Raw genomic sequence first — 144179 nt, forward strand, 5'->3', positions numbered from 1 at the left:
ATTGTTGGAGCTGAGGCAGAGGTGGAGGCAGAGGCCNTGAATTAAAAAATAAAAAGATATATATATATATTAAAAAAGAAAAAAAAGAAATATGTTTAAGAAGATAACATTTGAATGGAGTCCTGATGATGAGTTGGAGTTAGACACCTGAAGGTTTGGGGGAAGGGAATCTTAGGTAGAAGGAAATAAGGTGTAAGGTGTTGAGTCTGTAATGAGCTGAATGGTTCTGGGAACAGCAGGCTGGACAGAGGGGCTGGTGCCAAGTGAGTAAAGGGCTAGAATTGTTGGAGCTGAGGCAGAGGTGGCGGCAGAGGCCAGGTCAGAGCGCCTAGCCCCATGGTGATGAGATTGGATTTTAAGATGATGGTAGGTCTTAGAGGGTTTACATTGCCTGATTCATGTTTTTGATAGAGCTCTCTGGTTGAAGGGATATTAGACTTATATACAAGAACTGAGAAGTAAAAGACTACAGGGTACAAGACCTTTTTTAGACATGGTGATTTTGAGGTATTACACATTCAAGTGGGGAGCCTAGTAGAAAATCGAATATGCAAATTGAGAGCTCAGGGGATAGGTTAGAGCTGGAGACATGTATATGTGGGAGGCCTTACTATATATATACAGTGTGTATTACCTAAACTGGGTTTAGGGTGAGTGGTGAGATCCAGTGTTACAAAGGAAGTATATACATCATTGCTCTACCTCAAAAGAGATTTAAAAAATGTTATCTTTTTTTATGATGCATACATAGAGTGTGATTTGAATACAAATTTTGTTCATTTGTTTATTTAAGGGCAAGCAGACCAAAACTTAGATATTCAAGTAAGTCTTATCTTTCAAAGGAACCGTTTGGGGTGTCTAGCCAATCGGCCCCGACAAAGCTGCCATCGTTTAGAACTTTCTGGGAGTGATTGGGACTCTCTTTTAGTATCACATAAGAAAGTCAGCCTAACTATTTAAACAAAATTACATCTCATTTCTGATTAAAAAAATAGAACTGGCTTGCAAATTCATTGGCTATTGAACTTGTAACAAATTAAAAAACAATAACACCAGACACTTCACCAGAGGGAGATTACTTGGCACCACTGTCAAGTGCTGTTAGGGGGTTAACAATGACTTTGTCACTGGCTTTGCCAATTCTCAGAACAGTGTCTGAATACGCGTTAAGCAATGAGGAGACAATTGGAATAAGCTTACAGCCTCCCATGTAATAACTGTGAGGCTGTTTATTTGGATTTATAGATTTAGTTTTATTTATTCATTTGTGAAAAAATATCTTGTTTTCCATGTGACACATGGTTTTCCAGGCAGTGAAAAGCGATAAGAATAAGACAATGCTAGTTTTCAGGACTTCATCTTTGGCCTAAAAGATTATCTTAGCCTTCAAAAATACCATTTTTGCGAATGACTCCATTCATCAATTTATTGAAACAAACAAAAACATTAAAATTAAGAAATAGAATTGAACTTTACTTTTGCCATCCCCATCTGTTTTCTTCCTTCTATGATATTTCCAGAAACCTAACTCTCAACCTCTGATTTTTACATCTAAAGTAATCTGTTTCTGTATTCTACAAAACCCCCCTCAGGTACAGAACACCCTTTTATTTTTCTTTCTCCCCCATTTTGCTACTTGGAGGTGTTGATGATTCTCTGGGACAGGATGCTAAAATATTTAACTAATTCATAGACTGGTGCAAAGGATTTGATGCTGACTTAATAGGGCCAGAATTTTTATCCTAACAACCCAACAAAAGTTAGATCGAAAAAATACATTTGTAGTGATGTTGATGAAAGCATTTGCGAGTAGTAAAATGATATATGTCTTGGCTGAGAGCCGTCTCTTTGTCACTAAAATCACAGCCTATACAGTTTACTTACACTGCCAGTGGTGATCTTTAGCAAGATAAACCTTTGAATTTCCCCCGATGTTACCATTTCTTTTTCTTTTTATGAGAGAGTCTGCAGCCCTCCGTGCCAAATGACATATTAGCAAGTGATCCTCATAATTTTGCTGTAGCCGAGGGCCACATTTGGCCAGGGCCTCTGTGTAGCTGGAAGGTGCCTACCCACCGAACCGGGGCCGTCCACCACCATCCCTCCTTCAGCCTCGTGCAACATGTTATTACAATCAGCTTCACTTGTTCCCAGTTCTTTCAGCATCTGGAGTGGCAGCTGGCGCATCTCCCACTTCATCAGGAAGTGTATTCAAGGGTATCCGGCTGGAAAGATCCCCCAGCAAGCATTTCTTCATATCGCAAATCGAAGCAGCAAGGTTTCAGGCAGAGGTATTCAGAGCTGGGATTAAGTGAGGTAGGGTAAAGTTGGGGAGCTCTTCCGTCATTAAAGTGCCTTCATCACGGGTGAAACCAGGAAAGAAAATCCGTTTTGTTTTTGTTTTTTTTTCCCTAGCAGACTGGCATTCCTTTGACCCCAGTTTTAATCAGAAGAGGGTGGAGCAGGATTGTGTGATTGGCACTGCTCTTGTTTGTTTTCTAAGTTCTCAAAGAGAATTGCTCTCATACCATGGGTTTCCCTCAAGATTTACAATTCTGATAAACACGCTTCACTTTCATGTGGAGGTTTTTATTATTATTTTCTTTTTAGCATTTCACCTCTGGACACCATAGCTATCTTTCCAGCACATAGTAGGAAAATTCCATTTTGCCTATTGTAGTTTTGTTCTCTTTTTTTCCTGAGAAAATAACCTCTGTTGCCCTGCCACCTGCCTTTAGCTCCAGTATTCTGCACTGAGGTGTAATTACATGTGAGAGAGGGTGGTGACGATGATCAGCATGTGTCAGAAATGTGTGGAAACTGTTCTGCTTACTTAGAAAGAGCTATGGCTTAAGAGGTTTAGATCGTGATAAAATAGCTGTGGCCCAGAGAACTTTTCTTCATCTTGTCCCTGGAGAAGAGTTTTGGGACAACATCTCTCCAGGTCATTCATTTTTGTTCTTTAATTTTTTAGTACGTTGTATGTCTGGTAATTAGCACAAGAGCCAGAAGCATTGCTAGCCTTCAGTGGTCTTTGGCAGATATTGAGATAAAGTGTGTCTCTTTCAGAAAGATTAATTGAAGTCTGATATGTTTCAGGAAGCTCACAATTATTGAGTGCTTACCTTATGCCAGGCAATATGCTAGAAATTTCTGAAAGTAATATATCATGTTGTAAAGTCTCCATTTTTCTGTTTGTTAGTTGGTCTATAAATTTCACGTAGTTTTATCTAAATCTTATTTCTATCAATTTGGTCTGAAATGTTAACTGTGCTTTTCTGTACTTGAAGGAAAGTATATTTAGTGGTCTAAAAGACCAACAGTGAGAGAAAATGATTGAGAATTAGACCCGTTCACTAAGTACACACACACATTCAAAGTACTCAAACACGCTTCAATTTCAGGGTTAGGGTAGTCACCACGGTCGGAGTTGTGGGACACCTCAGGGCAATCTGATACTGTGGCAGCCACTGGGACTGTTTGCCAGTATGTCCAGGCTTCCCTTTCGGCAATGCTCCCATGACATCCAACAGAGTCGCAATCAATACTGAGAGTGAGGCTGTACTTCCCCACACTCTTGAAGTTAGGCATGGCCGTGTAGCTTGCTTCGGCCAATAAAATAGAGCAGAATTAATGAATATCACCTTTAAGAAGAAGATTTTAAGGTCAGTGCACAAGTCATCATCTTTCCACCCCCCAGCCATTGTGTTCAGTAACATTCCAGAGTGAGGTTCTTGAGCCGCCAGCCGAAGTCTTATCCGAGGACAATGTGAAGCCTAACTCACTACTGACCCAACACAGCATAGGTGAGAAATAAATTGTTGTAAGACATCGAGACATGGGGATCTTTTGTTATTGTATTACCACCTAGATTGTTCTGACTAATGTAGGCACCACCCATCCAGAAAGGAAAAACCTAAAAAGTTCTTCCTAAATGCATCTGCTTTGCTCATCTGGGTCATTTAACCATAAGTTCGAATGGGCTTAAGTTCAAATCACCCTTGTGGTGATTGGAGAGCTCAGAGGCTAAGTCAGGATGCTTCTGTTCAATCACCAGCCCTGCTGCTTCCTGTCTGTAAAGACTTCAATGAATTAATTCATCGGAGACTCAGTTTCCTCATTGGGAAAATGAGGATGATAGTAGTACCTGCTTCACAGGGCTGTTGGGTGGTAAAATAAAATAATGTATAAAACCCACTCAGCATGGAGGATGCCACGTTGCGATGTTTTGGGTAGAGGAGTCAAAGGGGAATTTCATAGCCAACAGGCATAACGTTTCAGTCAAGCAAGATGGGTGAGCACTAGAAATCTGTGGTACAACAATAACATGTTGCATTCAACCATTTGTTAGGAGGGAAGACCTCACAGTGTATACTTTCTACAGTAGTAATTAAAAAATAAGTCTCAGCTATCACTCTATTATCCAGTGTACCATTTGAGACTGATTTTATGGAGCCTACCTTTTTATAGTCTAATTGTCTGGATAACATCTCTAAAGTCCTTTCCAAGCTCTAAGACTCTATGTTTCCATGAAATACCTTGCTTTCTGGTCCTTACCTTCCCTCAGAGCAGTTTTAGTTATGGTTCCAGTTTTGTGATACATGTGGGAACTGATACTACCAGTTTCTCTGGCTTGGCAAGAAATCCATCTACAAAAATCAGTTTACTGTGACTCCACTTTCTCTTGCTTGTCCTACTCCATCATGCCTTGAAAGTTGTTCCAGAATTCCATTTGACTTTGTAGTTGCTTGCTTCTTTCTCATTCTGAAATATATTTTTCTTCTTGGCTTTTGACACCGGGCTACATACATTTTCTTTTTAATAGACTCGTTCATTTATATAGTAAATAAGACCCAGGACTATGTCAGGGAAATTTCCTCAGGAGATTATGGAGTTGTTGTTTTTTTAATGGTATTTTAAGATTTCCTAAACACACTAAAGAGAAGAGGAAAAAAATTGTTCTTAGGTCCATATGCACGAAAACACTTTGTGTGCACATGTTTGCAGGAGTATTTTTGATTTGCTGTGCGTTACTTGCTGGTGTTCTAGGAAAGAATTTCTCTTCTCCTGAAAAAGCCATTGTCATTGGCAAAAAATGTTCCGTTAAAATGTGAAAGCTCAGTCTTAAGTGTGTTTTTCTTTAGTGTGGTTGGGGTTGATGACTTCCATTTTGAAGTGCAGATGTGGATTGTGAAGCTGTGAGCAGGAATGTGCAAGGAAAACGGCATTGTCCAGGCCGGGGGGTGGGGGCGGAAAGGCTGGGACCTGTGTCAGATGTGAGCAGGTAATGCCTTTTGTGGTTGATGATGAAGGGGGACAATTCCTGGAACAATAATACCCTGAGAGACCAGGGAGCTGGAAAGAGTAGAAGGCAGGAAAAGTGAGCCTGGGGGTGGCAGAGAGGGGAAAAACTGAGGCAGGAAAAGGGACAAGATCAGAGAGGATGCAGAAAAAGGGCAGGGCTGCAGATGAAGCCCAGGGGACCAAAGCCATTTGGGCATCCCATTTGTTTAGTCCAGAGGCAGGAAAAAGGACATCCTCCCCAAGGGCCTAGGTTACGGGCTGGAGGGAGAAGATAGATAACAGGAAAGAACCTGGCTTCTTTGGGGCCCCAAAGAGCGAGACCCATCCTTCCTTCCCTCCTCCCCTTATCCCTGCTCTAACCCTTCTCATGACACAATAGCTTAAGTTGAGGCTGGAAGGGAGAAATGGGACAAATCGTCTGAAAGGAGAGGGAACCTAATTCCCCAAGCCAGAAGACGGCCAACAATGGCCTCCCAGGAATACTGGCAGTGGGGCTTACAGTGAAAAGTCAAACAGTAAGGGCTTGTGTCATAGTTTAAAGCCATTCTTTTATCAAATAAATGGGTAAGCAGAGTGGGTAGCATTGAGCTGAATTTAGGAGCAGCATGGCCTCTTGACTTCAACTCTGGAAGCTGAGACCGAAATTCCCTCACAGGTGGTAAAGTGCCTTGTCTGGAGTTGGTGCCCAAAGGATACTGAGTGAGGGGAACAACTCCAAACACTGTCAGGTGTGAGTGGGGTGGAGAGAAGGGACAGGAGAGATACCCTGTGCTGGAAGCAAGTGCAAATGGGGTAGTTCCTCCCTCCCCGCCACTGCCCCCTCACTCCCTAGCCCCCCCCTGCCCCCCCCTCCCCCCGCCCCACAACCCTCAGTCAGATGAGTAACAGGGAGCTCTGGCAAATCCATCACAGGAGTGGGTGGCTTTGCAGTGATGGGCTGTGTAACTTGCTGTAGCATTTCCATTGTTCAGGTTTCCTGCTCACATCTGACACAGGTCCCAGCCTTTCCCCCAGCCATTTTCCTTGCACAATCCTGCTCACAGCTTCACAATTCCCATCTGCATTTCAAAGCCATAGTCATCAGTCCCAACCACACTAGCTGGAGACTGAGCTTTCACATTTTAACAAAACATTTTTCGACGATGATGACAGCCTTTTCAGGAGCAAAGGCATTCTTTCCTAGAAGAACACCAGCAAGTAATGCACAGCAAATCAGAAACACTCCTCCAGATATGTGCACACGAAATGTTTTGGTCAATATGGACCCGACAACAAATTTTTCCCCTCTCCACTCTTCATTGTCTCTAGAAGATCTTAGAACACCATCAAAAATCTCCTGAGGCAATTTCCCTGACACAGTCCTGGTCTTTTTTTGTTATTTACTACTAATTGTCACTGAAAATCCAAAGCAGTTATAGAAAGAGTTTGGATAAAAATCACTGCTCCGCAAGGCTCCAGAATCCTCTGTTAATTCAGTGTACTAAATTGCCATACCCCTCCCCACCTTTGGAATCATTATAAATTGCAGTTGGATCAAATCGAGTCTAGTTTTAAGGGACTTTGATTCCTTCAGTTAGGATAACTAGACCCCAGGAATCTCCTGACTCACCTTTTTCCTTCTGAGAGGGCTTCTCAAGTTTTCTGGGAAAATGATCTTGGCTGATATTAATTCAAACTTTGGTTCTCCACTCATTAATTATATGTCCTTAGGAAAGTGCCTTGCTTCTCTGAGCTTCAGTCTCCTTATTAATAAAATGGAGTACCCCTACGATTGCACAGGGGAGTTATATGACCTAATGACACAGTATATTTGAAAAGTGTCAAGTTTGGCCCAGGCTGGTGTGGCTCAGTGGATTGAGTGCTGGCCTGTGAACCAAAGGGTCTCTGGTTCGATTCCCAGTCAGGGCACATACTTGGGTCAAGGGCCAGGTCTCTGGTGATGGGCATGTGAGAGGCAACCACACTTTGCTGTTTCTCTCCTTCTCTTTCTCTTTCCCTTCTCCTCTTTCTAAAAATAAATAAATAAAATCCTAAAAAAAGAATTTAAAGAAATCTAAAAAAAAAAAAAGAAAAAGTAAAGTCAAGTCTGGATCTGAAATCCTCTATTAAATATTTTCCTTCTTCTCTCAGAATGCCAGGTACCCAGTATGTCTTCTTTGTCCCAGTAACCTTGGGGGATCTGGCCTGTTCTGTGTGAGGGTCTCATAGACTGCTCCAAAGAGACGAGCTTTCTCCTAAACAGGCCAACAGGCATGACCAATGGGCTGTCCACTGCTGCTGTTATTCACCAGTTGTAGACCTCTTCTTGGAACTGGGGCTGCCTGAAGGGTTAAGCCACTAACATGAGCTCAACAGAGGACTGGGTATGCGAATTGGTGAATATGGGCACCAGTACACATATGTTTTATGCAAATTATATTTTACGAAATCATCTTAGAGAAAACAGGTCTCAGCAAAGACTAGGGATGATACTAAGTAGAGGCATTTGCTGAGTGTGGCTTCTTAGGAACGTACAAACCCTGACATGAAACACACTGAGGTGCTTTCAGGACCCTCAACCACATCACCCAGGAACTGAGAGTGGTCACCTCATGGCGGCGTGGACATTGCAAAGTTGTTTTAGTCACAAACTATAAAATAATCACTAGGCATCACCCAAATGTGACTGTAACGATGACTCATTTTTCCAGTCATTGGGCCTGGGAGACACCCAGCACCTCCAGCCTGGCCGTGACCTCCCCAGGCCTGCAGCATTGGTGCTGAAGGCTGCTCTGATTCAGGGGGTGAGCTCAACAGTTTGCACTGTGGCAGACTGCTTGCAGAGCTCACGCCACCTGTGTTGCCAGAGAACTACACTTCCCAGGTTGCCTTGCCAAGAGCGTTTGGCCAATGGGATGTACTGATGGAAGAAGACTAAGAGGGCAGGAAGAATCATAATATTTCTCCTCCTTTTTGCTTCAAACGAACCTTCCAGCACTGGCTTCTCTTTTTTAAATAACAAAAGTCTTGTTTATGCAATTTCAGCTCCTGGTAGTCAGCCCCATGCTCTGTGCTCCCAGTTCCTATGGAGTGGCCCCTGCCACAGACCTCACTCTCTCCCAGTGGCTTTTGTTTTTGGCTCTGGTAATGCTGCATCCTGTGTCCCTTTCAACCCTGGAGGTGGTGGTGGCTTCCCGTTCCTGCTGCTACCTCAGTTGCCTCACCATCCTTCACCTGGCTTCTTAGTTAGCTCTTCCATCACCTGTGGAACCAATTCCCTGTTATCACATTGTTTCTGTTTGAAGTGCTTGGAGTGGTGTCTGTGTTGCTGATGGGGGTCTCACTGCTACAGCCCCTCAGTCAGTGCTATTTCACCTTCCTGTGGCAGCTCCTTCTCCCGTGTGAGGTTTGTTGTCTCCTAGGCCGTGTATCGGGAAACTAGGCAATGGTTCTTTCAGCTAGCTCTTGGGTTTCCCTGAACGTGACTCTAGTTTTACTTATGTTTTGGGGCTTTTAACCCAAAGGGAGGCAGGATATTTGTCATTTCTTAAAGATCTACTTTCCATAAACACCAATGAAACTTCCTGAGATCATCTTTTTCCTCCCCGCCTGGTGGTTAAACTAATTTCTTTCGGAGTTGAAACACTGCTCTACTATTTCTAACCTGTTTGGAGGTTGATCCTGTGACTAGGCAATGTGGGTGAGGATCCCACAGTTCCACAGAAAGTCCAGTTTTGATTCTGTAAGCCTTGCCTCCATTGTCAGTGTGGCAAAGACCAGGCACCCTCCCTGTGCCCCTCAGGCCTCTTTCAGCCCATCCCCTGGGAAGGGAAAGTGCCCCAGGAGACTGAGTTGGACAATCAGTCGCACCTACGTAATGAGGCCAAACTCTGAACACTGAAGCTGAGTTCCCCAGGTTGTCAATACTCTGTTCTTGTCACACATTGGCACTGGGAGGGCAATGTGTCCCGAGGACAGCAGAGACTTTGCAATTGGAACCCTCCTCAACTCTGTCCTAAGTGAGTATTCCTTTTGTTGGTTCTAATCCTTGCCTGTAATAAATCATGACCAAGTATATAATAGCTTTCAATGAGGTCTATGAACTTCTCTAGTGAGTGAACAAACCTGTAGTGGGTTTGGGAATCTCTCGAACTTGCTGTCGGATGTTTCACTGTTAGAAGCGAGGGCAGCCTAGAAGACTGTGCCCTGAGACTGCCATTTGGCTAACTCTGGTAATCACAGCCCCACACTCCCCTCCTTTCCCAGAGTATGAAACATGACCTGAATCACAACATTGCATTGTTGTAGTTGGGGAGAGACAGGGCTGACCTTTGCTTATGTTCTGATTTATTTTTCCACCCACTCTGTCAGTGTTGGCTTCATTTGTACAGCCTTTCTCAACTTCTGGTTCCTCTCTGCACAGCATCGCTCACCTCGCGCTCTGCTTTGCCCAGCTCCAGGCTGCGCCAGGGTAGGACTTAAGGGAAGACTCGCCCCTCAGCTGGTGCAGCTCACTATTAAGTTTCTCCAAAAGTCAGACCTGGCCTCCTGAGACTCAGGGAGGCCCCTTTGCCACCGTTCCCCCAACTTGACATTTTTCTCATGCCCCCTCAGAAACAGACTTAGTGCCACTGGAGAAGGACATTAGGTGCCCCGGGGATGCTGGCTTTCCTGTGCATTCACAACCTTTTCTACCCATTCTCAGCACTTCCTGAAGTTGCTTAGTCAGGTGTTTTATAAACCTGACTGGTTGGAAGAATCGCTTCGGGCTCTTGGTAAACTTTCAGATTCTCAACCCGTCTCATGGAGATTTTGATACAAGTTTGGGCTTTGGCTCCAGAGTCTGTGCTATTTTACTTTAAATAATAAATACCCCAGTTATTCTCATAATTACCAGCCAGAGTCTCAAGCCTGAACTTCTGCTTCATATCTACTTCTAATGTTCAATTACCACCCCGCGTGTCTTCCTTTTCTCTTGCTGGTGTTAGGAAACAAACTCGAATCTGTTTTGTGTGCCCTCGGAGTTGGAGGAGTCATGCCCTAGCCCTGGTGCTGAGTCCGGCAGTTCTCCCACCCTGCCTCGTTCCGGCCAACTCTCCTCTCTGGCTCTCCGATCTTTCCTGTGCCCTATCCCAGCGTCTGTAGTCTTTCCACACATGGATAGATGGATATCGAATATGATGACCGACTCCACAAACAACTTCATTTAATTCAATAAACATTTACTGACTTGAGTTATGTCCCAGGCACTGTGCTAGGTGCTGGCAAGATGAAAATAGGAAAATACTCATAGTTTAAAGGGTGTGACAGACACTTAAAGAAACAGCCATAATATGGTGTGATGAATGCTTTAGCAGAAGCATGTACAAAGTGCTATGGAAACTCAGATGGGGGAGTGATTAATTCCTGCTGGGAAGGGTCAGGAAAAGTCACAGAGAAGAGTTTACATTTGGAAGGTGACCGAAAGTTCTCTCAGAGGTTGGGGGGGGGGGCAGTGGGGAGGGAGGGAGGCAGGCATTCCAGGCACAGAGCTGAGCAGAATCAAAGCCAAGGAGAGTGAGAGTGCTCGCTGTGCTTAGGCAGCTGGGGCAGAGTGCCCTGGGGCACCAAGAGTGATGTTTTTTCCAAGTGTCCTCAGGGCATCTTCACCTAATTTTCCTGGGAGCCTACTAAATATGCACATTACAAGCCCCCTCCCCCATACGTAACTATTTAGAATCTCAGGGGTGGGGTCTCAGCAATTTTTATAATTAACAAGCCCCCCTAGATGATTTTTAAACCAGTGAAAAGCATGGTTGTCTACCTCAATACACTATGATCACCAGTGGGGATTTGCAAAATATTGATGCTTCAGTCTTACCTTCCGAGATTTCCATTTAATGAGTGTGGGGTATGCCCTGGGCATTTGGATTTTTAAAGCTCCCTTGATGATTGTAAGGTGGAGAACCAATTTGAGAATCAGTGAACTAAAGAAAGCATTTGATTTAACAAGGTCAAACAGGCACGTGGAGAACTAGAGTTGTAGGAAGTTTTTTGGGAAGTTGTCCATGCCAGACTGGGGAGTTAAGTTTTGATTTTATAGGTGATGGACAGAGAATGGGGAGGTGTCTCCTACAAGCCTTACTTCTATTTAGATCTCATTAGACATGATATTAGGAGACAAGACCCAGTGTGGTCTGTACACCCTTTGTGTTGTGGGAAGGGATGCTCTCCCGGGAGCTTGTCTGCATGAAGTGGCTCAGCTACATCTTCAAGACAACTGTTCTTTCCTAGTAACTGGGCATAGAGTACTTTTGCTTCTTTCTCAGAGATTCATTGGGCACCTATCCCATTCTCTCTGTTTAAAAAAATCTGCATCTGTACCCCAGGTGAATTTTGAGTCATGCCAAGGTTCAAGGAAGCAAGACTGAAGGGAGATTGGTGGTAGTGGTGGGAAGTGGGCAGGTCACATGTTCACAGTGTCTCCATTAGGCTCCGAGGTTAGAGATACCAACTTTGAAGAAACCCCTGGGATTCACGAATAGAAGAAAATATGATGTGTGAATTACAGTGCCTTTGGGACATGTAGAACATTTGGGGTGGACCATAGTACCACAGAAGAGGGAAGGGTAGCAGGTGAAGGTGGAAGTACAGGAAAACATCTGCTCACTAACCCAGAGCGAGATCCTGGGACATGAACGGGCCAACTTGATCGAGGTAGAATTGAGCAGTTCATGAGTACAGGTAAGAAGGCAGAGGACAAGAAGTCAGGAGTCCAGTGTGGGGCCACCTAAAGGCCCTCTGTAGCAGCTGGTCATGCAGACCTCACGGAAGTCTTTCCCCCTATAGTCTCCTAGATCTTCTTCTTTTCCCTCTTCTAGCTTCTGCCTCTCCTCTACTTTAAGCTTTTGCATTCTCCCTGCCTGTAATGCTCCCAGGAACGACCAGCAAAGATCACCAGACTCCAGTTTTTTAATGAGCCTGAGTCACAGCCTTTAACAAAGATAGCTTTAATTAGAGCTGAGAAAAATGTGGACAAGTCTTTGGTCCAACCCCTTTATAAGTGAAAAAAAAAAAAGAGATTTGGGGAGCAGAAATGAATGCCCAGAAAGGAGAAGATCACACAACTAGTCAGTTGTAGAATTAAGACAAACTCATGTCTTTGACTTTCTGAGCCTGTGTCTAAGCTATTGCCACTATGGCGGATTGTTATGTTTTGCAGACTTTGAGTGGTAAATTTTACATTCATCATGCCTGATTCCTATAACCACTTTGTAAGAAGGCTACAATAATTAGTTCCTCAGGCTTGCTAATTCAACTGGAGAAAAAAAGTACTTTGCTTAAAAATATAAGTTTCAAGCCCTGGCTGGTGTAGCTCAGTGGATTGAGCGCGGGCCTGCGAACCAGAGGATCGCGGTTCGATTCCCAGTCAGGGCACATGCCTGGGTTGCAGGCTGGTTCCCTGCAGGCCAACTCCCAGCAGGGGACGCACGGAAGGCAACCATACATTGATGTTTCTCTCCCTCTATCCTTCCCCTCTAAAGATAAATAAATAAAATCTTTAAAAAAAATATAAGTTTCACCAGGAAGGAAGTAGAAATTTACAAATAGGGACTTTCAGGTTCATGTAATTTCAGGCCATCCATGCGATCAGAATATTCATGTAGTAGGTTCTAGAATTATAGCTTGTCATCATCATGGTTTAGAGGCCCAGATCCACTATTCTGGGACAAGGAGAGACTTTGATGGCTCGGTGGCTGAGTGCACCAAAGGACACAATGTGGTTGCATTACTTCGATACTTTGACCTTCATCTCTCTTCCTTATAAAGTCTTCTGACTTTGTCTTCGGGTGTTTTTACACTAGGATTTAGGCAGTGAGATCATTGCTGTCTCACAGAACAATAAAATGGTGCCTTTGCTGTGGTTTTATGGAACCTGGGAACCCATTGTGATGTCTGACTCAGTGGCTGGCACATAGCAGGCACTCAAGGGCTATTTGCTGAACTGAATTGAGATGAAGTCTACCAAGCTGCTCTGAATTACTACCAAGACAACCTTGGGCAAGTCATTTCCATTCTTCAAGTTTACTCTTTCCTCCTACAAAATAACAGACAAGAACCAGACAACTTATGGTGTCCCTTCCCGCTCAAGAGATTACATATATTTTGGCATCTTTTTAAAAAAAAATCCAAGAAATTTGGACCCAGAAGTGAGTCTGAAGATCAAGTAGCTCAACCCACAGATTGTTCAAGGCAGAGCCAGATTATTCGAAGAAGTGGAGATTTGGCAACTTTGTGGTTTGTGTAGCAGTGAATGTCAGCCAAAAATAATAATTTAGATTAAAAATCATTCGAGGGCCAACCTCATTCTTTTTTGCTCAATATCCATTAAGTTAATGAGAAATAATTACCAAGTCTTTGCTTTGGTTTTATTCTTTATTTTCTACTGATGTATAACTTATATTGAGTGAAATGCACAAATCTTAAACATACAGCTTGAGGAGTTTTTACATATGTATCTGTCTATGCTACTACCTCCCAAGATATGCAACATTTCCATGCCTGGAGAAAGCTCCCTCGTGCTCTCTTTCAGCCACCATCCTCTCCCAAGGAATAGAGGTCTCATTTCTACCACCATAGATTGGTTTTGCCTAGTTTTGAACTTTATATGAGTGGAATCACACAGTATATAGACTATTATGTCTGACTTTTTCACTCAGCATTATGTCTGGGATTTATCCATGTGCTTACATATATCAGTAGGCTGTTCTTATTTTTAATTGCTGTATGTGAGTGGTTTGACTCTACCATATTACGTGACTCCCACAACTTAAGAATTCACCAGCGCAGAGTACTAGCTACAATCCAGGAGAGAAAGTCAGAAGATTTGAGTTTCATTTTTAATTTTATCACTAAATAACTATGTGGTACTTAGTTATCGGGCCAATTTTCCTCATTTGTGAATGAAGAAGTTGGGTAAGAGAATCACTCACAATTTTTCTAACTCTAAAGTTTTATGAATAATATATGCATCACAGACTCAATAAGCAATTGGAAGATAGTCACAATCATATACCTGACAAAGAATTTACATCCAGAATGTGTAAGAAACTCCTATAAACCAGTAAGCAAAAAAAAAAAAAATAGACAACCCAACTAAAAACAGGAAACACATTTTTTGTGTGTGTCACTGCTATTTTGATGGAGAAGAAATTCGTGGTAAACCTTGGGGTGCTCTGACCATGTAACAGATACATTTGGATGCTCAGATATATTCCGTCATCTACGTGCTGCAGAAGCTGATTTTAGGTAAGTATCTTTGTGTATTGTTTTCTGCATGGGAGGCACCATATTTAATTTTAACAAATGCATAAAATGCACCAAATAAAAAGACTTCATAAACTATAAAGCTCTCTGCAAATAAAAGGCATTATTATTATTCCAGATACAATATGAGTACAGCTGACATCAACCACCATTCATCCCAGTTGCAGGTGTAACAACCAACAAGGTTATTGTCCTCTGTTCTTTTGCCATGGCTGTGGGAGAATGTCTGAATTCAGTGCACAAATAACAGCTGTGATTATAATTGAGACTTTTGAGTGGATAAGCAAGGTGTACACTGAACGCATAGCAACAGATAGATTTTCACTTGGGCAGCCACATTATTATTTCCTCAGGCTTTGAAAAGGGAAAGTTTTAACAGACCTCTTGGAAGTGACCCTTATTTTTCCCCCCACCTGTTCACAGTTACTGTCACAGAATGCGTCATCTCTCTCCCACGCGCACAGTGGGAAAACAACTTTGTCATCCAGAGTGAAGAGTGTGTTTTGCTGTGTCAGGGATACAGGGCATATGGTCCATTGTTCATTCCCAAATTAGGCTCCCCCGCTAGGCCCTGGAGTTTCCTGCCTGGAGAGCCTGCCTGGGATCCTTATCATTTCAGCAGAAATAAGTCAACATGAGAGATCACTGCAAACCTGAATTTTGCCAGAATGCTTGTGGTCTCTCCCTAGTCCTTTTTAAAAGATTTTGCAATTCTGGTCTAGCCTTAGCAGAAACTGTCCCAACAATATAATCAACCCAGACTGGTCAAGCAAAGGGAATGTCTTTGTTCATTCACAGTTGCTGCCAGTATCTTCTTGGACCAGGGTATCCCTATGGCTCTGGTCTTTGATTAGGGTCACTGACTTCTGGGTATTCCCTTTTCAGTATTGCACACACTTGTGTTTCAGGGACACACACACACACATACACACACACACACACATACACGCCTAATCTAAATACTATAGCTGTAGAGTGACAAAAGGTTTCAGAGTCCAGAAAACCTGGATATGAATCCTGGGTTTATATCACCTTTTCCTGGATGATTAACCTCAGCTGCCTTATCTGTAAAATGCAGATAAAAATACCTTCCCTGCTCTTGATTCTTCTGAAGCCAAAAGAGGTAGTTCATGTTCACCTTCCCAGAGAGGCCTGGCCCACAGTAATTGGACCCACTCGTAAACAGTGGCTGAAATGACTGTCCCATACACTGTGCAGCTGGGGCAGTCACCCAGTGCAGGGAAGCAGCCTGCCTGAGTTTTGCAGTAAGTGAGTGGCAGACTAGGGCAAAAGTTAAGGCCGGAGCTCTTTTGCACTTTGGAGCAAAAAGGCGACCATGTCTAAATACTGCTTCTGCAGGTTTAGGGAGAAAGCAAAACAGAATGAAACAAAACACCTCAATGAGATGAATTATTAAATGTTGGTGATTTCTTAAACTGAGTGGCCTGTTGGTGACTGGCATGAAAGGAGGGTTTTTGTTTTTGCTTTTGAAATCTAAGTTCTCTTTACATTTCAGCGTTTCTTCCTTGTTTAGCCAGAGCTTATTTGCACTGCTTTGAAGAGTGTTAGGATTGTTAGATCAGAAAGGGAAATGGAAGAAATGAATGAAGTCAGTTCTTGTGGCTCACAACAGAAGCATGAATTCAGATGCAAAGCTTTTGATTTGTGAGAGCCAGGTTTTGTTGAGAAAGAAAAGAGCCCTTGAGAATTGAAAGGGAAGGTTCTTTGAAAAGCTGGCTATAGAATCTCTAAGTGCCGAAGAGAATAGGGAAAGAATCAGGGTGCTGAGCCTCCTCTCTGGGCTAGCAGGTGGTGGTCACCTGATTAGAAGAGAGAGACGAGGGGTGGGCGGAAGGTGGGGATGAGCAGCCCAGACCTGAGGGGGCCCGGTGGAGAGGAGCTGATGAGCAGAGAGGGACAGTGTGCCCTGAAGACTACGCGTTATCACGGAGAAGAGGGCTGTTTCAGCCTTTCCCATGGAGGACCTTCTGTACCAGCTGCCTGCACATCACTCACGGATTATGCCCAGAAGGAACGCCCCCCAATGTCCCAAAGTTTGCTACATTTCATACAAGCTATTTATTTGGATATTTAATTTTTTTAATGACCAAGGACACTAGTCAATGCTGTGAAACACAGACCGCAGTCCCCAGAGTAGATGGAGTTGTGGCGGGGGGTTGAGGGAAGCCCCCAGCATTTGTACTGCTTGTGCACCAACCCTCCCTGTTACTGACTGCCTTACGTCCTGGTTCTCTTCCTTCATTAGCTGGGAGACTTGAACAATGTTTATGAAAGTTGGCTTTTACTTCTGCCAGGGGGCATAATCCTAATACCTGCCACACAGGTTTGCAGGGATTAAATGAATTAATGTACATGAAGGATTGAGAACAACGCCTGCTCTACAGTGGATTTCAATCACTGTTGTAATTGCTCTGACTGTTCCTGCTCAGACATACCAAGGCAGACTTGTGTGTGTGTGTGTGTGGGGGGGGGGGCGGGGGGGGGNAAAGAATCAGGGTGCTGAGCCTCCTCTCTGGGCTAGCAGGTGGTGGTCACCTGATTAGAAGAGAGAGACGAGGGGTGGGCGGAAGGTGGGGATGAGCAGCCCAGACCTGAGGGGGCCCGGTGGAGAGGAGCTGATGAGCAGAGAGGGACAGTGTGCCCTGAAGACTACGCGTTATCACGGAGAAGAGGGCTGTTTCAGCCTTTCCCATGGAGGACCTTCTGTACCAGCTGCCTGCACATCACTCACGGATTATGCCCAGAAGGAACGCCCCCCAATGTCCCAAAGTTTGCTACATTTCATACAAGCTATTTATTTGGATATTTAATTTTTTAATGATCAAGGACACTAGTCAATGCTGTGAAACACAGACCGCAGTCCCCAGAGTAGATGGAGTTGTGGCGGGGGGTTGAGGGAAGCCCCCAGCATTTGTACTGCTTGTGCACCAACGCTCCCTGTTACTTAGATTTATTTTTAATGTCAGGGGCTAACAGAGCTTGGTGACTGAGAGCATGGCCTCTGGAGCAAGGCTGACTGCCTTACGTCCTGGTTCTCTTCCTTCATTAGCTGGGAAACTTGAACAATGTTTATGAAAGTTGGCTTTTACTTCTGCCAAGGGGCATAATCCTAATACCTGCCACACAGGTTTGCAGGGATTAAATGAATTAATGTACATGAAGGATTGAGAACAACGCCTGCTCTACAGTGGATTTCAATCATTGTTGTAATTGCTCTGACTGTTCCTGCTCAGATATACCAAGGCAGACTTGTGTGGGGTGGGGGCGGGGCGGCGAGTGGTGGGGAGTACAGAGATGAGACTCTGACAGGCTCTTTTTTTTGCAACAACCAAGAGAGAAGTTTACTTTTCACAATCTCACCTTCCTCGGGTAGTTCATTTGATTTTCTATTCATTCAGTGGTGTAGGTTTTCAAGAAATATTTATCGAGACCCTTCTATGTGGCTGCCAGGCTCTGTGCAAAGTGCTGAGGACAAAATGATGTGAGACAGACATACCCTGCCTTCATGCAGTTTGCGATCCCAGCTGGTCTCTTCTAATAACTCCTTTATGAGATCCGGGGGCCCGGGGCCAATCATAGTCCCGGCTATCTGGGGTCCTGCAGCAGGCCATAAAATGCATGGTATATGGCTTTAATAATGTCAGGGGAAATTTTCAGTTAATCCCCTGGACTGTGGGTACACTCAGGATTCAAAGGCCAGACCAAAACGGCACGAAGAGAAACAGAGAACTGGTAATTATCTGGTGAATTTGGGTCATGTGGAAAGCCAAACCAAATTACTTTAGCCAAGGAAAAAATGATTTTTTTCTCTTCAGATGAATTAGTAGTTTTAGTGAGATTTTGCTGGGGTCTCCCTTCCCCTTTTTGCTTTATTCGACTAGGTATTTCCTAGAAACCAACATATTTTGGGAAAATACAAGGACAAGAACTTTGAGGGAAATGGCCACTGTCCATTCATGGGATATTATTTGGGGAGCCCTGATCTAGTTTCCGTACCAGTAAATCTTAGGAGCTCTAATCATGAACTAAATCTGACAACTTCTCTTCATTTGTGAAATAAGCATTTTGAATTAGATGCTTTCTTAGGTCCCTCTTAGTTCTAAATTATATTGTATTACACAGTTGCATTTTAAGGTAAATGCAAATGAAGGGAACAGGCTTTAATTTTTATGTTTTGAGTCATTTGTTATCCTCTTAATAGATGATTTCAATGTATTCCCCATCCAGGAAATGGTGATGGAAATCGCCTACTTCAACATGTAATCTATAAAATCTTGTTAAATAGTGTAATGAGAATTTGTCACTTTGTCACCTAGCTGACCTTTTACAACCCCGAGATGCAGAGTGAAGTGACACCTTCCCTGGCTTTGGTAAGATGCCTGCATATTTCACTGTGTTCTCACCAAGAAAACCCTTCAGCCAAGCTTTCGGCTAATCCAACTCAATTTTTAAGCAAAGTGCATAACCAGAAATTGGCACAAACATTTGTATATCATCCTTTCCATATTCAAAAGCTGTCTGAGACTCATTTGATTAAGCATAAAAATAACTCTGCGAATGCCATTAGAAAGGCTGATGAACATTCCATGTCTGGTCCCTTGAATTTGTATTCTGGAGATGCATTATTAAGTCACCACTAAATAGTTTCTCTTGTAAGAACCTGATCATGCTCTCTAGAGTCTGATGGAATTTTCATATTGCGCTTAGAAGGTTTAATTTTTCTATTTCCACTCAACAGAAGAGAAACAGCTGGTAAATTAGGGAAGGCCGGTGCAGTTTATTCAGCTATATAGTCTCCACTGGCTTCTTTGGTTAAGAGAATATCTTTACTCTAAACAGGGCCCCCTTGCTGCCAAATCCCCTCATTAAAGTGAGTTGTGATTAGGAAAGAATAAACAATATTTTATTTCATATGCGGCTTCTTCCAAGCTTCCATATTGTCCTCTAAGTTTTACCCTTAAACATCTCCTTGGCCTGGCGTGTTCCTTCTCCCCAGCAGCTCTTCAACACAGGAGGTGCCAAGTTCTGGGCCAGTCTTGTATAAACTACCACTGAATGCAGCATATCTGCACCCCCTTCTTGGGCTCCACTATTATCTATTCATTTATTTATCCCACAGACATTAATTCTTACACACAAAATGCTCTTTTGCACTGTAGACTCCAGCAGTCTTCTCTGAAGGTGACGTACTGGTTCAGAAATGGAAGTCTTATTTTGCTTCCTCAGACGTGTTGCTCTCTTACTTGGGGCAGGTGTGTGCTTCTTCCCAATCTCCAGAAAGACTGAGATATACCCTGCATATGGTAGAGTGTGTTCCAAATGTGGACAGATGTTCCCTGATACAGTATTACTTGAGGAACTGGTTAAAAAATAAAGATTTTAGCCCTGGCTGGTGTAGCTCAGTGGATTGAGCACAGGTCTGTGAAGGAAAGGGTCGCTGGTCTGAATCCTGGTTGGGGCACATGCCTGGGTTGCAGGCCAGGTCCCCAGTAGGCAACCACACATTTATGTTTCTCTCCCACTCTTTCTCCTTCCCTTCCCCTCTCTGTAAAAAATAAATAAAATATTTTTTAAAATAAAGATTTTAGGGTCTCAATTTCCAGAAGTCCTGAACCAGTTTGGGTAGCTCTCTGAGAATCCTTATGTGCAGCTAGGTTAGTGGGCAGGGCCAGAGTGTGAGCAGTGATTGTGGAACAAGACGACACATTGAAAGAAGCAGAATGAGAGGGCTTGATGGCTGCAGGTGGGTATGGAATGGAGGGCAGAGGAGTCCAAGGGAAAACATTTATACATGTGTATTGTCTCCCAGTTCACAAAAAGAATACTGTTCATTTAAGTAATAGACAAGCTTCCAGGACAATTTTAATGAAACAACACCAAACAATATTTGCTACATAATTTTTTTATTTCAAAAACACAAATTCCAAGTAGAATATATACTTTTTGGTTGACTGTAAAGAGTTTACTGAAGGTTGAAAGAAAGTAAAACTTCATGTTGTTCTTAACAAAGATCTGGACCGTTCCTTTTCTCTAGCACATTTAACCTATAGCCACAGAGGCAAAAGGTTATATATACACACACACACACACACACACACACACATTCAAGTAGGCATTCATTGTGGCTTAATTTTTATGTTTTGTGATTATAAATGAGAGTAAGCATTTTAATATGAATTTTAGGCATTTTGTTTGTTCACTTTCATAAGTTCTCTTTTTGTATCTTTGCCTACTTTTCTACTGGGGGTTTGTATTTTCATATTGATTTATAAGGATTATGTATAGATTCTGCATGCTTTTTTTCTGTTGTGTATAGTAAAGCTAGTTAACCTTTCTAAACTCAGTTTTCTCAATAGGTAATCATGATTACCTATGTTAACCTAAAAATAAAAGTCCAAAGGGAGAGGCAGTGTGTATTTATTTGAGGTTAAAAAGAAAAAACAATAGCTATTCTGGAAGCACTTATTTGGGCAGAAACCCAAATAGTGTTCCAATCAAGAGNTACACACACACACACACACACACATTCAAGTAGGCATTCATTGTGGCTTAATTTTTATGTTTTGTGATTATAAATGAGAGTAAGCATTTTTATATGAATTTTAGGCATTTTGTTAGTTCACTTTCATAAGTTCTCTTTTTGTATCTTTGCCTACTTTTCTACTGGGGGTTTGTATTTTCATACTGATTTATAAAGATTATGTATAGATTCTGCATGCTTTTTTCTGTTGTGTATAGTAAAGCTAGTTAACCTTTCTAAACTCAGTTTTCTCAATAGGTAATCATGATTACCTATGTTAACCTAAAAATAAAAGTCCAAAGGGAGAGGCAGTGTGTATTTATTTGAGGTTAAAAAGAAAAAACAATAGCTATTCTGGAAGCACTTATTTGGGCAGAAACCCAAATAGTGTTCCAATCAAGAGACAAAGACTGTGGAGTACTTATGAGAAAAGGAAGGGAAAGAGTTATATCATTACAAGGAAAGCCTTTCTATAGGCTCATATAAGCTAAACTATTGACGCTAATTCTGAACTATGTTTTAAAATTTCAGTGTGATAGTCATCAGTCTGTTAGTCATAATATCTGCTGTTCTGTTATCCTCGCAAACTGTTCTTTGGCACACAGTGTTGCCTTAGGCCCAGTCCAAAGGTTATTTCGCCCTGCTTTAACATTCCAAAGGTTTGAGGCATAAGATATACAAGGCAGTTCCTTTGGGATGGTCATGCTGACCCCATTTTAACGTAGCTCCATTTATATTATTTTTATACCTAATAGAGTCATTTTTGAGGAGTAAATGAGGTAAAATACTTAAAGCTCTTCGTGCAAAGCCTGGCACATAGAAATCCCTGAACTTTGCTGCTGCTGCTGTTTATATTTTTATTATCCTGACTTGAAATCCTTGGCCCATCACACAATCCTATTACATTTTTCTTAGTCCTTGACTCACTACCTTTATTCATGCACTCTGTGAATTTTGATTGAGGACCTATTATGCTTCAGAGTCTGTGGTAGGTACCTCCTGAGGTCAATGACAAGCCAGTTTGTGTGCACATGTATACTATGGAGCCAGTAAGAAGCACTATGGGGAGGCTAAAGGTATGCTCTTTCAGGTTTTTAGGGTGGCCAGGGATGACCTCTCTTCCTTTTCAGCAGAAACCTGCACAGAGTGAGAGAAATCTCCATGGGAATAGCTGGGGGACGAGCCTTTCAGACAGAAAATAGGAAGGGCAGTGGTTAGAGGGTGGGAGTGTATACTTACCTTTGAGGAGCGGTGAAAAACCAGAAGGATTGGAGCAGAGTGAGTGGACTGAAGTGGAGAGGTTCTGAGAGTAGCCAGGGATAAGCTCACGCCTGGCCTGGATGGCCGTGGACTTGGGGTATTATTCCGGGTGTGATGAGAAGTCATAGAGGGAGGATTGTGAGCAGGGGGTGCCTTGGTCTGATTTTCAGTCCAATGGACAACTGGTTGCTACATTAAGAATAGACTATGGAAGACAAAGAGCAGTTTATTAGTGGGTGCCATAGAAAATTCCCAGAAATTGGGTGGCTTAAAACAACAAAAAGGTTATTCTCTCACCGTGCTGAAGGCCAGAAGTCCAAAATCGCGGTGCTGGCAGAGCCCTGCTGCCGCTGATGGCTCCGGGGAAGGATCTTTCCTTGCCTTCTTCTACTCTTGTGGCTCTTGGAGCTCTTTGGTTTGTGGTAACATATGTTTAGTCTCTGCCTCCACCTTCACATGACCTTCTCTCATGTGTCTCTGTGTCTCTGTGTTCCTGTGTCCAAATCTCCCTCTCTTCTCTATTTTAGACACCAGTCATTGGATTTAGGGCCCGCCCTCGATCCAAGATGATTTCATCATGGACCCTTAATTTATCACATCTGCAAAGGCTGTATTTCCAAATGAGGTCACTTTCACAGGCACTGTGGAGGTTTAGAAATTGAACATATCTTGTTGAGGGACACCATTCAACCCACTACAGAAGTAAGGAACCAAATGAGAATTTCAGGTGAGCTTATGATGAGGATGTATGTATGAAGACAGTGGAAATTTGGACTTGGGATATATTTGTAAGAGAAGGTTGATGGGATTTACTGATGAATTCAATTTGGAGTGTGACAGAAAGAAAGACATCAAGAATGACTTGGGTGTTTTATTTATCTGAGCCATTGAGTGAGCAGTGCTAACATTTAGTAATCTAAAGAGAACAGCAAGTCGTGAGGGGCAGGCTTATGAAGACTTTCCCCATTTACATTGATAATACAGCATAGAAATTAAGAGCAAGGCCTCTGGGTTCAGAAAGATCCAGGTTCACCCCTAGTGCTGTGGGTTGGGGCATGCTATGGAGTCTCCCTGGACCTTGGAAATCCCATCTGCACAACGCGTGTACTAGTAACATATCCCCCATTAATTTGTTGGAGTGAATAAATGTGATTATATGTGATTAATAGTCTGGCAAACAGGCAGTACTTCCTCTACGGATCTCATCTATTTATCATTTTGTAAAGATCCTACAAAATCCATTAATCTGTAAGGGTGTCCCTTGGATTGTACCATTCTCTGATTCTGGTATTGGTGTGATGGCTCAGGAAGACTGTACAGCAGGGGCATGCAGGTTAGGCTGGAATGCAGACATACAGGTAGACATCTCACCAAACTGTCCTTGAGAGATGTCAACCACAGTAGTGTGAGAACAGAGAGAGGGAGGAAATAGACAGAAGCCTACAGAGGAAACCGCAGGAGACCTGGTGAAAAACAAACTGTGAGAAGAGGGAAAGACGTCTGACTTCCTAATTTGGGAAAGTTGGAGCCGAGTCAACAGACGTAGCAAAGCCAAAATACAGAGTAGCCTTGGGAGGAGAATGGACACATTTAGTTGAAACCCACCAAGTCGAAGCACTGGCAGTACCAGCAGCTAGGCATCAGGTGGTTTCATGCCAGGTACCCAGCGAGTGTTGAATTGTGGGTAGATCTTCCAGGTCAGCACTGTCCAACAGAAGTATAACAAGAGCCACACACACAGTAAGCCATGTGTTATTTAAAATTGTTCTAGGTGTCACATTAAAAGAGTAAAAAGAAAGAGGTGAGATTAATATAGTATACTTAATGCCAAGATATTATCACTACAACATCTATTATGTCGTGTTTCTTTTCATGCTAAGTAATTGAAATCCAGTATGTATTTTTCACCTATAGCATAGCCAAATTAGGACCAGCCATATTTCAAGTGTCCAGTACTTGCTGTATTAGACAGTATAATCTTAGGTAGAAGTGACTGGTAGGCAGTGGATTATAACTAAATTTCAGAAGAGAGAGATCAGTCTGAGATTATCTGCATGGAGGAAGAAACTGGATGATAGTATGAAATTTGTAAGGGAGAGAATGCTAGAGAAGAAGGGAACCCAAGACTGAATGGGGTATTAATTCATTTTGTAAAGGTGTGACATCCCCATTATATTGCCTGGCCTCAGAAACGAGCTGAATGAATAGCAATGATTCAGTTTATGTTTTCTCATAGTGCCCTCTTATTTTCTTTACTATCTGCAAATACCTTGTTCATGTATTTGTCTATTATTTTTCTCCCTCTTACTACAATGTAAGTCTATTTTGTTCTTGACTATATGTCCCGCATAGTATCTCTCATATTAGGACTCAATAATAATATTTGGACAAAAACCAAATATTTGCCTTTAAAGAATTTATAATATGATTGCCAGGCAAGGGCTGCATAGAGAAAAGATAAACTAGTGATAAATTAGTAGAGAATGAGATTCCTAATGGATTGTGTTGCTAATGTGGGGCCCAGGAGTTAAAAAGAGAGAAAGAACCATGGTGTTTGTAATACCGTGAAAGGAGAATTGGGATATGCACTACATCTGATAAGCTATGCTAGCTTTTGGATATTTGAAAAGAAAGGGCTTATGCAAAGGTGGGGTTGCACATGAATAATTTAGTTGTAATATGAGTAGCTCCTGGGAAAATGTAAGGTTTCAGATTGGGAAAATAGCCTCTGAAGTTTGAGATGGTGTGCTAAGCAGGGTTTTAAAAATGATATATAGAACGGATTGGAGAGGGGGAACCTGGTAAGCCATTCCTGTGCCTGTTGGGAAGGTGATGAGGTTTGAACTGGAGTGACACTTGGAAGGTTAGGCAGGAGGTGAGAGATGCAAGGTGTTTGAATGAAGGCCTCAGATTTTGTTTTGGAACAAATATGCACTGGATGGTCAGATGTGTTGCTAAGGATAATGCCAAAGTTCTCAACTTGGTTGACAGTGTGGGTGCCGTAGACCAAAAGCTCCAAATGGTAAATAAATTTTTTTTTTTCAGGAGTGGAGGCTGAGAGAGGAAAATGGGTTGAAGTCAAGGAAGATATCCAAATGGAAATTTCCAGTAAGCCTCCGGATGCCTAGGGGATTCAGAGAATGTAGGCTCTTTCCAAATCTTCTGTTCTTTTTGCCTATATAGAAAGTGTTTACTTTTTGTGTTTCCCTGTGGCTCTGTTGATTACATTCTTATGTGTGGTTTGTAGCTCCTCTGGCTTCAAACCTGTATTTGTTTTGGGCATGTTTGGAGTAGAGTGCTAACGAGGCCAAGGCCATGGGTTTGATCCCCAGAAGGGCCAGTTAGTCTCATGGAGAGGACACTTAGGTTCCATGGTTCACAGACTCCACCCTTAGTCCATCTACTTACCTCTAAACAATGCAGTGTTGGTCCTAAGAGGGTCTAGTGAAAAAGTGTGAGTAGTTGTGTGCAGTCCATGTTAAAACTACTGAAAGAATGACTCCAAGTGGTTTTGTTTGGGTTGCTTCTCCAAGAAGCTTTGTCTATCTTCCGCCCTCAGCTTGTGGGGCAGACACTACATTTTCAGAGACAGCATCCTGACCAAATGCACATGGAACTGTCCTCTTCGTGGCCACCCACATCTGCTTTTTATATTCATTTACTTTTCAGTTGAAAAGTAATGTGATGGTCTAAAAGCATGTTGTTCTCGGTGCAGCTGTCAGCTTATAAATGTTGGAGTGTTATCAGTTTGACTTTGAGCACTGACTTACTACTATTGTACAAATCAACCCTGGAGAGCATGCATGTGTCCAAAAGACCCTCTTAGCAAGCCTTTCACTGAGAGATTGTACTTATCAGGATGCAATGGCTTGGTGCATATTCTTATTGGGAAAGGCAAGTCTGGACTCTGAATTCTTGCAGAGTGGTGGTCATACAAGGGTACAGCATAAACTGTGTTGTGTTGAAAACAGCAACAGCATCCACAGACCAGCCCTTGGACAAACCCACAGAAGGCATCTTCCACACAAGCACAAGGTTGGCAGGATTTTCTGGGATAGTGTCTGAAGTCTGTTTCTGTGGGTACCACGTTTTCAAAAGTCAATTGTAGAGCTTCTCAGATTGCTTCTCCAGTTGGCTGGTACACTCCGGGGTCCTGCTGGAGGAACCCCAGAGGGGATTTGGAATAATGCTGTGTACATATTGAAAGATTCAAAGTAAGTCATCCTGAGAAGGACTTGAAAACAGGTTCACTTTTTTTTTCTTTCAGGAACCTAGGTGCTTACCACATCAGGAATATTTGTAATATTTGACATTATGGAAAATTTTAAAGGCTGAAGATCATCAAATATTTAGTAGATTGCTAAGCATAACAGCAATGACTTAGAAGAACATATTCTAAGCCTTTTGAACAAAGGCTGAACATATTTGTTATGGAACAAATATGACTAAAAGGCAGAATAACTAAAGTTATCTGCTGATGAATTCAGTAAAACTGGTTGAAAATTACTGGTGTTTGGGTGTGCATAACGACAGACAAGTGATTTATTTGCATTGTTTCCTCAAATTAATTATATTGACAAGATTAATTATTTTGGTATAATAGGAGGACAGCCGGGACCCATCGTATCAAAATTATATTATACAGAAAATTTGTAGCTCTTCTGGCTAGGCTGGGGTGAAAAAATAGAAAGGATCATAGCGACATGGTAGAAAAAAGAAAGCTAGACTGGAAGTTTTATATTGCCTCAAGGATTTTTAGGTTCAAACACTACTTTTCACCTATTTTTGCTGAGTCTGGGTCAAATTAGGGGAAAATGTAGTCATTTGGTCATTTTCAGAAGAGTTGAGCTTGTGACTCAGGCTGTAGAATAGGGTGTGACAAAACCAATGGAGAGGATGCTACCTTTGGGTGTTCTAGAGCCTTAATTAATATTTGCTTTTCTAATAATGACAATTGAAGTAGTGACAATAAATATCAGGAACCACACTAAACGAGAGAGCTGGTCAACAGACCAGTGCTGGACTGTTTTCATCTAGTCATAGAGAAACCTAAAAGATGAAAAGATAGACTCAGCCAATGAGATTAGTTTTCACAGAGCTAAGTTATTAAATTTAAGGCACTGCCCTTTATTTTAAGATATAGCCATGCTATGGAATGAATCCCCTTATGATCACATCATGGTGATGACTGATTTTTTAAAAATGTTCTTTCTTGCCCTGGCTGGTGTAGCTCAGTGGATTGAGCGCGGGCCTGCGAACCAGAGGATCGAGGTTCGATTCCCAGTCAGGGCACATGCCTGGGTTGCAGGCTGGTTCCCTGCAGGCCAACTCCCAGCAGGGGACGCACAAAAGGCAATCATACATTGATGTTTCTCTCCCTCTCTCCTTCCCCTCTAAAGATAAATAAATAAATAAATAAATAAATAAATAAATGTTCTTTCTTTAGCCAAATGTCCATACTTATATCCATTTCTTGCAAAGGTCACTATTATTATTATCACAAATGTAGGTATTTTGAGGACCCTAGAAACCTAGGAACTATTGCATGACAATGCTTAATCTTCAAATACCCTATGAGGTATATGTTGTTGCCATTTTACAAAAGAGGAACCAGGGGCTCACAGACGTGGTTTTGATGTGTTCAAGCACACGGCTGGAAGTGCCAGAACCAGAGCACAGACCTATGTCTGCTTGATTTCAGTGCTCAGGCTTCTTACCACTGTGTTATTGTGGCTATTCCTTAGGGCCCAGGCAGGGAGCAGAAATCATCCTAGGTATTTTCAGTGGGGTATTTAACACAGGTGATGGAAGGGATGAGTAGACAAATAAGAAAGGGGAGTCAACTAGCGCTGAACAACATCAGGAAGTCACTATCATCCCTAGACATAGAGAGACATAGGCATAGAGAGACATAGGCATAGAGAGTGGATGTGGTGCTCCCATCAGAGAAAAACCATCCGGATGGGTGGGAGACAGGGTGCTGCTCACATGTGTGTGGGGGGAAGGGACCATGGAGGGAGGAACTGGGATTGCTGCCAAAGATGCTGCTTGGGGCAGCAAGAGAAAAGGGCAGAAATACCCTATCTTCTTCCTTCCTCTGGTGCTTGCCTTTGTTGGTGTCTCCTATTAGCCAAACCTGCCCAGGAAGCAGAGAACACAGGGGCTGGGGAATGTCATTCCTTGTGAAACAGAGCTGTGAAGGGATGCTGGGAAATAGAGGAAATCAATCGATGAGAGCAAACAGATAAACAACTAGCATATTCCAGCAGAAGCAAGGATGGTATTTTTTCATTGTGCCTTTTCCTATGGCTGCAGCGAGTGAGATGCCAGAAGAGAATTTGCAGTCATTTGACTGCGGTGAGGGGGCGGCGATCAAAATGGTTCCATTTCCAAATGACCTTTAAAGCAGAGAGAGACAGAAGAAATAAGGGGAGGAGTTGGTCTTCGGGCGGGTAACCCTATCTTTGAGAGCTGTCGGTTCTGCAAGGGTGGCTGAATTCAGAGCTCTGGGCCAAATCGGGGGCAGTGCAGTCCTGGGTATCAGCCCCGTTTAGTCTTGTCTCCCTTGGAACAGTCTCTCTTTCTTTCCCTCTCTTTCTCACACGTTTGAGGGATTCGGGGTTGGAGAAGAGAGTGCCATGGGTGTGAGGTGAAGTGAGGGGTCAGCCGCAGCACTTACATGGAGAAATAGCCACAGCCAGAGACCACAACACCCTCACCCCGCAATTTCCATTTAGAGAGAGATTCTCTTCACTGTTCTCTATGGAGGAGGTCGAGGACTAAGCACGAGCCACTGAGTTAAAGAAACAAAGTTGCATTAGGCAATCACAGGACGGTTGCTCAATGTTTTACTTTTCTAGTAGTAAACCATTAAAAAGAGAAACCTGCCTTTTCAGGCCACATTTCCTACTTCACTTGAAATCTAAGGTCGAATTCTACTTCTGAGGCACTGCCGCAATTGTCTCCAATCCAATTTACATCTGTTTTTGTTTTTAGTGATTGCTTTATTCTTTTCAAAACCATCTCATCCCATCCCAGGGTGAAGGAAAGAACATTTAGAAACCAGATGTTGTATTCACCATAACCATTATCCCTTATTGGATCCCGAGGAGGTTTAATCTCTTTTCATAAACAAGGTGAGAAAGACACCAGCTTTCAGCTCGACTTCACACTTTAAGATGCCTCCCGGGGTTCGTACTGGTGTGTGTAGACAGCCCCGCGGTTTAGCTCTGTGAGACCCAAAGCTCACCTTTGTATAATGAATACTTTATGATCAACTCTTTGGTGTCCCAAAGTGAAATTCATAGGTAATACCGGCATATATAGTTTCCACATCCCATTTTTGTTGAGATATTCAACGAAAATCAAAATGAGGCCTGAGCTGTAATATCAGGGAGAAGTAAAATGAAAGCTATTTACAATAAAATAACATGCCTTACAAGACAGAAGTCCTCAGGCACAACTGTACTTGAGAATGAGCTGAAGTGGACAGATGTTAATCCCTATGTGGCGAATCCTGGGTGTGACAGCTTTCAGCAGACTGACACCAGTGGAGAGTGGAGAGATTCAAACAGTTAACTAACCTTGCCACCCATGACATTTTTTCTGCAGCAGTGGACAGCACTTGGTAAAATTCCGAATGAAATAAAGTACCGCCTTCCCCTTGACTTAATGTGGCAATTGTATTCCTGGAAAATCCAGCTTCGGTTGAAATCATGAAATGAGTTTATAAATTAGTTAGAGTTGTATTTTAGGCTTAGGTGATTGTAAATAGGTTTGCCATCTACATGAAATGTCTGGAGCCCTAACCCCTCCTCAGTGAACGCCAATAATACCCTCCTCAGTTGTTGTGAATGTCAACTCCAAATGCCCCTGCACCTTTCCAAATGCCACGAAGGGCTAGCGCGGTACCCACTGGGAACCTGAGGAGTGATGACTAAGGCCCTGTCGAAGGGCAGGAATATAGGAATATGGTTCTCACGAAACTCACTCTGCAAGTCCACAGTTTGATCTGTGGAAGCTCTGATTCAACTGTATCCCTTGAGACCGCGTATTGGTGTGTAGTTGCCAGGACATTTAGAAAGACTCTTTATGGTCAGCTTCTAGCTTTACGTACTACTGTGGAAAGGTTTACTTCTGGGCTGTATAAGGACCCAAGACATACCCTTTCTCATTGAGGTGCCTGAGATTGGTTTACCATCCGATGTCACACATGGGACCTGAGGGGCAATGAGTGGCAGTGAAGACCTGGTTAGCGACATTGGTTATAGAGCAGAAATGCTTATTTATCTTAATAATATCATATTCAAAAATTTAGCTTATCACTCAAAGGTGCCATTAGCTATAAATCCGCCTGTAGTATGTAAAACCAAATTTGAACAAGAATGTATTCATCAAAATATGGAATTGTCCCTATGACTGGCTAGGAAAAACGCAGGTTTTGATGACCTCAAACTCAGATTCCAGCCTGCCTCGACTGTTCGTGACCTTCAGTAAGCTGTGTCTTTGAGCCTCCATCTCCTAATCTGTCAAACTGGGTTCATAATGGTGCCTGACACATAGAATTTCTATAAGGACTAATGGGATAATATAGGCAAACCACTTGGCATAGTGACTGATCCATAGTGAGTACTTGGCAACTATTAACCATCATTATTGGGGTGTGGTGGCGATTATCAGTCATGCGTATCTTACAGGGGAAAAATAATGTCCTGTTCAAAATAGGCTGCATTTTGACCTAGATGACCTTGAAGGAAGACGGAATTCCTCTTAGGGTCCAAATTGCTCTTCTGTTTAGGAAAAAACACCTTTCCACCATATTCAGTATTCAGAGGTGAGCAGGGCCCTGCCCCGTGTCCCACATCAAGCGAAGCTGTGGTGGGGAAAGATTTCTCTGTATAAGAAGGTAGCAGGCCCTTCTTACAAGTTCTTTTTAAGAGAGAGGATGAAGGGTTGGATGTAAATTCCTGGGAAGGTTTGCAGAAGAGAAGAAGGGATCTTACTAAGATGACAGGAGGCAAATGAGCAGCCAGAAACTCCGTGGAATTTAGTAACAGTAATGGCTTGGCACTGGCAGCCATTTTATGCCCTGTGCTTATCTGTCTTCCCACAAAACCTTCGGTGAAAGGCTGTACCCTGATTAGCTTAGTGTGGATGGATAAAAAGAGAAGGGAGAAAAGTATTGTCCAAGAGGGTATGAAGAAGCAATGCATTTGGAAGCTCATGGCCATGGGAGGCAAGGTGCTAAGCACAGAGAGGATAAGATGGCTCGAGAATGTTAGTCCTGGGGTGAGCCCCGGAAACTTTGAGGAAATGAAGTTGGAAGTGACGGTGAGCTGCATGAGAGAAAATAAGAAAGCAAATTCCAGTATTGCTGTGAATTACCTAAAGTCAAGCACAAAGCTTGTGAGCCTTTATTTTATAAACACCTCACAGATGGTTTAAGAAAAGGAAAATAAAATGAGATGCTTTTAACCAAAAAGGAAATTGCTAATCTTTCCATTTTTGTCTTCTACAAATGCTGCTGTGAGTTTGATCTTCACAGTATCTATCAGTCAAAAATTGGATTTGTTGAAACAAAAACTCAATGCTGAGAGATCACATTCTTATAAAATCCCTCAACATGAAAATGTATGAAATGCTACTTGTATATTACATGTGACATATAGATGATAGAAAATCTTTTCCCAAGTGTTTTGTGCCCTGGATTATAACTCATTATTGGAATGAGTTATGGGAAGGGGGTCAGTTACTTGAAACTGTTTTATTGTTAATAAAGATGTTTTACAATTCATGCATCTCATATAGTTTGTACAAGTTCTCTGGAGCATATTTGTTTTTACATATGACCTGGAAATTCTGTAAGATATCTCCATTCTGGTGTATGATTAGTTTTATTTTTCTGGGTAAGTTTTCATGTTTATTTGTTGCAATGACTTTAGTTAATAAAAATGCTATGTAACAGTAGAGTCCTTAGGAATGACACATTACACCAACATTGTCCAAAAGAACTAAGTAATCAAACATGATTAATTTTAATGTAATTACTAAAGAAAGATATATAATTTTATTATGATGCTCTAGCCATACATTTTCAAAATATGCTATTAAACAGTAAATGTAAGATAATGATTCAGTTAGTTACATTTTTAGAAGTCATTAGGATGGATATTCCTCTGCCATAAATGAATAATAACTTCAAATACAATCAGAGTTAATTTAATGAAAAATATGATTTTTAACTAAGACATAATGAATGACCAATCATTATTTTTTGGTTTCAAAGTAGCAGGGCAAATTAATTCAGTGTCTGTAAGTTTATTTATCACTCTTAGCCTATAAGTGTGATAAAAGCATATGAAGCAAAATGCGTGATGTAATCCCATTTGCCATGGTTTATTAACCCTCTTAGTAAAAAGAGATATGATATGGTATTTGGGTCCCTTATGTAAACTGAATATAAGCTGCATGTTTGAAAGGTTTTGCTATTTTGTATAGACATAGTAATGATACACAGACACAGATAAGAGATGTGAGTAGACAGCTTGAGGTTTCAGAGTCCCTCCTGCAGTGTGTATAGCAGCAGGTACAAGATAAATATCCAAACGAAATCAGATTAAGGGATTAACAGAAGTGGTTTTGCCTTGGGTGCGTGAATGGAGCCAGTGGGTGGCTTGGAAGGGATTTGTGAGTCCTGTTTTTGTTTTTCCTACTTTTACACCAGTGCATTTTGGGCAAAAGAAAATGGATAATGGATAACATTGGGGTACAATTAGTCTGAGAAATTACAAAGGGGCAGATTCTAAGGATTGCAAAAGGTCATTTTGGAGGTGATTCTGCAGGGGTTAATTAAGAGGAAGCCTATCTCCTCCATGTTAACTCGTATTTCAAATGGACAGTGATATTTAGACTTTTGTGTTCCTTTTTTTATTAAAAAACGTTTTTCCCCCTTGAAAGGTCGTATAGAGGGCAGCTGAAGAATGGAAAAGGAAGGACCATGTTTAAAATCAATATGTAATCATAAAGTAAGAGGTAACATGTAAAATGTATATTTTTAAAGAGGTCCCTTTAATTCTAGGGCTTCAGCTTGACCAGTCCTTTACAAACTTTTGAGGCTGATACTAAATGAATAAGGACTGGAAGGAACAAAGACGATTTAAAAAAATTCCCTGGGCCTCTGTCTTATCTATGAGAGGTTTCCTAAAAGAAGCACTATTCCAGATAGCCCTTGGCTATTTAAGTTGGTATCTTTATCTTGTACCATACGCACTTAAAGCTTCAGACAGTCTTCTCATCTCCCTTTTCTTAAAAAAAATAGAAGTTATACAAAAAAGATACCTATGCATCAGTTTCTAATACCTAATAGGAAAGTGTCCTAGAATATTAAAATATCAATAAGCAAATATGTATTATAGGATTAAATACTAGCATTGAGAACAAACAAACAAACAAACCAGAAATGAGGAACCAACAAAATTTTCTTCTTGTTTTTGCCCCCTCAGATTCTGGACTTTATGATCATTGTAGGAGAGGGATATAAAGAATCACAGTTATTCTATTTAAAAATTTAAAAAATTTAAAGTAAATGATGCCATAATGATGCATAAGTCAGATTTATCTTTTGAAAACATTGCTGGGAAAGCCCACATGATTTGAGTGGGAAGGTTCTTTCTCATGAAGAGAGCCCAACAGGGTCTGTCTCTAATAAATTAGTACAGTCTTTTAAGATTAAAAATAGCAAAAACATTTTAAATAGTCTGATTACAATTTCAAAATGTCAAACATACATTTCTATCTAGCCTATAGTTTTTAAAAAGTCTACGTGGGTGTAACTTATCATCCCTCATTCCAATATGAAAAAAGAAGAAAGAACCAAGTCATTTTTGAATACTTAGATATTCATAAAGGCTATATAAAATAGAAATCAAAAACAAAAAAATTTTCACAGATTGTTAGCCATCTCTTTCAACAATTTCTCATCAATTCTTCTCTTTCCTTAACAGTAGATAACCCCCACCTCAAAAGCAGATGCTTTTCAACATTTCCCAATGAGATCAATGATTTCTTTTAATGGGAGCTATTGTTCTTTGAGATGTTTAGATGAAGGGAGAATATCTTTAATAAACTGATAAATGCCAAAGATTTACTCAAGGACACGTGGCAGAAGCTATTTTTAGCAGGTGAATCTGCATTTTTTCTCTTTGTTTTTATTTTCTCCACTTGCTGAATATCTGTTTTAGAGCAGAGAGCACCAAAAAAAAAAAAAAATCAATAAGTAATGTAATCATCTGTTTAGTTCTGCCATTTGCCTATAAGGTATTTCCCCCCATTTATATTCCATGCTCTGATCAAGGTGTTTAGATCGGGTAACATAGTACTGATTTTGCTGAGTTTGAGAGCCAACAAAATAATGGAGCCTTCTGATTCTAAACCATTTCCACCTTCTGCCCCTACACCCTCAAACTCACAACTTGGTGAACAGTCCGCAACTTGTGAGTGATAAAAAGTTGAAAGGTGGTGGTGACTAGACCAAATGCTGCCTTATTAAGCCATCTAGCTATAGAATCGTTGTTTTTATACTTTAAAAAAATATGTCTATGCTTTCTTTTTTTTCTTTTTTCCTTTTTTTTAGTCAAGTACTTTCTTAAAGAAACAATAGCACCACATTGGCATAGCTGGCCAAACAATAAACGGGAAAGCAAAACTGTGCTACATCTTCCGTTTTAATCATACTCCCAAGTGCATAAACTAGTAACAGAAACCCTGGAGCCACAGGGCATGAGATGCCTTCATCCACACAAACAGTCACATCCCCAGGAGGGGAAGGTTTCTTAGGGAGGCCAGCCTTTTTTTTTAAATAAGATTTTTCAAAGAAGTGATCTTTTTCTTGTATTGCATTTCGCTCTGAGTGTGCATGTGTATGACGTGTCAGGAGAGTTTTTCTCTAGCTTTAGAAGAGTGGATTCTGATGGAAAGATGCGTTAGGTTTTTCAATGGAGCCTCCTCCTCTTAAAACGTTTCAACAACGCCATTACACTATTTGGGGAAATGGGAACAAAAACTTGAGTTAGGTATTCTGTATCATCATTTAAAGGACAAGCCTATGAAGTTGAAAGCTAATTCTTACTAATATTTATGACTGTTTCATGAATATCTTGAAATTGCTCCACTTTAAAATTCCAGAGCAAAGCTTATGAAGTTCTTAGTTTTGAACTTTTAGTTTACTCCCTTTCTGTCCATGCTGGGTCGTTCTGCTGTAGTATATGGTGATAAACTGACTTTTGGAGTTTACAACAAATTATCTCCTAGTTTTAATTCACTTGAAAATAAGTTAGTGGGTTAGTATAATGACTAGTTAATTTTTAATTAGATGACTTATACTACAGTTGAAGAGGATTATGTATTGGGAAGAGTTAAGAAAGATGATGTCTTTGCCTATTTAAGCTTTCCTCACTGGAGCATTTGGACTGTGAATAGAATTACTAAGTCAATCAAGTAAGTCATAGACACTCTTAGAATTACCCTGTCCAACTGGATCTGGAAACCCATAGATCAGCAGAAGATTGCATAAGGTGTTGCTGGGAGTCAGTAACTTTAAAAGGTATACTCTGGGAACAAAAAACTAAAAATTAGAAGTGTTGTTTTGAGAAGAGAGGTGCAGCACCTCGCTCCACAGAACCCATAAGTTCAGAAAATAGATGGAGGGTAAAAATGACTTCTAGTTTCTTTTACATCTGTCCATAGTGGTCAGAACATTGCTCAGCATGCCTGCGATGCTCAATTCAAATAACGCTGTGGACTGAGGGTTAAAATACTTGTTGGCTGAGCAGGGGCACCTACCAAATAGACCTTCTTTTTGCATATGTTCTGAATTCCAGGATGTATGTATGTATTTTTATTTCTGGCCTCTGAACCTTGAGGTGAACCAGTGGGATGAAAACTAAAGATGTCATTTTTGTTTTGCATATTTATTTTCCAATAATAATCAAGCCTGGTTGCTTTTCACCCAAAAGTTATAGGGCAGATAAAAGATCCAAATGGTGGGTGATTCATTGTTCTAATAAGAAAGTCGTGGTACATAGACAGAAAATATTTTTTAGGTCACTATGGGCTTGTCCTCATCATTGGATTTTCTTGATGCTAATTTTTAGTTGAACGAATAAGACACATCCACGGAGGAACAGGGCTACTCTTCTAGGCAGACATGAGGGAAAATTTCTACTTGTGAAGGAAATTTTTGCTTCTGGACTATCAACTCTAATCAAGTATATTTTAACAAAAAATTTAATATATATGTATATAAATATATATACATATATAGCCAAGGATAAAAGCAAAATTTATCAGAGAAAGGAACTATGATTTTTGATTAGCTATTATTTCAATAGTTGAAGTCTTGGGCCATTTTTAATATTGCTTAAAAAATGAGTACCTGTGTCTTTCAAAATGAACTGAGTATCATCTACAGTATTAAAAGAAGCATTACTAGATTTCTAGTACCTGCCTGGGGCACTCAGTGAGTGTTAACAAATTGAGTGATCACCCTTTTGTTGGTAAAAATCTTTTTGTTTTTCTCCTTTTTTCTTTTCCTTTCCTTTTGCTTTGTATTTATAAACCCAAATGCAGAATTCAAAATCAAGTTGTTAATCCAATATCTCTATAACGTAATTTGAAAATATTTTAGAAGAGATCGAGCTGCTAGCTTTTCACAACTAGCCAGTTGGGTACATAATTGGATGGCTTTACTGGCAAAAATTGGCATGTTGGAAACATTAGGCTAATCAATTTTCTAGCTATGCTCTACATGGGTCATTTATAGAATTCTTTGCATCCCAGCAACTCAAGGGCTCTGAATTTGCACCTTCATAGCAACCCAGGATAATAATCTGGAGCTTTATCTTTTTAATCCTCATACCACCCCTGTGAGGTAGGTAGATGACGTATTGCCCCATTTTGCAGATGAGGAAACTGAGGCACAGAGAGGTGAAGTGACTTGCCCAAGGTCACAAAGTGGTGAGTCCATAGCTGAGTCAGCAGATGTCTGTTCTTCAGTGAGAAAAAGAAACCAGGGCTGTTAAACTCCTAGCCTTCTGTTTTTCCCACTCCTTGCTGGACTCGCCAAACAAATTCGCATCGGTGGACTTTGTGTCTTCAGTTTCTCTTGGAAGGCATAATCGGGGGTACTTTGCCTTCTTTCCCAGCGGGGGTGGATTATTAGTACTTTTCCCCTCTGTGTCATCTCTGGGTCCAGGCATCCTCTTTTGTTTTGCTTTCACCTTTTACCGTTTTGGCCAGATTCTTTCATATAACAAACTACAAAATAGCACCATTGTCCTAAAAAAGAGAGTTTTACATACTGATTGATATATCCGGTATTGTTGATATGTGAAATTTACATAGTGCTCTATATGGAAAAAATTAAGAGGGAGAAGTTGCTAATTAGGTCGCCCACTAACTCATCATTTGAAGGAACTGTTGAGAGTTTGAGACTTCCTATGCTTAACACATACACTTAAAAATGTTTGGCCTCCAAGTTGCAACTATTTGCATTTTTAAAGCAAGATGTGGAAAAATAAAGCTTTTGTCTAAAATAAAGGCATCCAACTTATATTTGGTATAAATGCCACAGATAAAATCTCGTGGATTAAAAATCGGTATGCCACTTGGCTGCTTGTTGCTGCTGTGGCGGAGGCCAAATTTGGCAAATGTACCAGTGAGGAACGGGGCTGGATGGAGACAGACAAACAAGGTCATCAGATACTGTAAAACAAATAGCCTGTGTTGTGTAGAAAGAAGTGCAAATAAAAAATTAATAACCCACTTAGACAAGACCGCTGAATGAATGGCTCCGGCAGCCAAGATTCAGAGACAAATTTAGCGCAACTGGATCTAGACAACACCCATGCATTTGTGGCTCTTGAGAGGCAGGGACTAAGATATATATATATATATATATAGATATATAGATATATAGATATATAGATATATTTTTTCTTTATAGATAAAAGATCAATAGCAATCTACCAATTCCAGGATCATTTTTTGCAAGGTGCAAAGCTTTTAACAATCACTTCTAAAGACAATGTTTGAAATGTTTACTTTTGTATTTCATTGGGGGGAATGCTCATTTTTTTTAATGTTATCAAACTTATTTTTTTTTTTGGTAGATTTTCTGGTGTTTAACAGGTAACTCATGCACAGCAAAGAACCCTGCCGGTGGCACGTCATTCTTCACTCCTCAGGAAGGTCTTCCTACATTCTGTAATTCTTATTTCCCGCATTCCCTCTACTTGCGTTCTTCAAATGTACTTCCTAAAAATAAGAGAGAAAAAGTGACGTTAACTTGGGGAAGTTTTATATACCTTACCCATCATCTACATCTAACACTGAGTCTCAACCTTTTGTATCTTATGCCTTACCAGTCAACTGAATAAAGAGCTTGGGCCAGGTTTTTCTGAGAAAAATGTATTTAAGGAAATAGGCTTTCAGCTAAATCTCACTCAAGCTACTTCTATGTGCCCCTGGTGGCATGGGGACCACAGATTGCTTTATAACCATGCAAATGTGTGTTTCTATTCATCTGCTGCTATCACAGATTTATGGATAGAAGGGAGATCCTGAAAAACTCAGTCTCCTGACTTGTAGCATCTTTTCTTAGTGAGGAAAAAAAAGGTCATATTTTGGGGTTATCATCTGTTGTGTTATTACATTTTGCTATGTTTTAATTTTTTGACAAAAGAGGATACTTCTTTTTTAAGTGTCCCTTTTTGCCCTTTGGAGAAAAACATAGTTTTTTTATAAGTAGAAGATTGGGAAAATTTGTAATCGATGTGGAGTCTGTGGCATCACAGGCGCACTGACATCGTCTTTACCTTGTAGGATTAAGGTTTAGAGACTTAGCACATCAAAGCCTTCATAATAGGTCTGGCACGTGGCAGGGACAACATAAGTATCATCGTCAACAACATCAACATCCTCGTCCACCATACTCCTTTTATTATCAGTATTTTATTTTTAGTGGAAAGTCACCATGCCTGGACTACAATTCCAGGGTTCCTTGCTTTGGTGCTACCATTCCCTCATCAACAAGCAATGCTTTTGTCCAAGGAATACTGCGTTTTGCTTAGAACAGAAGGCCTATGATAGTAGGGACGTGGCTGTTTGTTCACTTACAACCTATGTTTAGAACATAGTGCCCAGGATTTTGCAGGTGTTCACCACGTAGCTATAGAATGAATTAAATATATGAACACAGGAGTGTTTTATAATCAAGTCATTATACTTTTCTTATAGTTATTTTATACTCAAATATATTTAAACAGCAACGTTTATTTAGATACATAAGAGGTGAAATAAAACTCAGGAGGAAACAGCATTTGCATACATCCACATTAGGTGCTGCTTCTCTTGGTTTCAACTCTGGCCAGGAGGCTCTTCTAGGAGAATGAAGTGGGTAATTGTTGGTACAGAACAGGGTTTAAAATCCACAGTGGCCCTTTATCTGACAACAGGTTTCCCTCAAGCCCCAAAACAGTAGTTCTTTCCATGGTGGCTGGGATCTCCAAATTCTTCCTTCTGGCTAAGGTAATCACTCACTCGATCATTGTTAGGAGCTTCAGATCATTGTAAGGGACCTTTAAATTTACTTGGACATGATGCCTGGAGAGGATGAGAAGCTGAGGCAGAATCAACTACTAATCCTTGAGCTAAGGCCCATAGGGATTTGGTCATTTTTCCTTTTTTTTTAACATTTATTTTATGTATACAGTTTTATCTTTTTAAAGATTTTATTTCCTTATTTTCAGAGAGAGGGGAAGGGAGAGAGAGAGGGAGAAAAATGTCAGTGTGTGGTGGCCTGTCATGGGCCCCTTACTGGGGACCTGGCCTACAACCCAGGTATGTACCCTGACTGCGAATCAAACCGGAGACCCTTTGGTTTGCAGACTGGCACTCAGTCCACTGAGCCACACCAGCCAGGGCTGGTCATTTTTTCTAACACATGTTTTTCAGCTCTACCTGGAATATTGGAGTTATCACCAAATCCTTCATAAAAGCCAGTTAGTACTTTGTAAGTTAATGGTCAATATTTTATGGTGACTGAATAGAAGAAAGAGGGCATCATTGTGTAAAAATGCTTATTAAAATATCTAGCTCAGGGTCCACCGAAAAAAAGTTTATCAAAAGAAATTGGTCATTTGTATAGGGTAGCTTGAACTGCCGTCTGTTTAAATCCTGGCACTTTTCCAAATATCATAGACCATTTATTAAGCCCACTTAATATGTATTTTTTGTTGAATAAAGCATCTACTGTTAAACTCCCAGTAAATTTGTGTTCCTGATCTTACATCTTATTTTACTTTCTTAGAGGAGTTACTCAGAAAAGTGGCAGAAATACATATGTAGTAGGGTCCCTGTCACCCCAAACGCCTTGAAACATTTCTGTTCAATTCTCAGCAAGCCCTACTGATTACGTATGTCACGATCGAAACTCCAAACAGTTATTATTAAGGATATTTACCTCTCTACCAAACTACTGACCAAATTAACAAGTCTAAAAATATGCTAATTTGAGTTTTACCTTTTTCTGTCTAAGAGGCAGATCAATGTAGAGAAAAAAAGATATTTCAAAGGCTGTGGAAAATACTCAAACTAGGAAAATACTCAAGAATGAAATAATAAATTGAGAGAAAGCCACATGAGGTGTTTAATCTTCAATCTTCATCTCAAGCCAAATTAAACCCCAGATTCTCAGAAGAAGAAATTTAAATATCTTCCATGCTTCACTCTTCACATTCATGACGCTGAAGCAAAAAGACCCGAGGTTAGATGGGTCCACCACACAGATGTGATCCTTTCCCCGACAGGGAGAGTCTTTTCATTCTGTCTCAAAGCTGAGGTGTAAAGTCTGGACAGAGGGATCCAGCCTGTTTCTTCTGGGCCTGTGTCGGCATCGCAACAAAGCCACGGGCAGAAACTCACTTGAGGAAAGCCAACTCTGCTCCAAGTAGCATGGTTCCCATGCACACACACGTTCGGTGGAGTCCATTCAAAACCAGCTGGGATGTCGTCTGGTTTGCATTTGGCTCCCTTCCCAGGCTGTCACATGTGACTTCTTTGTTGCAGAAAATGACAGCGACAAAACAAAAGCACTCAGGGATTTGGTCTCAGTTGCATCTGTTGCTTTGCTCATTGTGTTAATTTAATTACGCTGGCCACCCTCGACCATGGGCAGCAAGTAGAGGCATGTCAGAGGCAGCCATCGGAGCTGGCTCCCGCCTTCAGGGCATTTCTTGAAGGGTTATGAAACCGTCCCACATTCAACCAAGCAAAAACTTTTCACTTCAACAGCTTGTCCAAGACAAACAAACCAGCTAAAGCTGTTTCTAGTATGCAACTAGACAGATTTTTGAAAGGAGAACAGTAGTGAGTAAATATTGTTTCCTATTGACACCAGGGAAGGTAATATTTTTTTAGAAATGTTAGTTCTTTAGCTCACCAGGGTTGGATGAGGGAATTTATTTCTCTGAAGAAAGAGTTGGCCAACTCAGTAGGGAATAAGTTTGAGAAGGGTTTAATTTTGCAATACATATTATTACACATTGTGTATCATACACAGATATTTATAGGCCAGAAAACAACTTGAAGGGGTCATTCACATTCTCCTGTTATCTCTTAGGTCTAATCCTAGCATTTCAAAAGAAAGCTATCCACAAACTTTTTGATTAAGAAGGTCACTGAGAGCTAATAACAATGGCAATAATAATAATCTTGATAACATCTGCTGCCTCCCCAAGAGGTAAAACAATGTCTGGTGCCTCAAGGTCCCAATGTCTCTCCAGTAGCTGTAGTTGATGATGTCACGAATTGCCCCTGATCCCAGACAGTGGTAGTTGTCGGTTTAGGGGGTGGGTGCTGTCCTGACCACAAGTGTGAGCTGAGCCCCATTTGTATGGTCATTGATAAAGGAGAGTAGCACAGTATTCGTGAGCAAAAGCTAACCCTGTGGCTATTGTAAACTCTTCTCCTTGCCTATCTTTATGAGACTTTTTGCTTGAGAGACAGAATCTGAATGAAGGATGATAATAGGTTTTTTTAAATTTTAGAGAGAAAGCAGGGCTATTTTCAATAGGTTATGTGTCCATTCTCCCCACTCCAAACAAGTTAAGTATATTTTATGACATAATCTCTAAGAGAAACCTGGCACCCTACAGAAATGCTGTAAAAATACTGTCCAGTGTGTAATATTAGTCTATTACACAGCATAAGGTTCTAACTTGGCACTGACTTTACCTTATAAAGGGGAAAATGGGGGGTGGTGGAGAAAGAGCAGTGGGTGATTGAAAAGATGGTCCAGGCCTCAGCGCTTTAGCTATTAAAAAAGGATATGCTCTTGCTATTTTGCTGGCTTGGTCTGGAGACGTGAAATTGTGGAGGACAATTTAGATGTCTCAGTACCAACTCTGGTATCTCTTTACTTCGGGAAATCACAAGCTCAGATTCAGGAGAGTTAGGTCAGCCTTTCCTCTCTGGGAGCCAAGCCGAATGAGTGTCATGTGATTTTACTCAGCACTTTGGAATGCGACTTTTAAAACCAGAGGTCAAGGTGCACACTTGTGCTCCTGATGGAGCGGCTGCCTCTTTAACAAAAAAATGAGAGCTATGTAGACTGGACACAGTGTTGGGTAGCCCAGCTTCTTGTTTTTTTTCCTGGAAACCACTACATCCTATCTGCTCTGTGATTATGGTGGGAATGGCCATATTTTCTTAATGTGACCCTCTCCTCTGGCTATAGTAGACTCGCCTAGGGAAGGCTCCTTCCCCAAGCCCCAAAGCTGAGTGTGGGAGTGACACCAGGCAGGTTCCTTCCTGTGGAATACGACACTCCTTTCCTTTATAGGCCAGCTTTGGCTCGAGGACTTTCCTTGGACTGTACAGACATGTAGGATGCCCCAGGCAACTTACTCTCCCTCTGTCCTTCACTTGGGGGTCAGACTTGCCTTGTTCTCTTACGGCTTGCTTAGGCTTCCCCAATTCACTCCTATTGCCTTTCATACAGACATTTTTTCCTAATAAAACCCTTGCTCATTTAACCTAGTCTCATCTGTTTCTTGGAGGGCCTGGGCTTACACAGGTGCCTTGGATCTGGACTCCCTACACAGGACTTGTGTGACCTTGACGATCACTAGGCTCCTCTTGCTCTCAGTTTCCTCTTCTGTGAAATGAGAGTGCAAAGTAGGAGTACTCACCTCAGAATGCGGTCATGATGACATGTGATCTCCCTCACACTTTTACCTGGCCTGGAGAGATATCTATCGTAGCGTGCAAGAGAGTGTACCACGTGAAGGGCCCTTGGTTTAGATCCATTTCGTGAACTTGTTAGCAATGTGTCTGCTCTGCCTTCCGTGCTGTCAAGGGTCCATTCTGTGCTGCACGGTAAATTATACACGTGTTTTTTCCCCACTAAAAGGTAAGTTTTTGCAGGGCAGTAGCATGGGTCCTTGACCTCTGTATCTACCCCAATGCAGGTTCTTTGAGCAAACAAACCAGGAAATACTTGTGCAGTTGATTTAACAATAGAAATAGACTCCATTCAAGTCAACAGCAAAGCTATTACTTCCTGCTATGCTCTGTACGAGGACAAAGAGCACACAGCCCCCTCCAGTCTTAGAGCTTACAATTGGTAGGCTGAGCTAAGGTAAATACCAACAGACTGATTCAGAAGAGAGAGAGCAGTGCATGGTTAACACACTGGAGTCCCTTTTGAGTTTCAATTCTGGTTTGGCCACTTGTTAGAGCAAGACCTAGGCAAGACATTTAACCTTGCTCTGCCCAAGTTTTTTAACCTTTACAATGGGGATCATTATAGTCTTTACCCTACAAGCTGAATGGTGAAGATTATATAGGGTGGTTTGCTGTAACTCTTAGCACCAGACAAATGCCTAATAAACAACAGCTATTGTTATCGATATTGCCTTTTTTTTGGTAGTTATTATAGTCAAAGTACATCCCTTGTTAGAATGCTGCCCTTTCTACAGTGGAGAAAGAGTAGCTGGCTACCTTCCTGGATGCCCAGAACCCCTTGCAGTGCTGCGATATTGGATATATAGCTCTTTTTCCCCTGGGGACTGGTGCATCCTGAGGAATCCCTGGGAGTTAGGGAACTTGTACTTGTCCCATCATTATTCCACCGTTACCCCAACCTAGCAACTTTTTTACTCTTTGAAGGATATCACCTAACTCCATTTCAAATATATCTGCCTGTGGTGTAAGAAATCACTAAGAAAATGGTTTAAAAGCCTGGAGGAAGAGAAGAGAAGGGACAAGAAGAGAAGAGAAGAGAAAAGAAAAGGGGGACAGTTTCTCTTACTGCCAAGAGGGTTATATCTGTTGCCTTTCATAGTCTTGAAGGATGTTGTAAAATATTTCAGTGTTCAGGGCTGCTTGGACTGTTGATTTTATGGGCAGCTTGTTTAGTTAGCTGTTTGTGTTTGTGTTACATTTTTAAATTAAAAAAATGTTTAAGCACACTATGTTTCCCAGAGGGAGTTGATTTTGGAATCGCTGAAAGGTTCAAATGTTGTGGTATTTAAAAAAGTGAAACACCAGATTCTAGCAATTTCACTGACTTGTGCTAAAGATTCAGCACATTTTTGCCTAAAAACTGAATCTGATTATTTTTTTTATTAAGCCTCCAAAATGACATTATTTCATCTGACATACAACCTACGCTAGAATATTTAAACTAGTGTATGCAGTCACTTATATGACAATGTGCTGGGGAGATGTGAAGCCCAGAGTTTTTTACCTTTTGGGGTCATTTCAGTGCAATAGTGATGAGGTCACAGGATTGGTAGGAAAAGGTGTGGCCCTCTTCTACTCATTATTGGTGTGTGTGACAAATCTGGGCAGAACATTCAAATACTGTGTTCTACAGACTGACAGGTGTTGCAGGGCTGGGCGAAAAAAGGTGAAGACATTAAGCAAAAAATAAAATAAAAACAAAACAAACAAAAACCTTATAGATACAAACAACAGCATGGTGACTACCAGAGGAGAAGAGGGTGGGGAAAGGCAGAAGAGGATAAAGGGGGAATAAACGATGATGAAAGGAGACTTGACTTGGGGTGGTGAATACACAATACAATATACAAATGATGAACACCTGAAATCCATATAATTTTATTAACCAATATCACCCCAAAAAATTCAGTTAAAAAACACACAAATACTAGGTTCTAAACTTTTCTCCTCATAGAATTGAGAGAAATTTTGGAAGTTTGGAAGGCTCTCCTGAAGTTTGAGAATGAACACAAGAACACTATGACAAGTTGACGTGATCTGCATCTGTTTGAGGCTGATGGGAGCCTTCAGCACAAAAAAGTAAACATACCTGGTGCCAGCCATTGCTTTCCCAAGACAGAACATGGTGCAAGAACAATTCATGCATGTATGCAGTTTTTAAAAATCAGAATTGTTGCATTGTGCCAAAAGCACCTCAAAAGCACCAGCTTCATCCTAGTGTTCTTTTGAAGAAGAAACAAACGTCATCATTTACCTGAGAGACCAATCGGAGCATCCAATAGTGGCCTCAGTCAAACAACACTGGCAAAATAATAATGATGATGCTATGTATCTATTGGTCCAGTTACACTGTTCATAGTGTTCAGTCCTGCAATGCTTCATGAACTACTCAAGCGTGCGGCACTCACACCATGACACAAGGATTGCATGTTCCCGAGCCTACAGTTGTCAGCTGATTAGGAATCCTTACTCAGCCCTCAACTTGCCATGAGCTCATTCCTAGTCATTTGGAATTTTTGTCCTGCTGTAACTGTTTCCTGCAGATCTGAAAACAGCACATGGTGTTTTCATAGATGGCGGGGCTGGTTGGTGTTTGATTACTCGACCTCTTGGAGTTGGTCAGATGTAAAGCCTTATGTGAACATTTATATATTTTACATGGACATTGTAAAATCTTTTGGCCTATGAATCCCAGCCTGGAAGCCTGGGCCACTTGGCCAGTTTGGGTTTGTTGTAAAATCTCTTAGCCTCTCAGCGGGAATTTGGGGGCTATTTTACCAGAGAGAAGAGTTAACATCATGTTCATAGATTTTGTTTGTAACATTCCAACTTCCTATGGAAATTCTGACACTGCCAGTTAGAGGAGCCCAGGAGGACAGCATAAACAATTGCTCCCCTTTTCTCCAGAGTGACAATGAATGTGCCTACTTAAATAAATGAATGCTCCTTTATCTGATTCTGGGAACAAAAGTGTATGCCAGGGTGAATAGAGGAAGTTAGAGGTTAGCGGTTACAGAGAGTGAAAGTGGTGGAAAAAGCATTTGATAGTTTTTGCCAATAATCTCATTCTCCAGTAGGAGGAGAGGCAGGGGATGCAGAAAGGAAGACTGGCTGGATCCACTGACCCTCAGTTGTGCTGGGTCAAGAGTGAGACCTGAAGGTTTCTAAATTGCAAATTGGTTCTATGTGGAAGTCACTGGATTCTGATCTATAAGACTACTACAGATTAAATTGGAAGTGGACAAAGTCCCTGGATCCTTAGAAGGTATAATAAAAAACCCCCAAACTTCTTTCTGCCCCTTCAATAATGTTTTCTTCATTTCATGACCAAGATTTAATTTAGGACTAGAACCTCTGAGAAGACAAAGGGATTATGCATTTTCTGATTAGATTTTACAGAGCAATTTACCTTCACTGAAAGAAAAGCCAGGAAGCTGTTTTTACCTACACTTTTGGAATGCGATTCATCCCAAATCCTCAGTGGGTACAACAAACAAAACTACATAAACACCCACAGAGCAAAATAAAGAAGAGAAAATACCAGCCCCCAACTATTTGCTGTAGTTAATTACAGATTGCTTATTATCACCAAGGGCATTTAAAGTTAAAATTAGTTGAATCCACCCTTAGCATTCTTATTTTTTAATCAAACCTCTACTTTCTCAAGAGTTAGTTTTCTGACCAATGGGTCTTAAAACTATAACCACATTAATTAATAAGTAAAGATGGAATTTTTCAAAATGTTTTCAGCCTCTTGTTACTTATCTAGCAATAAGTAACATCAGAGCTGCAGTTGAGTTCCTAGTATGGTGATAACTCTCTTAGCAGCTTTCTAGGAGTGGCAGCCATCGACCCACAAACCCACTGTCCCACACTTCGTAATTTCCCTGCTGTTCTCCATTTCTATTTCTCTCTTACTGAGTTCAAACCTAAATCTTTATCTATCAAATTTCACTTCTTTTTTGTTGGTGGATAAACATGAGGTATCACTAAAAGCATTCAAAGAATCCCACTAAAAAAGAATCCTAAATATGTGGGCATTAAGAAAAGGTGCTCAGGTTTCAGTTGGACCCTTGAGAATAGAGAAGCTGATCTTGATCTTGCAGGTCTGAAAGTCGGATGGGCACTGAAAAACCTTTGCTAATCTCACCTGTTCTTTCTTTAAAAATGGACTTATCTTGCTCAGGTCAATAAAGATGGTCACTGATGTTCAAAGAAGTCAGTAGCTGGGGAGCATATAGTCTGAGGAATTCTACAGTGGATATTTCAAACCTCATCAAGACCATGCTGCTTAATCTAAAAACAAGTTCTACCAAAGCCTTCCACTTCAACTTCAGACCATCAACTTTACCCTTGGGTTAACAGTTCCCATAGACACAGTCAACAGTATGGTGATTACCAGTGAAAAAGGGGGTGGGGAGGTAGAAGAGGGTAAAGGGGGGATAAGTGGTGATGAAAGGAGACTTGACTTGGGGTGGTGAACACATGATACACTACACAGATTATATGATTATAAAATTGTACACATGAAACCTATATAATTTTAAGCAATTCCATCACCACAATAAATTCAATAAAAATTTCAAAAGTCACCTTCCTGTTTTCTAGTAAATATTGCAAAAATGCTCTATACCCTTCATACAGACAAGTAAAGAGAATAAACCTCATCTACCCCCATGGATGCTAACGGGCTTGAGAAGGGGCAAAATGTATTACTGAGGAAAATGATGTTTTCTGTTGGTGGTTGGTGGGAGGGAGGTGGTCTGCGAATGGAGGAGGAGGAGAGGAAAGACTCTCTGGACCTTATTTCTTTGCCTCTCTCTCCACCCTTCCATCCTAACAGCACCCACACTAGAAGCTCTATGAGGTTTTGTTTGTTTTCAAGAGATGTTTGAAAGAAGATCAAATGCTTGTGAAAGGCACTGGATCGACAGCCCTAGAAACTGAAATGTCCCGGAAGCGGTGTGAGCCCGGAAATATCCCACATTTCTATTTACTTTGGCAATTTGATTTAAAACTAGTAAGAATTGGAGTTCATGCTACAATCAAATTTTCCTCAGGCACCATGAAATGAAAACACATATTACATTTGACTTTAACTGGCTGAGAAAAATGGTGGCTTTCTGAACGTTCATTCTATGACCTAAAATCAAAGTTAAAGGATCCTCACATGGGACGAGTGAGCTTCCTTTTAAGTTGTAATTATTTGTAGAACTGGGGTCAGTGGTTGGAAGTGGTCTTAGGTCACAGAGTTCTCTTTTCTTGTCATATGCTTGAAACCTACCATCACAGTGCTGAAAAGTATGGGCAGCTTGGGCTTAAAGTTCTGAGTGATATGAGACCTACTTCTACCTGAGGAGTCCTATTTCTTTTTTAGCTGCCTCGAATTTTTAGAACTAAGTAAAATAATAATAACAAAAACTTTAATAGTGCTTACTATGTACCAGACACCAATTTATTCACCATAATGTATATGTATGTACACATAATATATATGTGTACACACACAAAGAATCCCAAATCCCCACAACTGTATGAGGTACAGTCAATTAGATAGATTCACTTAGGTAGATTTTCATTGACAGATGAGGAAATTGAGGCACAGGTAAGTCACATAATTTAGCCAAGTTCATACCACTAGGAAGCAAGTCAGGGTTTGAACCTAGGCAGTGTGGTTCTAGAGTCTGTACTCACCATCCCCTAGTGCTTTACTACCTCTCTGATCCTTATAATTCGCCTTCGTGCCTAGTATGGAAGTTTCACATTGCAGGTGCTCAATAAAAAAATATTTTCAGCAATTTTATTTCAGGATCCTGATTCTTTACATATTCCCATAAGTGTCACACACAATATTCAATTTTCCCTAAGAGAAACAGTTGAAACAGTAGAAATTTAGGTAATGACTACTACTCTGTGTACCTGAAAAAAGTATTGAGGGGACTAATTAGGTACATAATATTCACTATAAAGTACTGAGGCAATTGCTACCTTTAGCAGTAGGTCTTGAATAATTTCAATTTAAGCTAGAGATGGAAATTCTGAATATGCAACACTTGCGTGAGCACAACTCTTTTGCAGTTTCTTCTACTCTGTACCTGCCTCACTATCTTATGCAACGACAAGTGGAATCATGCCATCTCAGCATTGTCGTGTATTTTTATATGTCTTTCTACCGCTATTCACCTGCCTATACCACCTATTGGTCCCTCCACCTATCCATCCAGCATTATATGCCATGTGTCACTAGGTGATTAGTATTGATACTAGAGAGGAGGGATGGAGAGACAATAATACATTCTTCCTGTTTACTCAGTTCATATTATTCAGAAATCACATGTAGCCATTCAAGATAATTGCTTTAGAGTTGATAAAAACCCATCCCCAAAAGGAAGTGTTTTAATCCATAATCTGGGAGTTAAACATTCTTTAACTATAGAAAATTTTACTGCTTTTTTTCCTTTTGATATCTTTGTCTTATTTTTTCTTGAATGAAGTTCGTCATTGGATGTAATTATAGTTTATCCAAACCATGATTTATAATGGACACTTATTCAGTAATGGAAGTGTTTATGGACATTTATCCAGTCATGGAAGAAGGAAGAGATAATTCTCTAAGGAACCTTTTTGTAGAACATGAACTGTTCATTCTTCTGCTCAGTTGTGGTCCCTTGAACAGCCATCTGTGTTTGCTGGCTACTCTCAGGTGGGAGTCACAGTAGGTATTGGCCTGTGCCCGAGGCTGGTCCTAGAGCATGATGTGTTAGTGAGAGAACTCAGCATCCTTGAATAAGGCAGCGGGACAGATGGCTTTCTTCTGCTCTGACAAGCCAGGATCCACTTTGCAACCACAATAGCCATGGCTTGGCTCCCATGGGGGACTTCAACATGCTTCTGATTGGACCTTGCCTTCTAGATTGAGGCTTGAGCATATCCATATATTTATTATACATCTTAGGTTTTCAGTGAAGCATTGAGAAAGGATGACCCTAGAGTAGAGAGCATGGCAGGGGCATGAAGGACCAGGCAGAAAGGAGGGTCCTTTATACCATGACATCTTCGATGCAGGCTACTTGGATGAAATGCTTTGCTTCTTGGTTTAGTCATTTTCTTACCTCAAGGGTTGTTATTTGCTTTGCTGAGCACTTACCCTCTCTCAGCTCTTAAAATTAGTAATTTGGGTGATCTTGAGACTTTTTTGCTTCATTATCTGTGAAGACCGTCAACCTACCACTTAAATCATGGGAGGTGTAGGCCTCTAAGACGTACATTCTATGATTTGACTTAGCTTTTTCTTACCCTTAGGGGAATCCAGCACCCCTGCTCTCATTTACTCTCTCCCTTCTGGTGGAAAAATATTAAATTACTGGGAGACTTCATGTGGCTACTTCTGCCCCATTTTTTCTTGTGGAATTCGTAGTAGTCCATGTTGATTAGGTGCTATTCTTTGCTGGACAGAAGGAAGGCAGCTTAGAACTCAAGCACACTTTTATCCATTTCTGGATCTCAGTATCCTTACCTTTAAAATGAAGCGGTTTGAACCAAATGATTTCTGAGGCTTTTTGCAGCTCTAACATAACATGGTCTTAGTATTTGCATGGAGTAGAAACTCCTAGGATTTCATATCTAAACATGTAGGTGTGTGTATGTGTGTGTGTGTGTGTGTGTGAGAGAGAGAGAGAGAGAGAGAGAGAGAGAGAGAGAGAGAGTTTTCTAAGAGATAGAACCAGAAGGCAGTTAAGTTAAACATCAGAAGTCTTCTACTAGGGCTGGATTGTGCTACCTACCCCCAAATTCACATATTGGAGCTGCAAACTCCAGTGCCTAAAAATGTGACTGTATTTCAGAATAGGAGTTGTCATACAGGTAATTAAATTAAAATGAGATCATTATGATGGGCCCTAATCCAATATGACCAGTGTCCTTATAAGACTAGGAAATTTGGGCAGAAAGATATACATAGAGGGAAGATGATGTGAAGACACAGGAAGACCAATTCCAAGTCATGGAGGAAGGCCCGGAACAGACCTTTCCCTAATATTCCTCAGAAGGAACCAGCCCTGCCAACAGTTTGATATTGGACTCCCAGTCTCCAGAAGTATGTGAAAATAAATTTCAGTAGTTTAAGCCACCTAGTCTATGGTACTTTGTTATAGCAGCCTTAACAAACTAATACATCTTTTATATCTGATTCTCAAGGGTAAAAGAAAAAGGTTCAATGACTTCCTCTCATAGGTTACATCACAGGCCTCACAGGCCTTCAGGTAAATACGGGATGCCCTTTGGTCCAAACCTGGGCTTGACTAAGAAATGCAGCCTTCAAAGACAGTGCAGGAAAGGATATCTGGGAACTTCTATGGCACATTTCAGTCTTGAAGAGAATTTGGGTCTAATTCTAATATTTATTTTTTTAAATTGATTTATTTTTTAAATTCTAATATTTAACTATGGACATATATTGATGTGAGCAATTCTTCTACAGTAGGTTTACACAGAAATTTAAAATGCATTAAAAGCCTTGATTTTTTGAGTCTCAATTCTTTTATTGAATTTTTTTGGGGGGAGGGGAGGAAACTGAGGCTTATTCGCTTCTTTTATAATTTTTGTTCTTTTTCCATTCTCGCCACTGTCTTTCTTTGGACTTTCTTGGGCATTACACATGTCTTTTCCACTTTCTCCATGTTTAATAGCCACATCCTACAACGGGTTCCTTCTCTTCCTTTGGTCTCAGGTGTTATCTAGCTCCACTAGGCTATTGTTCTTCATTTCCTCTAGAGCACTTCCCACTGTTCTTTATCGCTGTCTGCTTCTCTCTCATCGTCCTTGCCTCTCTCTGCTTTTCTCCTCCATTTTTCTTTTTGCTTCTGTGTTCAGATTCTAGCTCCAGTCTCCCTCCTCTGCTCTTTCTTCTTTCCTTTCATCTGCTGACTTGCTTCCGTCCCCTCCATCTGTTCCCCTCCTGGGTGTTTCTTTGGCCCACCTTTCCTTCTCCTTTGAGACTTCATTTTCTTGTTGGTAGGTGGGGGCTGATACTGTAAACATCACAAAAATAATTGCATTGAGAACAGGTGGTTCCCTTGGTGTCCTGGAAGACAGAGCCTCTGAGTCAGCCCAGAATGCCCAGGATCCACAGGATGCGGAGACAGCACTGGTTTTGGACAGGTGTCTAGACCTCAGTCACAGGACCCAACATTCTAGATCTTTGGGACACAACCTCAACTCCCACCCTCTCCCCAGCTAGAAATGGAAAAAACACTGGGTCACCTGGGAAGAAAACGAATTAACCCGCCTTCCCCATCCCCAGCACAACTTTCCAGTTTCATTCACCTAAACGTAACCTCTATGGTGCTTGTTCCCTGACCATTGGCCACTGTGTTCTCTGTGCAGCAGGTTGTGTCCTGTCCCTTTCCACCCCTCAAGGTGGCTCCCTGGAGTCGCATCTTTGCTCAACCCACCCTGGTCCTCCACCAGCCTTGTCTACCTCCGCAGTGTAGGACCAGGAAGCAGCCAAGGGGTCATTCGTTGTAAATGTCTTGGTCCCTCATCTCGGGCTTTCTGCACAATGCTACTTTTGGCTCCAAAGATTAAAACCACAGGCGGTAGGTTTTGTTTGATCTGGTTTTTCATTTCGTCAACAGAGTCTCCGGGAGACACTCTCCTTATTCAACCTTTCTCACTTCTCTTTTCTTCCTTCATTTTCTCTTTAGTTCTCACTTTTTCTACCTTGTGACTAAAATTTTAATCACTTATACTCATTTGTTCACCCATTCATTCACACATGCAACAAAAATTTACCAGGTGATGAACATGAATCTGATGATTGATGTACTTTTGATGGCAGAGGCAGTGCTCCTAAGATTTATTTAAAGGCTAGTGCTTCAAAAGAGACTTGCAAATTTTGGTCATTTGAAATTTCCAGGTATTCTTTGAGCCAGACAGAAATTTCTATTTTTAATGTTGTTTCTTTAATTGTTCACCACTGAATATTAATTACAAATTGTTCCCATTTTAGAGTATTGCTTTTTTCACCTTTGTGGAATACCAGGGCTTGCAATCATACAGGCTTTATTCTTAATTACAATTATGACAGACGTTCACACTCGCCCAACACTTGTGTTGTGCAGACACATGGAGAGTAGTGTATGCACATTACCTTAATTCTGACAGCAACCTGATGAGGTAGCTATTACCATTATCCCAATTTTGTGGATGCAAGTAAGGCTTGCATAGCTACTCTGCTAAGGGCTCTCAGCTGATGACTACAAAGCTAGGACGTCAGTTTTCTCTGACCCTAAAGCTGGTTTTTAGTCACTATTCTGGTTATCCGATTGTTCAGAGCAGTAGAAGAGAGAATTTGCAATGTGGAGTGACCAAAGGGATGAACATCTAGAGTGGGTGAGAATGGAGCTATTTGGACCTGTAAGCCAGGAGACTGAGGGGATATAATTACAGTTTGGCACCCCGCCCCCACAGGTATAAGACACAGATCTCTTGAGGAGGGACAGAACCCACCCCAGCTGGCTTACCTTCTGAGCCTTGGGCATGTCGGTGTGGCGCTGGGCACGGACGGAGCGGGCCGCCTTGGTAGGCTTGAGGGGTGCGCAGTACATCTCCAGCCTCCTCAGATCACAGCTCCGGAAGCAGCACTCATCCACAATGCCTGTCTGAGGAGCCCTGCGACTGTTGGAGCCATATCCCGTGGGCTTGTCTGTACAAATCAAATGCAGAGTGGCCTGGCATTAGAGTGGGATATTCCATCTTCTAAGTTCTCCCCACGCTCTGAATATTCCCCTCTCCCCCAACCTAGTTTGACCACACCTTTTCTTTTTTAAAAAATTATTTTATTGTTATGGTTGCCTGCATTCCCCGCCTCCACTGTTACAATTACAGTTGTCTGTATTCCCCACCACTGCCCCCTACCCCAGCCAAATTCACCTCCCTCCTTTGCTTCCACCCACCCCTTTGGTTTTGTTCATGTGTCCTTTATAGTAATTCCTGAAAACCATTCCCCACATTTTCCCTCCCTACTCCCCTCTGGTTATTGTTAGATTGCTCTTAATTTCAATGTCCCTGGTTATATTTTGCCTGCTTGTTTGTTTTGTTGATTAGGTTGCACTTAATGGTGAGATCATATGGTATTTGTCCCTCACCACCTGGCTTATTTCACTTAACATAATGCTCTCCAGTTCTATCCATGCTGTCGCAAACAGTAGGAGCTCCTTCTTTCTCTCTGATACATAGTATTCCGTGGTGTAAAGGTACCATAATTTTTTGATCCACTCATTTATTGATGAGCACTTAGGCTGCTTCCAGCACTTGGCTATTGTAAATTGTGCTGCTATGAACATTGGGGTACATAGGTTCTTTTGGATTGGTGTTTCAGAGCTCTTTGGATATAGTCCCAGCAATGGAATTGCTGGGTCCAAAGGCAGTTCCATTTTCAGTTTTCTGAGAAAATTCCACACTGTTTTCCACAGTGGCCGCACCAGTCTGCATTCCCACCAACAGTGCACTAGGGTTCCCTTTTTTCCACATCCTCTCCCACACTTGTTTCTTGATTTGTTTGTGATGGCCGTTCTCACTGGTGTGAAGTGGTATCTCACTGTGGTTTTAATTTGCATCTCTCTGATGGCTTGTGATGCTGAGCATCCTTTCATATGTCTCTGGACCCTCTGTATGTCCTCCTTGGAGAAGTGTCTGTTCAAGTCTTTTGCCCATTTTTTAATTGTGTTTTTTTGTCTTCCTGGAGTGGAGTTCTGTGAGTTCTTCATATATTTTGGAGATCAAATCTTGTTAGAAGTATCATTGGCAAATATGTCAACTTCTTTTTGAAGCTTCTCCAACAATTCCTGTGCCCATAGGTCCTTCTGGATTCTAGTATGTCTCCCGAAGTCTGTATTGTACTCATTAGCACTAACTCATCCGCCATGCACTTTGTGTTAATTCTCTTGAAGTTCTCAGCAACTTCAAGAATCTTGTGTTTGTCCAATCCTAGCTTCTCCTCATATATTGACTTAGCTGAGAGGCCTCTGGGGATATTAAGTAAAAGAAGATCATGTATTCAGTTTCCTTAATCTTTTTAGCAAATCTGCATAGTTTTTATAAACAGGATGGGTCAAATATTTGATCTTTTGCTTAATAGCTTCCACTATAAAATCAGAATAAGCATCAATGAAGTTTTAAATCTAGAAAGGACTCCTGCTGTCCTGATATGAAGACTGAGACTTAGGGTTGGAAGTGACTTGCTCAAAGTCATTAGGCAGTAAATGGTAGAATCAAGATTTAAACCCAGATCTTCTCTCTGCAAAGTTGAAGTGCCTCATAGAGCCCAGCTGGCTTGTTGTACAACTCTGGACATGTCGGTTAAGCTTCCTGGGCCTCAGTTTATCCATTTGTAAAGTGGGTCAATGATATCTGCCTTGTAAGAATTGTTTGAGGATTATGTGAGATAATGTGTGAAACGTACTTAGAGTATCACCAGACACATAGTAGGTCTTAAACAAACATTGGTTTGCTTCCTTCAAACATCCCTTTCCAGGATCTTATATGGCTTGTGAAGAAACAGTGTAACTGTTGATTGCATCCAGAAACCTTAGAACTGGGAACTGACGACAGTACCAGTGTGATACAGAGACCAGAACAATCAAGTCTGGTGGGGTTTTTTTTTATAGAATAATTATTACACTGAGAATGAACTAAACGTCCACCTTTCATGTGATTTGGATTGCCCGCAGGGAACACCATGAGTCAAATTTCTCTTGATATTTGCAAATCAATTAGACCTCTTTACTTGGCAAGTAGGTTTTGGTTCAGGTTCATTTTTTGTTTTGATTTGAACACAGTTTTCCTGGCTCTAGAATTAAAAGAAAGGGCAAAACAAACTTACCCGGACCTTAAAATGTACCTGAGTTCTTTGTAAGCTTTCTGTCATAGTAGAACTTCTGTTAAACCCAAACATTGTTTACACACCAAATACATAAACCAGACAACAGCCAAACTGCCCTGGCTCAGGCAGGGGCAGAGCCAGGGTCTCAGCTTCCTTTCATGTCCCTCAAATCCTTTGGGAGGTGGGGGGTCCTCGGTTCTCTTCACTGATGTTCAGGCTTCATGGAAGAATCCAATGATCCAGAAGAATCCAGCTAATCAATCTGACTTATATTCACTCTTAATTGCTGACACAGAAGATAGCATTATATTTCAAATTAAAAATCTTACATTTCCATACTGATGACGTCATTGTTTAGAATGGAGTTTTGAAAGTCAAAGTTCCCAAAGTATATTTTGAACTCTCTGGATTGGGGAGATCAGGCCCAGGTTCACGGCGGACCATCAAATTGGGTTAGCAGCCTTGCTGCTGGAAGGGCCAATCATTCCTGGCATCGTCTAAGAACTCAGATGTTTTCCTGATGTTTGACACAGGAGCCTGGGGATGCCTGTTCCCCGTAAGACATGTTCATGGTCATTTAGGACAGCAGAGGGTCCTAAAGACCCCATTCAGTCTGTGGTCTCTCTGAGTGGGGTCTGTTGCTTTCACTGGGGTACACCCTGAGGGTTCCTTGTGATTGAGGGTTTTGGGGGATCAGGCAGCTGGCCCCAGTGGGAGCCTCTATAAGGCTTTCACTAGTCACTGGGGGGTCAGCTAGTGCCAAAGGCTCAGTCAGTCTGTAAAACAGCTGTGCTTTTTAGTCCATAGATCAATGACTTTAGGGACAAAGAGAGTTAGGATTTTTCTGTAATGTTTTATAAGGAAAGTTTACCTCATGTCCATATATTCTTTTTTAATGTTGTTGTAATAGTGGTATAAAGACTTAGATTTTGCCATCAATGTAACTATCAGTTTTCTTACCACAAACCTAAAAGATGTTTTTCTTTATCTATTCATAATGTCTACAATGGACTAATTGTACTTCACTGGGGATATATGAATATAACAGTATTTACATATTGCCTTTTAGAGTTTAATCAGTCTTTTGAAGTATCCTATAGGCTTGGTTTCTGGTTCTACATCAAGGTATTTAACAACAACAAAAAACCACTTCTCACCAGTTGAGAGGCCACAGTTGAAGATCAAAGTTTTGCCCTTTATCTTCAAATGCCTCACATTACATCTTTTTTCAGAACCAAAATAAAGACACTTGTTGCTATGAACCAGAACTAGAAACCTAATACAGCGTGGTTTACTAGAAAGGCAGTAACAAACTTTGCTCCAGTATCAATTTTGGGGAGAGTAAGGATTTTTAATGACCTCTAAATTGCAGCTGTGGTCATTATGACTAACTTTGAAATGGGACAGAGCAAGTTGTTCATCCTTTCCTTTAAAAACTCCTCAGTAGGCACTCTGCAGTCTGCTCCAGTGGATGGGATAGTAACTTGGTAGGAGAGCAGGAAACAAATATTGGCTTAGTATAAGACAAAAAATTTCTAACAATTTGAACTCAAAAGTGTAAAAATGGGACAGATTTCTTTTAAAAATGCACTTCCCATTGCTGGAAGCAGTGAAGTATAAGTTGTATGAACACCTGTGAAGACCCTAGGATCACAGTCCTGTGCTGGACACCGTGTGTGACTGCTAAGGTGGCTTCTATGCTAAAGGATCTGTATCAAGGGAGGAAATGCAGAAGAAACCCACCCAGGCCAAATATTCAATACGGTTGGAAGCAATTTACACTGTCTTCAGGAAAGGTTGAAATATTTTCTAACTTCGAAGGTGAAAAAGTTTTTTATATTTATCATTTGAGCTCCCCAAGATGCTCACAACATTTTTTCCTTACTTGATGCTAAAATGAAAGACAGGTGACTGGAAATTCCAGAGTTCTTTCGTGCTGGTATTATGAAGTATCTGTACAGTCACTCCATCATTACAGTCAATAAGCATGTATAAAATTTAATAGAATTTCTCTTGTTGGCAAAGTTTTAACAATGAAAATTGACATATTTATGTCTTTATTTTGTCAGTAATTTTTCTCCAGCGCATGCAGACTGAAGATTGCTTATCAGACCGCCACCTAACCTAGGCCTTGACTCCCCTGTGAGTAGATATCGTGTGTAGTCACAGTGCACATGTATCTTGAAAGTTGGCCAACAGACAAAATTCCAATGGTTATAACAGATGGCTTTTTATAATAATAGCACTTCACTTTAAATAATGCATGGTCAGTGGAGTAATTCAATAATCTTCAGGGAAAACTTGCTCGTTACAAGGGTTTGGGGCAGAACTGTGGCATCATCAAAACCACACCAATCAGCTGAGTCTCACATTTTGTCCTGGTTGCAAGCTACTCGCTTCCCTCCATCCCTGAAGGAAAAGGGGCAATGCTGAGATTTAACTGGGGTCATCACTTCTAGGGCAGAGAGCTCTGGTCATTCATCACTGGTAAAAATGGGGCTACCTCTACTGGTGCTACCGAGGGTTGTGTTTCTTACAATTTTTCTGAGAACATTGTACAACGTTGAGAACGTTGTACTCAACTTTTATTCTCCTTGAAACTTCCCTCTTGTTTACTGAGAGTGCTTTCCTTGGATTAATTGAATTTTACCACTAAAAAGAGGAGATGTTGATTTAAAGAATTGCTATTTAAATAAAGAAAAGGCAAACATTTTCAAAATGGGAAAACATGCTCTTCTGATGATATACACTTGTTACCCTTTGGGTTCCAAGGAATAAAACTGGTCACTAGAAATTGCTAACAAAAAGAGGTTCCCAATTCAATTATATTTTGAGAGCAAGAAAAAAGAAGTAACAGAATTCAAGCTGGATTTCAAGGGCTATTTCTAGAAAATTCACAATTAGGTCTTTTATGGAAAACAGAAAGGGGATTATTAACTTATAAGAACTAATTTGCATTTAACTTTGATTAACAAGGTGAGGATTGATTACACAGGCAAATATTACAATTAAAATCTACAGAAGGCAGAAAGTTAGGTTCTCTGCATCAAGTATGTATCCAAACCTTCAGGTGTGAATGACAACTTAGAGTCACTCAGAGGGTTAGTTTCTCATTGCAGCATCGCTCTGTGGACCACCTTATCCAATGAAAGTCACTCAGATGACATGATTTTGCATGGAAAAGTAGTAGGCAAGTTGGGTAAACTATGAGTAATTTAAAATTTTTATCCATTTAGCATCCAATTGCTATTTTCATTTCTGTAAAAATGAGAATCACTTCTCAATATTTCTTACAATTTTTGTGGCTTTTTATGGAAAACTAGACTCCTTTCATGAATTCATAATATAAAGAAAATTGTGATAAGACTATTATCCAGACCCAAAACGTAATACTACCCTGAATTAGTGGGACTCACATTTTACGTAGAGTCTTTCGGGAAGTCAATATTTTACCTTTTAAAAATTCTATGGAAACCACACCCGAATTAAAACTCAAATTTTGAGATATATGTAATCACATGCTTAGTAAAGATGTGGATTTCACTACTGTAAATTAGCCACATCATCATGCACTTAGATTAGCATGGGTATGTTTACATACGTATTCAAACATATATCAGGAATTAAGTGACTTACAATTAGTATCAAAGTTATCGTCAAACATTTAAAGATTAGAATTGTTTTTCAAGAAGTTTTTCAAAAGTATTTACTTATTGCCTGCCTTACATGGTGCTAGCAGACTCTGTACATTTCTACTTTTCTGCAGAAAGATTTTTCCAAGTAGAATTGACCTTTGGCATCTGTAAAAGTGAACACAGAAAATGTTCTCTTTTCTATGAATTGCATGTCACAAGCTTTTCTTGAAAATCTATCAAATGTAAGCATCGATTTCACTTTGGCCTGTGTTAATTTTTAATTGCCAGTGTTTGCTGGTCCCACTACTTCTCCATTGGACAAGATCATCTTTTCTAGGAATTATGACCCTGTTTGACCTGCCAACACCCCCAGCACTCAGCAAGTTTTTCGCAGCTACTAAATCCTCGTAACCCAAAAGACCAAAGTCTTCCCATTGCCCAATCAGATCGATGTTTGTGTATCTTTGGGCCTAAAAGGAATGAAACAGAGCTCTAGGGTGCTGCCCCTTTTTTCAAACCCTCTTTTTGGGGGGAAGTTCCAACTCAAGGGTAGGTGTGAAAATAGTGCTATTCAGTCTGCCTCTGTCTCCAAGGCCAGGGAACTGAAGTGTAAGGCCTAGTGACAAGAGAACTAGAGATTCAGAGGAGAAGCATTACTGTTTTAGGACTCTGGAGAAATGGGACGACAGAGTGGGAAGCAACGTGATGTATTGCTTTAGCCTGATACAATGCCCTGGAGGATGCGTGTCTTGCCAGGACAGCACAATTTACTAGTTTAGGTCTGTTTCCAGGGCTTGGAGGAGATAGATGTAGCCAATAAAATTACACTTTGGCAAGAGAAATGCTTTGCTGGACAGAAATGTTGTCCTAAGGGAATGGCTTGGTTTATCAATGTCTAGGGTAAAGATAATCAAATGCCAAAGAGGTCATTTTTATGTTTGAGTTATTTCAATTGGGTCTGCTATAGAAGTTAGCTACCACTTTCTAGTTATAGAACTTTGAATGTTTAGAACCTATTACAGGATTTGAGTAGAAATCCTGCCTGTGATCTGCCTGTGACGCCTGTCATGCCAACAAAGGAGGTGATATTTGGAGCAGCTTAAAGCGCAGTTTGGGAGTCAGACAGACCTGCATTCCCCCTCTTATACCCTGTTCACCTTGGACAAAGCACCAAATCTTCCAAGACTTAGATCCTTTTATGTAAAATAGACATAGTAAGAGTAACTCCCAGGGCTACTGTGAAGATGAAATGAGAATGTATGTAAACTATTTTGCAGAATGTCTGGTATGTAGTAAACTCTAAATAAATGTTGGCTGTTGTCATTGTTGTTATTATTATTATTGAGTTGGCTAACATAGCTAGTGGAGTAGATATCCTCTTCCCCTCTTAAAAATGCACCCTTTCAAAGTTTCATTGAAAAAGATGGCTTTCTGGATAAAAGAGCATGTTCTCCATTAAGATGAATGAATACCTATTATCTCAAAAGGACAGCCAAGCTTTATGTTGTATACAAGATGGACAAAAATAGGTTTACAGTTGTAATGTAAATAAATAATACAATAACAAATAATAATAAAAGAATGACTTTTGTGCTGCACATACTCACAACTATAAACCTACATTTGCCAACCCTTGTACACTGGCCTGAATAGTTTTACTCCAAAATAAACGCTTTATGAGAATGGATCCTGCAATCAGGTCAAACAAGGCCAAGGCACATGGGCTTCTCTTGACCTCTTGTTACCTTTGATTTCTCCCAAATAATCAACTGTCTAAAATAATTGGGTTTTCAGTGTTGGTATCCATTTAGAGAGGTTTCCCCATCACTTTCAACCAGCACGGGCATCCCTCTCCTGTCTCCATTTCATGCCGCACCTCTTTCTTTTCTCTTCTTCACCTGAATCTTCCAGTCTCCTGCTATTGGCAGCCATTGACCTTCTTTTTACTCACTGATGAACTTTTGGGCAAAAGCTCATGCTATGTGGAGTTCACGGTAGGCTAAGAATTAGAGTTTAGTTTCCTCCCTGGAATGACAGAACTACAGCCCCGACTCGTGCCAACCATGCTTTGGGAATGAGCAGCCCCTGAGTATACAATGTCACCAGGCCCACGTAATCACTACTCCATCTTGGACTCACGCCAGAATGAGATGAAAACAGACCACAAGAGAAAGAATAAGAAGGGATGTTGAGGAATCACGTATGTGGACCTTAGTTATCTCATTTTTGTTGAGAAAGACTGTGACGGAAATTGTAAGGTGACTCTGGCTCCAAGCTGGAGATTGTCACCATGCCACCAGCATTATCTCCTATTCTTACACTGTTATTGTTAGTTTACTCTTTCAGACGTGGGAAGAGAGGCCTCATAGGCAAAACAGAAGGCACTCGTGAATAGAGGGTAACACCCCTCTCTCCGGTGCCACAGAAAGATGAATCAGCCAAAGGAGTATTAAAACACATTCTTTTTATTTTTAGTTTCACTCTAAAGTCTATCATTTCTCTTTTCTTTGCAACTTGGCACCTGCCCGGTGTTCTCAGGGGCCCTGTTCCCTGTCAGTCTCCTCGCTTGAGCCTCTGTGTTTTGCTCAGAGAACATCTGGAGACTTTCCCAGGGGTGGGTGTGACATGGTCAGGATGGCAGGTGAGTGGGGAACGTCTGCCAGGGAAGTCTGGTGTGTCTGAAGGCAGAGCGTCAGGAGGCAGAGGCCCTGTGAGGGGAGGCGCCTGGGCCCACATCATGGGGAAAGCTGGTGGAAGGCAGCCTCCGCAGCAGCAGAGGCAGTCCTCGACATTACTGCAGAGCAGAAACAGCCAGAGTCGGCAACAACTCGAACACAGGGAGAGAAGGAGGAGGGAGGAGGAGGAGGGTGGCTAAGGCATTACATGATTTAACTAACTGCGTGGTACACACTGCGGTGCTGGTTGGGTTGTGTGGGCTGTGCCTTTCATGCCGGCGTGTCAACAGTGTTGGTTCTGTGTGGAGAGGTCCTGGGGAGTGTTTCTAGAGCACACAGTACAGAGCGATATGCAGACAGGGGATGGGAAGCAGTCAAGGTGGTATATTGAAAGCAACACTGGGCGCCAACCCCAGATCCTTCGTGTGAGTTCACAAGTCATCCAAACTCTCTGAGGTTCAGCTTTCTCGCGTAGACAACCAAAATGCTAGATTACAATATCAAGCACTTTTACTGGCAATATGACTAAGGATTATCTAGATGGTTATGCTACCCACTTTTTTAATCAATAAGGTATGTATGGCCTATCTGTGTTTCTCCCTAAAATGAGGGAGATACATAATAAAGAGAAGTTACGATAGAACCAAGAATTTCCTCTTCGTTAGGCTTAGTTGTAGGTAAAAACAAGATATGTAGGTTGAATTTAAGGAAATTAGGGATCAGTGTTGAGTTTGGTGGAGCAAGATGGGGAGAATGTCCAATGTGGAGGTGGGTTGAGGTGAGGAGGGGGAATAAGACCATCTATTGGGATTGCACAAGCCAGCTCAAGACAGGATACCTGTGTAATTNCAAACTCTCTGAGGTTCAGCTTTCTCGCGTAGACAACCAAAATGCTAGATAACAATATCAAGCACTTTTACTGGCAATATGACTAAGGATTATCTAGATGGTTATGCTACCCACTTTTTTAATCAGTAAGGTATGTATGGCCTATCAGTGTTTCTCCCTAAAATGAGGGAGATATGTGATAAAGAGAAGTTACGATAGAACCAAGAATTTCCTCTTTGTTAGGCTTAGTTGTAGGTAAAAACAAGATATGTAGGTTGAATTTAAGGAAATAAGGGATCAGTGTTGAGTTTGGTGGAGCAAAATGGGGAGAATGTCCAATGTGGAGGTGGGTTGAGGTGAGGAGGGGGAATAAGACCATCTATTGGGATTGCACAAGCCAGCTCAAGACAGGATACCTGTGTAATTAGAAAAAGAATAAGAAGGATGAGAATCATTTGCTGGAGCTTTTGAAACAGTGGAGAGTCAAATACATTTTGGAAACCAGGGTCCTAAAGACTCTGAAGAGTAAGGAAAAGGAATGGTCCTCACTGAGTGGGCACTTGGAAGCGAGAATTAGTGTGAGAAGGCTCTGGAAATCCCAGGCGTGGCTTATCACCATCACGCCCTGCATAGCTGCATCTTCAAAGACGAATAAGTGACAAGCCCTATGACAGTTATTAATATTGACCTTCTTAGTGCTCACTGTGGTCAACATTTTATTTTGCTGGTTTCCTTGGTGTTTGTCAACGGTGTATGAATCCTCTGTAATACTCAGTTCTTGCCAGGGGGACAGATGCAGAGCTTCCCTTAAAAATTCCAGTTATGACTACATGTTACATCATCTCCTGTGATGTGAATGAGCTTCTAGGAAGGCCATCATTTCTGCCATTGGTACCCTAACTTCTGCTCAGAGGATAAAATTAGAATATGACCATTATAAACATGGCTTTTCAAATGCTACCCCCTTTTTTGTAAAATAAGCTAATGTTAAGGTTTTCTAAATTTCGAAGTCTGTACAAGGAGTTCTCAAGTAAGTTTTAGTATTTTTCATCAAAATAACAAGTAGGTAGGCAGACTAAGGCTGAATGGCTCATTTAGAGAGCGATTATCTTATTTCAGGAAGCGTCAGCTAAAATCTGGACTTATCAGACCATCCTTTCTTTCTTTTACTTCCACAGAATTTTGCTGTTATAACTTTCCCCTTAATATCTGATTGCTTAAACATGACCAAGAGACTTTAAGCACTTTTCTCAAACTATTGTATTTTCGAAGTTCATACAGCTTTGGGCACACTAGCAAGCTCAAAGTCAACTTAATAGGATTCTTAGCAATCTGGCAATCATTGAACCTGCTAGCTTTTCACCATCCTCTATCTCTCCCCTAAAAATATTCTTTTTCTGAACTGAAGAAAGAGTTGTTTGGTTCAGTTACAGCCTGTCTCCAGGATAACTCCTGTTCCTATCTTTATTTCCACTGGGACCAATATCATACCTGTATCTCCAAACCTCATTAGGGGCTTTTTAGCAAAAATTATTATCAATCAAGAAAATCATCTGATCATCTAATTTATCTTACTAAATTCTGCAAAGAAAAATCTTTTTACTTTGTGATACTGGCTGAAAAAGATCAAACTCTTTTTTATTTTTAATCTTTTCTCACTACTCCAGCCTTGTGAGTGACTGACCGCATCACTCTGGGACCCCACGCTGAGGCAATGGTCACTTGGCCTCCTGGCTGATCACTCATTCCTGTGAATTTTCTTTCTGAGAACTGGGGAGAGTTGCCCCAATGGTCATATCCAATTTGTCACAAAGCCTATCCATGGTTGCAGAATTAGTTAGACTCATTAGGAAGGAGTAAGCAATGCGAGGCCTAATGCGTCATAGAGCTGGGGAGGCTCCTTTGAGCCAGGACACTGGACCAGGGTAACTGCTTGTGGCACATTTTATTTCCCTCCACACCTGCCTTCTGTCTGTTCTCTTTGGCTTAGATCTGTGTTGGGAAAAGTGTATGGAGGTACTGCTTATTCTAATATTTAGGCATAATTAGCTCTGTCCTAACCAGCTGGAAATGAGGGCTCAAGTTCAGGGATGAAGTGCTCTCTTCTGATAGAGTTTTTTTTTTTATTTTTAGCAGGGCAGCCTCCATTTTATCTTCCCAGGGTTCCAGTAAGTACAGATGCTCCTTGACTTATGATGGGGTTATGTTCCGATAAACCCATCATTATAAGGTGAAAGTATCTTAAGTTGAATATGCAGTTCAAAATTTAATACTACGGGGAGGAGTATGAATTGTTTACCTTTGTAGTCATGGGCTGACTGGGAGTTGAAGGCTCCCTGCCCTTGTCCAGCATTATGTACTGCATATTGCTAACCCAGGAAAAGACCAACATTCATGCGTATTGTTTGTACACCATCATAAGTTTGAAAAATCATTAAGTTGAGTGATAGTTAGCCAAGGACGTTCTGTGCCTAATTCCTCTCACGCTTGTGAGAAAGAAGAATATCAAACCCATGGACCTCTGGCCCCAACCAGTGTGGCTCAGTTGGTTGGAAGTTGTCCCGCAAAGTGAAAGGTCACTGGTTCAATTTCTAATCAGGGAATGTGCCAGGGTTGAGGGTTTGGTCCCAGATTGGGGCTCGTATGAGAGGCAACTGATCAATATTTCTCTCTTGTGTTGATGTTTCTCTCCTCTGTCTCTATCCATTTCCCTCTCTCTGAAAATAATGAAAGTATTTTTTAAAAGTCCTTGGACCTCTGGATGAGTATAATCTCCACAATCAACATGATGTCAAATGGATATTTGTATAAAAACTGTATATATAAACCATTAGGTTGATAAGAAGAAACAACCCCTCAAGGTCTTCTAGCAGCTTCCATGTAATAGGGGTGGGAGGAGAAAAGTGAAGCTTTTTGACTACGTAGTAGGTTCTGATAAAAGAATGAAGAGAGTTACACACATCCCCATTCCTGAACTATGAGCTGAGGTTGTTGGCAATGACTTTTAAAGAAAAGAATGATAGGTGAAAAAGGGATGCTAATTTAGAAACATTTTAATCTACTTCTAAGATTTGCTGATTTATTGATTTTTTTTTCATATCAAGCAACTTTTAGTCCTCCTCTTCCTTTGCTCCTGGTTCAGGGTGAACCTTTTGTAAAAGTCACTTTTGAAGTCTGTCTTCCACTGTCTTCTCATTGAACCAGCGCTCCCATGGTCTCCCAATATCTGCCCTCAGCAAGCATTTATTGCAGTCAGACTATGAACCATTATAAAGTCCTTGCATTCTTCAAAACTCTGTGCCTTCTTTTGCCACATCTTTTTCCCTGATACTCAACAGGCCACAAATCACCCTAGACTTCTCTTTCCAGGCTCATGATGTCTTAATATTCTCCTTTTAAACAAATTTCTCTCTTGTCATTGGCTGTGGCTCTTGGCTTCCCAGCCTTCTCATCTCCCCTGTCTGCATTAGTCATCTGTGGCATCACCAAGAGTGTTGCTTTCTCCCAGCCTTCTATCTGAAATTATGCATTTTTTATATGTCAGAGTTACTAGGCAGACCATGCTACCTGGTTTGATTATAACTAAACTCCCTAATATGACTTAAACATAGTAGGCAGACACTTGCATGTAGCAAGAACACTTGAGGAGACACAAACCTAGAGGATACCAGTTACCTAATGAGAAGAAACTATAATGAGATCTGAAGATATAATCAAATGAGATTGGTAACTTTCCCATTAAACATGTTTCTCCTGAGATTGAAAGGGGGCATTTCATTCCTCTGTTCATTTTATATTTAAACCTATTTGACATTTAGAACAACAGGAAGCCTTGCAATAATATGCTACCAATAGCTTTCCTTTAGTGAGTGCTTCCTATTAAGCTACTATTGCAAACATTACTTTTCTTGTCTTATCTCATTTACATTCTACAGTGACTACATGGAATAGGCATTATTATTATAGACATTTTATATATGAGAAAACTGAGGTGTAGCTCATTTAGTAACTTAACCCAAACGATATAGCTAGTAAGTTGCAGAGCCATTTCACCTTAATTGGGGACATCTTCAAGGTGGGGAGATTCCTAGATGAGAACAAACTCTGGCATTGACACTGTTACTGGAATTCTCAAAGGTACATAATGCTAATATCCATAAAGGTATGTATGAGTGAGGTCATCCAAGCCCAGGGTTTCAGTATAAGCAATAGATAGAGTTTTATGCTAGGTACTCCACAGAGTGCCAGAAGGAATGTCATGCATGGCTTTTGCCAGAGAGAGAAGTCTGTGCAATCCTGCTCTCAAAGGCAAAGCTGGATATTGGATACTCACTTCTCACCCAGTAAACTGTGATTTTTTTTTCCAGTTTCAGACAGACCAGTTGGCTCTGTCTTTCATGCAGCCAGACCAGCTTGTTTCTGATCTCCTTGAATCACACTAAGTTATAGAAATTTTATCAGAAATTAAAATATAGACATTTTACTCATAATCTTGGCATCCCAACAAATCATATTACCTTCATTTTTCTAACCTTTTCTAGTTCTCATCCAGATGAACACATTTTGACAGAGGTATAGTCACAGCCTAAATTTAATGCAGTACTGTGTTTCTTTCACTAATATTATAGTGCAAACATTTTAAATATTGCCTCATAACTTTCATAATTATAATTATAAAGCTGAAGAATAATGTATTGAGTAGATCTGCCATCATTTACTTCATTATCTACTTTCCCATTATTAGACATTTTGGCTACTTATAGTTTTATCATAATTTTAACTAATACTGCAGTGTCCTTGGGCATATAACTTTCTACCTCTTTGAGATTATTTGTAAGACTTAATTCCCAAGAATGGAATTACTGAGTCAAAGGATATTAGTCCTATTTTTTTTCTGAAGGTAAGTGCATTTAATATTTTTGATGAAAGCTCATCATTTTGCACAAGAACCAGAAGGGAAGACCGAAGGACCAAAGCAGAGAATTATGACCAGATTTTCTTCCAGGACTGGGAAAGAGACAGCCAAGGTGGAACACAAACAGGAATCTTACCTGCATCCCATGAATGAGAACAAGAGAACCAATCTCTGTTTTCAATTCCTCGTGCAGTTTCCTCTGAAGGAAACATGGCGTGTAACCAGGGTTTGGGCTTGGCACCAAAAAGTTTGCCAAGCAGAAGAAAAACCAGGGATAATAAAATTGATGACAAGAGGCCCTGATTCTCAACTTTCAAAATCACCAAGCACCTGTGAGTTTTTTCCATAGGGTGGGGAGAGGGGAAGGCCAAGGAGCCAAGACAGCACCACCCCCCACTGTCTGGAGAGGGGGAATCTGCTTCTTTGTTCCTTCCAAAACCAGGTCCCCACTCAATCTGCTGTCTCTCGATCTTCTTTCAGGAAGCCTGATAGTAAGCCTCCCCGTCCAATACAAAATTTGTCCAACTACACCGTTCAGCTACGTTATTGGGGATAAATCATGCAATCCCCAATGTTTACTGAGCACCTACTATGTTCTAGACACTGCTCTCAGAACTGAGGATCCAAAGTGAACAAAACGGACAAAGATGATTAACAAGTCACCATTCCCATTATAACCCTGATGACTGTGACAATTAAAAAGGAAACTGTAGTGCAGGGTTGCTGAACTCAAGAGTTTAATGACCACTGCCCAGAGCAATTAAGTCTGAGTTTAGCAAGAGACATTGATTTTAGGACCCTGGGAAATTCCTGTTCGAGGACTTATTCCCACTAACGTCTCTGAAGGTGTGAAATGATCCTTTCGTGCATCATAAACTAGCACTTAACTATCTATTAGCCTTTATTTTCTGTTTTATGAGGACTGGCCCAGTTCCCCAACTTGATCTGAAGCACCTTAAGTATCTCATATTTCTGTGTCGAGAAGCACAACACTGGGCCCTTATCAGGCACTTCATAAATGCTCACCGATTAGTGGATTCAAAAGATGAGAGTAAAGTCAGTACACAGAGGGACACAATGTAAAGAAACCTTTACAGAGGAAAGAAAAGACAGTCTCTCTGTTTCCTTTCTCGTTAAAGGGGGATGAGAATAGGATTGACCTCTACCAGGTTGTGGTGAGTTAAGACAAATAAAGAGCTGGAAAGAGCAAGGGGCACAGAGCACGCAATCATGAAACACCACCTTCCCTCACCATCGGTAGCATGGCCATTAATGAAGTCATCGTGAGGCTGTGTGGTGAAGTGGTCAGAGCACAGTTTCTGGAGCCAGTATGCCTGAGTTTAGATGCTGTCTCCACCATTACTAATTATGTAGTTGTGGGCAGGTTTTCTAACCTCTCAGTTCTTATTGAAAAGGGGAATGCAAACCCACCTCACGGGGTCCTGGTGATGAACGCAGGGGTAAACACTTACCAAGTGTTAGTTACCATTATTCAGCAAAGACTCAGTGAGTGACCATTATGCCCTGGACTGGGGGTACAGAGTACAGACGAGGACAAAGGAGTTGCAGTCTTTGCCCCCTCTCCTCCTCCCCCGCCAAGCTAACTCTAGAGCTAACTGCAGGGAGCACATGGCGGTTCATGAACCGCTTTCAATGTGGTCCATGCGGCTATTTCAGCAACCTCAGGAGGCAGATGGAATTATTCTCATTTTATAGATGAGAAAACAGGGTTTAAGGGACTTACGAATCTAGAAGTTTCTTTGATTCCAGTTAGTAAAACTTCTCCACCCATATAACTGTCCCCTAACCCTCATGAGAGGATGAACTTCAGGTTCAGGAATCTTTGGGGGTCCCTAAAGCAGTCAGAGCCCAACATGACTAGCAGGCAGTGCGGCGGGTGGTTACACAATGATATACACCAGTACCTCTTAAATGAGAGCCTGCCGCAGTATCCCCTAGAGGGCTGGTTAAAACGTCATCACTGGGCCCCACCCTCAGCGTTTCTGTGTCCATAGGTCTGAGCTGTGCCTGCAAATCTGCATTTCCAACAGGTTCCCAGATGGTGCTGATGCCTGTGTGATGCGATCTTCCTACAGGTGTATATGATACCTGGTGAAGTAGCAGACCCTAGAGAGGAGGAAAGGGCCAATGGGGACTGCAGTCCTGGGAAAGACCTCTTCCACTTAAAAAACTTCAGAAAGGTTTTATATCTCTTTTGATAATTGCCTAATAAAAATACCCATATGTTAGGCTAGTAGCAGAACCAGCTTTACTGAAGAAAGAAAATAAAGGTCACAATCCTCCAAAGAAACTAAACTGAAACAAAAAACACATGTTGATCTTTTTCGCTTTCCTGCATTTTTTATTTGTGCAGTCTGCGTCACCCTGACTTCCAGCTAGCACCTGGAGACAACCAGCCAGGTCACGGGGAACGAAATCGGAACCTTAGCAGATTCCCTGGCGGAAAGCAAAGCTGGGAGCACAGGGACACCCTATGGTATTGCAAGCTGCCTTTCCTAAGTACCGGGTTCGGTTTATTTTTAGGCTTTCAAAATTGTCAGGTGGGTATTTAAGCCCATATTCGCAATTGTAAAACTTAGTTCAGAAGACAGACTTTCTGAGGACCTAAATTTACCTTTTCTGTGCCTTTACCTTTTGCAACCCCCTAGGGTAACTCAGAGAAGCCGAACAGGTGGGGTGGGGTTTTGGCACCCCTTCAGGAACACATCATCCAACCATTCTTTCATGGCTCATTCAAACTTGTGGCGAAGGAGAGCCAAAGGGAAATACACTACTGATGATTACCTATAGAACTGAGGCGGTTACATAAGCCAAAGGACATTCAAGTTTGCAAAAAGAAAAACATCACAGTTTGTTATTTGTCGCCCAAGCCACACACAATCACCAAAATTTCTCAAGCAAGTGTCAGGATCAGTCCTGCAGAGGAAATGGTTAAATAACCCAACTGCTTCTGCACAGCAGTGGCAGGAAGAGGTCAGAGGCTGTTCCATTTTTTTTTCCTGAGCCCTTCTCCTGAGAGTATGTGTGAGGCTCTCATAGCTTTAAATCAAATGGTGCCCTGCGGTCAGGAAATCCATGTCGGGAGCACGGGGAGGAAAGCTAGGGCTGCTGCTGGCTTGACGATTATACCTTTCCTCCAGGTCCCTGTTTCCACTTCCCTTTAAAGAAGGAGTTGGGTTTTTAATGATTCCCTTCCCAGTCACTTCCTTCCAGTTGCCTTGCTAGGTCATTTCAGTACAGGCATTCTTTATAGACCTTTTTCTGGAAAAGATCAGAGGGAAAACGACCTCCTTTACTAATTGGGAAGCCAAGTGGGTATCCCTAGGGTTTGTGGGTACTTCTGTGGTCAGGGGTCTCCCCGCCCACCCTGACTGTTTCTCAGGTAGCAATCACCATGGGCTCCTCAGGGGAGGTAGCAACAGGTACAGGGACACTTATCAGCACCCCCTCCTCGTGTACTGAGCACTCTACCAAGGCTGCAGGAGGCTTGAAAGAAGGAAGAACACTTAGTTAGGTCCTAAGAAACCAAGAGGCCAATAAAAAATGTGGAACAAGTGGTCAACAGGCTCTGAGAAGAGAAACTAATTAGAATTTGAGCACCAACAGGTCCTTAGAAATTCTCCAGGCTGCAGATGAGTTTTGCTAGGAGGCCTGTGAACCCTCTGCATGATGTGTAGTTATGCGTGCTTGTGGGTTTTCCTGGAAAGAGGAAATTCAAACACTTGAAAGATTCTCAAGATAAAATACTGCCATTTGTGACAACATGGATGGGGCTTAAGAATATTGTGCTAAGCTATATAAGTCAGAGAGAAAAAGTTAACCTACGTAATTTTATTAACTAATGTCACTCATTAGTTTTATTAACTAATGTAAATTCAATAAAAGAGAAAAAAAGAAGCATGTGATTCACTCCTATGTGGTATATAAAACTGAAAGCAACAAATGCACAAACAAGACAAACAAGCAAACCAAAACTCATAGACACGCACAACAGTATGGTGGTTTCCAGAGGAAATGAGTGGTGGCATAGTAAAGGTTAAAGGGGTCAAATATATGGTGACAGATGAAGATTCAACTTTGGGTGGTGGGCACACATTGCAACATACAGATGACATCATAGGATTATACATGTGAAACGTATCTCATCTTGTTAACTATTGTCACCCCAATAAATTTAATTGTAAAAAAAGGTTCTCAGAAGGCTCAAAGATTTGAGGAAGCTAGGGAAGTAGAGGTCCAGGCTCTGAGAGATGCTAGTCTTGTGTACATTATAATTTTCAGAAACGTCTGGGGCTGGCTTGCCCACTGGCTGCTGTGATCAGAATCATATCCCAAGAGTGAGTACAACATCAAAAAACTTCAAAGGACCCAAGGTATCTCGTCAGCCCAGCATTCACCCAGGAGTGTGTTCTTCAAGAGGTTCTGTGCTGCAAACTTTATCACACTTTGGGAAGTCTTAAAGTTCACCAGCCTATCTAAGGTTTTAGAAGTCAGTAAAGACATCCGTTTGATGTCATGGAAGTCCATTCTCTTCACTTAATGGCCCCCTGGAGCCCCGTTTCCAAGAAGGTCTGTCAGCTTTCTGAGGAACTAAAGCACCTGTATCCTGACATTCTTTCTGCTTATCGAATCTTTTAATTAAAGAAATAATAAAGAATCCTTTGAAAATGTAAATAATTAACTTGAGCTAATAAACAGCACATTATCAGCCATTAACATCCCAGAAAAAGTTACTCCTAGGTCTGGGAGGAGAGACAAGAGGAAAGTTGGTTTGCTGAAGGGGCTTCATTCAGAATAGCAGACCCTGCCTGGTGAGCTGCATGGTCTTCAGAGCCCCCTCCATGGGGAGGTCTCTCCTGTCTTCCCCATCTAATGTAGCCACCACCCTGAGGCCTGTTATTCCACTGTTTGTTTCAAAACACTTATCAAGAGTGGACATTGTAGTGTTTATTTATTGGTTGACTTATAATTTGTCTCTCTCCGCCTTGGAACATGAGATCCATGAAAGAAAGAAGAGCTTACATTTCCTCTTCTCTGCTTTAAACCCAACACCCACCCCAAGTCTGCAGGGAGTAAGTGCATGATGAATACATCTGTTCATAGTCCCAGTGCTTACATCATTGGCGCTGGAAAACATGTTTGTTGAATGGATGAATGGAGAGGGATGGTCTGCATTGCTTTTCAAGCCAAAACCACGTTTTTGGGGACTTGGGAGAAGTGAGGGACATTCAGGCTCTTCTAGGGTTGATATAAATTGAGATTTCTTCCTCAATAACTAAACGAATAGACTAGACTCTCTTTCACATTGCAATAAGGCAGGGAAATGTCTTTGAATGTCAGGAGGTAGGATTAGAATTTAGAATGACCATAACAATTTAGAAAAAGGAGAGGTCATTAAAAACAGGAAGATGTGCCCTGGCTGGTGTGGCTCAGTGGATTGAGCGTGGGCCTGCGAACCAGAGTATGGAGGTTTGATTCCCAGTCAGGGCACATGCCTGGGTTGCAGGCCAGTTCCCAGCAGGGGACTCACGAGAGGCAACCATACACTGATGTTTCTCTCCCTCTCTCCTTCCCTTCCCCTGTACAGATAAATAAATAAAATCTTTAAAAAAACCAGGAAGATGTTTAAAATGGACAAAAATGGGCTCCAACTGGCAGAGAGAAGTACTATAGCTAAATAGCTGTGGGCCCTGAGTGAGCAAGAAAGCACTACAACAGCATTGTAATATGAGGCGTGCGAATGTTGAGAATTATGAAATGAAAGCCTAGAGTTAATCCTTCCACAAAATTGGCATGGCTGAGGTTTTAATTAGAGTGGGAACTCAGATTTCATCTTCCTATTTTAAGACTCATTTTGGGGAACTGGAAAGGGTCCAGATAGGAGTAAAAAAATGATTAACTGGATGGAAAATTAAGATTTAGCCCCCAAAAGAAAAGGCCAGGAGGTGACTTAATCACCACTGCCAGGTACGAGAAGGGTTATTATTACACAAAGTATTCTACCTCATCTCCAGGACTAGACAAGGATAAACAGGCTTGTGCTCCTTTGAAAGTGTTTCCACTAAAACATCAGGAAGAATTTCTTGATTGTAAGGGAGAAATATACGGACCCCGGGGCACTGTGGGAAGCTGCCCTGGAGATTTGTAAATGTAGGATGACAACCATCTGCCTTGGAAGGCTTAGATAGAAGCAGGGGACTGGACCTAAGGACCTCTTGGCTTTCCTTCCATCTTTGATTCCGTGTTCAGAATCATGGCCACTAAGCACCCCCCCTTCTACTGTAATCCTCCATTCCCATCATAAGACAGACCCCACACTGTCGAAATCCTGATGGTGTCCCCTGGGAGGAGCTCTATTGTTCTCTTCTGAATGGGAAGGAAACTGATAGTGTTGCTTCAGCTGCTTTACTTCTCCAGCCCTCACAGAGAGAGGCCAACTCTTGTCCTGATGGGCCTCCCCTAATACTGGGATGGCCTGCTTTCCATCTTGTGTGGGATTGGAAGACATGAATCCCGTTAGAGACAGATGACACCCCCAAGAATTAAGGAATATCTGAGCTCCAGGGCACTTCAGATCTCATTCAGACTGATCCCCTTGCACCTAAATGAAGAATCTGACATCTTGAAAGATTAAACAACTCTCCCCAGGTCATGTAGTCAGTTCCCTCCACCTGGGACTGAAACCTAGGCCTTCTGGCTTTCCCCACTATCTGTGTTTGTGCTTCAGTTGCAAGAAACATGTTTAATGCAGGAAGAATGTCTGAAAACATACCTTTGGTAGTAGAACTGCAGGTAAAAAAGTGAGCAAGGAAGAAGAGAAATTCTACTAATAGGTTATGGATACCTGGCGCTGTTATTCAACTGAAGTGAGTAAGAATGGGTCACCCATACTTTTTAGTGAATAATTTCCCCATATGTAAATGAGGCATTCAGACTAGGGACATTTTAAGGCTTATTCCAACTGCAATATGTTATGATTCTGTGATCCTAAATTTTAGTTACCAATGTTGAATAGAAACAAAAATAATAATGAACAGAAACTTGGTTGCTGGACTAAAGGAATGAGTGTTTGTGGAGATTGTTTGTGATGAATTGGATGATGTTCTTAGTTACTCTAAGACTCCCCAGGTCTCCCACTGCTCCCACAACGTCCCAGGCACTGTGACTTTCCCACCTTCAGCTTTTTCCTACCCTTGACTCGTATTTTAGAGGAGCTACAAGAAAGCAAACAGGTGATAGAGGATGTTAGGTTCAGGATTAATGGAGGTACACTAGCTGGAAAATACTAGCAAGCAGACTGTGGAGTGAATGAATTGGGAGAATCATGGTGCTCTACACCTTCAGAGCTTTGGGGAAGTGCATGGTCTTCCCATGGAATGTGAAAAGGGGTCACAAGACATTGTATGTAGATTTTGGATAAAAGGGTGATACAAGAAGATCGGGAATCCTGGGAATGTCTAGTTTATACATATACTATCTCTTTCAGGTCTTACAACAATCCTATGAGATGGGCACCATTGTTATTTCCACCTTAAAGGTGAAACACTGAGCCTTAAAAAAGTTTATTAATTTGTATCAAGATCACCCACCCATTAAGTGGCTCAGCCAAGGTTCAAACTCAGCTCTGTCCAAGCACTAACTAAATCATTCTAATACAGTACTTCTCAACATGAGTAGAAACTTTCTGCCTAGCTAGAAATGAATGGGTTGAGTTTAATGCATCTTAGAGCATCTTCTAAGTGAAAGTTAGTATGGAACAATAAAAAATAAAGCCCAGTACATCTCTTAACTCATTTACTTGATATGGCATAAAAGACAGTACCAAAGGGGATATATTTTTCTTTACCTTTTTCCAGAGTGACTTTCCATGTTTGTATGCTTGGCCTGATAAACAACGAAGTGAAAATGAATGCTGTCTGCATTCTAAAAAGCCCACTATGCCTCACTCCATAATTTTAAGCTCCTTTTGAGCTTTGCTGATATTATCTGTCACTTCTTACAGTGCTTAGCAGTTTATTAATTATTTCTGTTTTGTTTGACACAATCCAACAAAGACAAAAGAAAGAGCAACTAAGGATAAAGACATTCTCTTAGCAGCAACTCATTTGCTCTAACACATCTGGCACATAGATAGGGTATAAAATTGCTCAGGAAACATGGCCACTGGGAGCCTTGTTAATGTTTTTATGCCCAAGTTGGTCTAAAGTCTGAAGGACAACCAGCCTTATATGCAGGCAAAATAATAATGATAATAATAAATGTCAGCTAAACATTTACTCTGTGCCAAATACTGTGCTAGGCACTACTGTTCATCTCACATCATTTTCCAGGGAACTATGGGGGAAGTTTTACTCCCAACTTTAATAGTATGGGAAATGGTTCAGAGATCATGCAGTTTATCAAGTGATGCTGCCAAGACTGGCATCTGGATCTGGCTGACACTAGATCAACCTCTGACTCTGTAGCACACAGCTGAGCTCCTAGGCAATATGACTTCAAGAGCTCTGGGATGGTACCTCTGGCAGTGATTTCTACTCATCACTGAGTATCCATTCTTCCTTCTTCCACAGTAATAGAAACACTAGTGTTCAGTTGGCTTTATTTCCTAGCTTCCCTTACAGCTATGTGTGGCCATTTGCTCAAATTCTAGATAATAGAATATACTAAGTTAAGTGTCACGTGGCAACATCTGGGGTCCTCCTTTAAAAGACAATTATCATGCATCCCTTGCTTCTCTCAGTCTCCCTGCTGGCTGGGATGTTGCTCCAAGATGTTCCAGCAGCTATTTTGGGTCATTTAGATGATGACCATGATGCTAGGATGGAAAAATAGAAAGCTAGAAGGAGCCTGGATTTCTGAAGATTTTGTGGAACAGAGCTGCTGTCCAGCAGATAGTTTGACCACCCTAAACTATGCATCTTGGGATTTCTACATGAAAGAAATAAACGTCCACATTGTTTAAGCCAAAATAGTCATGGAACTCTGTTACTTTCAAAATATCTTAATCATAACCACTTACTGAATAGACAAAGTTCATTGAAGGTCACTGGCTATTACTGTTACCTCAATGTCCCCATGATAGCTTTGTCCCATTGGGTTAAGGTGTATTTATACAGAGCTGCTAGGAAGAGCAGATCACCTAGGGTGCATGAATAGAGCAGGGGGAAGCACAAAATAGTCAAGTTTTGGTTGCCTATAATTCTGTGTCTGGCCTCTGTAGGTGCTACTATGTGGTACAGGCACCAAAATAGAAGGGGCAGAGCAGAGTTAAGGCCATCCTTGCTCTTAACCATATGGATGGGGCCCGATTTCTATTTTGTTCAAACAGTTTAGTTCAGAAGCTGTTCTTTTTCTAGGAAATTCACCCAGATCTGTGATTACACAGAGCAAAAGTTCAGGTTACATCAGTATTGAATTAATGGTGATGGTGATATCTTTGAATCAGCAGTGCTAGACTGAGACAAGAGAGTTTCAGATGGATAAAAAATTCTCTCAACACTGCCTCAGCTTCACAGGGAAAAAGGAGAGCACCCTCTCTCAATAGTCATTCACTGATTTATTCACTCTTAAATCCATTCAACAATTTTATGGACTGTCTACTATGTGTCAGGTATACTTTCTATGAATTAAATATTAAGACAATTTTAAGAAACTTTGGTGACAATCATTTTTAATCTAGTCTTTCTTTAGAACTAAGTACATTAAAAAAAGAAGGGAATTTAGCCTTGACTGGTGCAGCTCAGTGAGCTAAGCGTCATCTGGCAAAACAAAAAGTGACAAGTTTGATTCCTGGTCAGGGCACATGCGTAGGTTGTGGACCAAGTCCCTGGTTGGGAGTGTGTGAGAGACAACCAATTGACGTTCTCTCACACATCACATCAATATTTTTCTCTCTCTCTTTCTTCTTCCCTTCCCCTCCCTCTAAAACAAATATGTAAATAAAATCTTTATTTTAAAAAAGTCACTTTAGAAAGCAAAAAACCAAACAAAACCATTGGTTTCCTGGCATATTTAAGGCACTGTCCTAAGTGTAGCGGACCATGTGAAAATGGTTGTAAAAAGCAAAGCCTTGACTTTTGAGGTGTTTGGGAATAAGATAAACCATGAATGACCTTAATACAAAGCAGAATGAGGTTAAGTGCTTTAGCAGGTACAGGGTGCAATGACAGTCCAGAGAAGGAACCCTGCTGAGTCACTGAAGGGCTACCTTCACTCATGAGAGAGGTGCCCATTGCATGGGTTTCTATAACACCAGTTGCTAGGGTTTCCTGTGTGCAGAACCAGAGCGGCAGTAGAGTTGTGCTACTACTGAGGGTACCTCTAGCAGAGGCCTTCGGTCAGGACATTGAATAAGGGATCACTTCTCAGTAGAGAGACTGAACATGAGTTTGAACATCTTTCCCAATCCGATAGTTCCATAGTTCTTCTACCTTAATTCTTGACAGAAACTCTTACCCTCTGGACTTCCTAGACTTTCCAAGTGTGTCATACTATATCCACTTGGCAAAAGAGCAGCACAAACATGATGAGTATGCATAGAGACCTCCAAGGTACCCCCACCTCATGCATTCTACTTTTCATCTCTTCCAATTAGAGGCAAAGAATGTCCAAAAAGAAGCGCTCAGCCATGTTGAATGTGAATTCATGAAATGAATACTTAAAAAGTATTTTAGTAAAGTGATGGGTTCTTCTGAACTGAGAAAGTCCATCCAGAGTAGATCTGATTTTCAGGTGTGGATTTTTACGTGGTATTATAGATTCTTTAAAGGGGAAACACTCCTTTCCAGGGCTTTTATATTGTTTCCCTATCACCCTCTTTCTTTTTTCTCACTAATGTTTTTCATGCTTTTCTTGCCCAGTTCACTCATTTATTGCTCAAAGCTAAAAATCTTATTTTTGCACAACTCTCACAGAAATTGCTCTATAACAAAGAGTAAGGGAGTAACACAAAGAGCTAAGTGAACTATTTTGGCTGTGACAGGAACCGTATTTGCCTTTTGGCTCTGCTTTCTGACTTTCTTTGTGAGCTCTCTTTCGCTCTGATGGCCCTCACAGTTTTCTGCCATGAATGGAAACACAGCCACCAGGCAATGCTCCACTTGGAGACAAATGGACTCCTGATAGCTCTGGGACTAAATTAGACCTGATAAAACACTGCTTTCCTGGACTTCTCAATTTCTTTCACCCTGGGTTTGGAGGCCAAGGCTGCACACCATCTAATTTGGAGATTATGGTTATTACTCTATATTGGCAAATGTAGATTAAGGACATGTTTGCTTTTGTTTCTTTCAAACTCATTTGGTGCACTTAAACAAGTTTTTTGTGCTATTTTTTAAGTTAGTTTTTTTTCAAGATCTGCATGCTGTTTGTCAGTATTCTATTTTTCTATCTATACATATAAATTTGATTAATTCATTCTAATTCTAATAAGACTCTAATAATAGTTTGGGTAGATTTTAAGAAGGCTCTTGGGTTATTCCTCCTAAACTTCCTTTATTTTCAGAATTTGGGATCCAGGAATATAAAATCACAGAAGTTCAGTCTTGAAAGAGGCTTCAGATGATCTTGTTGTAAAACATTGGTCTGATAGCATCAGAGGAGAGCAAGGAAAAGAATTTGGCAAATCAGAAGGGCTAATGAGAAAATAAGCACATGGCAAAACATACATTGAAACATGACATCAACTGAGTCACAGTTTCATACCTGGAACTTCATCAGTGTTTTTCCCTCACTCATACCTAGTCTGGCTTGTTTATTCCCAGAACTCTTGTAGGTAGACCAATTGATTCTTAGATAGGAATGAAATTAATCAATGAAATTGTATAAATATCTATGATTTCTTTATGCATTTCACCTTAAAGGATAAGAAAGCAATTTTTCTCCTTTTCAAAAAAAACTAGACAATTTCTCAAACTAGTAATTTGAAAACTATCTAATGTGTTCTACTATTCCCTATTTTGTTTGTTTACATGGAATGGGTGATACATTTTCAGGAAGTAGGCTCCTTGAGGTCAAGGTGCCCAGGTATAGATAGGCCCATGGACATTGTATGGTTCTCTTTTCTTTTCTTAACACCTTAGGAATTGGGGATCTTCACAGAACAAGAGGCTCCAATGTACCTGTTTGGCTCCATATGTCTAGGAAAACAGAGATGTGTGTAGGAAAATGTAACACAATTTAACTTGCCTCATTTGGTTGGTTGGGATAAGAAGAGGAAAACCCAAGAGCCCAGAACGAACCTAACAGGGAGGCTTCCTTGCCACAAAGAATCTAAAACCAGTGGCTATATCAGTGGGTGTAAAACAATGCATGCTGTAGATGACAATAATAAGAAGAAAAAATGAGAAAAAGAAGATGGGAGATTGAAGAAAAAGATATGCCACTAGTTGGGAAGGAAAGAAAGCTTGGGGAATGTACTGTATAGTTCCCCCAGATTATTCCAAGGCACAGGGTCTCACCATTCCTTAGCCATCTGTACATTTCTGGCTAAATCCTGAGCACCTAAGGCATGAACCCTGTCAGGTTGGTTCAATCCAATATCTCCAGTGTAAGCTACAGGGCCTGGCATGTAACAGATGCTCAGTAAATGTCTGTGAATGCAGCCATTACATTTTAGCACCCCACTTTGTGGTTCTATAATGCTCAATCTAATACTGGTCTTGCTGATGAGATTATTGTAGGCCATTCAAATGTTTCTTTGACATGCTTCCTTGTACAAGGCACAGTACAATGCTTATTATTGTTATTGATTCCCTGAGCTTGGATATAAGTAATGTTAAACATTAAAAGTATGTTCTTTAAAAAGTATAAGGCACTCCCTTTCTACCGGCTAACCTCAAATGTGGTAGAAAGAAATCTTCCAAGCCAGGAAAGAGTTGTGTAAAAGAGGGAGACCTTGGCCTGGAATCTGCCAAAGCAGATTATCTAAAAGCATGCCTTTCTTAGAGATTGTCTCAGAGACATTTAAGCAGCAAAGCAATTTAAGGACATGGGACCTAAGAAGAAAACAGCACCTGCCTTGCTGAGCAGTCCAGACTGGAAACTGCTGGGTTAGCAACACGTTGCACCCTGTGAAAACTTGTGACTTCAGTGTGAAGTAGAGAGGTTTTAATTAAATTGGGTGTTTTCGAGTCTCCCACGGGGAGGTTGGAGTTGAGGGTCGAGAAGCTGAGAACTTTATCAGGATAAAGGGAGCCTTTTCAGAAATCCTGGGACTCCATGTTGCCTGGTGATAGACTTCAGCCCTGTGTGGCTACGTTTTTGCCTTTAGAAGCACTGTTACCATAAGCACTTTTTGCAGCCAAGTGGGCTAAACCTGGAATGGTGTTCTTAGTCTGCGGCCTGGGATTGTCTACACTGTGCTTTTCCAAACAGTTTTTTTTAATGGGTTGTAGGTTTTCGAGAGTGAGAGAGTTCCCCGTGGGGCTCAAGATTTCTTCATTTTTTTGTTTTAAATTAGGAAAGATGATCTTTAAGAGGTGTGGTGGGTGTTAGCAGACATTTCCTCAGGCTTCAACCAGTGGATTCTGATATTCAATACAATTCAGGCAATGCTGATTGAACACTTACTGCATGCCACAGTGACTGTTCCAATATGTGAGGATATAAATGGGAATTTGAGGTCCATTTATGGACTGAAGGAGTCTGCAAATGAGCACATACTTAACTCTAATATAAGTTAGATTGGAAACACTACTATAGGTACAAATAAAGAAAATTCTGGATTGGGAAAAGATAAATTCTTGCTGATGGAGTTGGAAGAGATCTCACTAACGAAGGGATATATAAGCTTAGTCTTAGATATTACCCAGTATTTCCACAGCTAGGGAGAGGAGATGGAAAGAAAGGCGAAATAAAAGGCTTATTATGGGCAGTGTGCTGTACAGACTGCCAAGAACCCTGGGCACTGGAGTCAGTTCTTTGAATTAAAACCCTGCATGCCTTCATGCACATTATGTACTTCTCCGTAAAGCAAGCATAATGATGGTACCCACTTTATGGGTTTATCATAAGGATTAGGAGTTAATGCAGTCCATACAAATATTTGAAATAGTACCATGCATGTAATAAGAGCTCAGAAAGTGCTAGCTATTATTATTCTTTAATATAAAAGTTCTAACCTATGTCTTTGGGCTTATCTTGCACTGCTCTCCACTAGCACATTACCCAAACTCCTAGGTCAATGTCTCATGCTCATGTTCACATGCCCTATTCTCTGCTCTCTATGTGCTTTTCCAATTTTTTTCTCTGCCTAGGGTTTCTCCATCTATCAAAATCCTATCTAACCAAAGCCCATCATAGCCAGATATAACTTCCCAACTAATGTGTGTAAATTTACTTCATTTAACAGGCATCGTGGCAAATTTTTGGAAGCTGCTTTTCTGAAACTTGCCATTAACCAAGTCTACTACTGACCCTCTGGGTGATTTTTGCAGTCTGGGAGATGTCATGGTTTGTCCTTCCTTCTCCCTAGAGGGGAGTGCATGCACTAGGAAGGAGAGAAGGTTCATCCTCTTTTTTTCTGGAGTTCCCTGGAAGATGACAGCAACACAGAAGGAACGAGATAAAGCTGGCCACCTGTGTGTGCCAACATTTCACTTAGCCAAAATCCAAAGGCTATTGCCGTCTTTGTGATAAGCCAGGACTCAGAGCTCTTCATGAAGCTCCCAAGAATATTCTTGGACAGCCTATTTAAGAATAGAAAAGGGGCTCATTTCTCCAATTTCAAAAACTGTAGAATAGATTGGGCCAGAAGAGTGATCCAGCATGGATCATGGAGGATTTCCCACCGAGGGGTCACCGGAGTCAGTAGCCAACATTGGGTGTAGAGCCAGGCTGCTGGCTAGAACCTCTAACATTTGATTGGAAATGCGATGGATGAGAGGGAAGAAGCCCTTCCTATTTTGTGTTTACCTGTCAGTCTGGGAACAAATTGGTGATCTGAGGCTGATGTTCCCACATCTCTTTGGGTCAAAGTCCACCATTAGTGCAGTGCTTGGCAGAGCAGTTCAGGACTGAACATGCTTCTTTCTGATTCAGCTCTCAAGCTGGAGGATCTTAGCTGGGAGTGTGGGGAAAGGGCAGGGAAGGAAGGCAGGACCTGGCCCCAGCCACCGTGCCATTTCTGAGTTGTGATTAAAGAGAAAAATATTGGCTCTGACATTCTTGATTTGCAAGATTCAAATGTATTTTGACACTCTTAGAAGAACCAAGCACTTGAATTTCATGGAAATGATCCTGCTCAGAACTTCTGACTCAAAACCTAAAGCTGCTCGGCTTCTCCGTAGTTGAATGCACAGCCAGCGCCACAGCAAAGTGATATTGCAATGGCTGTGAGTTGCGCAACGGCATGATGTCAGCCTTCTGAGGGGAGCTGGGCTGTTGAGCAACGCCCCTTGGAAGAGAGAGGTCATACACAGAAACCTGTCCAACAGTTCTAAGAATTTTATATCTTTAAAAATATTCAATATATTTCTTTATGTGTTGGGACCCAGGCTTTCCAAATCCTTGATTAGCCAGATTTTTTTTTTCTCCAGAAATCTCCCTGACTCTCAGGTCAGGCAGTGAATTTCCAGTTGACAAGCTAACTTCATTTTTAAATATCCCACAGTGAGACCAGAATAGAGCGTTCGAAGTGGGGGAGGAATTCCCCAGTAGGGTCCCTGCTTATCATATCTACTCCTCCTTCCCTTTTTCTTAGTGCTGAGTCTGGGGTAGCTGAAATCAAGAGCATCTATGAGGTAAGGTGGGTAGGCTCAGATAAAATTTGTCTGTCCTCTCATCCCAGCAGGTGGGAGACATACATTCCAGTGCATTCATTCCACTGTGCCTAGTAAAGGATGGAGGCACCCTGCTGCTTCACCCATAAACCCTCCTCCTAGGATAAACCTAGCAGACAGCTTGGGTGGGAAGCTGCCATGTCTTTTCCTGGCCCTGGGAAGAGATGAGTCATGAGCGGGAGCAGAGGACAAGGAACTGGCTAACCAGATCTAAAGAACTGGAACCCCTCTAGGTAATGCTCCCTCTGGAATGTAAGGAAAATGGGGGCATACCTGACAAGTGCTCAGTGGCAACCACCTCTGGGATGTGGCCCTTCCTCTACTTGATCTTTCCCTTTGGTTATTAGGTTCACTGCTAGTTTTCTAAGGATCTACATGCCCATAGCAATTTTTTAATACATGAAACAACTGAAGTGGCCTTTGTTAGATGATTGGACACACACATTCACACACACGAATACTGCTCAGCCATAAGGGACAATGAAATACTGCTATTTGCACAAACATGGATGCATCCTGAGAATATCATGCTAAGTGAGATAAGTTAGGAAAATTTAAGAACCGTATGATGTCACTCATATCTGGGATATGAAACTAAAAGCCACAAGTGAACAAACAAGAAAATCAAATAAACGAAAACTCATAAACACAGACAACAGTATGGTGGTTACCAGAGAGGGGGCAGTAAAGAGCGTAAAGAGGTCGAATATATGGTAACAGAAAATTTGACTTTGGCTGATGGGCACACAATGCAATGTACAGATGATGTACTATAGAATCGCACACTTGAAACCTATATAATCTTATTAACCAAGTAGAAAAGAACTTTTGTATATGTCTGGTAGAGTGACCATCTTGGGAGCATCTGAGGAGAAAGACTGCCCCTTTTAAATTTCTAACACTGGTAGTCCATTTTTGCCACACAAAAAAGATGTGTGTGTGTGTGTGTGTGTGTGTGCGCGCGTGTGTTTTCTAATCTGGAAGGTAAGAAGTGATCTTGAGAAGCCGAGGAAGCATGAAAAAATGTGCTTCAAAGACTAAAAACTGAATTCTAAACTCAAATGTCTTCCTTTGGGGAAAGTCAGAGCAAACACCTCAGGGAGGAAAATCTGTCAAATCTAACCATTAACATGTAACAATATTTTGTCAGGAGTTTTTCCCTCATTTCTGTTCACCTACAGGTTTTCAGCTAGCATTAATCTTCTAATCAAAAGGGAACAAATCTATTTATAATTGACATAAATGATAGTCCTATTTATAGTTCTCCTCAGCGCTCCATGTTTCTCTGTGGGAGATTTTCCCTGAAACAAAAGCCTACTTTTTGAAGCAACTGTGATCGCAACCTCGATCATTTCTGTTGCCCAAGAGATGTATTTAATTAGCCTCTTATCCCTACTCATGGATGGTGGCACAGGGAAACACTGACCAATAATATAGCTACTCCTACTTTGGCCCTGTAATTTCAGTCACAAGAAGCATACATGACCCCAAAAGGAATGGCAGGCCCCCAATCTCTACAGGAAGATTCATGAAGACCCTCTTGGCTAATCCATTTGCAACTTCTGTGTGCACCCTGACCTACTGCCCTTCAATTCAAAAACACCTCAAATTATCTTTAGAATTCTAGAGCTGGCCTTGATTCCCTGAGAATTTTGTGATGATTCCATAAGTATTATCTTACTGATACTCAGAAAAAAACCCTTTTGGCTGGCAGGGCAGGGCTGATTGTACCCATTTTACAAGCAAAAGAATTGCTCAAGGCACCCTGCTTTTAACCCTCGAAGCCACCTTGGGTGTTCAGGGCCCCTGATACCTAACATTGTCTTTTTGGTAACAAAATAGGTATTATTCAAATATACCCAATCCAGTTCACCATTGGATTTCTGTTTAGCTTGGAAAAATCTCTGCATAGAGGAATCCTTGTCCTGAAAGAAAAGGTAGCAATGATGCCCATGTTCTCTGCATCAGATCCCATCTGGACAGAGGAATACAGAGGATCAGATGTGAGGGAAAGTTCACGACTCCAGACAAGATTTGGATGGGAAATTGAACTTGAGTTGGAAAGATTGGTCTGGAAACTTCACAAAAGGGGGGATTCTTTCATGAGATTTCCATCAGCTCAAAGTCGAAGCATCTTGTTTACATAGTATTTCTGGCCTCCCTTGGGCAAAGAGTATATCTGTGCCTCTATCTAGCCAAGGACACATGAAGGTGAAAATTTTTACCTTGTTGTTAAGCATCAATGGAAAACCCCCCAAGATTGTATATAGGGAGAGAATGAAAATTCTTGATATTTACTTGGAAATTCAGTGAGCATATTTTGAGATCTGTCATGTCTAGGAGAGATAGAAAAATGCCTTTTATATATATTATTTTTATGCTATCAGTTAACTTTGATAATAATTCTTACATGTGGATAAGGGTGCACTCTTAATCAGATTGAAGATAACCTTAACACAGACTTTTATTCACTTTGAAAACATGGTAGGTGCTCATTAATATCAGTTGTCTGCACTTGCTTTCTTATTTCAGCTTTCTCTTGATTTCTTATTATGGACACACCGTAGTCCATAAAATGTTGCTGAATTGAATTACATTTTAGAAGAGTGACTTTCTTCATTTTAGCCCATATTTTACAACTGGTGATTTCGATCAAACTCCATTAAGTTGCATCCAATTCTGGGGCCATGAAGCTTTAACCCTATAATCTTCTAAGTTGTTGACAGCCTTTCTGCCAGAGCAAACAGGAGGGAGAGCTCCTTTCCAGGCATTCGCTGTCTTTAGAAATGGACACTCTCAAACACCGTGTGCAGAGCTCTTTCTGTTTCATTTTTCCAGTTCACCATCTCAGCAGGGCCCCCAGGAATAGATTGATGTCTATAACCCTGACACTAGTTGAGAATATTAAATGGTTAGCCGATGTTTCTTGTGAGACATGCAATAGCGACTTAATCGGAAGATCACAGCCAGCTTCCAAGAAAAAGGATCCTGTTTTGTTTACCTACATTCCCTCAGTAGTTTCTTTCAGATACGGCATTTCTCACTCCCTACTTGAAATGCCTAAAAGTCGACAGGGGCCTTCCGACGCAGCCATGTCTGCATTTCAAATGAGTTATTGCCTTCTTATGGATATACACAACCAATCTAGGCCTGGACAGCCCAAGAAAAATAGATAACCATTCCACATAGACACTGACCACACCGTGCACAGGGAATATGTGGGATCTTACAGAGATTAATAGAGCATTCCTTATCTTCGATGAACTTACAGTCAACCAGATGGTATAAAGCGTGGACTCTCACCGAAACACACAATATAGAATAACACCTTATAGGTGTTGTAAGAATAATACAATTTCAATTCAGAGGGAAGAAAGTTGACATCTAGTAGAAGCTTTTATAGAGGAGGTGACATTTGAGAGAAAAACAAAAGGAAAAGTCCAGAAAAATGAAACATGTAGTAAGACATTTAGGCTGGATTGGGGAATATGCAGGAGCATTTGTAAACCCAAGTGCCTATCAGAACCAAATAAATCATACAAAGAAGTTAAGTAGACCAAAGTAAGTTAATAGAGAGTGGTGGGAATTTTGATAAGCAGAAAGCATGTGCCAATATAGAGGGGAGAGTACTTCAGTAAATATAGATAGAGAATTTAAAGTTTTATAAAAATATTGTATTTGCCAAACAAAATACTTCTAAAGATTGCATGCAACTTACAGACTGCCAGTTTGTGAGTTTTGCTGAAAGGAAACATTAGGAAATACAATTGGAGAGTTAGTTGGAGGCCTTATATAAAATGCCTTAATGTCAAATTGGACAGTTTTGATTCAATTTACTTAGTCATGGATGGTCGCTGAAAATTGTTTAGAAAAGGGATAATGTGATTATAACTGTGCTTTAGAAAGATTAATCTCATGGGTGGGATGGCTGGTGTCAAGCAGTATTGGACACAGAGGGATCGCTGCCGAGGCTGTTGCAATACTTTTGGTGAGTGATGAGGAGGACCTAAATAGTGATGGGAATGGGAGGAGGGACATGTGTGTCTCCCAGTGAACTGGTAACAGCTGCCCTGGGTTGTGGCGCAAAATAAACCACAATGCTGCTACTTGCTATGTCTGAAAGCGGGGTTTGATGGTCTCCACTCTCCGAACCCTCCCGAGTGATTGTGTAACTTTTCTATTGTGTTGGCTAGAAACCTGGCCTTTCCTGCTTTACAAGGTCACTGGCCAATAACTCTACTTGCTCTTGAAGAAATAAGCCTTTAATTATTTCTAAATTAGTGAATGTTTGGTTTTTCAGATTTGGGTTCTTTGTTCCCTAGGAGAACTTGATTGTTATTAAAATTCTGTCTGAGCCGTGTATTTGTTTTGTTCAAGGAGAACTCTGAAGTTCCTTAAAGATAAAAGATTTGTGTCTTATTCATATGAAACAGCAGTGTTTCTAGACTCTAGTCTAGAGTCTGGGTGGTAGTACAAAGGCCATACACGAGTGTTGAATTAAATAAGAGAGAATGGTGTATGGTTAATATCTAGAGAGATGTTGCAACTGGAGGCACTCAGTGAATGGCGTGGACTAGAATGACATAGGGAAGAAATAGTCCCATCTGACTCAAGCTTGGGGTCATCAGATTGATATATAATGGGTCCCCACATGCTTTCATGAAACCTCTTTGAAGGCACGGCTTCACCTCCCCTTGTATATTGCTAAGCACAGAGCACCCAACCAGTGATCCTATAATTACATTGGTTAGTGCTATAATTTTACTTCCACATGTTTTATTAAAGTGTTGAGGAAAAGAAATGAAAGAAGAATATGAATAAGGAAACATACGATAAACTACATATCCGATTTAACTTCTTAAAGGATTTTAGAGATTTCTATGAAACCATAGTAGTTGGTAGTTCTGAAAAAGGTCTTATCTTGGTCAACACATTCCCTCAGTGGGTAGAATGCCAAGAAGTCAGGTATGTTATTGTATTAATATGCTGTGGGTTAAGTCTAAACAAATTAAATATATAATTGTGGACTAAGTCCAATGTCACCTTATCCTAGAGCTGAATATTATCAAAAGGTGGTATGGACTTACGTTTAGGAAAATAATTATCCTGAATATTATCAAAAGGTGGTATGGACTTACGTTTAGGAAAAGCGTATGTGAAAAAGGGAAAACTCTGTGTCCCCCCCCCCTGGAAAATTGTAAACAGGCACCTCAAAGATCCCACTTCAGAAGTGGAATGTCTTGCTTTATCTTAATATCACTGTTCCAATGGAAATAGGTTTTGAGACCCACAGGACTAATCACTAAATTTATCAAGGTATTTAGTGGGAAAGCACTGGGTAAACTCAAGATTCCCTAACTCCCAAGTTCAAAGCCTTCCCTTTTTTTCTAATGTCATTTAAGGACTAGATGTTACAAACTGGCCCTCTGTCACTCTTACCCATCCTGCTGTGGGCTAATGTCTTTCTGAAGCCATGTCCATTAGATAACTTGACCTTCATTAATGGGGTCAGGCCCGGTAACGTGCTGAGCTGCAGAACAGGTCTAGTGCAGCCTTTCACCAGGGGAATCGGCTGTCTTTTTGGTAAAACGGTTTCAAAGTTTACCCTTCATCTTCCAATAGGTGACAGAAAAATCACCTTTCTTAGCTTAAAACCATTTCTTTTAAATCCCAAAAGCAACCCTGAAGTAAGTAATCAACCCTGAGTCATAAGAAATATTAGAACCTGGATGAGCACGACAAGGGAAGCAATTTGATATGAGTAAAACACACTTGTCCACTCAATGCAATTAGAAAATAATTTTTTAAGGATTCTTGCTTGGCTATCCTTTTTTTTTTTAAAAAAAATGTAACTATTGAAAAAGAAACTGGCAAGATCTGAAGGACTGGATTGCAGCTTCTGGCCCCGGTGATGGGTCTGGAAATTGCAGCCACAGCAATTAGGAGTTCCAATTTCCAGTTCACAGAAGGTCAGGCCGTGAGGTTATCCTTGGAGCGGTTCTATACTTTCTCTGAGGAAAAGCTCCACCAACTTGAGAGAATTGGGACCTGATGCAGTTGAATCAGCAAGTATATTGTTCATCACCGAAAGCATGTTTGGCCCCCAAAACATTTTTCAAACCTTCAGTGGAAGTTCAGTCCTATTTTGAGCTCTCTCTTAACGGATGGAGTCACCAGTGAACACGTACGTACCTGTTGTTTCCTGCAATTCCCTAGGCCAGGGCTCCTCGGACCCTGATGTGCATGCAGATCCCCTGGTTATCTGGTTACAATGCAGTTTTGTATTAATTATTCCCCAGTAAGGGCCTTATTCTGCATTTTTAACAAGTTCTCAGGCTCTGTGAGTAGCAAGGCTCTAGATCTGTCTATACGTGAGAAGCAGTATTTTTACTATGTAATGCTGATGTGTGCTCCTGAGGACACTTGTTAATCAAACTGAATTTCCCCCTTATACACAAGAGATTATGTCACGAAACACTTTCTGTGGCCTGCAATAAAATCTTGTGTTTTTTTCCCCAAGGGATAGATTCTCTGTTTTTTTCTTCTTATTGCTGTTTTTTATTAAGTTGGGCATCAAAATAATTTATATAGATTGAAACCAATCCCTTGCTGAATGACTTGAAGACACTAAGTGGTCAGTGCCTACCTTAGAACCAGCCAGAAGTAAATCCTTCTGTGTCTGCAGTTTACACATCATGGTGTTTCTGTGCAATGTTACTGAACCCTTGCCTGGCTCCTCTGGTGAGGATTTCCATAATTGTATGCAAAGCACTAGCAATCTACAGAAATGCCAGCCAGAGTTGTGGCAGTGATACGTTTCACAAGTCCTATGAGTCATAGGCCTCAGGGCCCACGACCTGTCTATCTTAAAGTAAGCCTGAAATGACGCCACTTGTATGAGTGTGTCATGGATCTTCTCAGAATCTACCCCCAAATATCTGTTCCATAGTGGGAGACAAGAATCAGCTGAAAAGAAATCTGTGAGAGCCAAAAACATCTCTACATCAAACAGAGAGCGGAGTTATAAGCTGAATGCAATTAGCTGGCAGTCGCGACTATGCAGAAAACATAATCATCCCTGTAATAAGGAACATTTGCTGTGCTTGACAAACTCACAGTGAAAGAGTTGGATCCATAGGAAGGAACATGCCGAAAATGGTTTCAATATGATCCTGTATTTTCACTCAATACCCATTGATTGAGGGTGTCCAGCCAAAAACAATGAGAAAACGAGCCAACAATAGTCTTACCCTTTGGCCATATTATATATAGTTGCAGCTGGAATGTGTTATATGTTTCAGGAATAACAAAGCATCCATATGGAACAAATATTTGGCAGTATGGCAGCTGATGAAACCAGGAAAAATTAGACAAATTATCAATCGCTTGCTCCCAAATTACCCAAAAAAGAAATTAGATCCATTTTCAGTAGCTTTGCTTTCACATTTCTTCATTCTATGAGTCACCACTACCTTCTGCCAAACTAAATATGTCTATGAACGGCTGGAAACTTTAATGGAAAGAAACATAAAACTCAAAATACGTAGGAAAATTTAAGCTTCTTCATGGAAGACCTTCGTGAAAGACTAGCGAGTCAGGAATGTGTGCGGACAGAGCTACTGCGCCGACAGTACCTTTTGTTAGGGGCAGTGTCAGACTCGACACGCAACACAAAATGCATAAACTTGTCAACCAGCTGACATGACTTCAAATTGAAATTATCTCTAAAAAATAATTAGCTCATTACTTTCTCTTTAAAGTTTCCAGTTCATCACACTACTAAGGTCTGTGAAGATCTCTAGTCCTATAGTCACGTCGGTCAGATTTAAACTGGATGCTATTCTTCAATGGGTGGTAGAAAGTGGAGGAAAGTTTTCATGAATTGTTAAGGGTTTGAGTTTTCAAAGACTGTTCTGACAGGTTATACCAGCAGACTATGCCACAGCAGTTTACCTTCATGTGAGTTTTAAGGTTAAGTTTAAAATGCTCCCCAGTGCAAAGTGTTCCAGACTGAGAATGAGGTGACTGGCTCTCCCAGTAGCGTGCTTCGTGACCTCACGCACACCATGTTTTTTCTGGACGTTGCTTTCCTCATCTAGGAAGTGAGAGCACCGGACTAGATTGCTCTATATGCTTCTTCCCAGTGCTCCAATTCTTCAATTATGCTCTGGCAATCAGAAACTGAGCAATACTCTTACTGTTCTCTGAGGGCTGGTGCTCCCGCTGTTATGCCTGCCATGGGGCTTATTTAGCAGGGATATCCCACTTATCGAGTACCTTTCCTTGACGACCCCTGCTCCTGTCCTGTGAGTGTTTCAGATGAAAAAGGGTAGAGGAATTGAGTGGAGGTTCTCTTTCCATCACCACTTCCATGGGTGGAAGCTATTTGCGAGGCCTCCTGTGGTAGCCCCTGAAAACTCCCTATTGATTAGAATTAGCTCACTGTTAATCCAGGAGGAGTTTCTATGGGACAACTGTGAAGGGGTCCCAAGAAATGACACCTCAAATCAAATAGACTTTTCAAATCTATACCTTCAATCTCAGATCCCCATTGGAGGAAGTAGCAAATGGAAAGTCATGGGGTATATTCTGGAGACTTGGCAGAAGAAAATAGCTTTTGGAATGTCTTTTGCAACATCAAGTCAAGGAGTTTTATTAAGTGCCCACCACTGGATGCTGTGGAGGATGGAAAAAGATTTTTTTAAACTTACTTTCTTTCTCTGAAAGAGCTCAAAATAGAAAGGACGAAAATTCCCATTAGCAGTAACTGGCATTTGATTGTGTGGTTCATAAGTGTCTTACTTATATCAAGTGTTGTGTCTCTGGAAACCATTGGACGCGAAGCCTCTGGGATGGAGTCACATGGCCACTGGGCCACATGGTGATAAAACTTACAATTTTGATTTCTTCAAAGGCCCGTTTCAACAAAGAAATTCAATGCCTCTAAGTCAGACAGTGATAATGAAGCAGTTTAGATGGGCAATGTGAGAGCACAGGGATGCTTTTCTGATTAGCGAGTACGTTTCTTCTGCTGAACACTGCTTTTTGAAGCAAAGTGGAAATCACCAAGAGCTGACTTGGGAGAATAGAAATCTCATGCCTACGTGTGTGATACTTCAGTGACCACCTAACCATCTTACGGAGACAAACTCTTTAAGCAAGCTCACTCACTGTGGTAAAGCGATAGCCCCATCTTTTTTCTGCTTCCTCTAATGAGGAAATAAACAGTGAGCATTTGAAGATCCATTAATTAACTCTTGGGTGGTCTAAATGCAAAGTAACATGTGAGTAAGAGATACGACCATGCTTTTTTTTTTCATTAGTAAGGTTGAGAAGACACACTGCCAAATTAACTTTTCTCTGTTGCAATTATTGCAGAAACACTGGGCTAATGGGCCAATATCATTAACGGTTGAAGTCAAACCACTGAGTCAATTTGTGGATGCTGATTAGAAGGACGAGGCAAGCTGTTCGATTCAACCCATTAATAGTGACACACATGGATGGCCCTTTCAGTTTCCAAAGCCCGAGGTGTGTGTTTTTATTCCCATTTTACTAATGTAAGGCCCAAGGATATTAAATGACTTCTCCAAGGTCATAGAGCAGTTAAGCAGGGGGATTGGGTGAGACCCAAACGTGGAAATTCTGATTTCCAAATGAAAACTTCACTGACCTTTGCCTTCTGCTTTCTGTTTGGGCTGTTCATGAGCAATGATAGGGCTGTGGTGCTACTCGGGTAGGAATGACAAAAGAAGGCTGGAGAAAAATTGTGGCCACTATCTCTGAACCCGTTTTTCACTTGTGAGGGATTGAGAGCTTATTTATTCTGTGACTAAGAAGAGAATGGCTGCAAACAGTGAAGTTACGAAGATAACCAGCTTCCCTCCCTTTCATTTGTTCCAGATGGTCACAAACTTCTAAGCACACAGCTCTGCTCTATATCATTTTGGCCTCCCTTTCCTGCTGTTACTAATATAAATGAGTTTCAGAGCTAGAGAGTGAAAAGGAGGGCCTGCAAACACCTTTTATTTAGTCTATAGGAAGAGCTTTTTGTTTTCAGGGAAAAGCTTTCAAAAACCACACTCTTCTTATTGCTTACTCTGGGCAATGGCCCACGAACTCCTGATTAACCTGTGACTGATCATTAATTTATGTGTAACTTTCACTCATGGTTTCCTATATCTCTAGTCACCCCTCTTCTATAGATTTCTATAGTCCAGTAGTTCTCAATGCAGGGTGATTTTTCCCCCTCTCTCCAACCCAGGGACATTGGCAAGGTCTGGAGGCAGTTTTGATGGTCTCAGCTGGGAGCAAGGGACTCCTGGCACGTAGAGGTGAAGCCAAGTATGGTGCTAAACATTCCAAAAGACTCAGGACAGCCCCCCACCCCCAACAAAAATGATCTGCCCTCAAATGTCAACAGTGCAGAGGTTGAGAAACTCTGCTGCCAATGGCACTGCAGGGGGAGGTGAGTGGGGGAGTGGGAAAACGAAACAGGCTTTAGAAACGTGCCACTTGGTCTTACCAAGAGGCTGAGGCTGGGGGCAGGGAGAAAGGGGAGGCCGGGGGGCTGAACTCTGCAATGTCCCCATATCTTTTTACTCTAGAGTTCTAACTCTTGGTGCTCCTTTCCCCAGTTTCACAGATAACCAGAAACCAGCTGCATGTGGGTTTGGCTCAGTGCAGACTTTCTTAATCACTTCCCTCTGATGAAAGACCCATTTCATCAGGGTAAATGGCACAGAGGTACCATCTTCCCAGCAATATTCACAGAACTGACTCTATAACTAACACATTTTCAAAGTTTAGAAAGACCCCTCCAACAGCCTCTCCAGTGACTCATAAAGATCAAAGATGAAAGAAGAAAGTCTGAAGAAATTCATAGAGTATTTGCTTGCAAGACTGCAAAAAATAAAAAATAAAAATCAGGTGTAAATTTCTTTTGGCTTTGGTCAGTTAGAGAAATCTCCAGAAAAAAAAAAGCTGATCCAACAACTCGTCAGACTGTTTCAGATTTTCCAGGAGCACGGCTTTGCTAAGTCATTCCAGAGCAGCGCTACCCAAGTTGACATTGGAGAGAGTGACCAGAGTCAGAATAATATAATCTGCAAGAATAGTCTAAATCATGTCCTTAAGTGGACTTGGAATGCCTGAAGCACATCTGAAAGTTTTGAGCACTGGATAGGTAACAGGCAGGGAATCACTTCAGTTTGTACACATTTCAACAGCCAAGGAACAGAAGTATTAACGTAAGTCTCAGGTGAGCCTCCAAGACCTACATTCATTTGAGTAAGCTTGAGTGGAGGCCTCTGCTGGTCATTTTCCCTTACCAGGTGACTTTGACACAGGCAGGGCTCATTGCTGTGATAGACAGAACACTGCACTGAAATCAGAAAACAGAACCAACAATACCTCTTTCCACCTGGACCACTAGTTAGCAGTGTGACCCTGCATATATCGCTTCTTTCTGAGTTTAATTGCTAGTGTTTGACTAAGTTATATTTTCCGGGGCTTCCAAACTTGTAGCAGTTTTTAATTTCACTTCCTTTGAACAATGAGGTAGTTTTAAGAGGAAGATATTACAGAGATATATAGTTAATCAATAATCAGGTTCTTGGGTGTCTTCCTATGGTCGTCACCATGCCCTTTTTTATTTTTTGGCATGTGAATCCTATTCTTGCAGAACACCTGAACATTTAATGTAAAAGATTTTAGTTTAAAAGGCTGTGTGGTCTCAGCTCGTTGCACAATTTCTCTTTGTGTCCAGGCTGTTGCTGATCAAATATTGCAAAGCCGTCAATTACCGTAGGACAAATGCAGAGAGCCACGTGCCAAGGTTCTGGCCAATTGCATAAAGCAATATGCCAGATGCAAAGTAAGTGAAGGGTTTTTCTTGGTATTTAAGGTTCAGTGAAAAAGTAAGAGGGGCAGCTATGCCAAGAATGAGAAGCCGGAGCTTGCCAAGTGCTTCTTTAAGTGGCTTTAGCCAATGTGAGACTAAACAATGCATTAAATAGGCATACAGCTTACTTCAGTTAAGAAATGGCATGTCAAATAACAGCTCTTTGCTATGTTTAAACATGATCTCGCATATAGATAAAGACAAACAAAATGCTATGTTGTCATCTCCTTCGTCTAACAGTTAATAAGGCCCGAGGATTTGAACTTTCCAGGCAACCAAAAGTAATGTTATGTGATGTAAGAGCCTGCTGATGTTTCACCAAGAGGTGTAGGATGGAACTTTGCCAGGGCAGCAGCTCAGTGCAAAAGGATTTTTCGCCACCATGGTTGTTAAAGACGTCTGGCTGCATAAAAGAGCAAAGGCTCTGTAGCCTGTTGCTGAGAATGTTGAGAGGTCTCCTTGGGAGATCTTGTGCCTGGTTTTAGTGTGTCTGATTCTCTGGTATGGGCTGTGAAATCAAAAAGAGGCTGCTAGAGGGATGAGGTTGGTTCTTAACAGAGGCCTTGGGGAATGCTGGCATGGTGCATGATGTCTGGACAAGCTCTATGAAGGCCTAGAGATTTTGAGGAACACCAACACTCTCTTTTAGATCCAAAATGTCTAGCCAACGAGCCACGGAAGATACAAGACATTCCAATATGTCTCAAACAACTGGTTGAGTGATACCTGTACAGGTAGAAGGGCTGCATCCACACCCCTGGCTGCTCCCACCACTCCTTTTATGGTCAAGCTGGGGAAGTCTCTTTCTGCCTGGTACACTATTGGGATTATGATGCTTATGACCATCTTTCTTTCACCCCCTCTCTCATAGCTCCAGGAGAAAGTCCCTTGGTTCAAATAAACAGCCCTTCTTCAGTAGGTGTTTGAGAAAACCCAACAGAACTAATAGTTGCATGAACTGCAAAGGTGAGGTTTGCTGGCAGAGGAAGAGGAAGACTTGAATCAGGAGGGGCTCTCCCAGATTGTACTGCATAGCCCAGTACCCACAGGGGAACTCTGTCTGAGTGGGGTCCAAGAGTTCAGTCTATGATGGCTCTTGAACAGCAGCAGCCTCTCAACAAAGAACACTTTTCCTGTGCACCTCCATGGAATTCTGTTATTATTTCCTAAATTTTTCTAGGAGATGAAATTACATGGCTATGTCCTTCATGCCTCCTTTCAGAGAAGTGTTCAAAGTCAGCTGAATCACCCAGTGGTTCCTTTTCCTTATTTCTTAGAAGAGGACTGGAATTTTGGAAGCCCCTGTATTACAACATTTTGGGCCTTTAACAATGTGGGTGGCCAGTTGAACATGCTTTTCGAAGACAAGCAACCTTGACTTTCATCCTGGATCCACCCAGGGAGATAAGTCACAAAGTCTCAGTGTCTCACATTTCTCATTTGTTCAATGAAGCAATAATTCTTACCTTCCAAGACTAGAGACTAGGATAGAGCTGATACTACTGGATTTTGAAAAATAAATATACTAGTCAAACATAACACATTCTCCTTGTTAGTGACCCTACTATATAACTGTTACAACTAATAACAGGGTTTATATGCTGCCCCTAAGTAAAGAAAATAACTGTATAATGAATTGGTTGTTCAGATACCTCAACCTTTGAAACAGATTCTGAAACTAATTCCAGGGCAGAATAAATAAGTTTAATAGTTAACATGTGTATGATGCTTACCATGTGCCAGGAAAAATTCTAGGTTAACATGTTCTATTGTATTCGCTCACTTAGCCCCTGTGCTGGTTCCACAAGGCAGGTTCCATTTTACAGATGAGGAAATCGAGGAACAAAGAGGTTAAGTAATTTGTTCAAGGTCACCCCCAAGTAAGTTGCAGGGCTGGAATTCCAACTCTGGGTCCTTGGCACAAGAGACCATGTTCTTAGTCTTGACCCCTTCACTCTCCTTCTTCTTCTTACAATTTTCTATCAGGGAGGAGATGGTCTTGAAAACAATATTAAAAAATGCAATTTTTTTCTAATTTTGCATAGAAACCATCACTTTCTTAATGGCCCCTTGGTCCTGTTAAATCTTTTTAAAGAGTAGTAGCAAGTACTTAGGGTCAATATAAAAACATTGTTTTTTTTTAAAGAATATCTGTGGCTTATTAGCTTAGCAGTGCTAATGATGAGGTCAGGGCATTAAGGTCAAACCGCACATGTGTCAATTAGTTTCAAAGAGAGGAGCTTTTCCGTAGCCAGTGACTGTACCCATAACTTTGACCAGCTGTCATACAAATACATGGCTGGTGGTCTGAGAGGTGCCAAGCCAAGAATGCCAAAGGCACAGCTTAAATCCAGCTCTCCATTCCAGTGGGTCTCTGTTTCTGTGCCCCAAATTGTACGGTCTCTTCTGTAATTGAAAAGGCAGTATCAATAGGCTGGGGAAAGGCCTCCTTTGTCTAAATAATTTGTCTAATTTAATAAAGGGCTGCTAAAATTGGACCTCACTTGTCCCCCTCATATCCAAGAGAGTGAGAAAATATAAATGAGAACTGTCGGTTGGTCCTTCCTAGCGAAGACAAACGGCAATCTGTTTTCATCAGGTGTGTGCCCTTTGGGGCAGGTTACCTGTGTGGCTTTCATCATAATTGAGCTTCTAGTCCACCTCTGAGGGTTTGAAACCCAATTTTAAAAAAGAAATTGGCTCCTCTTTCTTTAAGGAAGTATAATCGCCTGTCTTTGAGGACAAACAGAATCTATGTAAAGAAGATAAAGGAGGTTAAATGTTCTTTGGTCACTACTTAAATCCTAGGTTCTCCTTTCTTGAATAGCACCAAATCTTTGTGCATTACAACCTACACTATGAGTCTGTTCGAGTCAGAAGAGGTCATTCACCTTAACAAAATCTCCTTGTGTTATAGACAAGGACATTTCAGCCCAGGAAGTTTAAATGTTCGCCACAGTCATAGAGCTAATGAACAACAGGTCTGGGAGCAGTTTTCTGAGCACTACACTTCAAATGAAAGAAGCTTGAGTTAATAATAATGACCTAAATCTAAGAAGGTTGTTTCAATCAATAACAATGAAATTCATGCAGAGTTTCACTTACACTCTACAAACAGTGTGTTTTAACACATGAAGAATGCCATTTGTTCTTAATAACTATGCATTGGAAGTATGTTTTATAAAAGCTATAAATCTGGAGTAGCCGAAAGGGTATCCAACTTTCTTTTCTAATTGATTTACTTCTCCTTTTTCCCAGACTCCCGAGGTAAAGCATGCACAGTTTATTTAAGGGATTGTTTATAGACTCTTAAAACGAAAAAGGACCCCAGAAATTCGCTTTCTTTTGGTTACTTTTAATTGAAACCATCCAAGATGGTTGGTTGTCCATCAATTTTTAAAGTATCTCCAAGGAGAGACATTCCATAAGCCCTTAAAGTGCATGTTGAAATAGTTAATGGCTCTCAAAAATCATATCTATAGTAAGCTTAATGTCTCCTATTTCACTTGAAGCTCTTTTCCTCTTGCAGTGTCACACAAAACGAGGTTATAACAAGCCGCCCTCTGTGAGAGCTCCATCAATCTGGTGAGATAATAGCTAGCTCTTTCCCAGTGTACCACCTCCATTAAGCCACCATTTTTCTCCCAGGGCTATGAGCACACAAGACTGGTTGATATGCTCTCTTACTGCGATGCACAGGGAAGAATCAGTAATTAGCTCTTCATTGGAAGTTTCATTTCCGAAAATGTCTGGGGAAGCTGCATCAATTATAGAGGAAGTGTTTCACTTATGCTGGGAAGATGTTCACAAAAAAGGTAATCTAGACAGACGGTTGCTTTTGCTGTGCTTTCCTGTGCTGTAGTGGAGCTTGGGCTTGTGGAGAAATATGAGCTCATTCACAACACTGGGTTGATCTATACAAAATAAGCATGACAGGAAATTATATTCAGTGGTGTTCCTAATAAGGTTTTAAAAAATCTTTCCTTGTTAAACATTCTGGCCCAACAAAAGAGATAAGATATGAAGACAATTTTCTTTCCATGTTTGAATCTCAAAGTAAGATTGAAACAGCCTTCCACTATTAAAAAAAATTCCTACTTGCAAAATGGGATGTCAAGCAGCTTGAAACAAAAGGAAAAGCCACAATCAAACTTTGAAAATAAGGATGAAAATTTAAGAAGAGTCAATTGATAGGAGATAAAGGCGGAGAAGACTGCTTTGCTCTAAGTATTTCAAAGACTGTAAATGCTCAGAGCTGACTTCTCCACACACAGTAAATGTCCTGGGACAAAAAGGACACTCGATAAAACTTGTTGACAGCAGTAGATGCCTGTAAGAATAATTGGCTCAGACACAAAACAGACCATCAGTGTAGCCTGGGGGGTGACGAGAATGTAGTCTCTAAGTTTGTTAGTATATATTGTTTTCATTTTAGAAAAAAGAGTTTTATCAAGTAGCTGAGTAAATATGGTGAGAAGAATTGTCCAAAGTACTTGACAAACCTAATTCTAGGTGGTATTGAAGCCCAAGAACCCAAACATGTAATTCCATTTCATTCAACTGGGTCAAATTCAATGCAATCTGGTTAGTTTATCAAACAGGAGCTGCTACTTATAGCAGCCAGGTCTCGAGCAAAGTTCTAGGATTTAATGGCGAATCAGTAAAGCACTTGGCATCCAGGAGCCCGTTTAGAGGGCAAATCCTGGTTAGGTGATTTCAAATACGGGACAAAATATTCAGGAAAAAGCATAGATGACTATAATCTAATCTCCCATCTAATCTAATCTAATCTATTATCTTGATAATACTTTTGTGCATTTTTTAAACTAACTAGCAACTAGTCTGTGAATTCCTTGGAGGCAAAGTCTATCTTGCTCATTCTTTTCTAAGCATTTTGTTAATGACTACTATAGCATCTTACACAGAGCAGATTCTCCATCAGTGTTTTGAGTTAAAAGATTCAAAGGAGTTAACTTCTTCTCTTCAGCAAACAGGATGGTCCAGTTGACTGGAAAGTTAAGGAGAATACTTTTGTGCATAGGGTCTGCGTCAGAGAACAGATTTACGTAAGTCATGGAATTGTTTACTGCAACACTTACGAAACATAGACTCTCATCGACAATGTTGACAGTAATACACAATTTATAAAACCCCTTCCTCCCTCTCCAAAGTCATATTCTAAACATTAAGAGCTGCTCTTTTCCATGTAAAAGCATTTGCTTAAATTGGGTCATTGCAGTAACAGAATTAAAGAGTCCTCTCAGAGCCTTGAAGTTGGTTTCCATCATAGTCGTCCAATATTCTTGTGTCTGTGTGAACATGCATAGGTATCACATGGTTACTTGGGACCAAATCATTCTTTCTAGTCTCCCTTTCGACAATCGAATGCAAACATTGTAGGCATGGAAGGACCAAGTTTCCACGCACTGTGCATGGACATCCTGGAGCATATCACACTGAACAAGATAACTCAGCCTGGCACGTAACAGAAGACCTTGTGGGCTCTGCAATCACCTAGAGAACTGGATCAAAGGAAACTGCACAGATGGATTATCGAGGAAGAAAGAAATCCTCTTGGGCATAATAAACAAGGACTACTCGTTCATTTTTTAATGTGGATCAGCACCAGCACAGTTGAGATTAATGACAACTCACTGTTGAGTGATGGTGATGTGACATATTTGCCTTCTGTGAAACAAGTCTGCTGTTTGGAAAGAACCCACCTGATGAACTCATTCATCTGCGCTGCAACCAAGAACTGCATAGAATCACTTTATTGCCAGAAAAATAGATGAATTAGCTCGATTAAAATATTGGCTGGAAACAGAGTGAGAATTTGCCCATTCCAATAGCAGAAAGCACGTCTTGTTCTCTGTCATTAGTTGTTTAAATGCTATTTGTTGCCAAATCTGTGATGCGTACACACAATCAATCCTCCTTTTAGTTCTTCCTTCCCATCCCTCCACCCACCCCAGACCATTACATGGACCCTTATCCCCGTGCCCCCCTTTATCCCCCCAACCCTGCCACCGTCTTTCCCGGGAAGATGAGAAAGACTTGAAATGTATGAGTCATCCTGGAGCTACTGAAAACTTAGTGGGTAACTGAGGTAAGCTGTCTACACTTGAGCGATAAAAATCTTCAAGACTGCTTCATGTTCACCGAGGACCTGAGCATCAGTATCCTGGAACTGTCCAAAATTCCAAAGAATTACATAGCATGAGCATCTGGCCTTAAATGTCACTGTGCTGTAGTGCACAGCGAGAAAGGTGCTTACGGAGTAGATCCTACTTTGAGCGAGGAGTTCCCTCAGGCAGCACTCACTGATTTTTGTTTGTGTTTATTGTCTGCAAGCACCGACTTGGCTGGCTACCTTAGACTGACTGTCAACTTTTTAATCATGAGACCTCCTTGCGGGATAAGTAACCCCACACTTGTCAGAAGCCCTTCTCCAGATGGAGATATCACAGGAGAGTCTCAGAAAGGGGTGACGTCAAAGGAGAGCAATAACAAAAACCAAGGTCAGTTTGCATAGAGGGCAAATTAACCCAGCGTTTCTGTTTGCATTTAAGAGAGAGTCTGTGTATTTGCAAACGTGCCTTTGAGGGAACTCACCTTCTGTCTGTTCCTGGATATTTTGTATAGTGTGGAGACATCTGGGATGTGCCCTCTTAATGCTTTTTCCAAGTCCCCTTTGCTATTTTACTCCAAATTACCTAGCACTTCAAACGGGTCTGCATGTTTCCATATGTTTGGATGTGCACACAGGGGTCTTGAGAACAAAAACCTCAATCCCCCAGGGTCGTTTTGTCCTCCCTCTTTCACTGAGGGAGTGGAGTACTGAGGGCAGAGCAGACCAGTTGCCGGAGAGCTCATCAGGTATTCCTTAAAAGACGAATTAATTGCAAAGGAGGAACATTCCGTCCGAAATGTCCAAAACCTGCCCCCGACCCAGCTGAAACACTAAGCTTCCTTTAAGGTGAGGAGTCGCAGGCTGAGGCTGGCTGCCAGCCACAGGAAGTCATTCAGTTAGTCACACACTCCCTGTGGCTGTAAATCCACAGAGCTGTGAGCGGGAGGGCTACTTACTGAAATAAAAGCCCCTGTCTCCACACACGAACTGAAGAGCGTCCACCAGCTCAGCCCCGCAGAGTGTCTCCGGTCCAGCTGTGGCGGAGCTGGTGAAGGCGAGCAAGCACAGGGCCAGGTAGAAGAGATGAGAGGAGGACATGATGTGCCCCTTGACCTGCCGAGGAAACAGAAGAGGGTCAAGTTTCCTCCTGGGTCCTTGCACGCGGGGTGAGGGTACTTTGACTCCCAACATCCCATCACTGTTAGGAGTCAGAACCGCCCCGCACCGACGAAGGGCAGTCGCGTGCCTGAGAGACCACAGGGAGGCCTGGACTGAGCACATCTTGGCATCAAGCGACTGGTGTTCAATCCCCTTGCTGCCGTAGAACTTTGGAGAAGTCCTCCCTGAATCCTTTCTTTATAGGTTCCTACCTTTGGAATGATCAAAAAGTATAAATTGTACTCAGTCCAGATTTGGTGTCAAATATGTTTTATTAATTTAAATTCTCTAAAAGTTGGCCATCCACAGATGGCCTATGCATTCATCATTGACCAGAATATTAAATTAGCCAGACATCCTTCCCTAGCTACTGATTAAAGACAATTTACTGTGGCTAAAAAAGGACTTGTTGAAATACTATCTACTGTTATAGAATTTTTCTTTTTTCCACTTAACAAGAAAGCAAGACAGAGAAACAAATATTTCTTACCTGGGGGATATCAGAAGTTAACACAACCACAAGGGAAAGTAAAAACAAACAAACAAAAAAAAAAACAGAAACAGGAAAAATGTGAGGATTTAGGCATGAAGTTGGCTCATGGAAGTAGACCCCACTCTTTCTGTGTTCTATAGTTCTTTGTGTCAAGCTCAGTATCAAATCAACATCTGTGTAGAGAACCTTCCCCCAACAGGGCACTGGGCTCGAAATTTACAAGAGCTTTTTTTTTTTTTTGAGTCACAGGAATTCTGACTTCATCTCTTGGAGGGACCTATGTGACACTGTATCCATTTGAGAGCAAAGTACACCGAGGGACCCCTGCTGGGCTTGCCTTAGCCAGTGAAAGACTGCCAAGGGCAGCCTTGCCAGAGGCAGAATTCCTGTGGCTCACGTCTCCATCCTCACTGGAAGTAGCAGAAACCAGGCTCAGGTGATCATTAAGTTTTTCCATATTGCTACTTGTGCCACAGAGACGTGGTTTCTTCCAGGAAGGCTCCTAACGTGAGCAGCTCCCCCTTTCATAGACACATCGCCTTTCAGCAGCCTCGGAAGAGTCGCTCAGAAGAGGTGAAGTGAGGGACCCTACCAGAGGGTCATGGGGTTAGGCTGGCAGCTCTCGTGATAAAAAAGAGCCCTGTTTTGAACCTCCGGGTAGTGGCAGGTCCATTCGGCCCCATCACTTCTGGAGAAACAGACTCAGTCATTGATTTCCTGCCACTCTCTTGCTCTCCATGAACTCTGCACATCCCAGCTCTACAGCAGTGGCTGAGTGGGTCCCATCCTTTTAATTCATATTTCCACGTTTATACCCAGAGCTACAGCTCAGCAACTGGGGAAAAAGCCCCTAAACCCCCCAGCTCTTATTAAGCAATTGACCACCAAAAGCACCCTCTATTTGCAAATCATCATAAATAATGGACAAAAGTAGGAGAGGCGGTAAAACTGAACACAACTGAACCATTTCTTCCATTTTCTCAATAGAATCCTATTGGAGTCCTATGGAAATCTTCCCCCTCCACGAAGCCCAAACCACTGGGACCGCTAGAAACACAGCATCGTCCAATCCTCATTTTCCTTAGCTGTAAAATAACCGGTGGGGGGGTTCCCCTTCAATGTTTCCAGTGGAAACCTCAACAAAACCAACCCAATTGGACTTTATTGCCCCTTTCAAAAGAGCAACTTGTAATTGATCTTACAGAACCTACCCCACACCCTGGCAATGGGCCAGTTCTCCAATGTAGCCTGTGTTACTAATCTTATTTCCCCACGCCTCCCTTCTTTGTTGAATTTACGGTAATGTTCAAGGCCAAGCACCTGCAATTGTAGAACCCTTCAAGTTCTTCAGTTCTCAAGAAATGCAAGGGAAAAAGTACCCAACGTACAGCCTTCGTGAACTGAGAACATCATTAGATGTCAAAACTCTATTCTTAGCAGTTATTTCTGGTATAACACATTTAAGCCCAGCGATACATGTAAATCTCTAGCATTTAAGAATTTAAGATTTTTGTTACAGATTTCTCTCTCTCTCTCCCTCCCTCCCTCCCTCCCTCTCTGTTGCTGAGTTACACTGTCAGATAAATACCAGCACTTACAGTTCTAGGACAAGACAGAGCCTCTAGTGCCTTTTCCTTTAGTTCACAAAACAGTTCAGTATACCCACAGAGACCCAGAGAATTTATCACATTATGTTCCCCCAAAGAAAACAATAATGAACTTGTTTAGGAATTAAAAGTTTGAAACAAGTGGCTCCATATGTTCATCATTTCCTTGGCCTTTTGTTTTGCCAAACCCAAAAGAAACAAAGGGAGAGAAAGGAAAGATGTGATAGAGAGAAAGGAAGGAAGAACCAGAAAGAGGAGAGAAAAAGAGGGAACAAAATCAGAACACTCTTTCTCAAAAATCCTCTACAAATCCAAAATTTAAAAGACCTTTCTTTTTTACCTTAAATAAATGGAATACCAATTGATTCCAGATGTCTGGGCTACAATGAAAATGCCCAGCAAAATTTGAGGGCAATAGTCATAAGAAAATACTCACTGTAGGTGTAACCATTTTTGTTTGTTCCAGATCTTTTACAGCAGGTCAGGGTGGGAATTATGAGGCTGATGTGAATGGAAAACTGAGGACTTAAAAACATGTGCTGCTTTGTGGGTGGGGTTTGTGAAAGCATCTAGTTACATTTGGACACCCATGCAGGTATGCTGTGGGTCTGGGTAAACTGCCTTTTGTCCATTCAAACAATGAACAAATTGCACAGCTGGGATTTGAGTCAATCTCTTCCCTTCAATCAAGCCACCGATTTCCATTGTCTGTACGCCGATAGCAGCTCCCCCAAACAGTGACCCACGCTCCAGTCCTCTCCCTTCCCCTCTTCCTCTGACCCAAACACTTGGAAAATATCTTGAGACTCAGAGTACAATCAATCAGCCTGGGAGTTCTGCCTCTAGGCAGGACACCTTTACTCCCCGAATTACATTTGAAAGACCACTCACCTCCCTCAAAACCACTTCCTACTCAGAGTGCAGGAAAAAGTAACAACTCATTGCTAGCTCTGCTTCTGAAAAGCTCAGCAGACACAGCATGGAAAGTTTATTCGGAGACCGATTTCCAAACTTGTAATTAAGGCAGACATAACACTCCATTGCCTCTTTATGATCATCTGAGTCCGGAGGCAAATCCCTCAGCAGTCAGACCACACAGTAAATACGTATAGTGCCTTGAATTCTTTTAAAAGCAAGGTAGCCAGCCTGCGATTTGGCACCTCAAGGGCAGCAGAACCTCAGGTGCCTGACGGGGATGGACCCTTACCTCCTGAGCCACTTAGAAAAGTCCTGGTGGTGGAGTATTTAAAAGCAGCAAATGAATGTTGTACTAAGGGGCAGGGACATTTTATGAATTGAGACCTCAGGCAATTTCATCGGGGAACCAGTGACAGCGGCTTAAAAGTGCTTGCAAATTGGAAAAACACAAGTCTTGAAGGATATAATTTTGCTGAGAATGGAAACTTGAACTAGGGCCAGTGAATTGGAAACGAGAAGTCAGTCGGTGCATTGACAGTGGCAGCCGAATTCACCTAAAGAGACTTCACAGCACTGAGTGTGAAATCAGTTTTACAACACAAAGCCCCAAGTCCAAACTTTGCCTGTAAAGTCCCCTTTAAACCAGAAAACTTGGACAAGCAGTTGCTAGAAATTTTCTGCTTTCCACATACAGCATGCATTTGTTTAAATTACACAAATATGCAGGGTCAGCAAGAGTTGTCAAGTTCTTTTTCGGAAGAGCAAATTAAACTTCACTGTAACTTTGACTCCCTGGGCAGAAGTGCAGGGAGTTCCGGGACCTTAGCTCCAAAGATCATATTTAAAAGCTTTAATACCATTTAAAATGTAACTCTTTGTAGGTGGCATGCCTTGCAATAAAAGTGCTACCAAGTTACACACACACACACACACTGACATATATACACACACACACACTCACACGCACAAGAACAAGGTCTTAAAATTAAACATCTGCACCTGCAAAAAAAATGTTATTTCCAAAGTCCATATCCACACTCTATAGCCCTTAACCGTAGACAGGATTTAAAGGAATCTCCTGGACTGATACCACTGAAGCGCTGCCGAAGTGGAGGGTTTAGCCTAAGTACCTTGTAATAGTTTCTACTCATACATATTTCTGTGCAAAGGCATCCATCTCCCGGAGCTATTTTTTCAGAGCCTACAGAATTGCACATTCAGCAATTTATAAATATCTCCCAGTTCCGAAACAATGACAATTCTAAAGTGAATAACATTCCCAGGCAGAAGCAAACAGTACACAGTTTAAAGAAAATTCCCCAATGACTTCAAAGAGTAAGAAATATTTACCTTCAAGAAATCACAAAAGCAGCACTTAAATAATTGGGTTGGAAGACTGCTGATTTTTTCCATTGCTTCTGAAGTGCAAAGTCTGGAAATGAATTGGTTAGCAGGAATAATGAGGCAAAAAGAAATCCAGAGAGATGGGAGATGTTGAGAGCAATGTCACATTTCAATTTTGAGGACTTTATTCCATTGCGCAGGCTCTATCTGCTCTGAATTTAGCAGTGACAGTGAGATTTAGCAAACAGAAGAGGGATTTAGAGAAAATCCTCACATTTATCTACAAAACACAGACACTGTAGACAGGAAACAGCTGGGGGAACATTTGCCTTCTCTCTCTCTCCCTCTTCTGGCAAAGTTACCGCGTAAGGACTTTTTTGGGCACGGTGACAAATAACATCGTACCTTTGCATTGGAAAACTAGAGCACAGAGGCATTTCTTTTCCCTTAAAAGAATGTGTGTTAGTGACAGGGTGAGTAGATAGTAAAGATACTGACGCTGCCACAGAAAATGAAGATCCGTTTTCTGATTAACTTTCTCCCGGGCATGAAGACACACACATCTGTTAATGCACCTTATCGGTATTAAAGAAAGATGTGTGGGGGATGGGCAAGCAATTTTAAATGCTAGAGCAAACACAAATTTAAAAAAAAAAAAGAAGTGAAGACCACCTCAAGCAAAACCTACAATTTTAACCCTGAAGTGACTGGAGCAAACTAGATTGGAAAACAGTGCTGGGGTGACCCCCTTGTCCTACTTGCCAAACGAGGGGAATGATCTCATTTCCTAGAACCTAGAAAAGGGGCAGGCAGCCTTGCAGTTGGCTCCCTTAGGTCGACACTGTTTTCATGCTTTTTGCTCGCGACGGGGCGAAGATTTTGCTGAGCTGTAAAGCCAACTGAAAAAATAAAATCTTTTTCTTCCTTTCTCTAGTAGGCTGTCTATCACCCCCCAGGGAAAGGGCACCTGAGAGGCCAACTGTTTTCCCATTGTCATATTTTTTTGCATAACCCAAAACTCAGTATGTGTGTGCGTGTGTGTGTTTTCTTTCTCCAGTGTTTGTGTATTCTAAATAACACCAGCTGGCTAGCAATACCCTCTCAAGGGTTATGATGTCATTCAAATCCCTCAACTGGACGAGTGGCCGGCAACAAGGTCCAAGCCAGCTGTTTTGCTATTTATAATGTACACTTGCCTTGCCATCGAGAATCAAGTTCTGATCTCTTGTTGATACAGTGCATGGCAATTTCACTTTGGTTTTTCGAGGGAGTAGATAAGAAAGCGAATTATAGACTTCCCCTGGATGCCTATCCAGGCATGGTTTCTTAGGGAGGGTGGAAATACCCGGATCTTGCATTTCTCTCTCATGATTCTCAGAGGACAGGGTGATACTGATGCATCAACTGAAAACAGAGGGTGCTGGAAACCCTAGTCTGAATCGTTTTGTTGTCCTGTGGGTAGAAAGTTGTTGGCAAGCATGAGTGCCCTCAAAAGAAAACCTGGATGGTTCTGAAAGGGGGTTTGGTGTGGTCACGTCTTCTGTGTGGTTAATAATTTGAGGCAAAGTTTATCTTCTGGAAAGAAAAGTTAGAAATTCTCTGTGCCTAATGTCGCTTTGGTGGTGCACAAATTCAGCATCATTTATTGAGTGCCTACTATGTGCCCATCTACATGCATCATGGCCAAAGCCCTGCAGGGTCTTCGGCTGAGTGGCAGAGACACAGAGGAACTATCACTGCCATGTGATGGGTATCTGCTTTTTAAAAAACATGAACACCGCACACTGTGGGGGAGTAACAGATTCTCTGGAAAGACAGGGAAGGGAAAGCCTTTTGAAAATCCAGAGTGGGGGGAAGGGATACATCATGAGAGGCTTTGGCGACAAAGTGGGGAAGTGTCAGTGGATGCGAACATGCATTATCGAGCGATGGCCAGGTAGGCACCTGCAGATGTGTGGCCACTTCCTGTACTTGAAGAGTAATGCAAGACTTCCTCAAATGAGCTCCCCTTTATACAGTGCATTCATGACTCGATTTACCAACCATCTCTTTTTTTCCTGCAGCGTTTGCAGATCACCCCCTTTGTGAAAAATGAAGTCCATCCTCCTCTTGTCGACTTTGATGATGGAGATGGCATAACCAAAGACCACCACCTGTCTCCCAGGCGGAAAGAACCGCCGTTTCCATGTGCACGGCCTCAGGTACCAGTCGGATGGAGTCTTGTCAATGAGCGCCTCACTCTGTCACCAAGTACTTTCGCAGGTGAAGGCCAGGACTTTCCCACGGCAGTTTTAGCACATCTTTAATTGTTCCCGGTGCCCTAGAAGCTCATTGTGTTTCTCCAGGGCTGGAGCTCCGTCTGGTTGTACTCTCTTGGCATGCCCTGGGGAACCATGTCATGGGCAGGTCTGCTTTGGGGGACAGAGCACACACCACCCCATCAGAATCTGTGTTCCTGTAATATAGACACACTGACTCACAGTCTCTTGGTTTTATCACCCCAATTACCCTTAAAGGATAATTGAGTTTTAATTTATGTCCCAGTTTTTATGTCACAATCAAAGAAAACTGAAATTTCAGTGAGTCGTAATTATCATCAGCTGTGCTGTGGAAACACTCCAATGTGAGCTCTCAGTTTCCAATAGGAAAAGCAATTTCCTGGAGTGATTATTGTATGTTTCAATGTGGGGAATGGTCTCTATTTCTGCATAGGGTGAGCCAGTCCCAGAACGGGGCAATACTTTCCTAGAGAAATAGCCATTTTCTTTGCTAATTCCAGAGTCAACATGAAACGGAAAGGGCAATAAATGTGCTACATGGTTTCCTTGCAAAGACGGAGTGTTGTACCTGGTTAGGAGAAAAAGACACGAATGCACCTACTACTAGAGAGTCTGAGGTGGTAGGAAATCTAATCTCCAGGAAGTTCACCTCATGAAGTCCCTCTGGAGAGAAGCCGATGTATGGGGTCATTCTAAAATGACTCGAAGAACCGTGTCATCTCCTGTCTGGAGCAATCTGACAGTCAGATATGGGAATTGTGTGCCACCAAAACAGCTAAGTGCCAGAATGTGCTCATCATGAGAACCCCCACTCCCGGAACCGCCGATTCACAGTTTCACCTTTTGCATGGACGTTGCTGATGGGACATAAGTAACTCTACCCTAAAGCGTACTTCTTGAATAGCCCATTTGCATGAAGCTGCAGCCTCAGGAGACTTCTGACACCTTAAAAAAAAAAAAGACAGAGAAACAGTTGTTCATCTCTTTGACGTGTAGGCTGACAGAGATTCACAGAAAGGGGTGGGCAAGGCCCAGTCCCCACCCTTTCTGTTCAGGCCGTGTTCCCCACCTTCCCAGCGCCAACTACAGAGGAGCTGATCCCAAAGCTAATTTCCTATCTGTGTGTACTAGAGCATATTTACAATTTATTTTATTAGTGTTTTTGCTGACTCCCAAGAAAAGCTCAAAATGGATATTTGGAGATGGGAGGACTTTGGAATGAAATAAAGGGTGAGGTCTAAGGTTCTAGGGCCACCCACCAGGCGAAGAACTTGGGAAAACTATTGGACGTGTGTCTTGGATCACGGTTTGTGGATAGGGCTGGTCTGAGAGTGTATTCTCCAAGGTCTGAGATCAAGAGCTTGTCGACTCAGAATGTAAAACTCAGAGGAAAAGACTGGGCCTCAAACATACAACATTCTGCTGAACACTGGGACTAATGTCGGCTCCACAAGGTCTGCTCAGAAGGAGCTCTGTTACTCCTCAGAAAGATCCTGTGTAGCTCAAAGGAGCTGCTTTCAATCCTGAGAGGAGCATTTTCCCCACAGCTAGGGAAAACGGTAATAGGGAGTAGAAATCCTCTCGCTAAAGAAATCAGTGCTTTCTTTTCAACATCAAACTTGGATCTTATTTCTTCTAAAATGTCAAAAGGGCAAATGCTGAACGCAGTCAGAAGCAAAACTGCTGTGGTTTGGGGAGCAAAAGAATTCGGCGTAATGGCAGGCGAGGAGTCGTTGTACGGGGCGAGGATGGCTTCGTGGACTGAGAGAACCAGAGGGCTCAGACCACAAGTGCCCCAAGTCGAATACGAAGTGGGGAAAGGAGACACCAGCTCCAAATTTCAGGGGCTGTACCCACAAACTGCTTTCTTTTAGAATCAAAAAATGTGCGCGCCCTCTAGTGGGCTGTGGGGGAACTGCCACCACAAGCTTAACCGTTGTTTGGCATTTGGGAGGAGTGGGCATTTTGAAAAGCTCTGTATTCTAATATACTGTAAGCTGCACTGCTCTTTAGCTTTATGAATCCTTTTAAATAAATAAGCTATATAGATAACAACTGCAGTTTTAAAAAGGTGTGAAGTGCTAAGGGGAGAAAGAAAGATAGACTTCATGAAGGCAGAGATTTCTTCATGGCTGTGTTCCCTATGCTTAACTCCCAGTATGGGCTCAACACACTGGGTGATTGAATGAAAGTCTGGAAAATTAATAATTTTAAAGAAAAAATATTTAATGTAAAAAGAAACTCTCTGAGAATTAAATGATCAACTACTTCATTTCATAAATAAAAGTGAGGAGGTGGGCAGCGAGGGTAGATAGGGACTTTTTTAAAAAGGGACTTAAAAATGTATTGTATTTTTTCCATTACCATTTATCCCCCTTATCCCCTCCCCCAATTGCCGCACTGCTGTCCATGTCCATGAGTCTTCTTCCTTTTTGCTCAACCTCTCCTCCCCTAACACTGTTCCCCGACCAAGGGCCGCCAACCTGTTCTCTGAGTCTGTCTCTATTTTGCTTGTTAGCTCAGTTTGTTCATTAGAGTCCACATATGACTGAAATCAGAGAAAAGAGACTTTTAATAAAATGAATTTATGTGCTTAGGAATGGATCCTAAATTCAGTCTCCCTGTATGTTCAGCACACTTCCTACTACATCGGTGTTCAAAATGGGCACGAAAACTCTGAGAGTCCAAGATACGGCATCTAAAAACCAGAGAAGTGTGGAAGTGGTTCTATTTTCAATGATCTTTTTATCCTGAACGTACCAAGAAGGAAGTCTCAGTTTGGGAGTAGCCAGTGTTAAGTGCCTAACACTCCCTAACCTTCCTTTTTGACAACAACCACCTAACCACCCAACCAAATCAACCAATCTTAGGCCCAAAGTCTTTTTACAAGCATTGGTTTTATCCGGAATTAAATAACAGTTTTGTTTTTAAGACTACCTTTTATTTAGGGCAAGTGATGCTATTTTTGAAATAGATAATTTTAAATAGCTTTAAAATATTTTTATCTAAGTCTTAAAAATTAATTGAAGAAAATCATACTACGAGTGGCAGCAACCTGTGACAAAATGTGTGTGATTGGTGTTTGAATGTCTGGTGTTTGGTCTTCCTGCAGTATATGATGTTATGCTTTAGGAAAAAAGACGTAATCACAACAGAGAAGGGAAAATACTGGACATTAAAAAATGCCACCATCATTAATATATGTATATATTAATGATGTTTCTTGATAATTTAGAGATCTTGTAGGCTCACACTCATTTTTGTACTCCAGCTGTCATAGAGTTTGGAGATATTGAAAAAGTCTTGATTGAGTGAATGATGTTTAAGTCTGGAGGCATGAGTTCACCTCCAAGATGGACAAGAACATAAAGGCTATTCCAGGCAGAAGGAACAGCATGGGCAAAATGATATAGGAATGAGGAGGTTCTCAGTGTTGGGGTGATATGGGAGCTGAGTCTGTATCCACACTCTCAGATGCATGTACCCTGGGAACTCTTTATTGTCCTCTGCCATCAGTAGACTTTACATAGCTGCAAGACTGGAAAAGTTTCCATTTCCTTACGGTTCCCCTGTGTACAAAGCTTTGCATGTAACTGAGTCTGTGATTAAGTCTGGGAATGGCATGGTGGCTCAAGGTGACTATGTAACAGCAGACCCAGGTTACATTATGACCTCGGTCAGTCTGAGCAGTACTGGGTAAGAAGAACTGTGGTGCCAGTGCTCTTGCCAGAGATTCCATTTTGGAAGATTTAATTTTAGTCTTTATACTTTGGTAAGTAGATTTTAATGGGAAAATAAAATGATTGCGCTTGATAAAGTTTGAGGCAAAAAGTCTTGTTTCTGGCAAACTCTGAACTTCCTAGAAAACCTGGTTCGTCAGAACATTCCACTCTATGTGGGTCAGTTAAGGAAATTCCGTTGTGTCCTTTGAGAAAAGGGCACATAGCCTTCAGCTTCAATCATTTACATAAAAGCAGCTGCACCCTGGCTGGTGGGAATCAGTTGGTTGGAGCGTCATCTCGTAAACTGAAAGGTCACTGGTTCCAATCCTGGGCAGGGCGCATGCCTGGGCTGTCAGTTTGGTCCCTGGTATGGGCACATAGGAGAGGCACCTGATACGTATCTCTCACATGGATGTTTCTCTCCTTCTCCCTCTCTCCCTCCATCCCCCTCTCTCTAAAATCAACCAGCATGTCTTCAGGTGAGGATTTTTTAAAGTAGCTCCTGGGAACACCTCAGACTTCTTGGTAGGGTTCCCTTAATAGACAGAAGTTTAAGTAATCAGTTGAAGAGAAGATATAGAATTTAGGGGGGGCCCTGGTAATGATCCATCTGGTAAGCATATACCCTTGGAGACTGTACCTCATCCTCCACCCAGCACAGACCCATGAGCATGGAGTAAAGGTGTGCCAGGTACACGTTGCAGACACTCAGATAGACCTATGACACACTTTGCTCCTTTTCACATCTTGGTGAAGGCCTCAGCTTCTTTCAGAGATCAAAATAAGTATTTAAACCCATTTGCAGTAGTCAAGGTTCTCCATAGAAACAGAACTAACTGGGTCATTACCTATCATCTATCTATCTATCTATCTATCTATCTATCTATCTATCATCTATCTCACTTATTATTTATCAATTTATTTTAAGGAATTGACTCATGTAATTATGGAGGCTTAGCAAGTTAAAAATCTACAGGGAAGGCTGAAGACTCAGGGAAATGTTACAGTTTGAGCCCAAAGGTCATCTGCTGGCAAAATGCCCTCTTCTCTGGCAAGGGCAGTCTTGTAAATATTAAGGACTTCGACTGATTGGGTGAGGCCCATCCATTTTATGGAGAATAATCTGCTTTACTCAAGGTTTACTGATTTAAATGCTGCCCTTGTCTAAAAAGTAATTCCCCAGAAACATCTAGAATGTTGACCAATACAATTAACCATCACACCAATGTTTCTCCAAAAGTGCTCTCACTGGGCCCTCCCTCGCTAAAACTGAACGGTAATAATAGTCTTCACCCAGTTGCAGAAAAGGAAAGTCAAGTTAATAGATTGCATTTCCCAATTCTTTCTAAGTTTTCCTCCCATACATTTTTCTTAAACTTTTGGCTCCTGCACTTACTGTTCTCTGATCTTTGCCAAAAAAAGTCACAGGACACTTGCCTTGATTATGCCATTAATAATTTACAAAGATGCTGCTCACTGATGACAAGAAAATAAAGTGTTTCATATTTTCCCACCACCAAGGGGAACAAATGTGAGCGTAATACACACACATCCATTTATAGGACTCAAACACATGCACACAATCACACATAAACATCTGTGCTTAGTTTCTCTTGCCATTCAAAACATTCCCTTCCTCAGCAGCCTCCGCTCTTGCTGACGTTCACCACGGCTCCTTTGTAACCTGTTATTGCTCAGTACGTTCTTAGCCCCAGCAAAATTCTTCATTTCTCATAGGTTTTCAATAAATATTTGTTAGTTAATAACAGTAACAACCATTAACATTTTTGAATATCAATTATATTGAATTCTTCCTTTCATATTATTTTAATGATCTGTGTTAATCCTCACATACCTCAAGGAAGTGGATACTCTCCTCCCACTTTCATTTCAAAGTGCCCGGTTCAGTTCTTGGAATAGACGAGAGGCTCGGAAATATTCGTGAAATGAATGAAGAGAAAATTGAGCTGAAAGATGTTCAGTGACTTACCTAATGTTCATAGCTAGTAAATTACAGAGGCAGGATTCAAATTCAAGTTGGGCTAATACACAACTTTATGGTTTATTTGCTTATAGTAGATGGATGATCTCTTTCCGTATTTTGTGGTATAACGCCTATGTACTTCACAGTGTAATGCTGTACTTTCATTGGTGCACAATGAAGATGTGAGTAATCCTAAACATCAGTTTAGAATAATTAAAATAGCCATTTCCCAAGTAGCCAGTCTGAAAAGTTCAGAGACCAACATTTAGGACAGAACCTGGTTACAGCCATGTGTGGAGAATTTTAGGAGAAACTAATAAGGAAAGATTATGCTTACTGGTCCTCGTTCCTACCAGCCTGAGCTACTGCCTCAGAACATGTAGAGAAGAAAAAAAGTTTTTTTCACCACATGAATTTGCCTCTAATAAGACAAAACAAGCAACCAAAGCTGCAGCAATAGACAACTACTCTCCAGAAGCAGAAGGTACAAGAGTCCAAGCCTTAGAGAGGGTGCCACTTACCCTCCTCCAGTTGCAGTAGAAACCGCAACAAGGGCAGGTGTTCTGGGGCACGGATGTAGGCCTCGGAAGGCAAGTCACACTGTCCAACATCTGTCTACAGAATCCCACTCTGACTTGTATTAAATTTGTTCTGATGAGACATAAGGGACTAAACATTTCCCACTGAATAACAATTTCTGTCCTACTTCTTAAGAGTCCTAGAGGCCAGGGCAAACTCAATCTTTGGTTCCTAGGTTTCCCAAGGTCAGGGAAGCCTCTGTAGGCTGTCATGGGATAGGTAATCATAAGAAATCCCTGTCAACCTGCCTTAGGGCAGCTAATGGCTTCTCAGAAAGTTGTTGCTTTTCCCATGGCCCGTTTCCAAATGGAGCCCATGATAGACAGTTCCTAAGGGTTTACTGAACTTCCCACAAGGCCAGGTAGGATGGGTTGACCCAATTATGTGCTCACTGGTTAGTATTTTGGCTTTGGCTACCAGTTATTCTTTGTGTGTGTGTATTTTTTTTTTTACCTTCCTTTTCTTTCCCCTCTTTCCCTGGCTAATGAATACTAGCTGAACTTGTTCCCTTTAATCAACTGCTCTCTCTGGCTTTGCATGCCTGATTATTCACAAGGAAAATGGTGACTTAAGATTTGGATCTTGCTGGGCTTGAGCACTGCCAATCCAACTGGCAGGCTCCTTCCCAGCTTGGGTTCCCATCAAGGTAGCAATCCCACATCCTGGACTGGCTAGTTGCTCTGCAAGGTGCCAAGGTTGTTAAACTCACTCCATTGCTTTGGAAAGCAAGAGACCTCCAGAGGCAATTGTAGCATTTGCAAAGTTTGGAGAGAGGCTGGGGCTGTTAAGTGAGGGCATCTGTTTTTCCCAGGAGGCTATCTAGGTTATGTCTTCCAACATCCGGACTCTTCCAACCCACTCACTTTTGTGGCTTTTGCAGATAAAGCAAATGTCGTCAAGCCACAGACAATTTAACATGTGTTGCTTCTGTGGCCAGCTTCAGTGGGGCAGAGGACCCTTGTGATCCAAACCCTACCAACTCTTAGGATCCAAACACAAAACAGGTATAATGGACAACCCAAAGCCCCTGGGGAATGAAATCTCTTCAGTAGGAGAGAGGAACCAAGAACAGACGCCAAGTGTAATCAGGAATAACCAGACAATGGCGATTGTCAGCACTTAGCCCCAGTGGTGACAAATTTGCATTTTTGCAATTTATAAATAACAATTCCACAGGACATTCGTTGAGCCCTTTTGAAAAATTTCAGCACCAACAGTGTCCCAGGTATGCTGAACAAGAGGCTGCCTGGTCCTACACAGAGGGGGTTTCCTTTGTGACAGGAAAGCTATTTCTGAAACACACAGCTGCAAGGTGAGTCTTATCCTTTGGGGGCTGTCCTACCACCCACACTAAAGCCAGGGTCACCCCAAACTAGAGAAAACTGTATTTACTTGGAGCAAGTGAACGACACTGCCTGGAAAATAAGTTTACACAGCTCAGTGTCAAGCAATTAGGTTAAGTCCGGCCAATGGGCAGGAAATGCCAGGGCTGGGCTGACATGGGTGCCCTGACCACAGTATCACTGTGAATGGGACTGTTATTTACTTTCTCAAATAAATATCATGTGTCAAAATCGTGCCTTATACAAACGAGCTGAAGTGTGTGATGTAACCATGTTAACACGTTTTTATAGTCCTGGAAGAACTCAAGGAGAGTGGGTCTATCTGTCACCATGTAAAGAGGCCGAGTATACATTCCAGATGTTCGCTATGTCCCAGTCATTCGCTGGGAGCGGAGTGGAGGCTTTCTCCTTGCCCAGGAGGCCTGAGTTTAGACCCTGAGACAGAGACGTGCTTGAAATCTGATATGTTCAGAATTACAATGCTAAATCCCATAGTTCCAGTTAAGTAAGTGTATGCGTGCAAAACAAACATGTAAAAAGCAGGAGAAGAAGGAAAGAGTAAAAAAAAAATGGAAAGAGCAAGCAAAGGCAATACTTCAAGACCTTGAACTGAGGTCTTTCCCAGTAGAGCTTCCTTTCTGCTGTCAAATGGACCCTTTACTGGAAAGGTCAGAGGGCACGAAACATACGTAAAGGCAGATGTAGGTCAGATCGACTGCACCACTTAGCAGTTGACCTTTGTAGAATCACATGATTCAGTGTTCTCCACAATCAGAAAAAAAAAAGATGCTTTTATTTGTCATGTTGCTTACATTTTAAAATCTCCTCCAAAAGGAATTAGTTCTAAGCAACTTCTAATGAGTCCTGTCATTAGACAGGTGTTAGACTTAAAAATACATATTTAGCTATTTAGACTGTAGATACCTGCTTCACAGTGTTCTCTATCCTGAGGGTGATGTATCGAATCACACCAACTTCTGGTTGATGTTATTATGGCATCAATACAACTATCAAGCACTTTACAAATCAGCCTGAAATCATTTTTGCAAACCCATATACCTCATATTATATAACTTCATCTGTCCCTCTGGTCAAAATTGGAACACTGGCTCTACTGTAGACATGCTTTGCCCTGTTTGTACCGTGAGCTTCTGCTAAAATATTTTCACCCCTCCCTGTCAACCCCAATCCTTTTGGCTGAAAATTTTGGCAGACTTCAATTCCTCAAACTTTCTGCCATCTCTTCCAAGCCCCTCTCCCCGCAGCGGCTGCAGGGACAACTTGTCCTCGTGAACTCTCCTACTGCCCTGCTCATGCCTTCTCCTCTTCTACGCATTTATGTCTGTGCGTAGACATTTATTCATATATTTATTTATTCTGTTGTTCATAAAATAGTTCTTGAACATAATAGGCAACATGTTAAGAAGTAGAAATACAGCCTATATTCTTTTACATGTATTCTTCTACACAGCACCTGGGTTAATTGATTGTGGCACTGACCCACTTTGAAAAGAGGCCTAGAAACACAGAGAGAAAATGTGCTCTGGGCACTAACTGTGGGCTTTAACTAAACAACATGAAACCAAAGTAATTTTTTTAAAATGCAGGTAGAGAATAGGCTAGACTTGAGGCATGGTAGATAATTTAAAGTTGAAATAAGATTAGAAATATAAGAGTCTAGGAGTAGTGCTCAAGAAATTTGACATGTAAAAATAACCTGTTATAGTAATCATGGTTTAAAGAAGCAATAATAAAAAACTAAAATCTCAAGTTGCCTCAAACCTCTTAGCTGGCAGAAGCAGCTTAGTACTGAAAGCTGAATCAAATGTTCTTATTTGAAATTGTAGTTTCTATAAATTGAAAACATAGAGGTAGGAAACAAATATCCAAATGTTCTTGAAAAATGAGCAAGCAAATGGATTAAGAATAAATCTCACTTAACTCATCTAAATGCTACAGATAAAGGTTTTACTTTGGTTGCCGTAGGCTGGATAAAATTTCATCAGGCCTGCCCAGAGATATTAGAAGGAACACAAGGAAGTCTTCTAAGGCGAGCTCCGTAGTCTAAAGTCTGCAGAGAACAGACAACGCTCCAGTGTGGATATTTGTATCTCAGTTGGTGCCCTCCCAACCACGACCCCTAAGCCAAAATCTCTAAGCCAAAAAGTGCAAGGAGGTCTGAAGCAACCTTCCTGATCCACATTCTCTTTCTGTGCTGGCGTCAGCCTTGGGAGCTGTGCTACCCCAGGTCAGTTTCTGACTCTAGAGAGGCAGCATATGGTTCTAATGGAATGCAATCAGTATTCATGAAACCTCTGCTGGGCACCCAGTTCCTTTGGTAGTCACTGCAGGGTCACGAAGAAATACAAAATGCAATCTATGACCTTGAAGAGGTTGCTATCTAGTTAAAGAGACACTAAACACGCAAAAAATTAGAGAACCTGGAACTATCAAGTGTTAAATTGAAGACACGATCAATTTCTAAATTGTGATTATGGTTATGTGTTTATTGCTGTGGTGGGCAGAGAGGGAGGAGTGGGCCCCTGACCTCACCTGGCAAGCATACTCCATTGCCCTTGTCTGTTCATTCACCTTCTCTTACAGATCGCTATTTCAGATGTTCTGTTCTCCCTCAAGTTCTCTACCACCTGTACTACCATCTTCACTTTTAGTTGAAGACCTTACTTCTAGTTACATAAAAGAGATTGAAGCATCCACAAGAAACTTGCTATACGCTCTTCCCATGAGGCTCAACTATCCACCCTTTTTTTTTCTGGCAAAGCATGTCTGTTTTTTTTCTCTTACTAGCAGACGCAAAGTCCATGCTCCTAGTCGAGGCCGACCACAACTTGCATTCTCTTGCCTATTCGAGGACCTCATTCCAGAAAATCTTTTCCTCTCTCCTGTATCATTCTCATCAGTGCTTGAGTAAGCAGGTCCTCCTCCCGTCTTGAGTTCCCTTCCCCATGGAGCTACCACCTCACTTCTCTCCTTCCTTTTGCCACAAACATGATTTCACTTTACTTTTTAGTTTTAAATATAGTACTTTTATGGGGAGAGGGAAAATCATAGTTTATCACTATGGATTACTAAAAGTCTGATTCTAATAGGAAAAAATAGAAAAGATTTAAATCTTAAACATTTCCCCCCAAATTGGGGTACAAATAAGGACTTGTGTACCATAGTCTGACTTCTAGGCAACAGTCAAGCAAGTGGATTAATATCCTCGGGCCTCAATTTCTTTGTGCACTTCTCATTTCTTGGAGCAGATGAATATTTGGAACACAAATCATTGGTGAATAAGGTACTGCTGCTTCTATAACTGAATTTTAACTATAATCATGTTGGTCTATTGGCAGGGGATGATTTAATCTACCTTACAGAGCCATATCAAAATTGTGTTAGATGTGGGTGAATACCTGTTTGAGAAAAATCATGGTAAATCAGAAACTGCAATAAACAAAACTCGACTGGTAAATTGTGAAGACAGTTTCTAAAAACAGTCAACTTGGAGACTTCTAGATAAACAATATGAACAAGATGATAAAAACATACTGACCTTCAGGCTCAAAGAGAAGTCAATCAACATCATCTTTTCATGTTGCCACTGAGTACCTGGAGTCTGGTGTGGCAAATATGGAAAACCATGAGCTTTCATGATCAAACCTCATGACTTACATCATAGAAGAAACTACATACATAAATACAAACCTAACATTTAAAAGAAATACTTTGCATATTTTTGCTGATGGTAAACATGGAGAAGCAAAGAAAAACATTATCTGCTACCGGGGCTTGATGTATCATGTTTCAAGACAAGAATCAGAACTACAGCATTGATAGACACATGGAATTTTAGAATTGGAAGGGGACTTAGAAGCCATCTCAGGTCCAACTGCCTGTTCATTTGATACTTCACTGACATGGAGAAAGGGGGAACTGATGAGGATTAGGTATGGAATAATGAGGTACAGTGATCCCAACTGGGCAAGAGAACAAGATGGAGGAAATGCGAATTTTTGTTCCATAGGTTCACAAATGTGGACCTTCATAGAAAAAACAAATGATAAACAATGATGGGCACCTGCTTGGGAAAAGCAGTTCCTCTAGATTTATGTGCTTCTGAAAGAAAGGCACTTAAAAAGAAGTTTAGGACAGATTTGGGGGTGGGTGGGCCAAGCTTAAAGATGATCCAGGTGGGGAAATAGGAGCATTGTGTTGGAAAGAGTAAATAACTGTTCCCCCAAATCACAGCTGCAGAAGCTGAGGCAAGACCTGGGTTTAAATCCCAGAAATATCTCTGAATGAATAGTTTTATAGCCTCAGGCAAGTTACTCATTCTCTCTGTGCTTTCCTACCTACAGGAATAGTTTTATAGCCTCAGGCAAGTTACTCATTCTCTCTGTGCTTTCCTACCTACAATTCTAGGTTGAGAAAGACTAAGACTTAAATCCCAGCGATATCACTGACTGTTTGTATGACCCTGGGCAAGTTACTCATTCTCTGTTAAACTTACTTATCAAGCTGGGGGGCGGGGGGGTGGGCAGGGTTGGGAATATAAGACAGAAAGCTGTACTTGAACAAGAATTAAATAAAAAAATTATTTAAAAAAAGCTGGGATATCGATACCTAGTTCACAGATTAAGCACACAAAAAGTGCTAGTGGAGCAGACATCATAAGTATGAGGATGTTTGTATATATTTAGTATAAACCACTAACCTATAAAATTCTTCAACTTGGCAACTATTTTGTAATATCAGCTTACAGAGTTTCCTGATGGTCTGTCTTTGATTGGAAAACTGGGTCAAAATCAAGGTGACCTGTTTCAAACTGATTTGGGTATTCAAAAAATTTATTTAAACATTGTGAGAAATAACCCAGCTGACACAAATGACTGCAGAGCCCTTAGCAATGATAATTTATGATAAAATTTACCATCCCTGTCATTAACCCACAGTAGGCACTAAATTTAAAAAAATAACCACCCCAAAGAATTTCAGATTCTGGACATGATGGTGTCCTCCTTATTGCTTAAGACTATTTTTTAATGTTTGCTCTTTCTTCCCTAAGCTCATCTACTTCCAGCTCCTTTGGACTACAATCTGTCAGAATATGCCACCTTTTCTCCCATCTTTTTGTTGTTACTCATTGTCTCCCCAATCATTCCCCTTCATTTGTTGAAGATTTGTTATCTGGATGTTGCCTTACTTTCCACCATTTTTCTTGTAACCATTTCTGAGGACTTCAGCATCCGCGTGGATACTCCATCTGACAACCTGTCCTCTGAAATCCTTGATCTGTTTGCATCCAGTTATTTATTCCTCAACTTCATCTCAGCTACCATCTCCCATACTTATTATATTCTAGACACTGTTGGATAATTTATCTCCAACCCAGTGAGCTCAGTTGGTAGGCTATCAGACTTTTAATCTGAGGGTCTAGGGTTTAAATCCCTGCTTGGGCATCTGTGGCTTTTAACCCTTACTTAGGTCACCAAATCCCATCACATGAAAATCCCAATGCTGAAGTGTGCTTCTGCTATAAATTCAATTCAATTCATTTTTCATTGATTTTAGAATATGCTATATAAACATGTCATCAGGGGAAAAAAGAGAAAGAATTACCTCTAAAATGTTCATTTCAATGATCGTATACTTTGCATACCATCTTCTCTCTGTCTAGCTCATTTCTTCTATCACTCTTCTTTTAACCATCCCTTGTCCCCAGGGGGATCACCAATCTTTTGATTTTACCATATTTCCCTACTATACTGCCTCGTGCCCTTGCTCCTTTTTTTACCCAGCTTAGATTCCATGACCCATCACTATAATCCATCCTGTTGTGTATATGCACCTTATCCACTTCTCTTCCCATCATACTTGGCAGGTGTAACCCAAACTTTGAAACTTCATCAACTCCACCTGAGCAGCCGCAGAAGCGGCAGAAGAAATAAGTTATTAGTCGGAGCAGCCTCACATTAGATTTTTGACCACAAACATCAACTCAACATTCAACACTGCTGGAAACCTAAAACCTTTCTAGAGATAATATGTAGAAAATCAGAGGAGGGGACAATGAGATAAGCAAGAATACTGGTAGGATCTTGATGAGAAATTCAGAAAAGAGATGATGAGTCATGGACTAGAGAAATATTCACAGAAATGTAAGTCAGAGAATACTTTACAGAAACATTTAGGAAGCAGAATTGTCATTATTTGGTGAGTGAAACCAATTGTATAATCAGCTTTGCTCATATGATGAATCATTAGGTGAAATCTAGGAAAAATAGACTGATGAAATTGTTCTAAACTTGAAATGTTTTCTGGAGCACTTCATTGGAAGATCTGGAGGGGACTTCTTACTAATCTGTTTTCTTTCCACCCAGAATATCCTTAAACAACTTTCTACTTCAGACTTCACCTCAAACTTCTCAAAATGAGTCTTTGTAACCTTTTTCCATTTCTATTTTTGTGGCTTTCTTTCTACTATCCTTTGTTATTTATCCTCAATATGAAGAAATGGAGAGAAGATACCCTTATTAGTTTACTTAATTATTTAAAAAGAAAAATCAATTCTAAGAAAACTGAGTAGAAAGTTCAAAATAAGGAATATGCTAACTTCAATGGAGGATATTTCAATTTCCCTATTAAGTGACAGGGTTAATAGGCTTGGATACAATGATTAAAGATGTAGACTTAGGAATTGTATCTATTGTTTTTACCCACCTAGAATCCTGTCAACAATACCCTAATATTTTCCAGGAAGCCACTCCTGATGCCCTTCAGCAGCCTCGTCACTCTTTATCCCTTTATCTTCCTATGCTTATATTTATCTGGTCATTTGTTTATTTGTTTATTGCCTATATCTCCCTCTGGAATATAAGATCCATGAACTAAGACTTTGACTTCGGTGTTCACTGTTGCATTCTCAGAAGAGGAACAGTATTCAGCACATAGTAGGTGCTCAGTGTATGTTAAATCAATGAGTGTCAGGGGTGATGATGTGACTCAGGCTTAAGAAAGTCATCATATTCTACTTTGTTGCAACAATGACTGGTTTAGGATGAGCACAAAAAACAACCTGGCCCTAGAACTGTGAGCATGCACTTTTGGAGCTTTAAGGGGCCACATAAAGTAACCTAGACTGGAAACAAAACCAATTCAGATGGAAACCAAGCTGAGGGAAAAAGAGAATGAGGTCAAATCCTGATGACATTATTTAAGATCAAGGATCAAGACAAACATGTTACATGAGCCAATAAATTCAATCTTTTGTTTAACTCAGCTCAATATTGCTTAAGTTGAATTGCATTTTCCACCATTTATAGGCCAGAGTTGTTACTAATACAGGTTACAAATGAAGTGTTGTAAATAGATGACATCACATGGAAGAGATAGTATGAAAATAGAGTACCAGGAATAACCATAATTAAGAATGAATGGAAGGAGGAAACTCAAAGAAAGAGCTAAAAGAAGTGTAAAAGAAGAACCAGCAATATCTAGTTAACAGAAAACAAATGAAGAAAGAATTTCAAAAAGGAAGAGGAGAGGTTAGGAGTATGTGAAATTTAGTGTCATCAGAATCACCTAGAGGGCTTGCTACAACACATATCGCTGGGCCCCATCCCAGAGTCTATGATTCAGTAAGAAGTCATGTGCACCTAAGAATTTAAGTCTCTAAAGTTTATTTCTTCTCTTCTCTTCTCTTCTCTTCTCTTCTCTTCTCTTCTCTTCTCTTCTCTTCTCTTCTCTTCTCTTCTCTTCTCTTCCCTTCCATTTTCTTCCCTTTCCCTTTCCTTCCTTCCTTCCTTCCTTCCTTCCTTCCTTCCTTCCTTCCTTCCTTCCTTCCTTCCTTCTTTTCTTCCTTCCTTCCTCTTTCCCTTTTTTTTTTTTGCTAGTTTTGGGACCACCTTTGAGAACCACTGCTATAGAGATTTTGAATAAGGTGAGATTTGCAAAAGGGGTTTTGGATTTGAAAATGTGGGAAAGGAAAACAGTACCTTTAGTGTGGTAGGTAGAAGAAGATGTAGAAAGTTAGGAATGATTGGGAGAAGAAATGAAAACAGTGAGAAGAGATAATTCTTTCAAGGAGCTAAATTATCAAAGACATGAAAGAGGGAGACAGCTACAGTGAGTGACAAGAGAAGCCTTTTTACTTAAAGATGGAAGAGATTTGGGAATGTTTATTGGCTGAAGACAAAGGACTATAGTGAAGCCTTGAGAAGCTAAAGATACAGGGGGTCAGCCCTAGAATAATGAGTTCGAGGGGACCAGAAGAAATAGGTGAGATCCTGGGGTGGAAAGGCCAGCAACTAAGATCAGGGGATGAAGGCAAATGTGAAGAAATTTGTGGATGGGTTTGGATTCCTGGTTTTTTTTCTTTAAAGTAGAAAAGAGGTTCCCGTGCTTAGAGGAAGAGAGAAAGTAAAAGAGCATGACATTTAAGGAGAAAGGAGAAAGTCTGAAACAGCTGCTGAGAAGAATGGGAAAAAGTTGACCAAAGTCAATTACAAGTTTTATTCAAAGTATCAAGGGTCCATGTGGTTGGAATCCATGATTACAGAATGGAGAGACTTCTTCCCAGCAAAGTTTGGCAGTCCTGGCTGAGAAGGCAGACTGTGGCATTTATCCAGGATAGGAGTGAATTTCCTTCTTGTTCTTTTAAAAACAATAATACCTCCATTAATTAGTGCTCAGGGAATAAAACTCTTTACTATGAAAACAGGCAGTCTGAAAAACAAAAACATGTCCATAAATCATGAAAGCACACCATTTGTAGCCTTATGACAATATTGCTGAGTAGAGTTTCTTTTTGTTCCAGACCAGACCTTTGTCTAGATCAACATGTCGAATCTCTGAAGAAGATCTTCTGTCCCAGTCTCCCTGACCTACTTCAAAGGTCTAACATCTCTGATCTCCTCAACCCCATCCCTTAGCAAAATTGGGAAGGATTTGATAGCCAGTCTAGTTACTGCTGATTAGATCATTGGAATCTCTCACTCATGTGTTGCTTTAGTCAAGGTGATGCATTTTAAATGCTTTGTTCCAACTGTGAAATAATATTAGACTTAACTTTCTTAGAAGTAGTATAGGTGTCAAAGGAGGAGGAGTGCAGGTAATAAAGATAGTTTGTTGATCTCCAGTGCCCAGTATTATATCCAGGGGCCAGCAAGTGGCCCAACACATAGAAAATGCTTAACAAGTATCTACTGAATGAATGAATGAATGAATGAATGAATGAATGAATGAATAGATAATAAAACTGACCATGAGTGGGGATGGGGAACAGACATTGTTGATGGAAGTGTAAATTATTACAACTGAGATGGAGGGTATCTTTTAATTGAGTGTCCTCAAAAGTTAACCTGGAGACAAAGATTTAAAGGCAAATAGTTCATTTGAGAGGTGATCCCATGAGTCATTGGTAAAAGAGTGGGCAATTGAAAGAAGATTAAAAGGGAGCCAATCAAAAAGTATGTTTATGAGATAGTTACCACCGGGGACAGCTGAGGCTCAATTCCACTGTGGTAGAAGTCCACTATTGTCGGGCAGAGTTGTCCCCTGCTGAAGGATGAAGAAAGTGGGACATTTTTAATGTCAACTCCTATTTGTCATCGATGGAGGACTGCTCTTAGATGTATTCTCTCATCATCATTTCTGGCCAACCCTGTGGGTGAATGGAGCCCACTCTTAAAGCCAGGGAAATCCCTCAGGCAAAGAGGGGCATGCGATTGCTCTAGAAAAGCCATGTGCGACTGAGGAAGGGATGTGATGGGGCAACAGGACAGTGATCCAGGGCCTACTTGTTAGTATCTTTCAAAATGTTAAATGTACGTACCTTCTGTGCAATAACTGCACTTGTACAAATGTACACACTTGATAGATGCACAAATACACATATGCATTCACAGATGTGTTCTGAATTATTTGTAATAGCAAAATTTCACTGCAGAATTATTTGTAATAGCTAAATCTTGGGCACAATTTATTAGCAGGATGCTAGTTAAATAAATTATGGCACAATCACATATTGGAATTCTATGTGGCTATTAAATAAATAAGATTCTATTTATACTGGTACAGAAAGATGCTTAGCATATGTTATTGTTTTAAAAAGCAAGATGCATAAAGTTTTAAATAGTATGCTACAATATGTGTAAAATTATATATATATCAAACCATTGGCATATGTGAGTATATATATGCCATCACTGGAAGGGTACAGAAGAAGTTGGAAAGAGTGATTCCTTTGGCATGAAAAATGAAAATTGGGAATGGGAGAAAAGGCAGATGAGATAAAAAGAAAACACATTTCTGTTACTATAATTTGTTGTACTCATTTTTAAATATGTTCATTATAACCTATTTTCAGAAATTAAAATTTTAAGTGAATTGGAGGAGTTGTGTGTGTGTAGATTGTAGTCAATAAAACAAAATAGAAATTCCTTCCCCTACCTCCAGTCCCACATCCTAACCCCAAGGGAATTTGATCTCAAAGGACTCCAGCAATTTTCTGGAGTTCTTAGATGTGTTATTTGATATTGTTCCATTCCGAGCCAGTCATGAAAGTAACCTCCTCCAGGCTTCATTCCTTGTTGCATTTTTTACAGGTCTCTGCTCTCCCGGAATCAAAGAACTGGTGGCTAGTGACACAAGCAACAAATAAGCTCTGGCACCAGCTGGAATAGATATTCTTGATACTGGCTGCCAGCTGAAATGTTCTCATCCTTGAGGAAAGTTTCTCGAGTGGTCATGACATCCTCAGGCAGGGATGCACTCCTCAGGGGTGCCCAGAATGTCTCAACATCTGGCTGGGCAGTGGTGTGTCACACAAGTGTCTAGTTAACACAGATCTTCATTTTGGGGAACTGATACTTTTTCTGGAGGGCTGGGGGATAGAGGAACTCATTTGCTCTGTTTCTTATGAAACTGGTAAACTACTGTTGTTTCTTCTGCTTTCTCAGCCTCTCCACAGAGGAGAGGATTCATCAGCTAACTGCTCAATTTAATCAGCACAGGCAGCCACATTTAGCATAAACAGCCCAGATTAGAGGGTTCAATCTTTGGCAGGAAGTGGGTGGGGAGGGGAAGGTACAGAACCTTCATTTCTCTTAGTTGGCACCATTGAATAATAATAGCAATAAAAGATCATAATTTCTCATCTGGATCATTGCAACAGCAAACCCCAAAGGCTCTCCCTGTCTCCAGTCTTGCCACTTTAAAAATCATCTTCCGAGGTGGGGCCATAGTAATCTTTCCATAATGTGAGTATAACTCTGATAGTCCATTTTTTTAACCTTCCCAGTGGAGCCCTATTTTCCCATAAAGTAAAATGTATTCCACTAAGCAGAGTACTCAAAGCCTATCATGGTCCAGCCCATGCCAACTTTTCCTAGCTATGTCACTTATCATTTCCTGTCCTTTGCATTCTCAGCAGTGCCTGTAGAATCCCTATGTACTGCTCATGGTTTTTTTTTTGTTTGTTTGTTTGTTTGTTTTGACATTTGCAAACTCAGAGATACTTTTCGTGCCCCTCTGGGTTCCCATAGCTCTTTTAGAATTCTTCTCATCCATGGGACTTCTTACAACGCATTGTAATTTCATGTTCCCTTGCTTACATCTCTTAATAGGTAGCAAACTTTTCTAGATAAATACAGTTTCTTATCTTTATGCTCCCATGCAGTAGACATTCAATAGAAGTTTTTTACATAGACCAACTTCCTTTTATCTTATTCCCACCAAGTGCCTTTGCTTGAATGTCTCCTGCTTACCACCTTTGTAGACATCTCCTTTTACACTTAACGCACTTTCAGTGTTGCAGGTGGGTTCCCCAAGAAGATTCTGAAATGGAGATCTGCATGCAGCAGGTTTTGGGGGAGGTCTCTCAGGATCAGCACCTGCGGAGGAAGTGAAAGAATGAACTGGGAAAAGAGAGAAGTTGGTACAGCAGCAACGAGGCCTTAGATGACCTCATAGAGAGTTCTATAGCTGGGATAGCCCTTCAGAGTTGACCCAAGTTGGGGTAAGGAAGCTGATCTTTTATATCCCTGCATTGGCCAGATGTTGGATGCAAGTTGTCCCTGAAGGGAGTCATGACCTTGGGCAAGATGGTTCTTTGCAGCTAAAGGCAATAGCTGTAGAGGTCTGAGAACTGAGAGATGTTTGTGTTGAACGAATATGCCTTCCAGTCCTGAAAGGGAATCTGGGCAGCAGCAGCACTCTGTAGCAAGTGCAAATACAGACCCTGGAGTTAGAATGCCTGTGTTCAAATGTGAGCTCCACTATTTGCTAAGTGTTCCAGTTATCTATTGTTATATGACAAAATACTCCAAACTTAATGGCTTTAAAACAACAATCATCTATTTATAACACCGATCTGCAATTGAGTAAGATTCAGTGGGGATAGCTCATGTTTGCTGTACGTGATATCACCTGGAGTGGCTGATCTAAGATTAGAAGATCCACTCCCAAGAGGACTCACATGGCCAGCTATTTCCACATGTACCTCTCCACAAGGGAGCTTGAGTTGCACGGTGGCTGGATTCCATGAGTGAGCATTCCCAGATAACTAGGCAGAAGCTGCATCACCTTTTCTGAACTAACTTCAGTGTCTTAGAGCCTTTCTCAAAGTGTAGTCTGCATTTCACCTGCCTCAGAACCGACACTCCCTCCCTGCCCCTGCCCAAGGCTGAGACCCATTGCAGCACACACATGCCATATTCAAAGTTCTTGACCTGGTTGTACATTAGAATTACCTGAGGAAGTAATTAAATATATAGATGCCTGCTAAAAATATAAATCTTGCCTTAGTCTTTTTGCACTACTATAACAAAATGACACACACTTAGTATCTTACAAGCAACTGAAATTTATTGCTCACCATTCTGGAGGTTGGAAGTCCAAGATCAGGACACCAACATGGTTGGGTGAAAGACTTCATTCAGATTGCAGACTGCTCCATCCTCACATAGGGGCAAAGTATTTCCCTGGGACACCTTTTTAAGGGCACTAATCCTGTTCATGAGGGTGCCTTCCTCATGACCTAAACACTTTCCAAAGGCCCCACCTCCTTATACCACCACCCAAAGGATTAGGGTTTCAATATATGACTTTGGGTGGTGGTGGAGGTGGGGAGGGGACACAAACATTCAGACCTTAGCTGACCTACGCATCGAGGAAGTCTATAATTGATCTCCAAACATTTCTGATTCTTTAAATGGTGATTCTGATGCTTATTTAGGGTTGAGAACCATTATTCTCTACTTCTCAGGGCCAGGCCACCCAAACTTCTGTTTAAGAGTTTGATAGATGGTAATATTGTTCGACTCATCTTTCCATCACTTTCCCCCTCCTCCATCCTAGCACTGCAACCATGAGAAAGGCGGTTAGAAGAACTGTGTCAAAAGGTATACCTGTTCCTACCTGGCTGCAATCTTCCCCCCGAGTACAGGTTCCTCTCTGAAGCAGGAGGGACCAGGTAGTGGCAACCCAAATCTTCATCTTGGAGCTACAGAGAATAAGAGAGACTAGGAACGGAAAAGTGAGAAAAGCTAGGAGGGGGAAATGTGGCAGCTTTGTGGGCTAGGGAGCATCTTCTGGCATAACACTGTGATTGCTGTGCTTTTATATGCACCCTTCTTCTTCCTTGAATATTAGCGCATTTGCAGAGGATCTAAAAATGAAATAGAAATGTAAACAGCAGATGTAACCAGTCAAAGTCACGCCAACTACAATTTTTAAGTTGTTGCTATGCACGTGAGCTCATTTAAACCTCAGTACATTGAAACAGTATGATTGTGTTTCCCTTTACATATAGAAGTTGGGTCTTATTTACAGGAGACGTGATTTCCGCGGATTTCACAGAGGTCTGGTGAGTTGTACAACTGGCAGGGCAGGAACGTAATCTCTGGCCTTTCAGCACAAGAATGGCAAGAAGGAAATTTTCTTATTAAGCTCCTCACATTCATAAATGTTTTAAAGAGTTGTTAGGCTTTAGGAACCGGTTTTTGAAAAATCATAGATTCTTTGAATGTGGGAAGAGATGTTTGTTTTATCATTTTGTTCAATTTCACTTGTTGCAAAACTTGAGAATGTTTTGCAAAACTTGACAATCTCTTGGATTTTTAAAAATTTATTTTGTAACTCATGTCAGATGAAGTCTCTCCTCTTCCCATAACTGTACAAGTTGCCCTCGGGTGATCAACTGCCCTGGTTTGCCTACCACAGGGTTCATGGGACGTGGGACGGTCAATGCTAAAACCGGGACAGTCTCAGACAAAGGGAGATGAGTTGGGACAAGTCAGACTGCTGGGTGCCCCAACTTGGACACAGAACTCAGCTATTTCATGATGCTCATGAAAAATGACTTACTCACCAGCATTTCAAGATCAGCATTTTTAAATGTATTTTCTCTTTCTCCACCCTTCACTTTTTGAGGAACAAATACAATTGTGCAGAGGGGTTCTGCACCCTTTCCTGAAGCCCTCAACCAGCCACTCTGTGGCCCCAAGGCCTCAGCTTCTAGTCCATGTAAGGTTACCACAACATTCCTGGATGCAAACACTGTGCTCTCCTCCAGAGGAATCCTGCCAAACAGAGTTTCTTTCTTGTCTTGTTTCTGCTTTTATGCCCCACCTTGTTCCAAATGGATGGTTTTGTGAAGGGGCTTCTTAATCTATGATAATCTTTCCCCATTCATCCTGTGAACCCCAATGTACTTGCTACACAGTGCCACATATAGGGACTTGACTAGCTCTGCCGCCTAAGACAAATCACTAGGCTGCCCTGATCTTGGATGCTTCATCTAAGAAAGGAAAGAGTAAAATAATATTTCTAAGATTCCTTCCTTCCTCCATATTCCATTGTTTCATTCACTAAACTGAATGCAACAGATCAAGGGAATTTTTTACATGTAGCCTGGAAAACTTCCACTTTTTAAATATGTGTCAGTACAGAATGGGGAAAGAGCAAAAGGGTGGACCATTAAATCTTTCATGACTGTGGTATAATAGTGACCATTTGCATCCCCACCAATGAGAATGTCCTCATTTTCAGAAGTCTCTGCTCTCTTTCCCAATGGTGGAATTCTGCCGAAAGAGTTGTTTTTGAGTTAACAACTTAGAAACAAGACTATGCATCCTTTCTCCAACCCCTAACACACATACTAATTTTGAAACTATTCTTAAATACTTTATACAGATTTCAGGAAATTTGGAAAATATAGAAATGTGCAGAGAATGACAAAACCAATAATCTTTCCATATGTGTGAGGGATATATGATATAACCACTGTTAAATATTGGTATATTTGGTTAAAAAAGGGGTAAACATTGTATTGTGTTATTTTACAATCAGCTTTTTTCCCATTTAACGATAGATTATACTTTCTCATTTCCTCATGAGGCATTGTATTGCAACATCAGTTGTATTCCATTTTGTGGGTAACCACCCTTGATTTAATCAAGACCCTCCAGTTTTTATAAACAAACATCTAATGAATTACTTTTTCACCAGATTTCTTGGCAATGAGTTTTTAGAGTGCAAATTTCATAAATTTTTGGATTTTTAATATGGGCTGTCAATTTGTTGCAGGAAATGTTCTCAATTTATACTCCCTCTAACAGAATATGAGTGTGACTCCTCTCTGCTGCTTTGCCAACAATTAGTCGTGACCAGTGATCACACTGGCCAAGGGCTTTGGGCAGTGGCAAAGTCCAAGGTGACAGCTGAACTCTGATATTGCTCTTTGCTATGGCTGTGTTTATAAAATATCCCAAAATAGAAGAGACAGCAAACAAACACTGATGATTTGGAGTCAGAGACATCTCCACCGAGTACTGAAACATCTAAACATATATCAGGAATTCTTAACATGGTGTCTATGAACCTCACCCCAGAATTTTTTTCTGCTCAGTATAAGGGTCTGCTCCAGCCTGGACAACTAACTTATTTAAATCAGAGGTGATGGCTGCCATGAGAAAACTTGAGAATAAATAAAGCATTCATGAAAAAAAACAAAGGAATAAAGGGAACTTGCTCATAGTAAGTGTACTTGACATATGGATCAGCTTAGTTCATCCTGAAAGTATAGTGTGGATTTTTTTGTGCCCAGTGGGGCAACACTCAACACAAAGGGAGAGTCTAAAACTCCCTCATGGTAACACAACTAATGAAGAACAAACCTGGGAACTGAACCATGGTGTTTCTGACTCCAAACTAGTGCTGTTTCTATTATAACACAAAGGCCTTCCTAGAAAGGAAGAATAACTAATATCAGGATAACAGCGTGATGCCTAGCACACAGTAGGGCTTAAATGCATCTATGCTGAGGGGATGAATAAATGACCAATGTTTCCTTCTCGTCCTTGGCTACAGGTGTCCTAAGCTATGGCAAAGGGACTGGTAAGGCATAGAGTTTTTTGGTCCCAGTTTTCATTCTGAATGAAGGTCCATATTTTTTCCACTCCCAGATAGTCCAAACCAGCTGACAATAGCTTTGGGTGCTCTGTCTGGGTGATAGAGTCAGGTGAGTGATAAGAACTTTCTGTTTTTATCAGGCAACATATAGGCAATTTTATGTGGTTCACCATAATAGTTCAGATACAAAATGCTGCTGTTTATTTTTATTCCAAGTATTTATAAGAGAAAGATACCCACTTTTTCTTCCTTTTCAAAGTTCTGGGGACACATTTCCCTCCTTTCATAGAGGAGGATGAGTTCAATTTTGCTTGCTCTTGATGTAACAGCATTTAATCCTATGGTCCACCATCCAGGTGTTGGTTGCTTTGGGCAAAGGTTGGGAAAGGGGGACTGGGAAAGACTTTGATGGAGACACATTGCAATAGGTACAGAGTGTCTGACCAAGTCAGCAGCAGCAATCCCAGTCTATGGACTGGACTAGGACCAAGACATTAACTCTTAGGGTGAGAGGAGAATGGACAAAAATTAGGCAGAGGCAGGCCCAGGGAGAACAAGGAAGAGTCTGTGTATGACCTGAGAAATAATGTGAAAATTTAGACTCAGGCATAAGCCTCCACCTTAAGAGTTAGACTTCAGGTCCAGAGTGGGAGCAGGCCTAACATTAAGGGAATGAGTTATGAGATCCCAGCAAACCAGGGCTATCTCATTCCTGCCTGGGGCCAAGCTGAGCTGAAGTGTGGCAGAAAGCTTAGTTTGTGCTGGGGTGAGGACCAGGGTGGGGTCTGGGAAGCAGGCAGGCTGAGCTAAGAATTTAGGCATTCTGCATTCACAAGCTAAACTAAAGTTTGCCTTAGTTCATTTCCCTAATAAACAGTTATTGAGCTCATTTTCTGTACCAGGTACTGTGCTAGTTGTCGATAATGAAGAAGTAAATAAGATAAAGAAATTATATCTTCATAGAGCTTGTATTCTAATAAAGAAGAGGGATAATAAGTGAGGAAACAAATAAGCAAATAAGGTAATTACATACTGTGATGGTGTTATGAAGTGAATGCTTAGGGAGATGGAATAAAGGGTAATCGGATGAGGCCCATTTTAAATAGGGTTGTCCTAGGGAAGTTGATCGAGAAGATGAGGGAAGAAGATAAAACATCTTCAGGAAAAGCAAAGGAGGAGCAGGTCAGGCAGAGGAAAAAGCAGATGCAAGGGCCTTGGGTGGGAGTGGGATGCAGGCTCTGGGGCCATGGGACATGATCAGAATCTTACTTGGACAATTTTACTCTCTGGAAATTTCAGAGAGACAACAGAGCATCCAGGTAAGAGATTTTAAAGCCTTTTGGGGGAAATCAAAGCGAGTCCTTGACTCCTCATCAGGTCTCCCAGAAAAAGACATTTGGCAAAAGATCACACTGCTTCTTACAAAAATGCAAAGTTCATATTGAGATAGAATCATAGACAGAATCTAACAGCTATTGTGTGTTCTTTCGTGAAGATACAGGTATATAAAGAAGATGGAGAAACATATGTTTGGAAAACTGCCCCAAAAGTTTCTGAATCTTTTATTTAAATTAATTCATCATTCATCCATTCTTTTATGTAACCAATGGTTATCAGACCCCTACTCTGTCTCAGGGAGTATCCTGTGTCCAGGGGGTTCACTGAAGGATCAGTAGTTAAGATCTCTGCCTTCCTGGGGCTTGCTGTTTCCTCCAGGCAGTTTTCAGAGCCCAGTAAGTACTTCAAGAACTGAGCTACATTGAAAGCAGTGGGAGGAGCCATGAACCTTTTACATGGAAAGAGCCTTGGGTTGTTTCAGGACTGGAAGCTTAAAAATACTGGTTGACAAACAATTGCTGTTGAACAAAGCATTGAACTTCTTTGGTCCTGTTTCTTCCTTTAACAGAGGAGAAAAGCTAGGTAGGGGGTCATACACTCTGAGTGGCTTTTTTCAGTGTTGAAATTCTACCACACAGAAATTGGATGGAAGCACAGGGGGACATCACCCACGCAATGTCAACATCAGGATAATCAGACATGACTGGCCTCCTGAATGGCACGATGTGATCGATGTCACACTCCTCATTAAGTTGTCTTGCCAGAAAATTGGATGATACTCTGGCTGAGCCTCTAAATCTAAGCACCAGCTTTCAGTGAATAATAGGATGGAGGAGCACGTGGAAAGGTCCCCAGGGAGTAAGAATGCCACCAGCCAGATCTAATGTGGGCAATTCTACAGGACAAATGACCTGCATTCTTTAACAAGTGAGTGGCCCACAGAACAACGCTGGGTTTTGGATGAGGGGACACTGTCAGGTTGAAGGAAACATTAATATTAGATAGTTCGATAAAATGGCATTGGATTTTGCTACAGAAAAAGTCCCTAAGTGATTCATGCTGCAACATGGATGAACACACTATGTGAAATAATCCAGACACACCAAAGAACAAGGACTGTGCGATTCCACTTACACAAGGAACCTAGAGCAGTCGGGTTCATAGAGATTCAAGTAGAGTGGCAGTGGGCTGGGCCTGGGGGCAAGGGAAGTAAAGAGTTGTTTTTTAATGGGGACAGAGTTTCAGTTTGGGAAGATAAAAAAAAGTTCTAGAAATGAGTGCTGATGCTGGTCACACAACAATGTGAAAGGACTTGATGCCACTCAACTGTACACTGGCAGAAATGTTTAAACAGTAGATTTTATGTTACTTTTATTTTACACTAATCAAAAGAGGTTCTCAGGTGCTAGAGACTCATGCTGGATTAGCTGTAAGTAAATGATGTGATGACTGGGAGGTCCTATAACATGTTCCAGTAAAAGCATACAAAACTCCCAGAGGATAGAGAGAAAACAGGGCTGGGAAACTGCGTATCATTGTGGGAGCTGAGTGGTGGGTTATGGGGCTTTATTATACTGTTCCTTCACTTTGGGGTACATTAAATGCTTGATAATACAGAGTTTGAAACAGATCTATCATTTTTGATAGGCTGATTTTAGTTTGGGGGGATGCTTTGAGCATTTATACCCTTTTTAGAGGACTCAGTTTAAAACACAAAGGAAAGAAAGAAATCCCCAGCAGCCCTCTCGTATCTTGAGCTGACAGAGTATGAAATTGAGCATGAAAAAGGTCATGGAGACTGCTTTACGTAGGTGAGCAGTGCCTTCGAATGTTATGGGATATACCACCATCCTGCTGATGTCTGGTCAGATTGCTGGGGAGAATAAATAAAATTGTATAGATCAGTGTTTCCTACTGCTATCCCTAGCTTAGAATCATTGGGGAGGTTTCAAAGAAACCAATGCTCAGCCCCCACCCCAAACCAATTAAGCCTGGGCCTGAGGGTGGGCTCCGGAGAGCAGTATTTTTAAAAAGCTCCCTGTGCGACTCTAATATGCAGTCAAGTTTAAGAACCACTGGTCTATGAACCACTTAGTACCTAGCCGGTGCTCGCAAAAATGCTGATCAAAAATGAATCTAAAACTAGTTACCTAGTATGTTGTGTTTCAGTCATTTGATAAAGCCTACTGTGGAAAAGAATTTATATGCTACCTTTTCTCCCTCTCACCTGGGAGATCCAACTTCCAGAGGCTATACACTTATTTCTTGAGCCTTCGGTAGAGCAGGCACGCTTATGCCCAGGAGAATATTGTGGTGGCTGTTAGCAAGAGCCTGGAAAGATAGGAACAGTTTCAAAATGTTTTTGGGGCATCACAAAAACCCCATTGTAACACAATGCTCTTTGGAATAACATTAAAGAAAAGTGAATTACGCCCGTTTATCAAAGGGAAAATGAAAGCCCCTTGGACACGGATTTTATTTTGAAGCCGAAGCCTTTAATCAAATTGACAATACAAGATACGGTCCTTTTACGAACTGAGGAATGATAGCAGCCATTCGCAAGCTCAAGATGTGGCTGCTGGCATTTAACTCTCTGTTTCACTTCTGATGTGTTGAGAACGGACAGCTCTTCATAATAGTTTGAGAGAGAGAAATGGGGTCCTCACTCTGAGTTAGTTAACTGACTGTGAAGTGTAAAAAACCCCACATATTTTTCTTCCCTCACCTCTTCGCCTTGGCATTTGGAGAGGATATTCACCGGGCAATCACTTCAAACAGACTGACAAAGAAAAACAACAACAAATGCTCTAAGCTTTCATCGCAGATAACTCTTCCATGGAGTGATAGAATAAGTGACCTTAAGCTTTAAGTGTAGGGGGTGGGGGAGTGCCCATCTTTTTCTTTTTCCAAAGCCAACCAGAGTAAGTAGTAGAGAAGTAAGGCTGCCAGATTTACAAATAAAAATGCGGAATGCCTGGTTACATTTCAGATAAATGTTAATAAATATTGCTTAGAATATCCTTACATGAAAAATATTTGGTTTTATATGAAATGCAAGTGAAACTGGCCATCCTAGTGTGGTGCAAATGGAGAGCACCAGACGCCTTGTCTGGGGGCGCTGGTGGCAGCTAGGTGGTGACGGACGACCAAGGAGGTAGACGGCATCAAGGTGGAGGTGACGAACATCGAAAGAGAGATAGTGCTGTGCTTAAGACAAGATTAGTATTTGTATTACTAATACTAATTAGTATTTTGTATTTTGTACCTTAATTAGTATCTTAATTTTGTATTTTGTACCTTAATTAGTATCTTCGTATTTTGCACCTTACCTTGGAAGGAGTGACCTGAGTGATCCAGTCAAGAGCCAGTGGGTACGTTATAGGTTCATGAGACGTAAATAATCTCGAAACAGGCCGGTTTGTTTTGGTTTTGCACCAGCTGGTCAAGTCTGTTCCTTTTGAAGTAGAGCACCTCTCAAAGTCACTGTTCAGTCACTAACGTCGCGCAGTCCTCCAGGTGTAGGCTCGGAGCTCTCGCCCATTGCACCTGAGCCACGGGCACTCACTTTTCTCAGACGTGAACCGCATTGACTGGGCCCCAGAGAGACCCACTGCCCAGTTCCCATTTGTTTTTTTTCTAGGGAATAATTGTTTGCTCTTCACTAAAATTCAGGCTAATGCTACTGAAAAATGCTAGAAAGATGAAGAGTGAGCCTGAGAAATATGTGCCGCGCCCGGACAGAGCGAGCATTTGGAAGAGAATGCGCTGGAACACCGTGTTTTCAGGGTTATTTCCTAGAGCCTTTCTGCAAGAGCTGCGCTTGAACTTCAACACTACCATCAACAAAAACATAAGCAGCTCGTGGTGAAAAAGCAGAACAAAAGGTGGGACCCCAAATTCACACTTGGGTCTGTTGTCATTTGTCCCTTGGGGATCTCCAGGAGAGCCTGGATCCTTGGGAATGCCTTCTTTTGCCAGTGACCTCACGTGCTTCTTTAACTGTCCGGCTGAGGGCTCACCCAGACATCTCAGCAACCAGGCTGAGTCTGTGGATTTAGGGTGAGGGAAGGAGAGCTGCCCAGCGGAGCTGCTGGAAGGCTTCTCGGGAAACTTCTGCTTTTGAGAGTTTTCTTTTTTTATCTTTTTTTTCTTTCTCTCATCACAAGACACTGGTGACGGAGTTCTTATTCTCTTACCCCGTGATTGTGATTGTGACCAAGCTGTGAGGACTTGTCCGAGCTGCAGTTGGGAAAGGGCAGTTCCTGACCTCCAGGAGGGAGCACAGGGACCTGTGGGCACGGGAGGAGGGGAGGCAGCAAAGACCCGGGGAAAAGGCAAAGGATGGTTTGTGGAACTGGAGAGCTGTCCTAAAAGGAGAAGGGAGCAGGGGAGGTAAAAATAATGATTTAAAGGGAAGAACTGCTTCACTGTGTATGCAAAAAATCTTCCAGAAACGTCCAGCTGCTTTTCCCCTGACAGAGATGGACAGTAAACCTGGAAAAGGACCATTATCGGGCAAAAGAGATGTCTACTTGTATTTAATCACTCCCCATATGGTTTGGTTAGATTATCTTGTGTATCTCTTGTTTTCAGTTGAAAGTTTTCGAAGAGACCAATTTAATTAAAACAAACTAACTGATAGGGACTTCATCCTTCATTTCTTAGGATCCAGGAAAAAGAGCTTCATCTACCAGCTGTGTGGACTTGGCAAATTATTTAACCTTTCTGTGGCCCATTACCTCATCTGGAAAATAGGGTTAATGGTAGTGCCAGAAATACAGAGTGGCTGTGAGGATTCAATGAGAGGAGGTGTGTCGAGCACTAAGTGCTGGTTATTGCAAGTGCTCAGTCATCCTAGGCATCACGGACATTGTTCAAACGCTGCCCCAACGCAGAACCCCACAACTTGGGCGAGTTTGTCCTGAAGACAGTACTTAAGGGTCATGGCAAGTGACCACAGCGACTGCAGCTGTGATGGACAATGATGATGGTGGTGGGTGGACAGTTCCTGAACATCCCGCAGACCAGGAGCAGGGAAAGGAGCAGCTGTTTGAAAGTAGAGCGAGAAGAACAGGCAGAAGGCAAGGTCATGGGATCACAAACACACCTGTTATCATCTTAATAAAATAAATTGTCTGCCTTTTGTTATGTCCTGAATACATCTGAGGTGGATCTGAGAGCAACAGAAAATGTGGAGTGGCCCAAGGATTCTTATGGCGAAAATGGTGAAATTTTAGTCTTAATCTGGTGAAAATGTAGTCTTTCCTGCCTCTTCTACCAGCATCCCTTAGAGTTATGCACATGTTTCCTCTGAATGTGTCCTGGGCTGGAAGGATCTTGGTTACATTTACAATCGCTAAGTCACTGAATTATAAAAGACTGAAAGAAACCATGCAGATCCATTTGACAGTATCTCAAGTAACACAAAACATGATTCAGATTAACTTGTACAGCTGGGACATTTATTTATCACATGTAATAAAAAGTTTAACAGTTAGGTGGACTTCAAGTTTGGTGGATCAAGTAGCTCAACAACGCCACAAAGTTCAGGTCCTCTCTGACTCTCTGCTCTACCATCTTGATGTATGAGTTGTGTTCTTGGGCTCCTTTCATCCTGTGGGCCTAAGGTATTTATCAAAGACAAGTGGGGTAAGATGTTTTATTGTTCCCAAACATCAGAGAGGGAGGGAAAGAGTGGGGGAGGGATGGAGGAAGAAGTGGAGGAGAGTGACCATGCCTCTCCTCCAGCCATAAAAAAAAAAGTCCGTCTCCATAGTCAGATCAGTATAGATGTGCTTACCCCTGGACCTTCGGCTCACCCAGTGGCCAAAGTGGATGCAGCCCACTGCAGGAGTTATACACAAATCATTAACAAGCGGGATGAAATGATGAGCTCAGACAGAGGTTTCAACCTTGGCTCTATCGACATCCGGGGATAGTTCTTCATTGTGGGGACCATCTTGTACATTGTCGAATGTTTACCAGCATTCTTCATTTCTGGTCAAAAGGTTGACCAGCAATTGTTGATCTTTTACACCTCACAGCACACGTAAATGACTTACTAAATCCTGCAGTACACCAAAAATATATTTTTGCCGATTTAACAAAAAAATAGCTACAATTTTGATTCATGCAAGGGTAATCGAGGCATCCCTATCACAAGGAATTTTTGTGATCAAATAAAATAACATTTATAAAGAGCTTAGAATAATGTCTGACCTAAGTAAATGAACAGTAACTGTTATAGCTATTACTAGGAACAGAGAGGGAGCCATGATCCATTGCATAAACAGGGCAGCAGAAGAAGCTACTCTGGCAAAGGAAAGAAATATGAACAGAAGTGTCAAGAGAAGAAGAGAAGAAAAACGGATCTGCCTTTGGGAATCTATGAGATACCCTGTGTCTTTACAATAAATTCCCCTGTTAGCTTTAGGTAGCTCAGTGACTTGCGAACAGAGATACCATGAGTACGGTGGCAGAGATGAAATTTGAACCGACTCCCCTGGCTTCTAGTTATTATCATAGACAGTTTCTTTAGGACCTGGATGTAATTCAGCAAGAAAAACCATCTCTCAGGAGAAGAAAGCAGATCTTTGCAGCCAGCAGCAGATTGTGTCTGGGATTCAATTGTATCCCTGGTTTCAAGAGGCAGATATCTGACCTTCCAGCTGTTGCAGCCCATCTGATCAAAGAAGCTAGGGGTATTTCAGGGATTCAGGGCACTCAGGGCTGTGAGAGCATTTCAGGCCCTCCCGTCAAAGTTGTAACTCAGTAGTTCGTTTATGACATCATCTAGACTTTGATGCAATGGATAATTTTGGTCTATGTGGATTCTGAGTTTGTGATGACCATGCACACCTCCAGGCTTTGGTTTGCACACTGCTTCTAGCCTGGGATATTCTACCCTTCCTTCACTCCCTGGGTTGTGTATGTGGGGGGGGGTCCTCTGGTGGGCTGCACACTACAGTGGGCTGGAGAGTCGCCAGGGGATGGGAAGGGGTTGTTCCACTGTCACTTTTCTGGACCCCTTCTGGTGTTCTGCCTCAGTTGGTCTGGGATGGGCCCCAGGAGTGTGCCTGCTAGACAAGCAAGCACCCCAGCTGATCGTGATGCTGGAAATTCAGGCACCACTCTTTGAAAACAGTCCGTACTTTTTTTTTTTTTACCCAGACTTCCTGGAAAGATTTCCAGAATTGGGGAAAACATGGAATGTAATTTTTTAAGGACAGTTTTGATGTTGGAATTCAAAATGTGAGGGCTAGCTTTTTAACTCAAGCCTCAGTTTCCTGGTCTGTTAAATGGGGCTAATGATGGAGACTTCCGTTGAGGATGTTGTGCAACTCAAATGAACTCAGTGCAAATGAAGGCAGTTGGTTAGTTGTAAAGTCAGTGACATTGATTATTTGGTGTTAAAATACAAATTTCCCCTGGGAAGGATCCAACATTTACATTTTCAGCAGGTAAGAAATTGGAACCGGAGCCATGTCTTATTTTCCACTGTATTCCCTGACTGAGCTCAGTGCCTGAGTGTGTATCAGCAGGCTTAATTTTTTGTTGATAAGGACTCAATATTTTTAAGCTTTTGATGGCATGAGTCATCATCCAGGATGCTGATTGGCTGACACTCATTCTTTTTGGTTGGATACTAAATACTAAAGAGGAAAAAAACTGGTTATTAATGCAGGGAGGCTAGGAAAAGGCAGTGAATAGCAGCCCAAAATAGCTTCAATAATTATGTCTCACAAAGCCTGTTTTGACGTACGTTATGAGTCAAAAAATGAAGTGTGTGTGACATGAAATGAATCATCTGTGAATAAGAGAAGAAATCTTACTTATTCAAATGTGTTTTTTTGTCTGTCCTAAATAATATGTGCCCTTACACAAAAATGATGAACAGCTTTGTTGGTACCTCACCTAAACTATGTCTAATGTATATGTATCTAATATGTAAAATAAGATATATACCTAATGTAAAATAGATATAATTCTTGTAAAATATGGCAATTCTGTATTAAGTTGGCTTCGGCCTTGATAAAAAAAAATTGCAAGACACAAGGAAGTTTTCATGTATCAGCACTTGCTCTTTGGGAATATATGGCTAGCATCTTAAACTTTAGAATTGGGTGGATAAGAATTAGATGACTGTATTTTTCCATTTATCTTCCTCTAGAGCAATTTCTCAGTACTGCTCTATGTTACTCTCATAAGGTGCTTGTGTTATATAGAAAAATGTTCATATTTTCATATTCATATTATCTGTAATTATTTTCAGTGGGAAGGGGATAGATGTTACTTTGGTGTATTGATACCTCATTTCCAGAATAGAGCTGAGACAGCTACATTCAGTTAACCACCTCTATTGATTTGCTATGATATGTTGAAGGTGTTGATATTCAATAAATACATCCCTTCTTCCACTTCTGAGTTTGAAACAATTGAGAAAGCCACATAGGAGACAGGCCAAAGGAGATCCAAATGTCTCTCCTCCATGGCTGATAAACTGAGAATGTAATTCTAAATAATGGCTAAGTGGGCTT

At 41.3% G+C, this 144179-nt stretch overlaps 1 protein-coding gene across 7 annotated transcripts; it reads right to left on the bottom strand.

Moving 5' to 3' along the window:
- Window positions 1-34994: 34994 nt before the first annotated feature.
- Window positions 34995-108327, bottom strand: IGF1 (insulin like growth factor 1). Of its 7 annotated transcripts, none has more exons than XM_037068264.1 (5): window positions 107988-108325; window positions 103418-103574; window positions 54214-54395; window positions 52668-52719; window positions 34995-38701 (listed from the first exon to the last, which is right to left on the bottom strand). In XM_037068264.1, exons 1-5 carry the CDS (start codon window positions 108048-108050, stop codon window positions 38676-38678), a joined length of 480 nt encoding a protein of 159 aa, XP_036924159.1. In that variant the 5' UTR covers window positions 108051-108325; the 3' UTR covers window positions 34995-38675. The 7 variants fall into 7 exon arrangements, with proteins under 7 accessions (XP_036924159.1, XP_036924163.1, XP_036924161.1 ...); XM_037068268.1 differs by lacking the exon at window positions 107988-108325 and adding an exon at window positions 106927-106993; XM_037068266.1 differs by lacking the exon at window positions 107988-108325 and adding an exon at window positions 106156-106262.
- Between the last annotated feature and the right edge of the window lie 35852 nt (window positions 108328-144179).

The sequence above is a fragment of the Sturnira hondurensis genome, unplaced genomic scaffold (genome assembly GCF_014824575.4).
Source record: "Sturnira hondurensis isolate 20B ecotype Veracruz unplaced genomic scaffold, ASM1482457v3 Scaffold0017436, whole genome shotgun sequence".
Lineage (NCBI taxonomy): Eukaryota > Metazoa > Chordata > Mammalia > Chiroptera > Phyllostomidae > Sturnira > Sturnira hondurensis.

Bases quoted from the DNA above. Each gene is read 5' to 3' on its own strand.
- IGF1 (XM_037068263.1), bottom strand. From the start codon at position 108,050: ATGGAAAAAATCAGCAGTCTTCCAACCCAATTATTTAAGTGCTGCTTT. The intron at 54,396-103,417 runs GTAAGTAGCCCT...TGATTTGTACAG, and splicing joins AGACAGGGGCTTTTATTTCA to ACAAGCCCACGGGATATGGC. The intron at 52,720-54,213 runs GTAAGCCAGCTG...TGATGTTTACAG, and splicing joins ACATGCCCAAGGCTCAGAAG to TATCAGCCCCCACCTACCAA.